A 141,422-nucleotide genomic window follows, 5' to 3' on the forward strand; every position below is an offset into this window, starting at 1 on the left:
CGTGAGCAGTCTCAGGCCCAATCCCAATCTCCACCCTTACGGACTCACGGACTTTGAGGCGCGCTTCCGCTAACTCTGTGAGGGTTTAGTTCTGTGGCAGACATTTTGAGTCCTTTATGAACCCTTTCCGTAAGTCAGCATTAGATGCCGACTTTGCTCAAGAGAATTACCCACAGGCAATGTGACGTTAAACACGCAGTTCCCAATGGAAGAATGGAGACGTAAACAAAAAGAAGGTAAACAAAGAGGCACGTGGGCATTTAGCCCGATAACATACCTTTACACTACAACGTTACGGATTAAAGATGGAACATAAAAACATATGAAATCAATTCAATTCAGTTTATTTTATATAGCCCAACATCACAAATACAAGTTTGCCTCGGAGGGCTTTACAAACTGTACACATAACATCCCTGTCCCGGGACCTCACATCGGATCAGGAAAAATTCCCCCAATAAAGATAATGAAAACCCTTTCACAGGGAAAAAAGAGGGAGAGCAACAGAGGAGGATCCCTCTCCCTGAATGGACAGAAGCAATAGATGTCATGTGACCAGAATGAATAACGCAATGGAGTTACAGCACATTCAATGAAATTATTCATAGCCCAGGCCCTGGTGCAGGGGTCGGCAACCTGCGGCTGCGGAGCACTATACGCATGTATTCTGTCCATAATCTAACCAAAATGGGGTTGTAACACTGTACTAGATGGTTCAATTTGAACACTCTGTGTTACCCAAGGTAAAAGACTATTCTTGTTTTAGCACTCAACAACAACATGTCCCATGAGTCTTAGCTATTATTGCAATGCCAAAACCTTCTGGGAGAGGAAGATTTTTGGGGCTATAACCATGCCTTTATTTTAATTTTATTCCTGGACATTTGATTGTCCAGGAAGAAATGTCAACTGTTTCGAGGACTACCGTTTTTATTATTTAGTATATCGATTTTTTAAAATATACAATTCTTGTAGGAACAACAGCAATTTATGTATTAAAAAAGGTAAATTATAAGGCGGGGAGTCGGGACAGTCCAGTTAGTTCCTTGGCCTCTGTGTAACAACTTACATTCAGGCAGTTCAAGCCCCATCGTGGGGTGTGATCACATGGGACTTTTTCTCACTACCTGCTGGATTTTAAAATGAGTTTAACCCACTGTTGACACCGTGAGGTCTGTGTACGTTTAATAGTTTTTTGTTTTATTGTTTAAAACCCCCCCAAAAAACAAAATTACAGAAATACCATGTTCTTTTTTGTTTTAAAACTAACTATTAAAACGTACACGGGTCGCTCTCCTCCCGGCGACGTGGTCTCCTGGTGGCGGGAGAATGACACAAAAATGGTGTTGTTTTCTCGTTTTTGCCACTTCGGATTTAATCCAATATACAAACTATCAAAACATGCACAGTTAGTGCAACACAAAGATATCTAATGTAAACTATAGGCCAACTACATACCACACTCGAAAAGATTATAAGATAGCAGTGTTATTTTGGCGACTGCACATTTATGGAGCCACCAGAGGTGAAATGCTACCCCTTTTTTATGTGACCAGTTAAACATTTGACTTTAGGTCCTCGAGTACATTTTGTTGCAAAAACTGTTGTAATAGACGATCTGAATACTTCTTCCACTACTGCAAATCACACGTCTTTTCCTTGTCAATTTACTATAGTGCTGCTAGGGTATTTAAGCCGTATAATTGCTAATAAAACAGTTATTTCTTTCGTAACATCACAAACATAAAACACTTTTTTATAAAAATCATGAACATATTACATCAGGACAGTTTTATCTTTGTCGACGAGACTGATAAGAAATCCCTCCAGTTGCTCAATAAACCTTTTTATCTTAAAATAATGTCTATTTAGTGATAACCACATGTTTAATGTTTTATCATTGGAGTTTGATATTTGATTAGACAGCAGAGCGTGGGACCAGACAGAGGATGTCACTGACCGACTATAACCTCAGTGCAGGGTGCATCAGCACTAAACCCATCCTGAAGCATTTCAGCGCTTGCGCATGAGTACACTGAATCAGCCGGCCTCTGGATGTCATGTGATGCTGTGGTGTGGTGCATTTGCATTTTCGTCTCTCATTGCAATTGGCTGAGACTGATCTTTCTATAAAGTAGTGACGTGAGCATCTGCAACACGTGCGCTCAGACTGATCTAAAAAAGTAGGCCACACATACATACATAAGAACATAATCATCAAATAATAACACCTGATTAAATGTATGTTTTGTACGTACATACATACAGTCACATTCATGTCCAATGCAAAGTGTATGTGAATGCGTTTAAGTTCAGCTTTACTGTCATTATAAAATACAGTTTTGCACAATGAAATTTAGTTGTAGCCCTCTTCATCCCACAAACACAACACATATATAGATAATACATATTTAAATTAGAGTATAAAAAAATAGAATAAAGTATATAAAAGTAGCACAAAGAAAGAAATGTCTATGTGTCTGTGTGTGTGTGTGTGTGTGTGTGTGTGTGTGTGTGTGTGTGTGTGTGTGTGTGTGTGTGTGTGTGTGTGTTTATATATTCACATTATTTGAATGCATACAGGTATAGTGCTTAAATGTTAAGAGTCAGACATCTAATTTAATTTTAAACAGGGCTAATTTAATCATATCTTTTTCAGTTTGAGGAAATGTGCCTCCTCTACTTGAACTAATGGAGGCTGGGTTTAGGGGAAATGGTAAAGGAAATTCCTTTTAGTCTCATCAAGCAGTACACTTCCCTCACATATGCAGGCACCTTTACAAGGATTTAAATTAAAGGTGTTGCCACACCTTTAATTTCATATTTGAAGAAGGCCAGTGATTGCCACTAGCAACCATGTGTGATATGGATATTTCTTTAAATTTTGCTCCTCTTCCTGCTGTCGTTTCCTCTCCAGAGCTGCCGTCTTTGTTTTAGCACCCTGTATATCTGGTCATGGCTCAGAAGAACTAGAAGTACCGGATTGCCATGTCATGGATGTTGTGTACTTGGGCTGAGCTTTGATTTTCAGCCAGAGGGCTACATTTAGGTATGCAAATAATGTTACGAGTACTAATGTCACGATGTTGATCAATTAAGTTGATCAGAAAAGGTTTCTTTTCTTAGTAGGGTTAGGGTTAGGTATGTATTTATTACTGCTGCGATGCAGCAAGGATTCAAATTCTTTACTTAAGTAAAGCTAACAAATACACACTGTAGAAATACAGCATTGAAAATGGTACTATTGCTATACTAAAAGTATAGAAGTGTTATAAGCAAAACAAATGTATTTAAAATACTTAATACACTAAAATGGTCCCTGTGATTATCATTGCTGATTCATAAATGCTGTAGTTGGTTGAGCTCATTTAAGTTATTTTAAATAACACAAATCTCAAAACTATTTATTTAAGTTTAATTTAGGACAAGCACAAGAAGTAAATTCTCACATTTAAATGTAGTTTGACATGGTTGCTTGAGAATTGACTAAGATCCTTTTAACATTAATATTCTGTCGATTGACTAACTGATACATTTTATATGCAGCTAGCTGGGCAATTGAATCTATAACACAGCCTTATATTTAACCAGGTTTGTAAAGTATATGAACTATAGCTGTGACATAGTTACAGTGGATGACAAAGTATATTCCCATTGGAATTGAAATAGATGTTCAAAGTGGTGTGAAATGGGAAATACCTGCATAATCAGATGTGTACTTTAGTACAATACTTGTTGTTTTGAAGGTTCAGGAAAGTTGTAAAGCTGAAACAATTAGTTGATTAATCTGCAACTAAACAACTACTAAACTGAGCATCATTTGGCATTTTTTCACACCTTTGTAGAAAAAAAATGTATGAATTGACAAATCGTGACAATAATTATTTTATAATGAAAATAATCATTATTTAGACTTCTTTACAATGAAGGAAGATTGGAAGAAGGAGGAAATCAAATGTCTTTTTTTAAAGGTAGTTGACAGAATGGTGCATCTTTGTATTGTGCTGAAGAATGATTTCAGTCAGGGGAAAGTCATGAAGTCAAACCAGCACAGCTGCACTTGTTATTCGGTTTGTCCGATAGTAACCCAGCATAGCTGCAACGTGTGTTTTGAGTGTGCGAGTGTGTGTGCGCGCAGGGGAGTAACTCTGTAGGGGGATGGGTTTGAGTTTCACAGCATCATCTGGCAAGTGTGTGTGTGTGTGTGTGTGTGTGTGTGTGTGTGTGTGTGTGTGTGTGTGTGTGTGTGTGTGTGTGTGTGTGTGCGTGTGTGTCATAGAGCCACTAACCCCCCCTTATTCATTTGGCTTGCGTGGCCTTATATGGAAAATGGATCGTGTGGTGTGAGCAGTTTTAACCAATCAGGTTGGTTTGGGATGATGGAGGAGGGGAGTGTTTCAGGAGGAAGCTGGTCGGCCTGGTCTGGGTGGGGTTTTTAGGGGGTGGGACCTACCAAGCCGGCTGCTGTTTGAAAATGAATGATATGCTGCTCAAGTTGTAGAAACAGAGGGCTGTTGGGGTGTTGTGTGTGTGAAGTGGCAAACAGCACTTACAGATAAGGGAAAGTGGACGATTTTGGAGAAAACCTGAAAATTAAACCAAGGGGAAAAATTATAATTTCCAGCAATGCAATGTGAGTAGCTCAATTTAAATGTTTTATTTAATGTAGCTGAGATGTAGTCCTCTTAACTTGAACTCCAGCTTTCACTCAGACAGATCAGGTTTGGTAAGAAACAGGTTTGTATGATGCCTGAGAAAACGGCTTGCTCATATGTACGCATGCTTCATACTAAGAATGTGATATGAATTAATATCCATGCTCAGGTTTTCTGCCATATGTCTGATCGCCATATGTCTGATTTCCCTTGTTATAATTCTCAACCACTCCTTCTACTGTTTTAATCATTCATGTAATCAGTTCATTTGTATCCTGGTTTGAGCTCAGATATAGTACAAATGTAATCTGTAAATTTCAATAGACGGGAAACGTGTGGCTCTTTACAACATGTGGACATCTGCCTGCTTGTAAAAGGGTGTAACCCAACCGGCAGATCTGTGTATGTTTGCCGGGTGACAACTAATGTTTAAGGGATTCCTTCGAAGCCTCTTCCTATCTTTTCTTTATAAATGTCTGCATTAGCTTACAAATAGTTGAAACTGGATCAAAAATGTGAAGCTTGATGTGGTAGCTGTGTATTGAGGATGCTTGTGATTATGAATACACCCGGTGGTTTGCTGGGGGCTGTTCAGAGGCAGCAGCTGGCCGAGGATGCAGATCTTTTAGAGGATGTGTTCTAGTTCATCTCTGTTGTGTTGGGCGACATCATTAGGCTGGTATCTTGGACCCCTTGTCCAAGATACCAGACTATGCATGACAATAGTGAGACACTCCAGAAGGGAGGGGTGGGGCTTTGTCTGAACTGTTTGACAGGGGATTAACCTAACTGAAGTTTGCAGGCATGGTATAGGGGGTGTTGGGGGGAGCCCCTTGTTTGGCTTTCAGCGTTTATGTTTTTGGCTAGAGATGGGGTTGTGCTATTTGTCTGCGGTCTTTATTGACACTACATTAATCAGTGTTCAAATTCAAAAGGCTTATGTTTTCGACTGCATTATCCCTGTTTTAAATCAAACAGCTGTTGTTGCTACATTCATAATCCTTTCCTGATTTAATGAATGCAGTTGCAATAATGATGCCAGTTTGCCATCAGATAATTCATCCTGAGCCTTAACTGTGCTGGCACATGACAAGGAAACTTAAAACCATGCAAGGAAGGACAGAAATGTACTCCTGTCTAAAAGCAAAATATGACGGGTGCGGTAGAGCAGTTAATGCATTTTTGGGGTTACAGAAGATTCATCAGCAACTATTTGGATTATCAATTCATTGTTTGAGGCCAAACATTTGTTTTTTCCAGCTTCTCTGATGTAAAAGTTGGCTGCTTTTCTCTTTTTAATATCATTGTAAATTAAATATTTTAAGGGTTTATCAAACAGATGCATGTATACAGATTACTTTAAAATAGTTGAAGCAAAACCATGGTCTCTTGGGAAAAGGGGGTGCAAGTTCAAGTGAAAGAGAAGCCCACAAATGGATCAAAAGGGGGTAAAGGGGTATTGGTAAACTACAGCATAGCAGGAAAGGCAATAAGACAAATCTGCAAATGATAGTTTACACAAGGCACAAGGCAGGAGTTTAATTTCCGGGGATCTCGTGGATAAAAAGCTCAGTAACCTTGATGATACATGATTGATATAAGGCATTTCTCACCGTCTGACAAGAAGCAAGGGGTCGCCACACCAGAGATAATTCAAAGTCATGCATCTCTAGTATTTACTCATAATCTAAACATCATGAGCTCATCTGATGAAACCTCAGTAGACCCAAATGGACACAAGGCTGAGAGGAAATTAAAAAGGGGGCAAGCAAGAAATAGCCTCAGGGCTTTCTCCAGTCTGGTGTGTCAAACCAAAAGAAATGAATGGGGGAGGGGGGCATTTTAGGATCCCATCCCAGACCACACCCCAGTTCACTCCATATCTGACTGCCTCCACTCTCAACTTAACTCCCTTTAAATACCGCTGGAGACCTATATCTACTAGCAGCTGTGTCTTGAGGAATCTGCAGCTGTATTGGTAGTAAGAAGCCAAATAAAATGGCAGCAGTGAGATCACTGGTGCATCTCACTTTGGCTGAAAGACCTTCAGGCTTCCGTAAAACTCATTGACAAAGTGTCCTCTGGGTCAGCTGGCTGCTTGTCCCATGACTTAAGTAGGATTGCTTTTCTTTTACAACAGTGACAGCAGTTTGCAGTGATTGCTGCTGATTCCTCAAAGTCCAGAATTTCATGAATGCTGGTAATTGGATTCCTGTCATTTTAGAAACAGTTCACCCGTGAAAAAAATGCTATTTTACCTGTTTTTATTTATTTAAAGGTGTGGTTGGTTGCATGATAGAACATAGTTTTGTTCCTGCTCTCTGACCTCTCTGGAGCCCAATTGACCCTGACAAGCGAGTTCTGATAGGCTGCTGCCACAATAGGCAGACGAAACTGCTGGTATGTGTTTTCAGCCCCCTTAAATAAACAGGCCAGCAGCAACATAGACCTGTGATTTACCAAACAGAGGCTTGAGTGAGCGGGAGCGTCAAGGAAGAGTGTGTCTGACGTTGGACGAATTGTAATGGTTCTATTGTTGAGGAGGCTTTAACGTGTTGCCTGTGAAGAGGTCATGTCTGAGGAAGAAAAGGATTATCTCCAGCTCTTTTGAAAGAAAACCGATCACCTTTTAGACGCTCTAAAACCATGTCAATAATACAGGGTGGTTGACACAAGAGAAAATTATCTGGCTTTTATGCTCTCATATCTTAAAATGTGGGTTCAGAGGGTTGACCAATGGAAACGTTGGTGTTTTGTTGACCAAGCACAGCAATGAAAGGCAATCCATTATTTGCAGCAAGACAATGTTATCTGCAGCAAGACGGTCCACTTTGCCCACTTGCTCCATATGTTCCCCACACTGTTGCCATGCAACCCAAATTAGTCAACAGATAAGGTGATAGTATCGGCAAAGACGATGTTTGTTTAGCAGCTCATTCTCGCTAGAAAGGTGAACAAGCCAGGATGATATTCATTTGTGCAGATTACAGTTTTCCTTTATCTATGAATTCAGAGTACAAACACTATATTTCATCAATATGTAGAGTAATTAATGTTTAAATAACATTGAAACCTGTACAAGAGCCCAAAACACGAATGGATGGGTAAATATAACTACAACTGCAAAAGAACAAGTACTGTGACCTGCTGCGAACAGCACTCAGGTGTGAGTCTTGTGAGTACTAGAAGTTGCCGGCTGTCACACGCTGGCGTTACTTTCTCGCAATTAGACCAAGGGAGCGATTATCTTTAGATGTAAAAAAAGAGACACTTTTCACAAAAGAGTGTCTAGAGTTCTTATCAAATAAAAAGCATCCTGAGCAGAAATAATGATCCCAAGATGAAATCCTTGCTCAAGCCGCACAATCACATATGTTAATAACTATACGTCAAACTATTTACCATACAATATTTACAACAGAAAAATTTGTTAATAGGATGCAAACAAATATTTTAGTTCCTATTCATCTTCTGAATATAGTTAAATAATAAACATAACAAATCAGTTTTTCTTAGATATTTTAAATACATTCTACAAAGAGGACTCACCATTTGAAATTAACATTACAATAAATAAAAAAATGCAAACATTGCTGATCATGAGTATTGAAATAGAGCTCAAAGTCCATTGACAGAAAATTTGTCAGCAACTATTTTGATCATCATGTAAGTTTACTGCAAACCATTCTTTGGTTGCAGCAACTCAATTGTGTGGATTTGCTTCCTTTCACTGTTTACATCTTTGTCAAATCTATATGTTTAGGTTTTAAGCTGTTAGTTGGACAAAGGAAGGCATTTAAAGATGTTAACTAGGGTTTAAAAAAAGCATGTAACAGCCATGTTCACAATTTTCTTACATTGAGAAAGCAATTAATGGATTTACCGATTGCGAAGATATTTCTGAGTTGCAGCCAATTAATCACCAATGGAAGAGCTCAGTATAAATTGCTCCTAGATTTGGACATTATTTTAAAAAAACTTGTTCGGTTCCTGTGGAGAGTTTATGTGAAACAGTTTTTGCCATTTTGCAGAGGCACCTGATACAGTTTCTGAATATGCATATACTATGTTGCGTGTGCACACATGGCTTATATCTAGTTATCTTATTCAGCCTCTGTAAAATCAGATCCGTCAGAAACCGTTTATTGCCAGGGATGTTTGCACAAACGAGAAATTTAGTTAGGCGGAAGGTGCATACATTAGACATTAGACGATACAAACAACAATCAACGACAGCAACAGTGCAAAAAGTCTAAATCAGATAAGGATAAAGTGCTCAGACAACAAATAACATTGATGTAAGTGTATGTTAAAGTGACGTATGTGTTTAAGTTAAAGCTAATGCTAATGCTTGTAAGAGATGTGCTTGTCAAGTATACAGACGCTAACACGCCCTGTGACTCCTCTCTCCTCTCAGTGACCGTGTGTGAGCCCAGCGCCATGTCTGAAGCTGTGGTGATGGAGCCTCCCAGAGCAGGTGGCCTACGGGAGTCATCCTGCGGGGCAGGAGACTGCATTATGGATACAGCAAAGTACGTCCACACAAACATATGCAGGACACCTTGGCACCAATGTCTCCGTGAGCTTTGGTTCCCAACATAGGATTTAGAGGATTAATCTGAGGGGTCCCACGATGTAAAATAAGTTGGAGAAGAATTCATGTTTATATTTTAACAGCCAAAAATACCACCCAGGTTAGAGCTCCAGCGCTCAGTGGTAATTCACATAATGTTAGTAATCTTGCAGTTTTATTGTGAGTATGATTACATTCCTGTCGGTGTAATCATAGTGGTTTTACCACTTTTTAAACTTTAATTGAATGCAATAATAATATAAACTTTACTTTTGAGACTGTTATTGTGAGTGTTACCAAGCTCTTCAGTTTACATGAAAGGTATAATATGTACTTTCAGGATGGTGATGAGTTTGTGAGTGTGAGCTACAGAGCAGGTTCAGGCTTCAGGTTCAGCCCCCCCCCCCCCCCCGCCCCCCTCCCCCCCCCCCCCCCCCCCCCCCCAACCCCCTAAAGATGTGACAATTCACTTTTCTGTTTTAAGTGAAATGTATTTTCCTTTCACCTTCTTCAGTGAGTCTTCAGAGGAGGAGTCCGCAGGGGAAAGGGAGGAGGAGATTGGTGCACATGATGAAGTCGCTCGCAGCACCAAGGCTACAGAGGTCCCTGCTGAGCAGACCTCAAACACACAAACAGGTGAGGGCTGAAGAAAAGCCAAGTGGGACTTGAATGTGTTTACTCTCTTCGTCCCTTCCTGAACAGTCGTGAGTGTCGATAAGCAATACACAGACAGACAACTGGGATATATATTATAAGTTGAATGCAGTCACTGTGTTGGCGCTAGTTGCTGAAGTCAGCGTTAGTGAGTGTGTTTTTTTTCTGTGACCTTTTTCCCTGAGGAAGTGGGCCAAACCGAAGTGAGTGAACTCTACATTCTTTAGAAGAACTTAACTTCCCTTTTCCTGCCGGCTTTTTCCAGTCCGCACTTTGACATTCCATCCTGTCTTAGTCACTGAGGATCCTGGCAAGAGTTCATCCATGATGTTTGTTGTTACACTTTGACCAATAAGAAGTGGAGATGCTAATCGGATAAATAGGTCATTATATTGGTTTTATAAGATTATAAACTGAAATTACATTTTCATTTGTTCTTTTTTTAGTGTCCCTACTGACTGGAATGTCCTTGAATTGAACTCTGGCGGTAAAGTCCACAGAAATTCACTATCCTGCCCTCTCACCCGCTCTGATAACCAGTTGTTTGTGTTGGGTCATGAATCTACCATCATTTAGTTCATCTGTGCAATTTGACACCATTGCATATTGAAAACATCCAGCTAGCAATGCAAATCTACAGTTTATTGAATATTTTTGTAGCACTATAATGTGTGTATTCACAAAGTATAAGACAAACAGGGTACGACGCATGGCGATAAGATGAACAGACAAATTGAAAACAAGCCAACAGATTGATTATCTAACACACACACACACACACACACACACACACACACACACACACACACACACACACACACACACACACATCTATGGCCAGCGTAAAAAAGCAGAAAGTCATTCTGCAAATAGAGTTTTTATTTTACTGGTTGCTTTTATTTTCTCTTTCCAATAAGTTTGGTTGACACAGGTGTTTGTGAACAACCTGTATGAGGATCTTTCAAATTGATCTCCATAATTACTATGCCGCATTTATTGTTTACGTAAAAATTAAACTCAATGCTGGTTTTATTAAATAAAACATCTAGCTAATCAGAAGTAAATGCTTGTTTAAATGGTAATGTAGTACCAGAGGGTGTGTGGCATCTCCTCTCGTACAATAAATGCAGGATGTTTCTTGAAACTCACATGGAGACGAGAGGAACAAGCATAAAGTTTAGTTCTGCATGTTTCTTGGAAGAACTGAAATCCTTCAACTACCTTTTGCTTTTGTCTTTTTCTTCCAGTGAACACCCGGCGTCCAAACTCCCTTCCGGTGCCAGCAGCAGGAGGAAGCGGCCTGTGGACGTCACAGGGTGACGCAGAGGTGACGCTGCGGATGGGGGACTCCGGCCTGGCTGCTGAGACCCCTCTGACCATCAACCAGATGTTCACCTTAGCTGTGGAGCGCTTTGCCGACTACACAGCTCTGAGCTGGAAGGAGGGTGAGCAGCAGAAGAGCCTGAACTACAGAGAATATTACCAGACATGCCGCACCGCTGCCAAGAGCTTCATGAAGGTAGGTTCTCTTATCTATTGATTAATCCAGTAGAAATTACTCATTTCAGATTCCTTCCATTCTTATTACAATATTATTTGGGACGGTTTTAGCAGCACAAACCCCCAACACCTCCTGCTTTTAAGTGCTAAGTATATTTTCAGTTTTCTCAGTAATAAAAAATACGAACAATTAACTAATTCATTAAGTCACTTTTTCAGAAAAAAAAGCCAAATGCTCCAGTTTCTCCAATGTGGGGATTTTCTGTTTCTGTTATACTTCATTATTATTATTACATATTCATTCGTTATGGTTTTTTTCGATTGTTGGACGAACAAAACCAGACACTGAGATATGTATCTGGGAAATCATAAGCCATTTTTCAAAATTGTATATAAAAAAAAGAGTAATCACACAGTGACTGGTGGTTCATATGAAGCCTATAGAATATATTGGTTATCTCATTTTACAATATTTGAATAGCAAAGAAGTGACTGTAAAGTGTGCGCTCCATTTAGTTTCTATTCACCCTGAGCAACAATCCTCCCCAGTATCAGAAGCTGATTGTTGAAAATCTTAGACCTTTTGTTATGATTGTTTTAAAGCCAGTCTAAACACATCACGCTTCACAAAAGAGCCAGGGTGACATGCGAGTGAGGCCTCAGCTGTTTGTTCAACACAGAGCTCTTCATTGTTTGTCAGCATGGAGACTCAGCAGGACGCCATGTACACACACATACAAACATACATGTGTCTCTCTGCATTGAAACATACAAACAAACCTCCACACATGCACACCACCCTTCAACACGATTTTCCATCTGCAGGAGTGGAGCTTCAGATGTCACGCATCATGTTGCATCTCAACTACTGTTGTGAAAGACTCATTGCAGTGTTTGTATCGGTTCCCTTTTACAGTCTCCCGTGTCATTCATCTGTTTCTATAGTAACAGCTGTCGTGGCAATGTGCCTCCAACAACCACAGCTTTGATCTGGTTTGTAGATTCAACAGCTCAAATCTGCTTAAAAATGTGTCAGGAATAAAGACAAACTTTGTTTTAGACTGATTTCAGTATATGCATGAAAATGGATGTAAAGGATATCATAATATTATTTCTGGGATTACTATGTTATTCATACTTAAAAAGCATGTTTGTTTATCAACAGCTTGGTTTGCAGCGCTACCACGGCGTCGGCATCCTGGGCTTCAACTCGGCTGAATGGTTCATCTCCGACATTGCGGCCATTTTGGCCGGGTGAGTTTTCTCTCTTAATTTGTCAGTAAGGAGCTCAGTGTTCCCTCACTCAGGTTTCCATCGCCAGCTCTGTGTTTATGTGTGATTATGTGTGTGTATGTGTGTATGTGTGCATGTCTTCCATACCTGAGTGGTCTGAGCCAAGACTTGAAATGTGAGTTTACCAGAGTGCAGATCCAGTTCAGCACGTAGACTCGTAGCTGAAAGACATCTTGATTAATAGGTGACAGCACAACAAGAAGCTGATACACTACAATGTTGAAAGCAACTAAGCACATTTACCATAATAGTACTGAGTATTTTTCATCTATGCTACTTTATTTATGTATTTTTTCCCTCTCCCAGTAATCATATCAGGCCCCTTCAGATTTATCTTGTAACCCTTTGGAGGGGCCTGACCCCTAGGTTGAGAGCCACTGGACTAAACTACCCAAACGTACATTATAAAGTAGTTAAAACTTGCTTCACCTCTTCCAGCTACAATGGTAAAATGCTGTTAACACAATCATTTCAGTATTAATCTAATTATACGATCCTGATTCACAGTGTCCAACTACTTTTAAATACAATACCTTTACATGTAATGGAGTTGTTGATCATTTCCCAAGTAGAGGATTTGAGTACTTCCACTACTGATGATCTGTAAGCCGATCACTAAACAGTAATCACAAGCCTCTTCTTGCTTGCATGAATATTCAGGGCTGGAGGCTCCAACACAAAACAAACTACTACAGAAAATTTTCAAGGGCAGAATTGTCTCAAGTGACCAAACATCTGTGACAGGACATTAGGTTTTTCACGGCGTCTGCCCAATTTTATCCGTGATTATGATGACAATTTCCTGAATGGCTGAGAGAAAGAAAGCATTGAGGGAAATAAGTTTGGTTGCTCAAAAGATCAGTACATGTCGTTTCTCTATGTGCGATACACATACTGTTTGCGGACGCCCCGGATTCCCACGCCTAGAATCTGCTCAGTGCTGAGTGACGCATGACAACAAGATTGTATTGAAACTACGGTTAACTCGTCAAACTGGTCCCGATGGGCCAAATCAAAGGTTTAGTTTCTTAGGCTCAGTAGAAGACTGCAGGTTGTTGCTGGAGAGCCAAATAACAACAATGCTGCTCGGTCAGGTCTTTCGTCACTAGGAATGCGACAGAGTTTCATCCGACTCTGTAAGTGTAAAAGTGAAACTGCTGAGTCTGAAGTCTGACTGTCGTTTGGTCCGCTGCAGGGGTTTTTCTGTTGGCATCTACACCACCAACTCTCCTGAGGCATGCCAGTACGTAGCAGACAACAGCAAGGCCAACATCATTGTGGTGGAGAACCACAAACAGCTGCTGAAGATCCTTCAGGTGAGATCAGAAGGAGTTGCATACAAACACTGGACATTTATGAATGCAGGCGTTATTGTTCTCAGAGATGTGCTCAGGAAAGTAAAAAGCCAGGGAAACAAAAGGAAATGGGTTTCTATGAGTTCCGCACATTTTTGTTGCCACCTTTTATTGTCAGTGTTATTAATAATTAAGAGACAAAGAAAAGTGACTTGGCGGCATCTTTTAGAACGGTATAGAGATTAAAATGACTCTTAGATGCAGGTGAAAATACCACATGTCATGGAAGAATGAATCTGTCTTCTATGGCGTAAAGAGACAAACATGTTTTTCCAAACATGTAGGTTATTTTTGTTTTTTATACGTGTACATCTACAGCACAATAAAAAAAATGTTGCATACTGGCTGTTTTATCTTGTAACTTTGTCAACGTGAACACAAAACATACTAAAAACCTATTTAGAATTAGTATGCAGTGTGGATTTGGGATTTTTTAATCCTTAATCTTTTATTCTTAGACTGATGAAAGCCCTTAATCAATACAGTATGCACTAAAGCGTAATAAATGCTAAAATGCTATAAATGCTATAAAAGCCAGTAGTGTAGTCTTCTGATTAACTATGGTCTGCTTTATGTACTCATGGGATACATTTGGTTTGTTTACAGGTTGAAGACAAGCTGCCGCACTTGAAAGCCATTATCCAGTACAAAGATGCACTTAAAGAGAAAAGACCAAATCTGTACTCAGTAAGTACACAATCTGTTCATGGCAAACATGAAAAGATTAGTTTCATTAAATCAGCATCATCCAAGTGATTTTGTTTGTCTACTGCAGTGGGCGGAGTTCATGGAGCTCGGACGTGATGAGCCCGATGCGCCCCTCGATGCCATCATCTCCAGCCAGAAGCCCAACCAGTGCTGCACACTTATCTACACCTCGGGGACCACAGGCCAGCCCAAAGGAGTCATGCTCAGCCATGATAATGTAAGTTACACCAGCCAAGTGTGTGTTTACTTCTTGAGGATTGAGAAGTGTCACACGCGAGTCCCCTGACACTGACAGCAGCTGTAAAGGGTGAAAAGTGCAGATGGAGTTGATAGACCTTCACATTTAAGTACAATATGTACACAGTTTTTGTGTATGTAGGGTTTAGCAAAGGAATTACAATGACTCTGCTTTTTTAGTACTCTTTGTTGAAGACAATTAATGTGGACAGGCGATGTGATGGAATGTCACCCCATGTACACTCAAGTGTTGTACTTACACATCCATGCACATGTACTTTTACTTAAGATAAAGGGCTTTTACTTGTACCAGATTATTTTTACACTGTTTTGCTTCTTTCAAAGATCTGACTACTACTTCCACCCTTGGCTGTAGTCCTGTTAAATCATACACTCATTAAAATGGCACCTGGCTGGCTCAAACTATGACAAACTTGTTTTCATACACATATTTTATTCTTGTCAAAGTGTAGTCATAGGAGGTATAAAAACACTGGTCATAAACATTCACCATTGTTTTTGTGTAATTATCTTCACCTTGTAAATAGCACGTCTGTATGTGACCTCCCATACATAAAACAATAAAAGATACCTCATTAAATGCACTGCTCTCTCCTTGCCCTCAGGTAACATGGACCGCGCTCGCCACCAGCCGCCATGTGGGTCTGACAGATGCCACTGACAGTCAGGAGGTGGTGGTCAGCTACCTGCCGCTCAGCCACATTGCGGCTCAGATGGTAGACATCTGGGTCACCATGAGGGTCGGGGGGGCGACCTACTTTGCCCAGCCAGATGCACTGAAGGTGAGCTACAGTGGTGTTCAGTACACAAACACATGAAACACACAAAATGTATGGCTCCTTATTAACGGCAGAGATTACAAAATTCAAAAATTGAACAACATTTTCATAGAAGGAAAAATGAAATCATGAGCAGACAAAAACATTCATGCAGTTGGTCTTGATTTGCATATTTGCATAAATAAATTGAATAGCTCCATTCATGTGGAGAAGAAAGCCCAAATTGCTTTAAAAAAAATACAAAATGTTTAGCACAGAACTCAAGCAAAAACAGCGACCTAAATGTTTACCAAACGAAACAATAATCTTCAAACATTATCAAAAAAGTTTACAAGGATAACTAGAAAAAAAAGTATGATTATCTTAAATAAAAGTAAAGAGTAAAAAGATAAAAAATGTTATTTCAGTTTGCCACCCTAAGATCAGGATGGAGGGTATTTCATAGTTTAGGGGCATAAAAACAGAAAGGATTGGTTTAGTGGATGGTCATTATCTCTGATCTCTGAACACTAATCATGTGCATCTCTGCATAACGCGTCCTTTCATGGCAAGATTGTATCCGTCTGGTATGCTAAGCTTCTGCCTCTCAGGGCTCTTCTTGCATTAGGGCTTCTCTCGTTTCACAATCACCACCCCTACACATTCATCAGCATATCCCGAGGGTGGACAAATGAGTGTGATACGCTAGATATGAAAAGCTCATCTATTTTTCATGCAATAGTAATTATAGTAATAATTTGAAGAACATTGTGTTAGCAGATAGAAACCTTTCTGCTCCTTTACTCTCCACGGGAGCTGTGAATTACATATGCCATCTTTCTTTTATACATCAGGGCTCTCTAGTAAACACTTTGAAGGAAGTGCGTCCCACGGCCTTCATGGGCGTCCCACGTGTCTGGGAGAAAATGCAGGAAAAGATGAAGTCTGTGGGAGCGAAGTCATCAACTGTGCGCAGGAAACTGGCTGCCTGGGCCAAAGATGTTGGCCTGCAGACTAATCTGACCAAGATGAATCAGTACGTACGCATTATTAAATTACAGCTTTATTTAGACATACTTAAATCACTCCTTGTTCCTGTTTCCATCCTTAGGTTCTCTCTTTTTACCAAACTGCTATTTTTTTACTGTTTTGATCACATGGTGTCTCATTATCTGTTGGAAGGTGTATTTATGGTGCCTTTAAGTCGTTACGTAACAAGACGCAAGAGTCTACATCAGTGAGTGCAGCTCTGTGAGGTTGAGCTTTGAGCTAAATGCTAAAAGAAAGCTAAACAGTATGAAAGTGATGACAAATACCATGGCATTATCTAATAGTTGTTATATTTCACTTACAATCACAAATGTTCACCTCGTTGTGACACTAGAGGAAAAGTCAGAGCATCGCCAAAGCCGGCAGGATTCATCGTCTTGATACCATGAATGTCTGTACACCATTTCATGGTATATTATTTCCACCAACAGACATTGCCATCCCTAGATCTCAAGCTGCTGGCGTGACTCAGAACGCTCACACTTGCCGTTTTGTGTCTTTCCTCAGAAGCGGAGCAGCTGGTCGCACGCCTCTCAGCTATCAATTAGCCAAAAAGCTTGTGTTCAAAAAGGTGCGCAAGGCTCTGGGCCTGGACCGCTGCAGCAAGTGCTACACCGGGGCCGCTCCCATAACCAAAGACACCCTGGAGTTCTTCCTCAGCCTCGATATCCCTCTGTACGAGCTGTACGGCATGAGTGAGAGCACTGGACCTCACACAATCTCCGTCTCCAATGCCTTCAAGCTCACCAGGTACATTCTTCTTTTGACTTCCAATTTGATTTGATGCAGCATTTCCTTTTACATTGACAAATCAGAAGCAACTCAAAGCACGTGGCGAATTATACAATGTTTTGTCCTGCAGTTGTGGTAAAGAGATCCTAGGGTGCAAGACGAAGCTGCACAACCCAGACGAGGAGGGAAACGGTGAGATCTGCTTCTGGGGCCGCCACGTCTTCATGGGTTACCTCAACATGCCCGAGAAGACGGAGGAGGCTCTCGATGCAGAGGGCTGGCTGCACTCCGGGGACCTCGGCAAACATGACCAGAACGGATTCCTCTACATCACCGGAAGAATTAAAGGTACTTATTCTATATTCCTCGTAGAGCGAGATAACACACAAGCAGGTGAAATTGTACTGGATCCAGAGAAAGATACAGTATTTGGGTTCTCCTTTACCGTCTCCAAAAAGCATATGGACTCAGTGTCCTGTTGCAAGAGATTAAACCTCTGGAAGCCGAGGAACATTATTCTTCATTCATGATCAATAAAGTATGTTACTTAACTGTGATTTTTTTTTTTAGAGCTGATCATCACAGCAGGAGGAGAGAACATCCCTCCTGTTCCTATCGAGGATGCTGTGAAGGAGGCCGTGCCGCTGATTAGTAACGCCATGCTGATCGGAGACAAGAGGAAGTTTCTATCTATGCTGCTCACCATTAAGGTGAGGCTGAGAAACCGGGGCTGTGGTCGAATAATCAAAACAATAATGTGCTATATCTTTTCCTTCACATTGATGGAAAACATCATGAGGTCACGGAAATAGGTGAAGGAAAATTCACAAGGATTTAGGATAAGAAGAAACCAACTGCTCTTACACCATTATATTTTTTACACAACTTTATAAACGCATAGAAAATGAGTACAGAGACAAATTTGATGCTGTCCAAAATAGTGTCACACCTCCTAATGTACAATTAAACAGCGATGTTATTGATGGCCGAACGGTGCGTCGCGTTAAATGTAGCTGACGCAAGGAATGGGGGACGACATCATCTCCTTTCTTTTTGTTAAAGATGATCCACTGCACTCTATGCCAAAGGAGATAAGGAAGCATTGAAGCTGGTTTTGCGGGGATATCTCAATCCTTTATTAAGAAGGATAATCAATTAATAATTTATAAAGCTCAAAATTGAAACAGAATCAGCCTTTACAAAAGTGCTTCACAACTGAGGTTGTAGGAGCGTTCAGTAAATCAACGCGCATTATTTCGTAGTGTCACTTCAATACTTAATTTTATTGCATAACAGCAACAGAAAAATAAATGAAACTTATCTTAAACAGAAAAACCCGCTTTGTCTCGAAATGCGGTCTTGAAAATAGTTTGCCCTTCCGCTCTCTAGTCAAACACACCTGGCTGTACTCAGGTGACGTCTACATATAGAGTTAACGCCCCCTGACATCATCATTGCATCATCGTCATCATTTCAGCAATATCATATCAACAGGGTCAACAGTATTTCATTATGATCAGCATAGTTTGATATATAGGCGGTAGCATCATTATAATTTACTCACATGGATAGGATATAGTATAGGTAAACACACATCAGTGCAATGGCTTACACACAGAGCATTGGCAGGGAAATTACAGCTCAAGTGTTAATAAAGATCTAATTAATTACTTAGTTTATAAATGCACCTTTGACATTTTACAAAACACTGTAGTTTGCCATTTTCATTGTGTTAGCAATAAAAAAATAAAAAGTTGTACTATAAGTTTACATCTCTCACCTTATGTCATGTCCACCTTGTCTCACCCTCAGCAACTTTTTGTAAATTTGGTCTAAAGTACGTTTGGATGTGCACATTTACTTCTTATATAAATACCAGTTTGTGTTGGAAATGGCGTGTGCATGTTTTTTGTGCATATGTATTGTGTATTAATCCCGGTGCAACTCCTAGGGCAGCGTAATGAGAAGGGAAACGCTCCTCAGGAGGATAACGCAGGAGGATAACACAGGATGTAACATGTTGAACAGGTATCAGATGGAGACTGAAGATACAACTGTATCGGAACCTTGTAAACATCCTATCATACCTTTTATCTAGTTTTAGAAAGAGCCAATATTTATCTTGTCTTAACTGATTAAAAAGGAGCATCATAAAATAAGTGACGCGTTTGCTTTTAGACGTTTCTTTTCAGATGCTGCCATCTAGAGGGCTTGAGGGAAAACTGACCCTAATTCTAAATATATGAATGCTTTGAGTGGCATGGACAATAATTCATATATAATTATGTGCTATAATTCAACTTTTCAAATGTTTTTCTCTCCAGTGCCAGCTAAACGCAGAGTCGGGAGACCCAGAGGACGAGCTGACCCCAGAAGCTATTGAACTCTGCAAGAAGTTGGGCAGCAACGCCAAACAAGTCTCTGAGATCGCAGGCGGCCATGATCGAGTGATCCACGCCGCCATTCAGGAGGGAATCAACAGAGTCAACAAGGAGGCATCCTCCAACGCTCAGCGAATTCAGAAGTGGATCATTCTGGATCGTGACTTCTCCCTTACAGGAGGAGAGCTGGGTGAGTGAGATGGGAACACAAGGTGTGGTGACCTGAGGGTCTTTATTTAGCAGGAACAGGACAGTCGACAGTTTTTTCATACCTGCAGTGTGTGGTGTTCACAATGGAGAGCCCAATGCTTCAAATACACTTTCCGAACCACTAGATTAATACAAAGTCTCTCATGGTGCACGGCTCTATGGGTTGTAAAAGTATTTTTTCTCCTCTTCAGATTGTTTCCTTTGAATAATTTATAGAGGCCTGGCGTGGTGTAAAATCATAGAAAACTGTTTAACAATTAGTTGATTGACAATCAATTATCCAAATAGTTGACATTTTCTAAATGTTTCAGTCATTCAGTCGGACAAATATTCTTTTTTTTTTAACACCTTAATATAATCGTCTGAATATTCGGTAATTATAATTAATAACTGTTAGTTGCAGCCTTAAACTAAACCTCATAACAAAAAAAGAAAATGATTTGTTTTCCCTGAAACTACCACATTATTAAGATTCAAATGCATAAACTTAAATTTGAATAGCAGATTCTAGAAGTGACTTACATCACTGACAATATGACCATATTATAACAATAATAATCTGAACTCATACCTTTGACCAAACTGGCAGTCAGGTTCAAGTTAAACCTCAGAAACCACGACCTGTAGTGGAGTGTAGATGACATCGACAGGACAAAGCAACTAGGTTTAGACTAAAGCATGTGTGCAGTTCAAACTACAGTTTTGAGAAGTGAAATGATTAGTTTTAAGTGTTTAACAATATGAATTCCTTACTTGTTGCACAGGCCCTACCATGAAGCTGAAAAGGCCGGTGGTGGCGAAGATGTACAAGGAGCAGATTGAGAACTTTTATAAGGAGTTGGCATCGCCAACGACCCCCGAGAACCCGCTGCCTCCCAAATAGAGCTGCTCCTCCACCTGCAGGGAGATCCAGACTGTCTGCGTTAACATGCAGACACGCCTCACCTCGTTAATCCAGCGATTTTTGTCTTTTAAAAATGTTTTGATTGCCTTAACTTATGGTCGTTCCGTCTTGGTTTACATTTGTAGGTGATGTGCTGAAAATAAGAAGCCATTGTAAAATAGCTTTATGATTTTGAAGACGCTGTCAATATGTCGAAGTCGACTATTTGGATTTTTGGGATGAACAGTAATATCCGATAAATGAAGTAGCAGCAGCTGTATGTAAGAAAGGTTGTTTGCTTTATTTTACTGCATTTTGAGCTATGGGACAGAATCCAAAAATAGTGTATGGGATGTTTTTAAAGAATTTGTCTTATTGAACCTGTTTTTTTTAATTTATTTTTGGTTTGCAAAAGTTTACATGGGCTAAATGAGCTTAAAAAGAAGAACATTACTAGAAAAGATTCCATTTGCAATTAAGCAATCATAAGCAAATGTTTACTGGCATTTTACATGTATTTGGTGTTGTGTTTCTCATCTTTGTCAGCTGGGTTTCAAAGAAAATAAGCATTTATTTTGTACACGTTTTCAATTAAAGCCAACATTTTCTGCATAGGTAGTTGCAGTTAGAAAGGTATTGAAATCCATCTCATAACTTAACATCCATATTTTGTTGTTCATGCTGTAAAACACGTTATTGAAGCCATATCTATTGCCTTTTGTAATTGTACAGTCAGACTCTGTTCTGTATTCTGACTAAATGCAGACCATTACACAACTGCCTGGTCCTGTTGAAATGTTTTGCAACAGTCTTACTGTGATTTTTGTGGAATATTGTAAATATGTTTTGTCTATCTATATAATTTTTCACTTTTTTTACAATTTATTTAGCAGCCCAGAAATCTCATGTATTACTTGTTTGCACTCAAAGACTTATTTGGAATGGGAATGTACAAAAGTTAGATTATATGTAGCTCCATGGCAAGTATATTAACTGGTCTGTTGCCATCCATTTTACACATACATGTTTGAGGTTTTGCTCTGAAGGCGACATGTCTTTAGCCTCCTTGAAGACATTGCACACAAAGAGGAAGTAAAAGAGCTTGTTGTACTCCAAAGAGCTGATCTTGTATATGAAGTAATTATGTATATAATAGGCATATCGTAGTACTCTTAGCAGTTCAAAGTGAAGGTGGGTTTGTTGACCATGGTTTGCTCAAAGGAACTCAAGTTCAGGGGAAACAAAACGGAGCAATTTTGATGTGCGTGTATAAAGTTAAATAAGGAAATGACGGTGATTCAGTGTGTCTGCTTTTACCTGACCTGAAAGAGCTGTTGAAAAATGTCAGGGTTGAAATATGCACGAAGGAGAAAAAGGAAGCAGGCGTGTTTCTGTCCACAGATGTGAATGTTGACTGTTTGATCAGTTACGGAATAAAAGTTGAATAAGCTGAACTCTGTTGTTATTCTGTCGGGCTTTCTTCTCAGTATGCGAGGCCTATTACATATAAAGTATCTGGATCAATCTGATCGTTTAGTGAGGTAGCAATACCACAATATAGAAATACTGTTACACGTAAAAAAAAAGAAAAAGTCATGCAATAAACATTTGAAGTAATATTTTCAAAGTATTAGCTTCAAAACATACTTAATATAGCAAAAAGTACCTATTTTGCAGAATGAGACCTAGTTCAGAATAGTGTATATTATTGAATTATAATTATTGATGCATTAATGTGTACATCACTTTAAGGATGCAGCTGGTAAAAATGGGGCGGATTTAAATGTAATAATTGTAAATTGACGGGTAGTTTGTGAATTTATTCCCAGGGAGCAATAAAGCTCTCTATATTCTCTATGTTAATAAACCTATATATTTGTTGATTATCTTTTTTCATTATACAAGCGGCCGGGTGGCCGGGCTCAGCCTTAGAGATAGGGTAAAGAGCTCGGACATCAGGAGGGATCTTGGAGTCGAGCCGCTGCTCCTTCGCGTCGAAAGGAGTCAGCTGAGGTGGTTCAGGCATCTAATCAGGATGTTATAGGATTTATATTACAATTTAAGACTATATTTATTATCAATAAATCAGTTAATCACTTTGTAAATGAATTACTTTGTTTGCCCATCATATTTTATATAATATCAAAACGATTGTCAATTCATTTTCTGATTGGCTAATGTTAACCAAACACAAATAATTTCCATTTCCTGCAAAGAAACTGACCATTTCTGGTTTATCCTGCAATTGAAATACCTGACAAATAAAAAAAAAAAACACGAAAGATCATATAAATATCCAGTATTGCCATTCAGAAGTCTTGGTGATAAACTTGTAACACAATGGTGTCTTACACATAACGGTATGGTTCAAACCCACATTAGGTTTTCTCAATATGGAGCTGCGTCAAGAGTACAATTTATTGATTAGCCTTTGCCAATAAATGTCCCTCCATAGAGACATTTCCTCGATAGATGGTCAATGCATCATGAGCATTATTGCCCGGCCCGCTGCGTGTCCTTTTAACCCCGCAGACTGCATTGACCATCACATGAACTTTACTTGAACCCTGCACACGCACCCATGACCGGGTCACACACCGGTCAATGACGATCGGACACACGCGGGGGACAACAGTACTTAATGACTTTATTAATAATATGATTTAAAAAATAAAAAATAACATTAAAATAACAATGTTTTGTCCTCGTTAACGACTTGCATCATATGGCCACATGGTGGCATTGTAATGCCAAGTTTTTATTTTCAGAAAAATACCAAATTGTTCTGCACATCCAGTTTGTTCTTCTTGGACCACATATAAGGAACACATTTCAGACACCCCCCCCCCCCAATTTAAAAAAAAAAAAAATCAAAACTTTATAAATACAGGCATCCCTGTACCCTTGTCACAGACACATTATGACGACCACCGACAGGAAACATCCCGTCTGCACAGGGCCCCTCCACATATTTGCAACCATTTGCTCTATATTTTTGCTTCTTCCTCGTCCTCTAAAGATCCACACAGTAGATATTCTACCTTTGCTGTATTATACATGTATATAATATAGTCTGAGCTGAAATGTTTCACTCCAACAGACCTGCACAGGGTTGCAAAGTGAAAGGGACCGGAAGTGTTTCTCTGCAATCTTTATTCCCATTTGCACTTTTTTCATTTATGTCTTCAATCTTGCTCAACTTATAAACAAAGGGCTCTTATGGAAAAAGGAACTGTTACAGTGGTTTACATTAGAACCACCAGTTTCAATTATTTCAACTTAAGTTTCTGAGAAATCTTGTTTTAGCCTTCATTTTGGTACTATAATACCCATGAGTGTCAGCAGTTGTTGCAATGGAGAAGGAGCCACATAGAGGCACATTGGAGTAAAAAAAACACCTGCAGCTCTTGTCGATGTTCCCATTGTCTCTGTTCTTTAAAAAATATCTTCTTCCTGCATCCAGTGACGTCACAGTGACGTCGTTGGAGGCAAAGAAAAGCTACAGAGTGCTACTCCAGCTGTAGTAGCTGTGGAGCGCAACACCGCTCAAAAACCGCCTTGTAATATATCCTCAATTGTGAATTGAGGATATATTACAACCAAACCAGCGTTGATGATTGTTGGAACAGTGGAAGGACTAACTCATGGATCCGGTGACTGTAATTTTGTTTCTGTCCAGTGTAAATGGTGTGTGTGTTACGATGAGTTAACTAGGCAATTAAGCCTTAAGTCTTAGTTTGGTGAAAGAGAAAAACTTGAATTCAGAAGTTATACGGTTGTATTTTTCAGTCGAATATTTGGCTCACTATCGTTTTGTGGGTTTGTTTTGTTTATTCATCAGCCGTAGCAAAAGCGCCAGTGAAGGAATCTGGTACATGTAGGCACAGACCACCAGCAGGAGAGAACCGCATTCTGGGTCAATATAGCACAAAATGGGGAAATTTATTTAATTTAACGGACTAAATTCACCATCAACACTGATTGGAGAGCCACGTTAAAAGGGGGGGAAATTTTCATTTTCACAGAACACAGATTCATATTGGCGGAATTCATCCAAAAATGACCCAAAAATGACCCAAAAATGAAAAGTTAACTGATTTAAGAGATTATACAATCTCAAAAGCATTATCTTTAGCTTCTGCCTGCGTTTAGCAGAAGCTAAATATAATGCTGTTGAGAAACTCATAAACTTAAGCCCACTGATTTTATGTTTCTGCTCTTTGCGAGTCGAAGTTAACAAACTAAACAGTTTTTAAATTTGGACTTGATGATTGAATCGGGATAATTTCATGTTGATCCAGGCAGTAAAAGTGCTCCAACTGTGAGTAACGCAACACTGCCTGCGGGAAAACCATTAATGGCATTTTTACTTCCTGTACCAGCAGCGCTGAAAACAGCTCCAACCCACTTTAAACTCTATTGTTTCCTATGATGCGTTTCTTTAGGTTCAAGTTATCATAACATAAAATAAATGATGTGATTGTTTTTTTTTGTTTGGGAAAAGACTTCTATGAATGAGTAGGAAATAAACACTCAAATCATAACTGGACATGACACAGAAAATAAAAACAGCTTTAGCTTAAGAGTTCAGTTCCTTGAACCAAAGTGTTCTGAAGTTTAGCTCATCCAGCAAACATTTTCCTACACCTGCTTCTTGGTGTTCAGCTGTCATCAGAATAATGACACACAAAACATAAAGGGAACATCCCTCATAACGTTTCACACCTAAAATAGATCCAACGGGCATGTTTGTTTTGTGAATAATAGTGACAAAGCATGCCAAAATAAAGACAATTAAATAAAAAATAAAAAAAGGTTGGCAAAAAAAATAAAAAATAATCAATTCATATCGTATTGCATGTAAATATTGTATAAAATCCTTAAAAATACAGTTCAGGTAACTACTTAAGTACTGAAGTCATCACAGCCAAAAGTGCAGAGGTCCATAAATAAAACATTGACTGTGGGTAGACAGTAGGGCTTCTCTCGAGTCCCCACGTCACCTCCCCTTCTCAACCACAAGGGACTGAATGAGGGCCTGGTCAAAGATCAGAGTTCATAAACTAGGACTTAAAAGTTCCCACATCGATGCACAGAGAAGAGGAACAGGAAGGTTGGTTTTTAAAATCTCTCCTATCGCTGACAAACACACTCGCAGATGCACAAACGTCACTCACACAAGTTGCAAAGTCCATTCTCAGTAATCACGGCCTGAAGTTCTGTTGACGGAGGCACACCTAGAGAAACTGAGGGTGGGACGGGGGAGAAGTGAGGGCAGGAGGGTTGGGGGGGTGGGGTGGGGTTACTGCAGGGCACGTAAGGCGGCAGGAATCCAGTTTTTTTTTTTTTTTAGACACATTTTCTGTGCTCAGACGGCATTTACAGTGAGGGCCGAAGGAGTGTGTACATGTCGCTGAGCCAGGCAACAGAAAAAGAAAGTATTAAAGCTATCGAGGAGTCAGAATAAAAACACTGTCGGCAGGAAGAAAGAGAAAAAAAAGACGAGTGGAGGGAGGGAATAGCTCATTGAAGGTTTATACCACAGTGGGCTGGTGTGTGTGCGTGTGTGTGTGTGTGTGTGTGTGTGTGTGTGTGTGTGTGTGTGTGTGTGTGTGTGTGTGTGTGTGTGGCCTAAAGGGGCCACAGGAACTAACACAACAGGGGCCTGAATCAAGAAGCAAGTTCACCTCATTCTGGCTTTCTTTGGGGTTTTCTGGCTTCACAACACTGGTGATCCTGGAAACCGGTCTCAACAAGCCGGCTCGTGGCTCTGTGAACTCACAATTAGCCAAAGTGGGGAGGAGTTTGTTTACATTAAAAGGGGCGTGACAAGTATACATTTGAACGAGGTCAAACATTTGGACATATAGAGCCGGTTAGTTTAATTGCAGTTAAATTGCTCTAAAAGGTATATTAAACTACATGCAACCAAGGCAACAATACTTAAGCTTAACACTGACTTTCCAGATAAAATAACCTAACCATGGGTTTAAGCAGTCAGCATCTATTTCCTTTGGAAAGTGGTGACTGATAATGTACTCTGATGTGTCTCAATGTTAAAAATATTGGCCTCAATATGTATATTTAATCTACTAGTAATTCATTATCAGTGTGTGGATATTATTTTCTAATAAAGATGATTTTAGCGGTTATTTATTTTTATTCACGGTCATCACTTTGCCTCAACAGAAACGCTGTGTTGTCCTTGTATCTTCTGAGTAAATTGATAATTTATGCAAAATAGACTACTCTGTACCAATAAAAGAACTTCAGTCTAATTATACGCAACTGAAAATGTTAATCAACATTCATAACTAGCGCTAACTTGCTTTGTGCTTCATGCTAGAAGCACTGTGGGAATCTGCTCATATATCCAATAAAAGATTACGAATTAAAAGCTGTGCTCCAAAGATATCTTAAACGTCTGATATAATTAGCATGTAAAGCTAAGTGAGTCTACCTGTGTGTGTAACAGGTTGACCGTTGTGCTCATTACGACTGATCGTTTACAGGTTTTGATGTAATCCTCTCAAAGGGTTAGTGGTCTGAACTGGTTAAAGTGAGGCAGCTTTATGGGATCGTCAGTCTGGGTGAAAGTGATCAGTGAAACCCACTGATCTTGCTTCTTGATGCAGGCCCCCCGAGAGATACCGTTCAGATATTCAGGGGAAGAAAACACAAGGTGGGTTTTCTTGAGCTTAGTTGTCTGCTCTTCAAGCGCCTGGTTACTTGGTATCAAATGCTTCAACATTAGTTAAAATACTTCAAACCACTTGACGAGGGATCGTCGACCCTATTCAACAACAAACGTCTCACGAAACACACAACAGCTGAAGCAACTGTTGCTAGAGATAATTAATGTGAGTAACTACCAGTCACCTGACGCATCCTCTTTAAAACACTGAAACTAATCTCACAAAGCAAGAACATAAAAAAAGGCCATGATCAGGGGAACATAGTGGTCTTAAAACTTCTACAGGGCTTAATTAAAAAAAAGAAAGAAAGAAAATCACTGATAAAATGACAACAGCCTACAGAGACACTGGAAAAAGAGAAGCAGGGAAGGGCGCCATTAAGACAATACTGGATATTCAGGCATCCTTTTATAACACCTATATAACACTTGTTTCCCCAAGGGGAGTTTGGGGGGGGGGGGGGGGGGGGGGGATTTCAATCTGTGTGACCATGGCTAACAAAGTGCACACCCCCCCTCACACTGCAAGTCGCAGAAAAAGGCACTAGAGTGGGGCTGTTGCTAGCCGTAGAAAAGTAAAAGCGATTTACATTCATAGCTCACAGGTTTTCTTAACCGCAGTCTGGGAATAAATACACAAAATGCACTTGTAGAAAAATAAAATGTAAAAAAGCGTGGCCCCTATTTTTTTTCTTCCTCCTTATTTTGGGATTCTGGGAGACAAGTATGGCTACTTTTTCACGGCTTTTTAAACCCCCCTCCCCACCACTTTGAAGGCAATTCAGGAGTGATCCTCCACTGCTCTGGCCGCGAGCAGTCGAGCCCTTTCATGCACGCCAATATGAGAAAAAGGGAGGAGGAGGGATGGAGTGAGAGGGGTGGGGAGGGGTGGGGGGCAGTTGGTAGGAGGTCAGGGCTCAGCTTTCAGTGCGAGGAAGTAGAAGGAAAACTCAATGTTCAGACAACAGAGAAACCTCATCCAAAACAGAGTCTCTCACACACACAGCACAGTCTCAGCGTCTTCATGTACAGCTGTCCACGGTAAGTATGTCCGAGGCTTTAAGTGCAAGGATCTGGGAGACAAACAAGTACGAATTTAGTTACCTTTTTACTTTAATCCCTCCCTCTATTTAGCATTCATAAGCACTGTAAATATTTAAAAGGGGGCTTATAGCACAATGTAATGTGGTGTTAGGCACATGTAAGGCCATTTGAAGTGTTTATTAAAAGGTAGAACAATTGTCATTTGTTTGTTACTACATTGTTTTATCATCAGTTTATAAACCTGAACGTAGGAGGTTGGTAGTATACTTACGTTTGCTTATCACTACATTATAGTGTGTTATATGAACCTTTTTTTTAATGTTATAACCTGCTTATAAATAGGGGAATAAAGTAAATAATTACCTGAATCAATATCTGTTTGTTGTGTGTGTGTGAAGGAGGGAAACCAGCTGTCGCTTGTGCTCGAGCTTCACACACAAAGAGAAGTCGGTACCCACAAAGATAACATCTCTTAAACTTCAGCAGCGCTCGCATGCACACACACACACACACACACACACACACACACACACACACACACACACACACACACACACACACACACACACACACACACACACGAATCAAAGAGTATGTCGGGAGAGAAATGAGCTCCAGCTGACAACAGGGGGAAGGGGACTGAAGTGTTCTGCCGAGTAAGGAGTGTTCGTGTGAAGGGGGAGGAAGAGGAGGAGGGGAAGTATTGGGTTTGCAAAGGAAGGAGTGCAGGAGGGTGAAGGAGGAGTGTGGGGTGCATACCACAGCTCTGCACAGACTAAAAAAAAAAAGACATGTGTAGTGAAAATCCTGACTGTAGACTGAGATCAGCCACGCTGCTCCTTCTCCACCCTCCCTTCCACACTTCCTCAACCACCTCCTTCAGATTCCTCCCCAGTGTCACGTGAAGGCGGTGTGTCTTCATGTGTGCTTGTGTTTGTTCGTGTGATTCCGTTTGTCTAGTAGTTGTTCCATGGTTCAGTCAGGCCTGTGAAACAGCTGTGACATGATGTGGCTTCTTGTCCCCTACTTAAAAAGGGGGGGACATGGTGGCGAGTCTACCTCCGCCGTCGCAATCCACAGGCCGGTTTCCCCACGCCGGTGTCCACTTCCTGTCACGTGGCCGTCGCCTCCAGGTAACTCTGTAGTTTGCGGACGGTGGACTCGTCCAGTGAAAAGAGGTCAAAGTCAAAGGTGGTGTTGGTCACGTTGAAGTGGCCCGTCTCTTCAATCAGGTTCACAATCTGAGAGAGGAGTGATCTATTAACATTTACCATAATTATTTTGTTCTTCAGGTCACATTAACAATATATATTAAAAAAAAAACACTTACATGGTTCAACAAGTTCTATCACCATTTAAATAACACACCGAATGCACTTTGATCAAGTATGAAAGAAAACCAGGAGGCAAGATGAAGCCCAGAATTAATCATCATTACCATCAAAGCACATATTTCCGTCAGTACTTCCCAGCAGCAACAAATAGAGATATACCTATCGCAAGCTACTTTCTCTTTTATAAAAATCTGATCTGCTGATATTATATCTGTCAAATAATTTATGATTAAACCTTTTCTTTCATTAGGAAACTGAAATTCAATTGTATGTTCACAAAACAGTTAGTTGTAGCAAATGTTTTGAAGGTTGTTCCACACCAACCATGCGTGCGTGTGTTTGTACTGTATACCACAGCTGCCAAAGTGTGTGCTCCATGCATGTTGTGTGTGAGGCTGAACAGACTAAGAAAAAAAGATCAGTCTTCAGAAGTTCAGAGGATGAGCCTCCTAACTATCAGCAGTGAGTGTTTGCTGACTGCAACTCCACAAAACACACATTAAACAGCCTTCTACTAACACAATCCACTGTCACAACAATCCCAAAAGTATGCTGTCTGGATATTACTGCCTAATATACTTTTCACCAGATCACAATATTACATTTTTTCCAGTTGTTTTATATTCATATCAAATTGATTAAATAGTTGGTGCCATTACATTTTCCAGACAGTATTAATCATTTTGAAAGACATAATGTTCATTATATGACAGAAACAAGCAAAAACAGAGGCATGAACACACACCTGCTGTAGGACGTTACGCTCCCTTAACGCCATCAGTCGGCGATGGAGGTCCACCAGTTCTTCTGTGTAAGCCTGCAGAGTTTACAAAGAACATGGTCAGTACTAAAGATGAAAGAGTCATAGAGCGGTTACATTTGAACTGAAATCTAAACTTCTGTATGAACATGGGGAGACTGTATCTGTCTGACCCATTGCATGTCCTACTTGTATTAATATTTAGTTTACTTAGAATTTGCTATATAGGTGTACTGTTACATTATTCTTGTTTTGCTTACTTATTATTTGTTGTTACACATTTAAAAAAAGATCTATCTGCTCTAATCTTAATCTAATTTAATCTCTTTGCTGACCAGATACTCAGGACACCAAACCCTCTGAGTAAAGTGGGAAATTATTATTTTGGATTGGAAATCATTAGAGAAAAATTGAGGATAAAAGGACTGTTAGCTGGTTCTGTAATACCTGACTGTAATCTCAGGAGGCACAGAAAGCTTGCTTTTTTGACTGCCAGTCTGTATGACTGAAAAGAAGATCATTGTTGCATTTTGCTGCAAAATAGTGAATCTAGCAATAAATACAGAACAAAGGGGAGGGGGGGGGTGTTTATGGTGCATTTATTAATGTTATGAAGTATACCTCTTCCTTTAATTTAAATGTCTGTAGGAATTAACTTTTTTTGTCCTCCATATGATTTAATGGAGAGTGATAAGAGGATCAGCCACTTCAAGAATTCAAGAAGATTTATTTTCAAGGGTTGATAGGCCAGAGTACGTCTGCACATCTGGATCAATTCCCTGTCTAATACTCCATCTTGAATTAATTAATGCACTTATTGTGGACAAAATGCTGCATGTGTGTGTGTATGTGATGTAAAGCATAAAAAAAAAGTTTGATTTACCCTTCCTACCTTGTCGTATCCCTTCTTCAACACCTTCTCCGAGCGAAACGAGGAATCTGGACTCTTTCTGCCTGAAACCTGCAGAAAAGGAGAGCAAGGAAAAAGGAAAGGACAGAGGAAGACAAAGAAGAGAGATAGACAGTGATGTGAGACCATGAGACCATCCGACACACCAATGACTGAAACAATGTGAGAAATGTCTTTAGGCTTTTTATGAGAAATAACAATATACAATTCAAAATGAGTGTTCTTCGTTTAAACAAATGTCTTGTAATGTTTTACCTTTACTCAAAACACACAAATTAGTCATATTTAAAAACTGCACATGTTCATGTTCTCAAACCATTTCTCTCCCAGTCAATAAAAATGAAAGCAGGCAGAAAAATGAGGTCTGTGTGACTCACTTTGTTATTGGAGGAGTTGTGTTTCAGTGGAGGCGGGACGGGGTCTCGACTGAGACTGTGCGAGCCATCACTGCTGTCGCTCTCGCTGTCCAGGCTGAGTCTGACAGGGTGAGGTCAGAGGTCAATTAAACACAAACTGAGAGACAGATCATATTGTCATGCTGCTTAGCATTGTACTTAAGATTGCTGCTAACATAGAGCCTGTTATCATTTGGTGAAGGGGACAACAGATTAACAGACATGTCATTTATAAACCAGCAGGAGTAAACAATATTGAGAGGAGACAAAAAACAGGAGCGGTAGAGACAGAACGAGCTTACAGGTTCACTGCTTGTCACACTGTGTAAATAGGTATTCTGTATGATATCAGTTGTTAGTAAAGTCAGACTGTGTGATAAAGCCAGTTGAACTGTCGCAAATTTGTTTTACTCTAAATAGAAAAAAATACAGATGCAAGCAGAAAGTTCCATCCACCTGCTTTTATGATCGTTTTCAATTTGCTCAAGTGGAAACGCAAGAAAATTCTGAGAAAAAAAAAAGTTTCAATATCACAAAAAACGTTTTATACTTGCCTAAGGTGGAAAATTGATGTATCAATAAAAGCGAAATGCAATAGTCATGATCTAGATGAAGTATGTGGCTGAAACACTGAAAAGTAGAGAGGGATCGTCCTGTTGCTCTCCCCGAGGGTTCTTCCCTTTTTCTCCCCATTTAGGTTTTTTTGTTTGTAGAGTTTTTTCTGTGCCAATATGAGGGTCCCGGGACAGAGGATGTCATACAGATTGTAAAGCCCTTATACAATAAATTGAATGTGCAAAATAAACATGTCATATATTCATCAGGCTTTTCATATCCTTTTTTGTTTGTTTCAGGGTTGACTGATGCTCTTTCAATTACGCCATCTCGTTGCACCCTCTTCGTCTGCAATGGTCTTATGGCATGGTGCTGGAGAATTAGTGCCACCAGATGTTTCGAGATGGAAAAGCACATTCAATTGCTTAAGCTAATTTGATTGAAACTTAGAAATGTCCCTTGTGGTTTTGAATGAAGGCTTGGCCATAGAAATGTCACAAACTAGTGTGGCGGTCTTGTGTTTTTGAAAACGTAGACACTGCCACTTCTATGCATAAAAAATTAAAAGTAAATTGAAAAGTGCTGACTCCGTTACAGGTAAGGAAAAAAAGTGCAAAATGGGCTTGAGGTGACTGTGTTTAAACAGGTCAGGGTTGAACTTGTCTCACAATGCGACAAAGCACTGTTTTTTTTCCTCCAAAGCACTGTTTTTGATTGACGACCAAAAATGTAAAGAAGCCTTCAGGGAGACTGACCGAGAGTCGCGATTGGGGGGGTTGGTCTTGATGGGCGTCTCTTCCTCTGAGCTGCTGTCGTCATCATCTGACTCTTCCGACTGGATCTCCTCCACCATCGATCGAAGGGGTCCTGGAAGAGGATGACAGAAGCACACACTGTCAAACAACTTACATCAACCTGTTAACTTCAGACAACTCTTTAACATCTCATCTCTGCAACGTAACAAAGTGAATGGACTCTCTACCTTGCCCTTGTTTCTGACCCGGCTCAAAGTCTGAATCTGAACTTGAGTCAGAGCTAGAACTGGAGTTGGAAGGACTGGAAGGCGCCGACTGCTGTAAGAGATCAAAAGAAGATAATGATGAGAAGGAAAACAACAGATGAAAGAAATGGGACAAAAAAGAGACTTTCAGGTTCAAAGATTATGGAAAAACTAGGTCTAATCTCTTCTTTTTATGGATTAAGTTAAAAATATAAATGATGTATCAGCATGTACAGAAATACTATACATGCTGATACTCGGTTGATTAATTAATTAATTAATCCAATTAATTAATCAACTGACAGACTGGACCTACAAATATTTTAATAGTTACATACAAAAATGCAGCTTTTCTTTGTCTTTCTACATTCGATGTTCCCTTCTAATCTCTCGTTGGGCTGGTGATGTTAAATTATTTTTACAGTGGTACTTTACGCATAAAACAATCTAAAAACAATACTTAATATTACGCATTATTATAAAACATTTTCCCTCCACAGATGTCATATTGGGCTTTCAGAAATTTTAACAGACGTTTCACTATTTTCTGACAAGGGATTAATTGATGAAACAAGAATATAAGAAACGTTTGTCGATAATAATCTTGAGTTGCAGCCCTAATTTTTAAATATAATGTATGACCATACAATCCTTTCCTAAAAGCACTCCTAGGAAGCTGACGTACCTCTGACTTGGACGATGCTTCATCCTCTGAATTCGATTCTTCCGACTCTGGAAGTTTCTTGGGCTCCTTTGGCTCTTGCGTGTCGTTTTTGCCTTTGGCCCAGCGACCTTTTTCCTTGGGAGGTTTCTTCTCTGCGTACGGTTGGCTGGCTGCAGACGAGGAGGAGACACGAGGCGAAGTTCCTGTGAAGGCCCCGCCACTCGGCCCCTTCGGCCCCTCTGAGCTGCCCTTCTTCTGCTTCTTAGCGCTTGGTTTGGGAGACTCGACAGTGGAGGGTCGCTTCCCTGGAACTTTAGATTCTGCAGGCCCTCCACCGCCTCCTCCCCCACCTCCACCTCCTCCTCCTCCTCCACCACCACCACCGCCTCCTCCACCACCACCACCGCCTCCACTCCCAGTCCCCCCTCCACTCCCAGCCCCCCCTCCTTTAGGGGACATGCCCTCCATCTTTGACGACTCCTTCAGGGTGAGTTTAGGCTCCTTGAAGGCAGCCTTGGGTACGACCTTAACTTCATCTTTCACTTTGAGCTCTGACGGTTTTTTTGACGATGAGGATGAGGAAGAGGAAGGATCGCGGGCACTCTTGCTGCTTCCGTCTTTGTCGTTGTCTCCTTTCGATGTGGCTTTGCTTTCAGAGTCTTTTCGGGGCCGTTCACGGTGCTCCTTGGTCACTTTGTGCGGTTTGGGTCCTTTGCTGCTGCCACCACTCCCCTCTTTGCTTGGTTCCTGGTGAGAGAAAACAAAAAAGCACTGTCATCGACAATTTACTCTTCAAGCACTCAGCCAAAGGTCTCCTAAAAGGAAACAGACTCAGCAGCACAAACACCTCGTCAAGGTCTTGCCTGTCTTGTCTGCGCTGTAATCACATTATTTACTGTTAAAGAGATGTCAAACTAAGCAATTTGGTCAGTGTGAACTTGAGCCAAAACTATTCTCTCAGTAATCAGTCTTAAAAAAATCTTCTTCTCTACACAATCACAAGAATACAGTTGAGTCTACAGCTATGTGAGCAGCTCTGTGAGACTGTACTTGGGCAGAGTGGTGCTTTGAGCTAAATGCTGAGTTTATTAATAGTATGTTTATCATGTTCACCATCTTTGTTTAGTGTGCTAGCATGCTAACATTTGCTAATTAGCACAAAACACAAAGTAAGCTGAGGCTGATGGGAATGTAATTTGTTTTTGCTCATAAACCATCAAAATGTCAACCGTATGGTTGTGCTAAAGGCAAAGTCTGTAGGACTAATCATTTGGGGATTGAGACAGACACAAATTGAATAGAAACCAATCCGATAGTTGTTGAGATATTTCTGTCGGGATCCAAAGTGGCAGACCGACTAACAGACAACTGGTGCTGTCAGCCTTAAAGCTGGACTGACAAATAAACAACCACTGTACTTGTCTCTGAAAGCTTGATACCAAAACGGGGGCAACAATGGAAAATGTAAAGGGATCAGTTTCCTGTTTTCTCCCGCTAGATGTCCGTCTCGTGGCAGATAAGCTGGCAGAGTTACTCTGCATACAGATGCTCAAAAACAGCTAGCTATGATTAGAAGCCTGAGTATGTGTGACGTCAAGACCGTTTCAATGGCTTTCCCCGTTCATTTAGACATTTGCCCCTCTATCCTTCATTAAATGTCAATAGAAATTGAGTGGAATGATCAATGTGACACTTTCTGGCTAAATACTCAAAATGAATGAGCAAGCTGAAAGTACTAAGCTACTGAGATAACTAAGATGGTATTTACTTGTTGACAATTCAACCAACCTTTGACACATGAGAGGTCTTGGTCTTCTTGGGGTCTGAGAAGGCAGAGAGGGGGATGGTGGGGAGCATCGGATAGTCTGGACTCGGCCTCGACACGGCTTCAGCCCCCTCTGGAACCACCAATACCTGAAATTAAAGAGATGAGACTGTTATGGAACTTCTGTGTAGATCATATACAGTGTATATACACTGTACATTCTTAAATATAAGCAAAGTTGTAATAACCAAAAAATGTATGCCATAACATGAAGCTATACGATTGTTACATTGTGCAGGAGAGTTTCTGTGACGTAACATTGACAGGCTTTCTACAGGATCCACAAAGTTAAATTCGAGATTTGCGTATGAAAGTATTATGAATATCCAATAATCATATCACATTTTTCCCCAGTGAATAACAGTAATATCTTATGATGGATTAACCAATCCGAGCTTCCGACAGCAGGTCGAAGGCTGTAGCGAAGCCAAATCTGTGTCTGTCTGATGCGGGCTGGTCGCTGCTGGCTGGCTGAAGGGGTTTCTGCAAACCTGCATATTTTCATCTGATTTCGCAGAAACCGACCCGGTGGCAGCGATGACAAGCATCAAGAATAACTCTATAGAAATGGCCAATCTTCTCGCTGATAGACTTGTTTACTAATGTAGGTCATATAGCGGCATCAGTATAAAAAACTGAAACCAGTCAAAGTTCTCACAGTAATGCTGTGTTCACAACAAAAGCGCAGCACATTTTTCGCACAAGTAGATTACATGCAAAGTCAATGCACAGACGCGAATGGATCCGAATGAGGCGAATTTCCGCGGTGCCAAAAATTTGCCTCAGAAGTTTGCGTGACGCTGTGTTGCGAAAGCCAATCAGTGTTGAGATGCTCCGCGCGTCATCACTGACGTCCTGCCGTTGTTGAATCAAACTGGTTACTGTTCAGCCTCTAGTAGCGCTAGAAGTGAAATCCACAGAGCTGTGTGCGGCTACGGATAATATTATGAACCCAGACACGAGAGTGTCTGATGGTCCGATGTTTGTGGGACTTCCACAACACGTACAAAGCCGAAATAGTGGTGACTGGCAGAATTATAACTTATTCCACACAGATAAGCCACATCCCCTTTCCGGAAATGACGCGAATAACCACAAATAGTCACGCGAGTAAACTCACGCGAGTAAACTCACGCGAGTAAACTCACGCGAGTAAACTCACGCGAGTAAAGGTGTGACCGCAGCATAACTTGTTCATTTCAGTTTTTGCTAGAGCTGACCTTTTTTTTTAGGTGTACGGTGTATAACCTCTCCCAATGACCCATAATCAGATTTGAAAAACGGTTTATAACTTACATTACGACCAACTGTCAATGAAACTTTTGAATACCTTCAAAGGCCATTTTTGAGGAAACTGAAATGTTTGACTTTAAAAGCACTGCAGATACTTTGCATTGAGGATAAAACACTTCCAGAAGCATCAGCAGCTCATACTTCACAGCGTATGATATAATACATCATGTGGTAGTTGCTAATTAAGTACTATTGACAACTATAGCATCTGCTATTGATTCTAGTCGATCATTTAGCCATCAGTCCAGTGAACCAGCCTGTGTGTCAGTTAGCCTCACCCCGCCAGCTTTGATCAGCTTTCTCCTGAATTCTTTGGTGGGGTTGTTAAAGGTGAGCTTCTCACAGCGCAGGTGGTTGACTGGTGGGTTGCCCTCCAAGTTGAGGAATAAGTCGTAGTTGAAACACACTTTTTTTGGCTCCTCCTAAAGGAAGACAATATGATAAAAAAAAAAAAAACATTTTTATATTTCCTTTCACAGCACGTGGGACATAAACCTATTTGTATTACACGGTCATATTTCACAACAAAAGAAAAACACGGAAGGAATGAATCATCACCCAGGTGGTCAATAAAGCAAACTGAGATGACTGATAAGAATCAACAAACATTCCTGAGAGACGCTGTAGAGAAGTGGACAATTATAGACACGGAAAATGCATTAAGACACACTTGAGAGATTTTATAAACAAAATTGTCTTCTGGTAAATTCAGATGGATTATTGGCTACTGATATTTACATTCATCTTGTTTGCCTTTAAAGTATTTTCTTAATCTTCTTGACACAAGGATCTATAATGCATAAGGTAACGGCACATAAGAGGATGATGTAACATTTGTGGGTGCAGTCCAGAGGTTTAATATTACAAAGAGCTGCAGGAGACGATGGTGCACTCATGTGCACATACCTCTTAAAACATCGTCCTCATCTTATAATGAGAGCAAAGCAGGTTTTTCTTTCTTTCATCATTCATTTTAATGGTTGATGGTAGAATAGTGTGTGCTTGTTTTATTTCTCTCACTCACAGAGAAATGTCCCTTTCATAAACGTTTTACAAACACAATCATGCTTTCTGATCGACCGAGTGCTTTAAGAACTCCTACTGGAGAGTGTGTTCAAAGTGACGCCATTCACAAATAATTATCAAACAAGAGTTTTAAACCATCATTGCGTTGCAGTAAAACAATCTACATGCCCTTACAGTAATCATATTCTTGGTTTTGGACCACAACCTGATTTTTAAAAACGTGAATAGGAACAACCGGTTTCATGTAATGTAATTAACACGGCTACATTTCTACTGGAAAAACCTGTTTTCCTCTTTTTAAAAAACAACAGAGTGGCTTCAGTCTGTAAATATTTCAGTGAAGTTCACAAGTACGATATCAACATTATTTGTAAAGACTCCCACAACATGTAAACATACTGTTTACACAACTCAAACCATGTTGAAGCCTAAATAATGCGTTCTAGTTTTTCCCCACAGCCTAAATATCTTTTCTATAAATACAGCAACTACGCAGTTTACTATCATTGTTCAACGGCTCTCACCTTGTTTTTGAAGTAAACCTCAATAGGCATGAGGAAGCCTGCGTAGCCCGACTCCTCCACCTTGTATGGAGGCTCCTTGCATACTGCAGACAAAAAAGCAACGGCAGAAAGTACATTACTCACAAAACTCTTATCCAGAGACATGTGTTAATGGGGGTACACATCTATTAACTCAGAGAACAGGCTGAGCAAACTTTATACAAACATGAATTCAATGTGATGAACAGATTGAAAACAGCAACATTTGCCACAATATTGATATGTTTGTCCAGTCAAGTCCTCCAAGATTTCTTTTAAAAAGGACGATTAAACACAAAACATTGTCACACAGCATCTAAGTTCCAACTTGGCAGACATTTGGGCATTTACAAGGTGAACAGTGAGTGCACCAATTTATTAAAGAGACAGAAATGTCAAGAGACAAATTACAAATGGATTATTTCCCTGCACCATTAGATCCAGTAGCACTATTTGTGGAGGCCGTGTCCGTATTGGATGCCCTCCCTTTGACCTCTGTGAATGATCACATAAACAGAGTTCAATTTGAAAACCAAGAACGTCATTGCACCTGCTAGAATCCTGAAACATTTTTTGTCTTTAACCATTTAACCTCCCTCCAGGTTTATATTCAGAACGCTCTTCTGTTTATTTCTGTGTTCATCATTTCAACTTAAGTGAAATTAATTCCTAATCAGTTTTTGGAAGATCCCATGCTGGATTTATGACTTACTGTCATACAATGCGGCTTCTAAAACAATTGATTATCTTTGAGTACGAGTAAATAAACGTGTTATCAGTCTGTCTTACCTCTCTTGGGTTTGGGGAAGCTCTCGTGCAGGCGGAAGACAACCTTCTCTACAAAGTGCTGGATGTCGCCGGTCTCTGGCCCTCGGACAAACACCATCCAGTCGTGGGTGAAGCCTTCTGATGTCACTTTCTTCCTTAACTGGGCTCTGTGGCCCAACTCCAGCTTCACCTGCACTGTGCACTGAAAAAAGACAAATGAGTCAAATACTGTCTATCACTATACTAGCCCTGTAGATGTGGGAAATATTCATAAGCCAAAAATAGATGGGCAAAGTTATTCAGAACAAGAAACTGATATACATATTGCAGTGAGAAGTCAAATAAAGAGTTGTTTTCTTCTTCTTTGTCTGGTTAGACTTTAAACTGCATGTGGATTCCTTACTTTATCATATTATAAAGATTTACATGTGCATGTATGCTTTTCTTTTCCGTCTAACATTTGCATGAGATATCACATGATGTATTCTAAGGCTGGCTTTACCTCAGTGCGTAGAACTGTCAGAAAAAATATATTTATTTAATCTATGTATCTGTACGTATATGACGATATATAACTAAAGTTGAAGCATTCATATAGCAAAGGAAATGTAAAAATAGAGACAAAAAAACAAGTAGCCTGAATTGTAGTTGTTTTTTCCTCCATGTTTCATTGTCTAGGGTGGCAAATAACACATATTATAAATCAAGTCAATTGTATAGCCCAAAATTACAAATCTAAGCAAAGCTGCCATTGAGATTATAACATGGGGACATTATTCATTGGTTTCTGATTCCACCTTGAACGAAAACCTCTGAATCTCTATTTTGGAGTATGTGGACTTTACCTCAAGAGGAGAGGCTGAACACTTGGTGTGGACAAACACAAAGCTGGACAAGTGTTGGGACGCCCCCCGTGGAATGGGACTGATTAGCTGCCCGAGCCGACAGATCTCTAAAGGTTTGTCCAGAGGAGGGGCACATTTTTGGGCTACCTCTCTGCCGAGAACAATGACAGCGACGGGACAAGTAAATGACACTGTGCTGGTGGGGATTGGCATAGCAAGAGAAGAGGCCATGGAGATGGGAGTGCAGAGGGGAACGGGGAGGTGGGTGGGAAGGACGAGAGGGGACAGAAAGCTACTTTATGTCCAGGGGAGGACTGAAGAATGTGTGGATTTGGCCACAGCACAGAGCAGCTCGTGAGCTGGGACTGAGTGGGGGGATTAGAGGGGACGGGATTGAGATGAGCTAGTCTGGCACTCCCTGGCCAACATTCACTCACACACACACACACACACCTCCCCTGCCTGGCACTCTGCCCAGCCATTCTGTGGCAGTAATGCCCTTAAACTCCAGACTCCACCACACCCACAGTGAGCAGCCGTGGAGTCCCTCCAATCATCAACAACCCCCCTCTACCCCCAGACAACTCCACCAAATCAAGATTTAGGGCAACCTAAAAACCAAGATGATGACGGGCCAAAGAGGAAGATGATGACATTCTATTAGAAATTAAAAGGGAACAATAAACGAAGAGTATGGAAAAAAACAACAGTATATTTCTCCCATTCATTTGAAAATTAAGAGCCCGAGGCTGAGAAAAGTAGAGCCGAGTTGATTAATAGATTAACTGGTTGACAGACTAATTAAAACAGAATCTATTTCCATAATTGATTAAAAGAGCTTTTTAACCAAAAAATATCAAACATTCACTAGTTTTAACTTCTCAAATGTAAGTTTCTGCTGATTTTCTTTGATGTATGTGACTTGTAAACTTATTGACATAATATTTGTGTTTTGGACTGTTTGTCGGACCATGCCAGATATTTAAAAGACAGCCACTTGGGCTTGAGGATATCATACCAGGCATTTTCCCCCATGTTTTGACATATTGTAGAAAAAAAACAATTGATCAGTTAATCAAGAAAATAATTTACAAATTTCTCAATTAATAGAAAAATCTTTAGTTGCAACAACAGAATGTTTTGATTGTCTATTAGAGGCCAGAATAAAGTGAAACATTGCAATTTCCTAGAACTAAAAAGGTGTCTTAAAAACGTTTATTTTGCCTGACCAACAGTTCAAAACCCAAACTATAGTGAAAGAAACAGAAAAAGGCAGCAAAACCTCTCATTTTAGAAGAGAAAGACAAAATTGTTTTTTTGTTATTTCATGACTTAAAGATTCATTAAACTATGTATTTTCAACTGATTAACCACTAAAACTAGAGGGGCACTGGGAGAGCACAGACCTCCGCCAAATCCTTTTCCATAAGTAAAAAATAATGCATGTGATTCAGAGCCTGTGATTCAGAGCCGCTCCAAAATGTTATGGATTCTTCCTTGACCCATACTATACCCTTCCACTAAGTATCATGAAAATGGGGCTGATAGTTTTTCTGTAATCCTGCTGACAAACAGACAAACACATCAACAAACTGAACTGAAAACATAACCTCATTGGCAGAAATATAGTCAAGAACAGAAAAGTATGTCGATGGATCTAAACATGAATAATCTGAGCTGTGTCAAACTGTCTGAAAATATGAAGAACACGAGTGTAAAAAAAAACTCACTGCCGACTAATAATCACAACATTAGGAACCCAGAAGGAAATGTTAGGAGGGGGGGGTTGGGGGGGGGGGGGAGATGAAGACTTTGATGAAAACAACCTTGATGAAGATGGACATAATCTGAACTGCAGTACACCGCCTCAAAATATGAAACACGGTGATTACGTTTTTTCAAATCGTCCCATTCTACTAGCATCAGACGGATGAGATTACTTGTGTCAACACATTTATTAAGGTTTCCTCTTTGGCAACAAAACCAGTCAACACGAAGCCACCAGCATTCACATGGTGCGTGCTCTCGTTCTCTCTCTTTCCTCAGCACAGAACTCCAATTGAGGGGAAATACACATTTTGGCAGACACACTGGCTCCCATGAAAACAATGAACTGACATGTAAATAACACCCCTCGAGACCATGTTAATCTCTTCCAGCTAATAAACAATTAAAAAAATGTTTTGAAGTCAGAAAGTTTCCCCCGGAGGAGACACACAGACTATTGTGACAGCAGCTGTGTTTTGATGAAGCTGCAGGTTCCAGCTAAAATCTTCATCATCACACCAAACCTTACAATAGTTACTTGTTTTGGAAAATGGTCAATCCCAGAGAGCCACAGGGGAGTCACAAAGAGCCTGCAGCACCCAAGGAAAACAAGTCAGAATTGTAAATAGGTTGAGTGAAAGAGTGTGTGGGGATTATAAAAATCTGCGCGGTCACTGATCCTGTCATCCCAATGGCAGAGCTCATGATGCAGATCTCATAACTAGAAAATATCAAAGTTCTGAGTATTTGCAAACAAAGTCACAATGCTTCCTTGTCCACGCATGAAGCACTTGGGCTGTGTCATTATACTGTAATGTGCAATAAATACATTCAAATACAACATTTACGGACTGAGCTTGATTCTCTCCCTTGACTGTGGACCTGACACTCAACTGCAGGTTAATGTGGCTTTTCTAAAAGTAATGCAGCTTAATTAAAAGACCCAGCAATATATCTTAATTTAAGCTATAATGCTCAATGAGGATTCACAACATTATAACATTATAATTACAAAGCAAAACAATTCCATAAGACCTCAAACTACAGCCTCTAAAATGACCATAAAGTTGAATCAACACCACTAAAACATATCAATACCTAAACTTTACAGTCTTCATGAAGGTAGGTTTAATTGTCTGGTGTATTCAATGGTTTTATGTTTAGCTATGTGTACCAACTGTGTACTATTTGAGTAATAAGAATGAAAAACAGAATGCAAATCTTTCACATAGTTAACATTCATCACAGAAGTACAACTACACTGTTTGTATAACTTGTAGCAGCAGACTTCCTCTGGATGAACACTCACAGATCTAGTTAAAACTTCAAAGGGGCCAAGGCTGAATGGGGACTAGCTCCAACAAAGTGGCTGAGCCACTTTCCATGGGTGTGTGTGGCCTAACCATCTGAAACGTAGTCCTGAATGACCTCAGGCATTTAGAGAGTAACCCAGTTTGAAGCAATATCTCCCTCACAGTAGACAGATATGCAATTTGGTTTACCCACATATCTGTTCTCTGCTAAATAAATGATGCAGCTTTTTGGGATGACAAATTGATACATGCAGTACTATTACATTTGAAGACGCAAAGGGAACAATTTCTTAACATTATGATTTATATTCTGGGTTCTTCGTAATGATCAACCAGTGCATGGGTGGTGATCATTACTGGATTCAAGTAAAACGTCTGCACACACGCACGCACGCACGCACACACACACACACACACACACACACACACACACACACACACACACACACACACACACAGAATGTGTCAGCTTCTCCGACATGCTGCATGCATTTCAGTCTACAATAAAAATGTGGTGAGCCTTAAACATTCACCAACTGTTGGCAGATATCTTAGATATTACAGAAGTTGTATGGCCGTTGTTGGCTTCATTAGCCTCGCATGTGAGGCTTCAGGCCGCTGGCAGTGGAGAGGAGACACCACCCCGCCTCTCCAGCCCAACCTGGGTAGGACAAATCTTTTCCCCCGGCGCCTTGTAGCGGCTCCTTAGCCTTTAGCAAACGGCCGACACTCTCCTGATAGGTGCACTAGCTTAGCTTAGCTACTGCAAAACCTCGGCTCAAATCGGTCTGCATGGCGTTCAACAACGTGCATGTGCGTTTCAGACACAGCAGAGCAGAATACACTCAAGGTGTGGATCTCTTTGTGTGCCTGGTTGTGGCTACAGCTACACAGCGGTGCTGAGTGGTGTGGTAGTGTGACGCTAGCTAGCGGTAAATACCGATGTATGACTGCCCAGCTAGCATAGCTCCAGAGCCAAACAACTACGAGTTCATTAGCAGCAGGAGCATTTTTTCTTCTTCTGGCTAGCTGAACAGAGGGTTCGTTCCTGCCCTGCCGGCGCGCGACCTGCTGACATTTTCTCCGTGAAAATTTCATATTCCACAAGGAGACACGAAAGCCACTGTACCTGGTTCTCCATGTTTCTCTGGCCTCAGTGATTGTTGTATTTATTTACAGCGGCGTTTTCGGAGCGTCTCCCCAGCCTCTGCTCCTCATTGTGTGTCAATCCAGCCCAGAAGCGGAAGGCAGACGGCTCCCCTCCCCTTCCAGACGGCTGCTGGCAGGCAACCAAAACAGAAAGCTCTCTCAGCCAATCAGGACGCAGATAATTTAAGCACTCTTGAAAGTGACCAATCAAAGCATCGGAGAGGCGGGACAGTTGCTGAGCCGCAAATACAATTAAAGCATTTTCTGGTGGTTTTCTCGAGTGACAGCGAGCTTGTCCCAATGGGTTCAGCTCTGTTTCAATTGTAAAATGCACATGATGCTAATTGATTAATCTGGGTTCGATTACATGGCTTTTATGAGTTAGCTTTTGCTATTAGTCTGACCAATGCAATATCAATAACTAATAACTAATTAACTTATTAACAATCATCCTATGTTTACAAAAAATATATTATTATTGTCAGTATGCTGAATTTCACAAAAGTTCACAAAAAAGGAAAACAATGCTTTTCTCCTACATTTTGTAATAGCTTTAGTTACAATTGACTACCCAACATTACGTGAATCATCATAGTTGTTCATCATAAATGTAAATTATACATTTTGAGTGTGGGACTTCCTTCTAGTAGAGTATTTTTATTGTGTGGTATTGCAACTTTTGCTTAAGAAAATTATCTGAATATGTATTTTATCGCAGGTGAAAAGCAAACATTTAAATGCAGTGCTTTTAGTAAAAGCCTATAAGGTGCAGTTTCCTTTCTCCTCTTTACCCGTAGTAAATGTTAGTCTGCATCAGAAGCGAATTCATTTGTATCCTAAATGTTAGTTTTTGTAACATAAATATATTAAAAAGAAGAAAATCAAAAAAAGAATCTTAATCAATTTAAAATAAGTGTTAGTTCTGTGTTAGTACCATGCACTTTCTGCATCATTGAGATGAAAGTTTTTTTTAAACTTGGGTATATCTGAATTCATTTAGCCTCTAACATCACAGGTTGATCTTACTGTTTAAAATGTAAAACGTTTTATCTGAAAGGAAGGCAGTACTCGTCTGATTGAAGACATCTCTCTTACTATACAGAGTCAAGGGCCAGTCGCAGTCAAGTCTCTGTGGTGCTCAGACTTTGATGTGAGATTATCGGGCCTCAGCTCCGGGACAGAAGGTCACCACTCTCTCACTGGCTTGGTGCCTCCCCTTCTTCCCCTGCCGCTCAAATTGATCCAGTCTGCCTCTCAGTCAAATCTGAGTGAAAGAAGTCCCACCTGTTTTTTTTTAGACACAAGGGTGTCCCACTGATATTGAGACATCAACCTTTAAATCCTCCTTTTCAATATGTAGGGAGTGGAAGAAATGCAAAATGAGGCCTTGCCCCACAGATTTCACACACATAACAAAGGTTTATTGTAATTCATTAATAGCTCATGTTAAAACAACAAGTCCAATTTATAAAAAGAATATTGTATACTAATCATCATCAACAAAAAATATAGATGGGTCCTAACTTGTAAGGCCCTCAATAAAACCCAAACAAAGATTTGGATACAAAAATAAAAGCATATCTGTATATCAATGAATGACTATAGAGCAGTGGATCCCTGCAACCTTTGAAAGATTTTTAGAGCGAAAGTCCAGTATTTCATGAAAAAAAAACTAAAATGAGAGAAAAGTGAGACAAAGACGAGTTAGCAGTCATGCTAGCAGCTCAAAAAGCTTTAATGTACAGCAGTGCTGTGAGCTGAATGCATTCATGCTCATAATGACAATATTAACATGCTGATGTTGAGCAGATATAAGCATTTTTTTAGCAGTTTAGCATGTTGGCATGCTAACATTTGAGACTAAGAATGGGTTTAGGCTGGCGTTAATGTCCTCATTTTGTCAGGTATAAAAAAAAGGATAAGACCAATTTAAATGTTGACCTGATGGTGGCGTTAGAGAATCCCTCAAAGTATGAATGTTTGTATCAAATTTGAATGGTGATTCATCAAATTGTTGTTTAGATATTTCACTCAAAATGTAAACCTTCTTGTGGTAAAAAGTCAAGGGATCACCAAAGTCATTTGGATGTATGAATGTCGTTACCAAATCTTTTGCAAGTCCAGAAGATGTTGATATATTTCAAAGGACAAGTTACAACTTTGACAAGATGGGAACGACTATTAATGTCTGTACCGAATTTCATGGTAGTTCCTCTGACAGTTTTTGAGATATGGAGCAAAGTGGTGAGCCGACTGACTGACACTGTAATCCCGACAGTAAGGCTGCTAGCGTCACTGAAATTACCTGGAGCCCGAGGTTGGGAACCATTGAGCTAGAAGAGACACACAGACCAACACATTTTTTCTTCTTCAGTATATCCAGAGAGAGGGCACTGGAAAGTTACTGTTAATTGATTATGAGATCTTGCCATTTAAAATGTTTTGTTTGTTACCTTTCTCATATTATATCAACTGGCTATCACTGTTATTTTCTAAAAAAGCTCATGTTGCTTTTAAATATCGTATCAACCACAGGAGGTCACTATTGAGCATTGAAGTCCAGAGAATGCCAGTGCAATTTCTATTGTTGTGTCTATTGTTTCCTTCAGGAAGGATCATGTGAATGAAAGCACAATGTACCTGAATATTCTCAAAACATCACCAACATTAAGAGCTGTTTGGGGGGAAAAGGGGCTTTTAAGAGTTTAGAGATTTATCATTCAAGCAATATAAATATATGTGATAGTCGTACAAATGGACTTTAGAGGAATATTTCAGAGGTCCTGAATGGGCCGACACTAGTTTTCTTGAGAAATAGACCAGACAACTATTTGATCTTGACAGATTTGAGTACTGAAATGTTAGAAAATGTTGGCAGAAACTACAGAGCTTTTAATTCACTTTTAATTAGATGATATTTGTACAAAATTGAGAGAATATCTGTGAAACCATTACATGTTGATGTATCTCAAACCACATTTCACCTTCGTGCTTCACTCAAAGAAACTGTTCTAAAGAATTACAGTAGTTATTATTCCTGAGAAAAACAATTGATTCATTATAAGAAAACATACAGTACATCAATATATTCCGGCGTGTACAGAATTAAATGTGCATCCATATCTTGAAAATAAATAACAGCAGTTGATTTATATGAACAAAAACCCCACATGCATAGCAGTCAAAGATAAACTCTTCAGAAATACACACACATTCTCAAATGTTCTCAGTCATCCAGGATGCCTGTTGACATTTTAAGAGACCATTCATGTTGCAAACTAGTATTGTTTGACAGACATCGTGTTAAAATGTCTCAATGAAACCATGCCTCATTACACACACAGAAGTTCAGCATCATTCAACTCTAAACACCAGCTGGCCTCTAGCTCGGTTTGCAACAGTATTGTTTTTTTAGAAACAAAAGTTTAAGGGGCAGAACATTATTCTACTGCACAATTTACATGGTGTTTAAATGGTGTGGTCTTCACATACACGGCAACATGACATATGGTTAGTACGTGTTCTCCACGCGCTCCAATCAGGAAATAACGTTCAGCTCGTGTGCGCAGTGTCCGATGGTTGTGGAAGTGCACAGACGTGTAGACCAGAGTTTCACACCCCTGATTTGGGGGGAGATGCGAGGGCCCGTTCATTGCTGCTTGCAGCTTTAATTACATTTTTATTTTTCCCATCAAATAAAAAAATTAAAACTAAGATATTTTATTATATATGTGTTGTATTTGCTTTTGTATTAAAAGCATAAACCTACAGTATACATGATAATGTTTCAAAGTCATCAATGTTAACATATAAATAATGGGTATATTAAATATACTATATTTTCAACTTTGACATGTAGATGATAAGTGTGTTTTTGTGTTTCTCAACTAAATATATTCATTTGTATAAGCTCTGTGTCTACAATCAATATTGCTGTAAAACATGGATGAATCATAAAACAATGGGCCTCTGGGCACAGAAACAAAACCTAGCTCTTACCTGTTTTTTAATAGTTTATATTAATTTAATCTAATGCTGTATTTAATATACCCCTCAGGAGCCTATAGGCCTGTGCCCAGTTGGCCCATTTTGTTTAAACAAACATTTAACCTGTGCTAATCTGGGAAGTAAAAGAAGAAGAAACAACAATTTGGAAGCGATCAGGTCAGATTCCTGTGATTTCAGTTTTTTCTGGGTGAGGCAACTCTCACAGCTTGTGTCTAAGGTTAGAAAGAGGTGCTGAATAAAGATTACTAGATGAAATCCTTTTTGATGCTTCCCATCCATGTACACTTGTAATAATGAAGTATACTAATACAAAAAGGACTTTGTTAGCACCGTTTCTGTGTTTTGGTTGTGCCCTTCAGGACAATGTGAGGTAATCCAACAGCCCATTTATCAGAGGGCCAGTACTGTAGTCCAGGAAGAGAGTACGGTATCTCATAGTTGGCATCCAGATAAGCAACCAGGGTGGTGGCATAGGCCACAGCTATCACAATCAGAATATGCCTGGAGGATACAGATATCGGAGATCAATACACAAGAAAAAAATCAAACCTGTCTGCTAGAAATGACATGTAGATAGACACTACTAATTCACTTCAGTGAACGATTCGCTCAGTTTTTGGAACATACAGAAGTTATGGTGGTATTTGAGGTAAATGAGGTTTGAAAGGAAAGAAAAGGGATACAAGGAAGCCAGGACTCACCAGATGCCGTGCAGGTAGCAGAAGTTTAGCCTCTGCCAGAAGCTGCAGCCAAAACGATCACTAATCCAGCAGAAAATGGCAAGCGCCCACAGAGCCACCGACAGCTTCCCCAGCCGCAGAGCCTTCTGGTCAGTGCAGCTGAGAAAGAGAGAAAACTTGTTACTATAACGAATCAAAAGTGCACCAATAACAATTACAGATGACCGAAACCTCCGAGTTTTCATACCATTTCATCTCGCAAACCACAACGTAGGCCAAATGGAGACCAAAGCAGTTTAAAACATAGGCATTGGCTGTAGGTCTGACAAACGATGACAGTGTGGAGATGACAGTGATCACCAGGACGAGGCTGGAAAATGTGGACCTGTGGATGACAGAGTAAGAAAATATAAGCTGTGAGACAAGGGATCGAAGGTTGGAAATCATTTCACGTCGGAACTCTCAAGGTGATGCTGTTGTTTCAAACCTGCATCTACATTTCAGTATTTAGTTCATGGATGAGAGGAAGACAAGCTTCCTGTCTAGCAGATACTCATCTGCACACAACCTGAGATGCAGGTTCTGTTTTCTCAAACCAGCAATAGGGGATTTATTTCTGGCCACTTGGGGACAGCACGTTGTGAACACGACATTGACATATCAGCACTTTCTAAGTTGATAGTGAACTTGCTAGTTATCATTCATTTGAAGTTGCGTTTATGGCCACCTGACGAATTTAGATCCAATGTCTGATTTGTTTTGAGCTCTGCATTTGGTCACCACCAACTCCTGAAGGAAATATATGGCTCATCTGTTGTCCGCTGTGGTCAAAAACATCACCATGAGAGCGCTGAGAGTAAACCAAAACAGTAAAGATGTATAGAAAGTTGCAAAAGGGACCCCCTGACCTCTCCGGCCTCTTTGTCTGTGCCAGGTAGGCCATTTCAGTAATCCATCATAGGAGGACTAAATCATGACTGTAAAAAACTTGAAAATCAACGTGAGGTTCTAGTGTTGAGGGCTGTGGGATTATTTTCAGGTGCTCATCAAAATGCAATTAATCTTTCCCATCTTGTGGTGTGAAATATTTACACAGGTTGGGTAGAGCTTCATTCTCTCACAACAGTGAGCCCCTTTCTGTCACATTCAGGTGAAGCAAGCAGCACCTCATTGTGTCTTTAAAACAATGACTAGTTGCAGCTGTCAAACAGGCTCCACGACCAACACAGGTTGGGTTTCAGACTGGCCTCAGAAACACTTTGTCATGGTTTGTTTGTTTTGGTATTATTAAAGGATTATTGAGATGCGTGTGTCCTTAGAATGCATGGCGATAAACAAACACATATGTTCTTGGGTTGATTGCTTTACCTTTCCTTTATAAAAGAAGGGTAGAGTCTGCGGGGGAACCAGACAGCATAGGCCACCGCCAACACCCACAGGATGGACAACTCGTCCAACATCTGGCCAACGAAACTAAGTGTCATGTGGAAGTACGCCGAGAAGAGCCCTGCAAAAATTATTATATATTCATTATATTATAGAAGACAAAATAAATACATGTAGAGACTAAAGAAGAAGGAGTGAGAGGGAGAGATATAAGGATTGTAAAGTCTAAAATTGCCAGAAGAAGCTTCTGATACTGTGAAATAGTGGTTTATAACCTGTGGGTAGGGACAACACGAGTGATTGCGAGATTCATTTGGTGAAAAGAAGCAAACACATTTTTGTGGTTACCATATCTATCCTATCTTTTATCAAATAATATAATTATTATATATATATATATGATATAAGTTACAGTATTCACCCAGTGACAATGTAACAACAACGGTCTTTTCTTGAGATTTAAAGGAGATGATATATCTAAAATGTCAAAATATATCAATGAAGAAAAAGACACTGACCTACAAATATCATCAAGATCCAGACCATGTGAATCGCCAAGTTTCTCTCTTTGGCGTACGGGTGCAGAAGGTAAAGCATGATGGGAGATATGATGAAGAAAAAAAAGCTGCTCATCTGCAGGGAAAACATCAATCAATCAAATCAATCAAACATTCAGTCATTCTTTTTCTGTGAGATCATGGATATTAGACATGTATTTATGTGTAGCTATAGATAGTATTCTGTTAAGATAAATAGTATACTGCAGACAGTACTTACAGTGTTGAAGTACTCCACTACATGTTCAGAGTGTTTGTAGTTGTCTTCACACCAGTCGAGTTCTGAACTCTCATAGGAGAAAACTCCTGCCATCTTTTCACTAGAGTAGAAGCCTGTCAGTCAGAGAGAGAGAGAGAGAGAGAGAGAGAGAGAGAGAGAGAGAGAGAAATAGAGAGAGAGAAAAAAAATTCTGAAAGTTTTACAGATTTTTGAGTCAGTTGTTTCCACTGCAGATAAACTGCACGTCTATCCAGGAGGCCTGTCGGGGTGTTTGTATATGGTTTATGGAAATCAGTTTGCAGAGTTGTATTTCTCGAGTATTCATATTCAAATGTGGCTTTACCTCCTTTCTCAGAGCCTTTACGATACTCATTTAAATAGTTGTAGTGAATACAGTGCATGTCACTTGATTGAATATTGGGTTATGTAGTACATCGGAAACACATAATGATTATGATGTTGATATATGTCACAAGGACATAATACACTCACTAATCCCAGCATTTGCACTCAGTATACAGGAACATCAACAGGAATATTTTATGATTTCTGGTGAAAAATGTGACAGTGTCACACCCGTTTTGGAAGAAAAGATTAATGAAAGTCTAATTAATTCTTAGTTTTAAAAAAAAAAACTGTTAATTTATGGTTTTATTATCAGAACGTGTTGGATCTTACCTCCCATGCTGCTGCTGTCCCAGCCTTCAGTCCGTCAGTGTTGCTCTGCTCCAGGAGGTATAACAGGTTCATCGAAACGCTGCCGATCCTGTTGCACGAGACTGTGACGTCACAAATCAACATGCTGAACGATTTTACATCTCTGGGCCAACAAGTCAAACAGGGGAAATGTCTGGAATGTACTCTCTCCAAATAAATGTTAACTTTTAAAGGGAAAACTCTACTCTAATAAACTCAAATAAAAACATACTTTAAATTAAAAATGAGATCAAAAGTACTTTAAAATCCATCTCAACAATTAGTGCCTCAGTGTTTGAGTTTAACACTATTTTTTGCCTACATTTAATAGATCGTTTACATATCAGAAAATGGTTTTATAAATTCATTGAACACATCAAAAGGACACGGAACAGACAGACTGATTATAGAAACAGGTGATGCAGGACGCTGCAGGACTCAGGTCTTCTCTAGAAAAGGAGGTTCAACCGGTCCATCGCTGGCTCGGGCCAACTCAGCGGTGCAAATTTCAAAATAAAAGCACAAGCACTCCGAGCGTGCGAAAGAGCAGGTGTGGCGTATGTGCGCGCATTTATTTTGAAATGTGACAGTTCTGTTTGATATTAATCATATTTACACTATTACACAGTCTGTAAGATGTACTCAGATCTTTTATAAGTAGCAATACCATGTTCTGAGTTAAAAATAACTTTAATTTGATAGTTTTTCACAGTTTTGGAATACATATCTTTATTCACACTGCCGTACATTAAACTTCTATATAAAGTATATTATTTGTATAACCTTGTCATTGTGCTACATTCAAGCTCAACAACAACAGAAACATCCTTTGTCAGATATACACACAACTTGTATTATAGCAATGTCATATTTGGGTTTTAGCTTTGTATTTTGGATTCAAACTGCACTTTTCCTTTTTATTATACATTTTCCTTTTGAAAATTAGGTTTCTTTAAAAAAAAAAAAACCTTGACTTTACAAAATAAAACAATACATAGTTAAAATAAAGTGAAAAAGAAAATTCAGAGTTGTAAAACTTTTTATTTATCCATATAAAAACAAATATTGGTTAACTGTGAGGGAATTACATTGATTTACAAAATCAACCACACATTAAAAAAAAGAAAAATGCAAAATGTAAAGTTAATAAGTCACCTCTTTTTTTTGTTATTCAGAAATATTTCATATTTTACTGATGAAAGCAACAAACCGGTGCAAAAGTCCTTGAGGTAAAAATATGAAAATATATTTCTTTGACTGAGGTGAAGAAATACCAATAATGATATATGTAATAATAATCAAGTATTGTCCCTGTCAATGTCTTTGATTGGTCTGAAGCAGGTTTGTTATGGTGCAAACATAACACTCAAGTTCAATATATTTTAAAATGTCTATTACTTGATTTATTTCTGTTGTCTTAATCACAAATACTGAGCAGTGTTGGACATTGCTTGGCAGAACAACTTCAGGGGAATTATAGACACTGTAGACATCAAAAAACAATGCACTTTTCTGTAACTCAAAGAAGTCAAAGATAGATATTGTTGCTATCATTCAGAACGACAACAGATGAAACCCGAGCAGCTCTTTGCATTCGTGACCATAATAACAATGTCTACTGTGCTCTGCTCCTACAAACAATGCATATGCGTCTCAGCGAGGTCCAACTTATGGATGAAGATCTCATATGCAACCATGAAGAATTCACTGGCAGTTTCTTTAGCAAACGATGTGTGCTGCTTTCAACAAAATACACATATTTCTCAACAGATCCAAAGTCCACCGACAGACCAAGAAGCCCGGTTCAGATCTTTTCCACATAGTTGCCAGGGAAGAGACCTTCCTTTCCTTGAATCCTGCCAGTCCACCAGCCTGAGGGATCTACAGAGAAAATAAATAAGTAGAGATAAATATCACAAATCACTGTTTCAAATCTATCAGATTAGAGCCGACTGATGATTTCTATTGATCTCTATTCACTCTCATCTTGCTTTCTCATCATCCACACACCGTCTTTGAGGAGATCGAACACGTCGTTGACCTCGAAGCTGATCTCGTCCGTGTCCTGGCCGATGTACTGATATATGGCCCGGCAGCGCGGCCCCTGGGGTTGAGGCCGAGGTTTAGGAGCCGGAGGAGGTCGCTGGCTGATGCTCCTTTTCCTCTGCTTCCTGTTACAAAGAGAGAGAGAGCAATTTGACAAAAGGATCAAAAAGAGCTGGTTAAGAGACGGACTCAGGAAGTTTTGTTGAGGCTAAATGGTGAGACAGAGAGTCAAACCACAGAGAACATTTTTAGGTTTGTATATATTCACCAGGGAAAGCTTTACATGCTTTATGCTCATGGCTTTGTATTAAACTGTAAGTGAAACAAATAGATAGCTGAGTCAGACCAGAACTTTGGGTAAAACAAACAAACACATCAACATTTGTATTAACACAAATTACAAAAAATCTCTGAGTCTGACAATTATCATTAACTTTCAAAAATCTAAAACAATTATGCCACTCCAAGCATTGATTGGCCAGGTGTGTGTGAGCACAATCTGAACTCAAGCTCTCTATTTGAATTATTTACACAACTTGTTACCTTTTGTGAACAAACAAGCGCAATACCATGAATGCCTTTTAGGAGAGACTGTCTGTAAATTGTACCTACATTTAATATAATACTTCCTTTCTGCTCTCTGTGATGGCAGCACGATAAGGTATACCTTATCGTGCTGCCATCACAGAGAGCAGAAAGATATACCTTATATTTCTGCTCTCTGTGATGGCAGTTTGATTTTTTTTGCCCTACTTATTAACACTAAACAAACTAGTTTGAAGCATTCCCTGTCCATTACAGAAACCTCAACGCTCTATAAACAGGTTTCTTGCTCTCACAATGAAAGTTATTTATTTGTTTGGGCTCAGCAAGTGTCAAGCCTCACCCTGACATGCCTTGACAACTCATGAAGCTTTTGTGCACTAATTTTTTGTGACTAATCAGTTACACCCACACGTGCTGGGATCATGCCTTCCATCCCCGTTTACATATCTCACGAGGGGCTCTTTCCTTACCCTGACATGCCCTGGTCAGGCACATTGAGGAAGTCCATGTTCCCCTGGTTGGGCTGGTTGTGGGCCTGGACTCTGGGGGCCCTGTGGGAGCCCAGTTTGGGCGGAGCGGTGCTGGGTGGCCGCCCGTGTTTGTGCGGGGAGGAATATGTGACATTTGATGGTTGGTTGGGAAGGGCTCTGGCAAAATTGGCTGCTCCATTCTGGTGCGCTATGGAAAAAGTGTAATAAAAATACAGATTAAACCCAAACGGCCTCCAGATTTATTAATCCTCACAGAAATATTAATCAGATATCATCTTAAGAATTTTAAATTCTACAGTGGGTTTGTAAGTGTTAGTCATGGAAGTAGTAGATAATTTACTTAAGTAAGTAGCTATAGATTAAGTAAAAAGTACTCTTAATGCAGGCTGAATGACTCCCGTCATGGTACATTACTGATGAGGCATTAATGTGCATGCTGCAATTTAGTTGGAGCTGGTTGAAGTAAAGTTGATTTCTACTACTTGATATACTGTTAGGTAGTTGAATCTAAAATAACAACATATTTTACAAGACCTTTACATTTGTTTTCTATGTAAAACCTTAATCTTAAAAGTAACTATTGCTGTATAATACATGTGAAGGGGTAAAGGTTAAACATTTTAGTAAAAAAGTGGGGTTGAAATATAAAGTAGCATAACATGCAAATAGTCAAATAACAACACTGGACTTGAGTAAATGTACTTAGTTACTTTTTAGTCTGATGGGTCATATACATTATCAGTTTAAATAAGATATACAGATAATATACTGAACATAACAATGAAATAAAGGAAGAATTGTGACCTTACCTCTGCTGGACACATTATTTCTCCCTCCACCACGAGACTGTGGAGCACTCTTCCTGCTCGGCTCTGATGAAATACACACTTGGTTACATTTAACATTCAAATGAACGTTTTTCATCTTCCTAATCTTTCATTTTATTTTAAAAAAAACCTACAATGACTGCATTTTCTGTAAAGTTTTGCCTTGCTTCTCTTTATTTAATCTAATTCTCTTCTTTATTAATTTAGTGTCATGATGATTGCGTTTGACTCACTGGAGGACTTGGGTAGACCGTCCCCTACTGTCACGGTGAGGGTCTTCCCTGCAGGTTTGAGCTGGGCCAGGTCCCCTGGGCCCCTCTGAAACACCACCACTCTGGAGCCTCCTCCACCCCAGCCCTCCTTCTTCACTCTGAACTCCAACCTGTGTGGCAACAAAGTCAGTTAGTGACACCTGTTTTTGTGCAAAGACATGTTGTATGAGTGTGTTTCAGTACCTGTCAGTGAAAGAGATTGTCAGTTTTCTCTTGGTCACTTCCTCGCAGCGTTTCAAGAGCAGACTCAGAAACTCAGTCTTAAAGTTGGACTCCAGCAGACTGTCATACTGGGACTCATGTAGGATGAAGAAATCATCCTGTCTCGAACTGAAGACAAAAAAGCAGACCATTAAGAGCTCTCAAGGGAAGATACAAAGAAAAGTAGAAAGGCTTACCTTTTCTGAGGAAAATATATGACACTGCTGAGATATCAAGACACTCTCACTATCTTCACGTGTTGAACTTTAGAAGATCTTTCAATGGCAGTAATAGCTGATGTTAAAGATGTTAAAGATGTGACAACCTGTACTTGAATTGAAGAAGAAGAAAGTATCCTTTATTAATCCCCTTGGGGAAATTCTTCTCTGCATTTGACCCATCCCTGGATAGGGAGCAGTGGGCAGCCCTGAGAGGCGCCCGGGGAAAACGTTAAGTTATAATGGCAACACTGAAAAGAGTTTAGGTTTCAGTTTGAGTGGGACTGCTGAATGAAGTTTAAGTCTTACATTTAAAATCCTCATTCGGTAAATGTACAGAAGTATTATCCGCAACAATTACTTTACGTTTGTAAACAAGTAAAAGTATTTGTTTTGCAGAAAAATGGCCTTTGTGATTCATATTTAAAGATAAATTATATTACTGATGCAGCAGTGTGTGCTGGTCGAGATGGAACTAGTTTGAACGCCTTTATTTACAGTATAGGTAGTTTAGTCCAGTGGCTCTCACTCAACCCTTCAAAGGGCCACAAGATACATCTAACGGGCCTTGAATTGACAGAGAGAAGAGATGAAAACATAAAATTCTGATATACCAATCTATTATATTTGTTTGTTATATATTGGATCATTTTTTTAACATTGTGTTGTATTTGACTATTTTTGCATTTCATTTTTAAATCTGAAAGGTATCTTCTAACCTTACAGGTAAACGTAATAGATGCTATGTATATTGTGTAGTCGAGGTATAAAGTAGCAAAAAATGGAAATATTCAAATAATCAAAATTCACGTTTGTGTGTTTTTAGCTGATAAAGAAATAAAAAGAAGACACAGTTCTGTGAATTCTTCGGTCAGCAGAATATGTTTATCTGCTATGTTTACTCCTGCAGCAACAGTGACTTTTCATGCAACGGTTACTGACTGAGAACACAGGATACTAGTTATTGTGTTCTCCACCAGAATCAACTACAAATGTTACTATTGTTAAGTGTAGCTAATGCATCTCTTGTAAACGAGAGACCTACCTGAGAGAGACACCAGTGATGCTTTCAAACTCCAGTTTTCGCTTCAGCACCTCCTTTATCTGTCCTTTCTCAGGTCCTTTCTTCACCTTCTCTCGGCCAATCAGATAAATGCCCTTGGGGGTTAGGATCAAGTCTCTCTTGATCGACTGTTGTGAGGAAAAAAACAGAAGTGAGAACTTTGAGCGATGCCAGAAAGGAGAAGTTCACAAAGGGCAGTCTGACTAATAACTGTTTTAAAGGGGAAGGACTTTTACACGTCTCTAACATCAATTATTTTCTAGTTGGTTTAATTTTTATCACGCTTCATGAAGCTTCACCTTGAACCTGCGATCAAACTTGTTGACAGAATCAGCAAAGTCGACGCGTTCCCTTTTGGTGAGGAATTGTCGCAGCTCGGGCCTCTGCTCCAGGCCGAGGTAGTCGCCGACAAAGTTTCTGTTGATGCTGTTCTTCCTCCGCTCCTTAGAGTTGTACAGGATGTCTGAGGCTGTGTTGCAAGAGTGGACACATTCAGAATCACAGCGCCATATGTGCACTTTGAGAGCAACGCCATTTTGCCTTTGTAACTCACCCTCCTCTCTCATCTGTTCATACTTCTTTCTGGCAATGTATGTTCTCCAGGATTTCTGAATGATTCTGGCAAAAGTGTCAAACTTCCTCTCCCTCATTTCCTCCAGCAGGAAAAGCTGTGGAGCATTACGCATGAGGAAGGACTTCATACTCGTCATTTATTTCTAATTATCTTTCATTTTCTATAATATTGCAGAGATTTGCTGAAGGTTAATTACAACGTTATCAAGAGATCCTTATTGCTGATGTTTAAGTAGCATTTAAGTAGCATTTACTGTTGTTAAGTAATTTTATTTGCATGCATTTATGCATTATATTTTATATATTAATCATATGTTTTATATGTAAGATCTTCATTTATAAATATTGTAGTCTTGTAAAATGCACAATATTTCCCTCCAAATTGAAGTGGAACTATACATGGAAATAATCAAGTACTTGCAAGTACAAGTTGATCAAATGTAAATGTAAAGTATATGTTTTAAATTACTGTCCACCACGGATCAATACAGAGGCAAAATGAAACCCAGACTGAAGTACATCAAAAGTTTGTTACCGATTCAGGGTTCTTGACAAAGATCTTGGTGCGTCCCATCTGGTACTGGTCGTTATCCATGTTGACAGACCGCAGGAGGTGAAGGACCCCCTGCTGCTCTGGACCCCTCCAGCATGGCCATGTCTCCGCTGTCAGAATCGCATACCTAGACACAACAAGTCGCTTTGAGAGTGTGTTCGCACTGTGTCATTCTTCCAGGACAAACACAAGGAAAAAGATGCATCCTTATAACAAGGATTACACTCACCTCATCAGAAACTTATTGAAGAGTCTGCGGTACGCAAATCCAGCTCTTCTAACACGTATGTTCTCCCGCAGTCCTAGATATTCAACCTGATGTCTACCTCTAAAAACAGATACCACCATTCATCAAGAAGTGTGGTTTGAGTGCAATTGTATACGTTTGTCACAGTGAGGATGCTGACCTGCTCTCTTCCCAGTCTTTCGGTCTTTTTGTCTCATTGGGTTTGATGCAGCGGATATAGTGCGGAGTACATTTCATCAGTGTGTTCACCAGATCGTTAGCTTGTCTCTGTTGGAAACACCAGTGCATGATCAATGCATTGTTGCACCGAAATGTTTGTTAGTTCATGGTTAATCTCACTTTTAATGCTCACCTTGATCTTTGAGCTGGCTGTGGTTGGCCTGCTTTTCTTATCTGTGTTGAGGTTTTCAGGGAACAAGCCAGAGATGAAGTTACTGTTGAGACAAATTCAAAGGATTTTTATTAAACATACCATTAGTGGCCCCAGAAAAGGTGTATGACAGCTATCCACTGGTGGGCCTCAGAGCACCATCTAGTGTGCTGCAGAGGTACTGCCAACTGGTTAATTTAAATAAAGTACACAAATGTTTTGGTAATTTACAAAGATTGTTATTTTTAAATCTTAATGTGCTCACATAACACATCCTTAAGTAGAGACAAATGTGTTGAGCCACTCTCAGCGAGCTAACATTTCCTCGGATGCAGTGACACAAAATGGATTTTTTTCTTTTAGCAAAAAAAGTGATGTTGGCAACAACCCAGCGCTAATGAAAACTACAAAGTGTGTGGTGAAGAAATATGATCCTGGAGCTGACAGTGATACACATATTTACTGCCCAGTTTTTAATTTTGTCATTTATTTTGGATATTTTTATAACAATGAGAAGTGGGCCTTACATTACAAAAAGGATGTAAGAGACTTACTGTTCACTGCTTTGCATGAGCTCAATGAGGTCAGGGAACAGCACATCCCGGTTTCTCTCACAGAAGCCGATGATATCGTATGACACCTGAGACGACATCATAACATTATACATTATAACATTATAACCGCTATGGAAACGCAATAATACACCAAGCAAACATTATTGATTAGGAGAGAATGTTGCCAGTTTATTTTGCTTCATAATTCTGGAATCAAATGCAGTTTAACGTGTTCATGCAGCAACAAACATGTCTACTTCCTCTGGGCGTCACTAAAACCTCCATCACAACACACATCTGCAACCGTTTCAAATAAATAAAATACATAACCTATCTAAAGTATTTCTGCTGCTGCAGAGTCAGTTTGACATATTTCATGTTCCTACCTTGCCAGCGTAGTGATGGACGACGAAGCCAGAGTTCCAGCTGTTAAAATGTTCGTGTGTCCCCACTGCGGCCTGCAGTTTCTGCAGCAGAGTGCCATCTGCACCCTCTCCTTTGGCATGCATGGTGGCGCACACATCATCCAGCACACTCATTATGCCAGGAGGGTTCTGCAAGGAGAGGATGGTTTGGAGGAATTTTACGATAAACAATCACCACAGACTGAAAGTCTGGAAGTAGCAAGAAAGATCCTTCGTCAAACATACAGAATAGAGAGTCATTATTTGGTGTTAAGAAGATAATACAACAACAACATGCCAGTAAACCCAACAAAGCTATTAAAGTCAGACAAAAACACTTAAATTGTCTATGTTTCACAAAAACAGTATAAAAGGAAAAAGGAGAAGCCCTTTTGTTTCCCTGTTTGAAGCACTTTAAATTGATCCTAGCACCCTGTATTTATGTATTTGTTGTTCTCTTAGTGAAGATGATGCAGCTAAGAGCTTACCAATTTATTTTCAATAAGGTCGCACACAATCTTGTTGTTGAAGTACTCAATGGGAGTCCACTTGATGCCCTCTTGAACGTACTCTTCCTGAGAGAAAATTAGCAGACATAGAAAGAAAAGAGCTTTAGGGAAAATAGACTGTAATACAGTTTTTAAATATGCACAACCATATTCAGCCTAAATCAAATAAAAGTGCACGCTCTCTATCAAACAGAACCCCATTCAACCAGCATAGTGTATAGGTTAAGAGACAAGGAAGACAAAAGAAGTGGCAGAATTTACTAAATCAATAACAGTACTGAAGTTACCTGCTCAGCCTTCAGAGTCAGTTCAATAAAGATCTGTTGCAGTTTCTCGTTGACAAAGTTGATACAGAACTGCTCAAAGCCATTTTTCTGCCAGGGGGAGAACGCATTCCAGTCAAAATCACATTATCACCACAATAAAACAAATCCTGCTGTGCCGCACTATCTATAAAACTAACATCTGTTATTTCCACGGCAGCTTATAAATATTATGGGCCTGCAAGTTATCAGAAGACTCACCTGGAATATCTCAAAGCCGTAAATGTCAAGTACTCCGATACTGAATTCTTCATGTGGTTTTTGAATGGCTTTATTTATGGCCTGGAGGAGACAGACAGGGTAAAGGCAGAATGGAACAAATAGATTTATCTCAACTTGTTTAGGTATCTCAGTAAAAAGAGGATGCTTCCTCATTTCATTTAATGTGTTTTTTGTGTGTTGCTACTGAGATAAAACGGTTGACTACCTCCACCAGGTAGTCAAAGACTCGTGCATAGAGGGCTTTGGCCAGGGCGTCCCGTGTGTAGGTGGCCTGCTCCTGGTTCAGGGTCACGTTAATGGACTCATTCTTCCCAGCCCACTTTGACTCCATCTTACGGCTGGTCAGCTTGTCCTGCAGGCGGCTGGGATCGATGCCCAGCAGATAGGCGGGAAAGGCAAGCACTAGAGAAAACCAAATAATGTATAATCAGCGCAAAAATTAGGCTAATAATTAAGATTCAGATATGTTGAGCTTCAAGTTTGAAAGTACACATACTGCCTGATAATGCATCTTTCTGCAGTCTGTAACTGAATGAAGTCTGCAGTAGCTTAAATCGTACAATCCTAGAGAGATGTAATCATCTAGATTTCTAGAACATCAATTATCTACTGTGCAGGGAATCCCCAGGCAGCAAACAAAGGCGATGATAAACACGGTAGTGCTAGTGTGCAGTGCACAGACTATCAATTATCAGTGCCATGTCTGCCATGGGAGTGCTTTGTCATGGTGAACTCTAATTTACTCATATCCATGTGGGACAAAATAGGGCAATTTATACGTCAGGTGGGAATATTTGTGCAACTGCATGGATGAGTGAATCCATGTGTGCCTGATCTCTGTGCATGTGTCTCACTCACAGTCTGTGCTCTCCACCTGCCCATAGTTGCCTGCCTCTATGAAGCTGATATTTCCCAGGTGGAGGATGCCTGCGACGATTTGCAGGACCTGAGTCTGGGTGTCGCCTGGGATCCCAATCACCTGCATGGCTTCCTGGAGACCACAACACAAAAGCAGGTTGCAGCCATGTTATCAACATTCAGTGGAAATTCTTAGTTTTCTTAAACATTATCTTATTTTGGATTGGCACCCTTTTAATAAATCCAAACAAAGCGATACAGTTCAGCACACCACAGACTAATGCAGCTTTGATGGCTATGCCTCTGAATCAACCCCTAACGTTAACTAACTTATCTAGCTAACGTTAGAAAAAACATTTTAGGTACACTTAATAAACTGGCAGCTGAGTGTATACATGACCGCTCCTTCCTTAGCTTCATTCAAGACTTGATCAGCAGCTTTGTATGGGGATTTGATCGACTAAATTCCAACACTAACATACATCATTACGGCCGAAAGGTGGGTTGGTTGATCTTGGGGTCCTTTGTCATTATAAGACATGATCATTTCAGCTCCTAACACAGTTTTGGTTTAATCATATCATCACACAACAATAGTAGATCAGTGTTTCCCAAACTTCTGGGCATCTGGTGCCTAAGAATTAAGCACTGTATACTTATTTATATATATATAGGTCTGAACAGTTGCATCAAAGATTGATATTCTACCACAAACATTCAAATTGTTTAATTTGAATAATTAGAGGTGGAATGATTTAACCTATCTAGTGATGTATCTGAAAGAAGCATAGGTTGGACAAGTTGTTCTTCTTTTCGCAAGGCCCATACAATTTATCTTGCAATAGAGAGGGATCCTGACTGATTTTCTCCAGTGTACTGTATATGTACCATAGTCTCTCGGAAATCTTTGCTATCGTTTGTCCCATCCACCTTGTAGGTCCCAGACTGGTTGAGGTAGCAGTAGTAGTCTGGGGTCATGATGCCCAGGCCCTCTTTCTGCTGATCGTTGGCGCCCTCTATCATCTGTAAGACAACAGTGCAGAAGATCAGATCAACATGAATGCCAATGGGCACCAAAAATATCTGTGTCTGTGCACGCCTCTCTTCAGCCTCTGACCTGATAGTAAATGTGGAAGTTCCTCTCGTTCTCATTCTGGCTCACCACCCTCGACTTCTCCAGGAGGAAGTTTGAGATTTTTCCGCCGTCTGGCTCGCCTCCTCTGCTGAACTGAATCTCAAAGTATTTCCCCTGGAAGATGCAAAAATCACAAGTGACAAACAGGCTGTCAGTTGGTAACTCTGTCAAATCTGGTCAACTCAGGTGTGAAGTACAAGTGTAAGCAGAGGAATTTCCCCTCACTGTGCACTGAGCCTAAGATCCTGACACGCTGCTAAACAATAAATACAAGCAAATAAAGATCAAATCGAAATGTCCTAAACTTCTGCTCTCAGGATGAGAAGGGGCTCAAACAATGCAGCAGTGTTTCAGATGGGACTTCCATCATTGCTACATCTGTAGCTCCAAAATAGTCCACACACATCTCACTGCATTGACCCGAATACAAAACCACTCAATGCTACATCAACACTGACAGGAAATTCTCCAAATTGATGTCTTACGCTGCAGCTACACACATGCACTGATGTGGTTTATAAGTGTGAAATTAAAGCCTCAGGACCCTACTGGTGAGAAAGGAGAGGTTATGAAGAATACTTCTGCAGTGCATTGAAACACCATAATCACAGACTAATTGCCTCCTAAATACTTGCATATATCACGTTATATACCCTTATCTACAGTCACTGCATACTTTTAAAACGTGCAAAGTGTTTTTGATCTTTAGATCTATAATTTCTTTGGATAACATAAACTGTATGAGTCAATCCATCCAGTGGTTGTTAAAATATTTTAGTGTGGACCAAAGTACATATCATAATATATTTAATTAAAGATCTTACTCACAAAACGACTGGAGTTGTTGTTGCGGACAGTCTTGGCGTTACCAAAGGCTTCCAGCAGAGGATTTGACTGTAGAATGATGTCTTTTACATGCTGTGACACACAGACAAACACACAGTGACACGGTGTTACACACAACAAGAACAAGAGCACCTAAAGTACACAGCACCCTGCAGGAGGTTTAAAGGCGTTGCTTTCTGTCTCTACCTGAACTTTTGATCCTCCTCCAGATACTTTGGAAATGTAGCCCATGATGTATTTGGCAGCCACTGTCTTTCCAGCACCGCTCTCACCGCTATAACATTAAAAAAAAGACACAACACACCACAAAACAACTAAACGTTACTCAAACTACCAACACCAACAGTGTCGAATGTAGAACACAAAATCAAAACACTGAGAAGAAAAACAGGGCTGTTGTGATCACCTGATGATGACACACTGATTCTCCACATCGATCATCATGTTTCTGTACATGTTATCAGACAAAGCGTAGATGTGGGGTGGATTTTCATATTGGGCCTACAGAGGCAAAAGAAAGAAAGTGACAGTAACGGAGTAAATAACAACAACAAGGGGAACCACTTCATCATCATTTTACAGGACATGGGGCGTAAAATGCTTTTACTCACAGCTCCTTGGTACATTTCGACCTCTCTGTCAGTGAAATAGGGCATCTGTTTGAACGGGTTAATTGATATCAACACAGGGCCGATGTATGTCTGTGGCAAAGTTCAGGAATATGGTGGAAAAAATAAGCTGGTGCACCATAGGATGGTACATTATCTTCTTTTTTAGACAAATAAGAATATCAATCGTTTTTTTGCTTTTGTTTCTAGATATATTAATTACATTAACACACATTGTTGACCAACAACAAAAGTACTGAGATAAATAGCCGCAACAAATTAAATCAAAACACTTTTCATCATTAAACTAATCAATCAATCTGAGTATATCATCTTAATTTGGTAGGTTAGCGTTTGCTAATTAGCACTAAATACAAAGTATAGCTGAATTGGATGGGAATGTCATTCATTTTGCAGGTACTTGGCCATAATTAAAATAGTTTTGACCTGATGACAGCACAAGATTAAAAATCAAAGGATCACCAAAAGTATTACTATTCATCCTGGTGGGGACATGAATGTGTGTTCCAAATTTCTTGGCAAATATCCAACAGCTGTTGTGACATTTCACTCAAAACCATGATTGTCAACCTCATGGTGGCACTAGATAAAACTCAGAGGATCACCAAAGTCATCAGGATTAATCCTCTATGAACTTTGAATGTCGAACCAAATTTCTTGCTGATCCATCACATAGTTGTTGAGATATTTCAGTCGGACCCTGTTGACAGACCAACAGACATTGGCATCTGGGCGATGCTGCTGGGCTGGCTGATAAATTACTAACTATTTATCTGAAGGGAAATACTTCGGTCCATCATGAGTCCACCATGACTTATGTCCAACAACTCTGAAGTTGTTTTTATCTATCCAGGAAAATGACTAACTAGTAGTTAATGATTGATGATCCATCAATAGTCATTTTGGAAAATGCGAAATCCTGTGAAATCATGACATGGTGCTACTGTGGAGTTTTACTTGATGTGATATCAGTTGCTCTTGCGTGCATATTCGATGAGAACTTGTTTCCTGACTCTAAATATGGGTTTGAAGTTCAGCTGTGTTCTAAGAAGACGGAAGTGAGCGGTTGAGTCATACAGTGAATGCAGAAGAGGAAGAGTGTATTCATTGTATTTATGCCCTTGTTTGGATGATTGTTTGAATGTATTTGTGTGTTTTGTTGAGGCAATTAATGTGGAGATGGATGTTTTAGTGTTGCAGTGGAGGACATTGGTCGACTGTGCAAAACATTTGACGTAAATGGAAATGGTTGATCATTTTTTGTTAATTTCTCTATGTTCTGGTTCCTTTAAGTTGAGGCATGAGGCCGAGATCTGATGACAGAGTCACATTGCTGACACATAATGGCTAAACCTCCTGTCCTACAAACATTATTATTGGTGGTATTATGACTACCACCAACTTCAAGACTGGCCAGAAATGAAAACAAAGTAACTAAATGAAAAATGAAAAAATTAGACGTCAGCATGTGGGATACAAAGATGTAGTCGTCCAAGTATCTTTTCTTGAGGTTGTCCACGATGGCGTCCTCAGTGATCTTGGACAGCAGGACCATGTCGTCCACTCCGCTTTGCTTCACATTTTGACTCTGCCAGTGGTACTTTGCCTGAGTCCCAAAAAAGAGAGAGAAAGAAAGAAATAATTCCCTTTGGGGTTGAGATGCCGCTTTTCTTTTCTTTGCATTCATTATTTATTTACACATCCATTCTTGTTACTGTAAGTTAAATAATGGAATGGAAATAGTACCAAGTTTAAAGGGGCACACCACTGATTGTACACATGAAGTGTTTTTTTACTCGACATGAGGAGCTTGAGAAAAATTGGCCTGGGCTTGGAGACTACACATTGTTTTTGCAGAAAGCCTGAGATACAACGTCTTTGAAGGCATTGAGGGAAGGGAAGGTCAAAAGAAAAAAGGCTATTGTGAATCCAATGTTTTGGGGGTTGACCTACTAGATACTAAACACTATATCTCAGGCTCTGCTGGTTGAATTTAACTTTTATTTTTGCTTAAATCTGTGCCTTAACATTGAAGTGCCTTTAGGTTAAAATGAACATTCCAAAATAAGCTCTTGAAACTAGAAAGGTGCACTCGAAAGTGTGCTGATTGAATGAATACAGCCCACAATTAGTCTAGAAACCAATGGTCTGTAAGGCGTCGTAAAACAAGTTGTAAAACACACTTGAACGTGTAGGTGAATTCAGGCAAATCGACGATCGGCAATCGACAAAATAAATAAACTTACCAGATGGTCTCCCCACTAACTAGCGCATTGCAGTGAAGTACAGCAGTGTGTGTGCTAGACTAGTAGCTACATTAGCAGTTGGCCAAACACATGTTATACCCCAACAGTAGCAGACAGGGGTCAGAGATGCACTTAGATGTGTTGTCACTAGCGTCCGCTACCGGTAGGGGCCGAGTAGTGAGTGAAGAGTCAAAGGCAGTACAAAACACACAATAAGAGGTGTTTTGAGAAAGTGATAGTCCCTGCGATGCGACGAGAGGTCCTTAAGCATGCAGCCATAATTGAGCACTCAAATTATAATGCAGTTATCTGCAGCAGAATGCAAGATTAGCGGAGGACAGACACAGAGGTGCACACTCACGCTCTCAGGCACGCACACACACACACACACACACACACACACACACACACACACACACGACCAACCGCATGATCCTACTGGCGGAGTTAACTAATGGAACTGAAGTGAGAAAGACAGGCAGACAGATAGTCTCTAATATAGAAGGAAAGTGACAAAGACAAGTTTGTCATCAGCACAAATGTGTTTTAAAGGTAACAAACTGTGGTTGCCATTACAGGAAGCTGGGGCTATAGTTACCATGAAACTTGTCACAGATGAGGTGAGCTGATTTTGTTTGACATTTTAAAGAACCACCACCAAACTTCGTCTGACTATATGTAAACAGTACCTGATCAGCTTTAACTTAATGATTGCTATGTTGTAAAACAATATCTTTGTGCATAGGCCGTTCTTGTCACCACAATTTTCGGTTGACACCTTCTCACAGAGCCCTCAAGTGATCTTGTCCCATGCGGCGGTTTTCCCTAAAAGACGCTGGTCTGTTTGATGTGTGTCTGACAGGTTTTGTCATTGGCATGGTGGTTGGGCTGTGGTCTGGGGCTCCAGCATTGTGCTTCACAGAGAGAAGCCTACAGGTACGCTTCAATGTTGCACCTCAGACCGACAGTCACCAGGAGCAAAAAATCCTACTGAGACTGGGCAAAGGAAAGAGCTGCGGATCATAACAAACGTTTAAACATCTGTTTAATTTCAGCGCCGGTATTGTTTGCGTCATAACCATCCAACATCCTTTACAGCTTACTGACAGAGCTGATAGGTTTAGAAGTTTTCTTTCACTTAATTCCCTTATTTTGTAATGTGTTGCTTGAACCTAATTAAACGTATTCAAAAACAGACTTTGTATGCAACTGCGCTGTTTCTAAAATTCACTGTGACTACTGTTTGAACCCTAGACCGTATACAAGAAGAACAAGCAGACCTGATTCCTGGACCAGATGGTGTCTATCCCCCACTATTTGTGTAAGGACCATAGAGATAAACAGTTTAAAATCAACTGTGTAGGGATAAAGATCAGTTTTCTACTCTGGACTTAAAACAGTCATGGCCCCCGAACTCTGGAACAGCCTCCCGGTTGAAATATGTCTTCTACCTCATTGACTTTCTTTAAATCTCGAGTATAACATATTTTTTAGTAAATTTGCATGTATGGTAAAGTGGTGTCCTGATTTTCCAAATCATTTCTGATATTTCATTATTTTATTTTATTAAATGTTACCTAAGTTAAAACATAAAATAGTTGCACAAAGTTTACTGCATGGCATTTTGGTGAAAAATGTCCATTTGACTGTGATATAATTCTGTAAAAGGAACAACCTATACCTGTAGACATTTTGTTTGTGTCACTCAAAGGCATCAAACGTACAGCAACAACCTCTACCAGACAAAACTGTTTCTAATGTTCTGGGAATTCAATTCTAATATAATTGTAAGATCAACTGACATCACTATGACCAGCTTTAATTGAGAAACACATTCTACTCTTTAGACGCTAAACAGTTACTAAAGAAACTTTGCTTTTGAGTTAAAAAATGTTGATGCCTTGAGAACCACAAACATATTGTGGTTTTGGCAGAAGTCACACCCACAGAGATGTCAAAAACCTCGCTTCATGTAACCGGAACTTTCAGCACAAAACAAGCAAAACAAAGCTGTGTGAGCTGACCCTTTAACATCCATAGTTCTGCCTGAGATGCTGCCTCTGCTACCTCACTGTGAGCATGTCATTCATATTTAAATAGACAGCCTTTCTTTACTACACCTCTGCTTGTGACTGATAATCATAGTGATTATAAAGCTGTTTCGAAACAAGGTGTTTTTCTTAGGCAGTTACATTTAGCTGCTCATTTCGGAGATCTTCACCCTTAAATCTACTGAATGGATATAAATGTAGGACGTTTGGCTGCATGTTATGACTTCAGCAATAAGACTGAGTTTGGACCACTGAGTGTGAGTAGGAAGTGTTGTGACAGAAGCTACAGGTCTCTCCTGCAGTCCACTTCCCCCTCTCACACCTCATCTCTGCCTCTTGTGAAACCCCATAAACTTTGTACATGCTACCAGTTCTCTTCCTGCAACTGCCTGCTCACAGGGGGGCTGCAAAGCTGTTTCACTCGATGTGAAATACATCTTGGACACAGAGATTACACTAACTACATGGTATATTCAAGGTAATGTATTTCACTGCCCACATAGTATGTATCCTTTGTATTATTGTGGTTCTGTGTACTCTTTAAGTTAATATTTTACAAGTTAAAATATACATTTTTATCTAAAACACGTCAATAAATCAAAGTAACACAATAATGCAATCAATTCGTTTGAGCGATCTTGAGTCTCAATGAAAGGGATCGTACTGAAAAAGAGGAAACTCACTCTTCTGTGCCTGTGAAAGAGCTGGATTTCCCCAAAGAGATTGCCTTTTAAGACGCGCTATCGCAACCTGTATCATGTCAAAACTGACTTTAAAACTTTAAATACCCTCTTATGGCTTTCCAAAGGGAAACTACAGAAATGGAATGTAGTTAATCGTGAGCTGTTGCCACTTTTACCAAAACAGCTTTTAAATGCATTTTTTTGGGAAAACAAAGCATCAAGGGTGACAATGTGAGATCATCTTACATGTATGTGAAGAAAAGGCACTTCAGGTCTAGTTTTAGGAGCATAAACACATGTTGCAGCAGTCTGAAGGAGAGTGAGAGATAGCAAATGAAGGTGTGGTACTGTACCATTGTTCCAGCGGGCCTCCTCTCTTCCTCAGGTGTCCAATGTCCAGAGAGTGTGTGTGTGTGTGTATGTATCTTTATGTGTGTGTTGTTAAAATCCACAGGTTGACCTCTTCAGACTGCAGCCATCACAGCAGTCAGATGGTCAGAGCCAACAGCAGCCAGCGACCGACAGTACAAGACATCCACTGACACATTCAAAGAGCTACTTCCTCATACTCCCACAGATGCAGTGTGTGAAACAAGAACTGCACACACACACACACACACACACACACACACACACACACACACACACACACACACACACACACACACACACACACACATACACACACAGCGTCGGGCTGTTACTTCTGTATTTCTGTCATATTTAAAGTCATCAGAGCGAGGTTGAAATATGAATGACCTAACGGACCGATGACAGCGCCTGTTTTAGCAGATCTGAAGGTTAAACGGCACAATTAGTCAATCCAATTCATCTTGACAGCAGCAGACAAGAGTTGATGGCATCAACAACCACAAAGTGATAATTATCTTCAATATGTTGCCAAATGATAGTGTTTCAGTTATAAGCTGCCGGCTCCACCCAGACTGTGGTTACTTCACGTTGTGTTTGTGTTGCTGCTTCCAACGCCCATAATAACTGATGCAGGTTCACACACCGGTGCGCCGTGCTCACAGGGGTGTGTGTGTGTGTGTGTGTGTGTGTGTGTGTGTGTGTGTGTGTGGGTGTGTCAAACAGTGTTGTTTTTACATTTTCATGTCCTTTTGATTTATTTTCAAGTGCCTGCACAGCAAACCCACAGTGAATCAAGGTGGATCTGATCTCTGGTGAACATTTGTAAAATAAGTAACAATGTGTTCAGACTCACATTCAGAGTCCTGATTCTTGACAATAGACATTACACAATGTCAACAGTTACCAGCCTCGACAGTATGTGGCTGGTCTAGAGAAGCGAAGTCCTTCTGGTGATGAATATATACACGGTAGTCAACGGCAAAAGACACCTTTTTTTCCCCCGTTTGAATTGTGCCATGAATTACACATTTAATGTTTATTGATTTAAAAGGGTTTGTTTTGCATGTCAAGAAAGTCTTTTATTGTCATAAAACTGTTGAGGTATAAGACTGTAAAAATATGTAATTAGAAAGACAAACCTGAAAGTCGCATACATGATTTATCTCGCTGTAACTACGATGCCATTGTGTTTCGTACCAGGATGGACTCACACAAACAACACCCGTTGTTTGTGTGAGTCCATCCTGGTACGAAACACAAAGAAAGAGTGCTTTGCCAGGTGTTTATATGGTATTTCAACTGTGTACAGGTGTGTAGTTGAGACCAAAATTAAGGCAGAGTTCGAAGATGGTTGTGGTCCGGCAAGGTGACTGGAAGTAACGAGGCTAGGAAGGAGCCATTTGGGCGGTTGTCATTAATTTATAGACATTTTGCTTCCCTTTGTGAACAGTTTGTGTCTCATTTGTGTTGCTTTGTGGTCATTTTGAATCTTGTGGTCCTTTGATTGGATTTCCAACAAAAATGGCACTTCATACAGAGATTTGGTCCAGGGGCCTCTACCCAAGCACCGCACATGAATACATTATTTAAAACTGACGTTGAGGATTGGGTCACCTTTAAACTTTCGATTGGATAAAGATAAATGTATTTATGTCCTTATCTCAGTAGTTGGATGTCTCAAAAACAAAGGAAATAATCTGTTCAATCTGTTTATGGTGGAGTCTTTTTGTGATACTACCACTATTCATAAAGGGTCTTTTAATGCTGCTATTTTGGGACGCTTAATTTAAACATGTAAAGTTGTCTAAGACTAATTAGACTTTGACACATTAGCAAGTTTTGTTGTTTTTGTTCTGTCAAGAATGAGGAGGGTAGAAGAGAGCAAATACACTCAATCAACTGACTCTATTTTGTTAATTAAAGTCCGATTGACGAGGATGTCTCAGCCTCATTCAGACAAAAGGAAGTTCTTGCTTCATCTTTTCCATGAAGGCTGTCAGATCCAAAAATAGATGACTGATGATCTCAACCTCCGTCTGGATATTGAAGTGTGCTATTTCAGGACAAATAAAAGAAACCTGAGGACAGACAGCGCAGATGACCAAATCTTATTTCGACAATGCACCATGTTTAATCAATTTAATATTTCCTTTTAAACAGATGTACATGGGGGACAGATGGAGTCATCTTCTATAGTATTGAAAACATACAGTACATGTGAAGTTATAATTAGCATGTGACCAAACAACAACTACCGGTACTGTCCCTCTTATTTACTCAGATAAAACAGGCTCACTTCTTAGTGTGAACCTTAATTATAGGCACAGGTAGATACAGAGAAAAAAATGCCTTTGAGACACTGAAACCAGAAATATCTTCTGAAACTTTATGTGCAACTGAAAATTATACAAATGGATGTTCAACCTGTTCAGTCCTGAAAACTTCAGGAGTGAGTTATCTGTGCACATTGATGCCATACAAATGAACTGTATAAACATTTAAAATTAAATCCTGTTTCTCTGCTCCCATGGATGGCATACCTTCTGACTTAGTATCCATAATTAGTTCCTAAAACCCAAATGTGTGTTTAATGCCTCAAAAATTGGTTATTTTTTATAATTCTCAAATTGTTAATTTAGCCTGGAAATGCCAATATTTTGGACAGTGCTCCTTCAGAAATTGTTCCAGTATTTGACATAAATCTACAATTTGCATTTGTAAGCGACATTTTAGGGTTTTTGAGACACAACTGGCCACATAAACCAAATCAGAGTTAAAATCAAGTTAAAAGCATATAGTCTGATAGAAATGGAACAAAGGAACCCAAAGAGGGTCCTCGTGGGCGAGGGGTCCAGCTCTGCAGATTAGTAATATTACAAAAGGCTCAAATTGATTTCAAAATAATTAAAAGCACAATTGTTAAAAATGACAACAACAACAACAACAACAACAACAACAACAGCAACTGTGAACTAATAGCACCAATCAAAACCAAAGCACCACAAGAAAAAACAACATTGCAGCTAATCCCCTTGAAGACAAACTGTAGCTTCTTTACAATGAAATGATGTGTTGTTACACAGAGCTGCTTTCAGTTGGAAGGAATGTGAACGCTGGTGAAGAGACAGGCCACATCAGACCACAGTGGATGTCACAGTGAGGACTGACCTCTGAGCAGCCTTTCTAAAATTATTTAGGATGGAGAAACCTGCTGAAACTGCATTTTGGACTTCAGATGAATGATAATGTTGACAAAAAGCAACTGTTTGCTAACAAGTTCCCTGTGTCAACTTAAAAAGCGATGTCAATGTTGTTTTCACAGCTCCGCTGCCCCCATGTGTCCCAGAAAGTCAGTTGCTATCACACTAGAAGTTCAAATGAGCTTTATAACTTTTACAGTGGTCCGATTGATGGTTTCAGACTGTCATAATACATCAGCTCTGTGCCACAGAGAAGTCAGATATTTATGGGTGTGTAAATCCATTCTTAGATTAACATTCCTATAAAATGGTGTTTGAAAGCAGTGTCAGAAGTCTCCACTCCTCCTCACTGGGCCTGTTCCTGCCGGCAGAGCTGACTCAACTGTGTCTGACTGTGCTCTGAAATCCACTCAAAGTAAAAGTTACTGACACTGTCGAATGAGTGGTAACATGTGGCTAAATAAATCCAACAAAAAAGAAAGCAAGGGCAGCGCTGATGGATTTTCAGATAATGACACTGAGCCAAGCTGTTAAAAGTTCCTTTTTGAAGATTTTATGCACATATTGCCACAAAATAGGATCCATTAATCTGAAAATGTCAGTCAGCACTGGCTTCACTCACATTACTAAGGCAGTGTCTCTGTGTGTGTCCTGTACAGCATGAAGGTCTGTTTTACTGAAGTAGTGATAACATTTAAGCAAACTAACCAAAATGGCAAGACTACGGCACGTTCACTGCAGTGAGACATTTATAGCTTCCACAGAGACATCAAGTCAAACATAAAATACATTAGTCCTCTGACTGCTGACACTGTGCAAATCAAACTCTGCTCATACTTCAGCGGAATTACAGCGAGGACTTGATGAATACAAAGATACGGAACAAAGCATAAAACAATGTGGACACAATGTGTAACAACTAGTAGATAACGTAGAAACAAATCTTTCATTTTATAGCATTAGATATTCTTCTTCATGGGCAAAAATATCTGGAAAATTATTTTCTTTACAAAGTGGATTTTATAACTAAACAAATATCCCCTGTTTACATACAGGTTTAAGAGAGTACTGCGACCAGCTCTGCGGCCAAAGAGAAATATAGTAGCACCAAAATATTACAACAGAGGGATCATTGGAAAGACAGATGATGGAGGGAATTTACTCTTTCCCTCTCTGTCTCTCCAGATTTCAGCAGCCCTCCCTCCAGTGGAATGTAAAACTCAGCTGAGGCCGTTTTGGCACAGCTCGGCCCGGAGAGTCGTCTGGTTTGAGCTGGATTCTGGCTGGAAAAAAGGTCCCACTTTAACAGAAACAGGACCAGGTGTCAGTCTCACAGGGTCCCAGTTAGATCTCACACCCCTCTGATAGAGGAAGTGTGAGGGCTGCTGTTACAAGGCTCAGGCTTTCAGGCTTACTGCGAGTGTGGACAGGACCCAGAAACTGGATGCTGTGAGCTTCACAGTGTCCAGGTCAGTGTCCCTGGCAGGTCTTGCAGCACATTTGTCTGAAATATGGCCGGCTGCAAAACTTGAACCTGAGCACCAGGGGGCAGTAGGCCACAGTGTTCACATCTTTACACTCTGCAGGGAAGACAAACATGAAACAGCTTTATTAATGTGTTTAAATTATCTTTATAGAAACAGTGCTGGATTGTAATCAAAGTACCAAGAATATTGTCACTTTTATGCACCTTTATTGTTCAGACTTATACGACTTGTATGGAATGACATAAATCCTCCCGACATTTGGCCTGTGGATTAAATAATTAATTAATCAATTTCTTGATGTTTGAGAAAAAACATATATGCCACATTTTGTGTATATATGTGTAATTTTTGTTTTAAGATGTATTATTCTGTATGCTAATGTTCTATAAACATACACTGAATGGATATGTACAGTATGTAGTACTCCACTGGAGTTGGCTTACAAATGTTTAAACATATTAATTTGCATATAAACATTGAGATTTGTGTTTACGACAAATGTAATCAACGAGGAAAGGCTGGCTAATGAATGAGTCATAAGCTCAAGAGCTCAACTGGCAGCTCCGACTTTTATATTTACTACATTTTGAGTGTGGGGTTAACAGTTTTTAAGTTAAATTTGATTTGATGACTTTTCTTGACAGGAACATTTATTTGATGTTCTTTCAATGACACATGAGGAGGAGCAATGATTTGACCTCTGACCTTCAGGGTTGTCTGTGCTGATGGGCAGACTGAGGTCACATTTGCTCTTGCACTGCTGCATGGCCGCTGGCCGATGATGTTCCAGACACTCGTTGGACGGCTGGCCGTTGGGGGTCAGACACTGCACCGAGCGCATCTCCTGACCCAGACCACACCTGGCAGAGCACTAAGACATTGGGGGTTGTATTTAAGTACACAACGGATACAACCATGAATAGGACCAAGAATAAACCGAAAGCCTGTGTTACCTCTCCCCAGGGACCCGTCACCCACTGAGGGGGAGGGCATCGCTGCAGGTTACAGCGCACCCTGGAGGTGGGCCGGCCATGTTTGGGGCATTTGGACTCTGGCAGGTTGTCACCGCTCTCCCCCCTCTTACACAAGACCACACGGTGCCTGTAGCCAGGACCACAGCTGGGCGTACACTGAAGACAGAGAAATTAAGAAAGAGGGAGCAAAAACATCAGGCGGGAGGGAAGCGAGATGGAGGCGATGGGAGGGTGCAGCAGGGGGTCATTGCGGTCATAAGCATACAAAAAGAAATCTTCCTAATTCACTCAGCAGAGGGCAGCAGTTGTACAAGAAACCAAGTCAAGAGCCTGCTTAGTTCCTGTAAGCCAGCTGGACATAATTCCTCTTCTGTGTGTGCCATTGCTACATTTCACATGACGTCAAAGAAAAGTTGAACACTGTAGCACTTCTGACACCATTTAATTTGGTTTCAATTCATCCTGAAGTCCAGTAAGGCAAGAGAAAATTGAGTTTTCAGGCCCGCTGTAGTTGGACGTCTTAAAAGCATAGTTTACATGTCTGCAAGGATCACCCTAAAACTCCAACAGATTCCTCAAACTAAGGTTCAGAATGAAAAACAGGTCGGGAAATTCCCATACGACAAGTGTAAAAATATGTATTTGTGAACGCAACAACATGTTCATTGTAATTCATGTGCCTGCTCTGTGCCTATGTTGTGTATTTCCCAGTTAGGGTCTCGTACTTTCTCCTGGCAAATGTTTGAGCTCCTTAGGTTCAATTAAAAAAGAAACCATTGTTTCATCTGAAAGGAATTCTGCAGAAAACTCTGCAGAGTATTGGTTTGAAATTTGGCCATGAGTTTACTAAAAAACTCAAACCACATGCAGCACGGGAGAGCTCTGACGTCTGCTTACCTCTGACCAGTCCAGGGCCATCCACTCAGGGGGGCAGCTCTGGTTGCTGCAGGGCTCAGTGAGAGAAGGGCGTGGGGTTGTGCAGGCTGAGTCGTCCAAGACCTTCTCCTCCGTCACAGAGATCCTCCTTTTGCACAACACCTCCCGCGTCTGCAGGCCGCTGTTACAGCTGCGACTGCACTCCGACCACGCTCCCGTCCACCAGCTAGTGGCAGAGAGGGGCCTTTTCGTTTTTAGTTTCCTCGTTTGCATTACATGATATAGTGTGGACATTATACTGTACAAAACAGGACTCACAGGTTGAATAAGAAAAAAGCCCACCAACACACACTAGTGCGCATACATAGGCAATACTGCCTATGTATGCGCACTAGTGTGTTGGTGGACAGTTAGAAGACACACACACACATGCATATATGCACCAAAAAAGTAAATAAGACCAAATCAAGACTACAGTTTGTAATGAATACATGTGAACGTGCCTAAAGATTCATTATAAAGTTTGAACAGCAAAGTATGTATCTTTTTATAGTTATTACTAAGTGTTCTAGTAGAATGAAACCTGAACAATCACTACACTGATGTACATATTCTATGTCTGTCCGAATACCATGATACCGTCAGTATAATCGTATGTCATCACAGTGACCATACATTGAAAGCTAATATAAATAATAATTAAATGCAAATAGTCAAATACTAAAATTGTTATTACAAGTTTTAAACATTTTAAAGCAAAGGTTCAAAATCATTAAGAAATACATTTGTATCCCACGACTCACGATGGGGAGCACGGCTCCGTATTACAGGTTCTTCTCTTCTCTTTGGGTTTGTTCTTCTTGTCACAGAAGTGATTGTAGGCGACTGAATGATCTGCCTGCTTCCGACACACCACCTGCTGTGTCTGCACACCTGACCGACATGAGACAAAGATACAAAAGGGCGTTACCGGGGAACAAGGGGTGCATCAGCATTCATTCTTTAATGTTCCGTGTTAGGAACCTGCCACATTGCTGAGATTAATTATGTTGGTAAACAGTGTTTTAAATACAGCAACATGTTCAAGTGTTGAGAGGATGTGTGCAGTTAACTGGCAGCTAGAATAAATGTGTATCTCCCAAATTAGCTACTAATTCTCAGTAATAGCGACACAGATATACTATCAAAGAGAAGACGTCTGATATTTACTTTTTAAATTATTTTCATCAAATGTTTATTGAATCAATCTGTAAATGAGCCAGCGTTGGCCTAAATGTCCCTGGATGTTAAAAAGGCATATTACAGATATATCTTAAATCTTTTCACAAAATATCTGTTAGAAAGCTGTCATTCATAACAAGGTGACATAATTTTACTGACTTAAAGTTGGAGTCTGTGATTGTGGAGAAAGATTGTAGATTTTTTAACTACACAGCCAAACAAATACCCCCTCCCATCAGTGCTCTTTCAGAGCATTAGCATGTGCTAGAATCATTTATCAGAGGAGAAAATACGCTCTTATCAGGTAAAGCAGCATGGATCATTAACTCACAAAGGCCGGAGAAGAAAATGGGCTTTGTGTCAACATGAACTCCACAAACACTCCAGTTCCATGACAAATGGTTACCAAATAGATGTTTTAGCCATTTAACCCTTAACCTTTATATGACATCTGCCCCAAGTGAGCGGGTTCGATCACGCTGCAGGGACACAAATCTGTTCACACAATCACATCATGAAGAATTTTGGAGAAAAAAAACCTCGCCTTCACAGGCTAATAAGTTAGTATTGGGGTTAGGCATGTAGTTATTATATATTATTTCTATTATTATTTATTTAGGATAATGCAACATCCTCCTACTGTAAGGGTCAGCTTGCTTGTGTGTTAGTGTGTGTTTCTACCTCCAGCGCAGACAGCTGAGCAGCGTGACCATGAGGTGTAGTGCCAGGCGAAGCCAGTGAGAGGTTCCCTGTTCAGTGGGGGGTTGAAGCGATAGTGGATCCCTGGGTTCTCCTCCCGCACCAGCACCTAAACATACATACAACCAACCATTTAACTGATGATGGTGAACTTTTTTTAATATTACATCTCTTTTAAGACCTGTTTTGGGGTTTCTTTCCATTTTTACCATGACAATCAGGGTTACGTTGGTTGGCCCCAGAGCTTCGAGAGTTTCTGGTCCATCAGTGGGCCGCCTGTAGTGGAAGGTGGTACCGGCAACACCGAACCTGCGAGGCGTGTCAATGGTCAGCTTCCCATTGATAAAATACTGGTCTCCTTTACTCTTCAGCACTGGACACAGAGCAGATGGAGAAATACTTTTAAGGAAAACAGTAATGTAAAAGGAAAAAACAAATGGAATAATGTCCGACTCTCTTGGTGCATCTAAATCATCACCATAAGAAGAATCCTGGGAGCAGACATTTTCTTATTTGTTGTATGACAGAGTTACATTAATATTAGTTCTGTCTCAGAGATCAGCACTGTGATGTTTATTAACGCCGCTGTAGCGAGCACAAACACTGAAAGGAGCAGATATCCTGCGTCTAAAGTAAAAATAATAACAACAACAGTAATTTTGTGCTAATTTGCAGCAATTTCTCTAGCAACTTGTAGAACCCAAATTAGTTCTTTTCATCAAGTCGGATACCGTAGTTGTCGTAGATTCCCAATATTTGTGAAGCTATGAAGCTTCCTCTGTTTTATTTTGTATGACATCAGCTAAAGCACAGGTGTCTTTAATAACAATAATAATATAAGTGTTCCAGTTCAAAGGCCTGGTATGGTGCATGCTGGCTCACTGCATGGATCGAGGATCAAGGAGGCTTAGTGGAGAAGCTATGAGCGAGGAAACACCGGTGTATCCTTTGCGGAAGTGTTTTCAGCACACGTAAACAAAAAAAAGAGGCGTGACACACAGCTGTAATGATCTCAAACCACATTGTGATTGAATTAAAAGAAAATATATAAGTCTGAACACGGTTATGCTCATCTGACAGAGATCATAAAGTACAGCGGGAGAACTAAACAATGGACAGCTGATCAACTGTGCCACACCTCATATTTAATTGACGTCGTATTAAAATGCCAGTTCGAGCTGAGGATGTCTCATTTGTTAAATGCCTGTTGCATCGACTCTGCACTATTCTTGTCTCTTCCTTGCCAACTCTGCTTGCATCTCCCGTTGGCGGGACTACGACGCGAGGAAAGGAATCGAGGAGGCACAAAATTGGGAAATGAGAAAGACCTGAGCATTGAACAATGGCAGGATCCTGAAATAGAAGCACCTGAAAGGCAATGAGCTATCATTATGTTATTAGTAATACCTGTGCGTTTCCTGCTTTCACAAGTGAAACAGTTCGGTGTGGAAAAGGTCTGCTGAATGCAGAGATAGTAAACTGATATTGAGCTTCTCATCAAACTCTTGGTAAGAAGGCAAATTTCTCAACATTTTGAAGTATTTCCAGAGGGGTTAGGATGTTCAAAAAAAGCATAAAAAGAAAATACAACAATGCCAGTTAATGTAGTAGCAGCTGTGTGGTTCCTTTCATCTTTCTTGAACTACTTACTTTGACAGACATTTACACTAAACATTAGCTTGAATATCTTCTTACCAAGGTAGTTGAGGGAGATGTTGAGCTCTTGTATGTGGATGAACACTGATCCTTTAGGAATTCTGACCACCTCTTCATAACCTGAGACACACAAAGTCCAAAAATTAAAACAAGGTGAAGGAGGCTTATTCACTGGGGGGTCGAGAGTGATGCATAAGTAGCGTTCAGCTCAGTGGGATGCCGATGGACTAAGCAGAGGCTTCAGATTCCAGTTGCATTCCTGGGCAGCCGGCACTCAGCTGTTCAGCTCTTTGCTAGAGAGCGAGAGCTGAGCCGGCTTCTCCTCGTCTCTCTGTTCCCGCCATCTGTTTTGGTCTCTTGTCCTCTTTTTCAACACTCAGCTCTGCTCTGTTATCCAGCAATTGCAGCCCTGTAAATAACTCAGCCTCACTAGAGAAAATAGGAATAAAAAAACGAAGGAATTAAATAATTCCTTTCAAAGCTTTGACCACAAGAGGAAAGGAGAGGTTTGGCTCGTGACTTCTCCGTGGAGCTTTATGAGGTTGAACTGACCCTGCTCTGGGTTTCTAGATGGAGGCGTTGGACATTATTAGACAGAGCTTGAGGTATTTGGCCTCAGAGACAAACACAGAGAGAGCAAATGTGCGCGAAAGTAGTATTCCTTTGGTAACAATCACAAACCTGTTTGGTAAACACAGAGCAAAGGAGCTGTAAACCTTCAGCAACCCCTCACTGCCTACCAGAGTCACAGGCTAGATACATGGAAATAGACTAGGGACATGAATGCATCAAAGCTGCGAGCGCAGAGCAACAATTAAATAATGCAGCATCTTTAAAAAACCCCAACTTTCACTTTTGTGGGATGTAAGGAACTCCAATTCTCATTCATGTCTTTTATTTCTGTTTAACAGTGTTTATGGTTTGCCGTCATCTAAGACCAGACTTAAATCCCTTGAGCAGAGAGGAGAATCACTGGCTAAAGGTTTTAGGAGTTCAGAGAAATCAAAAGCTTGTTATAGAAATGACTAATGGATTCTGCCAGTGATAAATCTTTCTATGTCCAGAATAAGCCTTTAGTTCCCGCTTTGAGTTCACCTTTGGGGTGAACTAGAACGCCAACTGAAGTGTAGTTTATGGTCGCTGTAGTGAAGCCGGTGCGAAGCACGTGCACTTTTGAATTTTTGGAACTTGACGTCACAAATAATTCACAGATATAAGCACCATTACATGGCTATTCACTTTTACATACTTGTAGAAACAGATCCTAAAGATATTAGGTTAAGTAAATATTTTGCCAGCCAAATTAAATTGTTTACAGGATATCCAACCTTTGCTCCTTTAAAATGCATGTAATTCTTAACTTGTTTCTTTACAGGGCTGGAATGGAAGAAAAAAAGTAGGCCATGAATATGAGATATGAGTTGACAGTTATTTAAATTCCTCCTCGGCATTGTGATGGTTGGTTTATGGCGTTTTGTTTAGTCAATTACTCTTTTTGTCGTCTTGCAAGTATAAAGTATGAACAAAGCTTTAGAGGCAGGCCTTATCTCCCAACATCAGTGCCCGACCTCTAATGCTCTTGGATGCTCTCTTAACAAAACCAGACTCTTGTATACCGTATGTTGTGGTGGTGGAGGTGGTGACCAGCCACTGCAACTACTCTTGCAATCCCCCAACGTTAAGGAAGTGCAACACTAAATCACTGTAGCACATCTTTAAAAATAGCAGATCAAAAAAGACACAACTAAACAACCGACACTTCGACTTTAGCTTTACTAACAGATGTTATAGCCCAACGATAATGTCAGCTATTTTAAGGGGAGTTGAGAACTCAGCCAGGGTTGACAGGCTGGCCTGGTCACTGTGGTGAAGAGCACAGCTGCCTGCTCAGGGTGCGTCCCTTCTGAGGAATCCTGGATGGGGGTGACTGGTGTTGACAGTTGGGTGAGAAACTCTAAAGTCGGTGTTGCAAGGAGAAATGTTGCCCGGAATAGATGCGAAAGCAGCTGGACCTCAAGCCACACTGGTCCGACCTCACCTAAATCTGTCTGCCACGTGTCACTGGGTGGCTGGTGGATAAATATACGGCTCAGGAATGGTTGATGTTTTACATACACATGTGATATTGAGTCGACATCACTCACTGTATTTGTTCAATTAAATATTGTATAAAATACTAGTGTTATCTTTATCTCAAGATGTGTAGACCTTTATTTATAGGTCCAAATGTGTGTCAAACAACATCAACTTTGTAGCTCACTCCTGACTTTACTCTATCATAATCCTGCTAAACCATACATTGGCATTTGACACTGTTGATCAAAACATCTTACTTCTTGAATATGTGTCTGTTAAACTCATCTAGAAAACTTGCAGTGTACCTCAAGGGTTGATTTTGGGTCCTATTCTTTTCTCTACCTATATGAATCCCGTGGTCACGTAACTGGAAGACAAAATATCCATCATTGTTTTCTGAGAATAGACACAATGATGGATAAGACTAGTGACTGTTACTATCTGTTTTGCCAACTTTAAATATTGGCTACATCAACTCTCATCAACTGTTGAACATACATAATTGATCTCTAAGCACATCTCCTGCAGCTTTGTGGAGTTGTGTGGCTTTATGAAATAAATAACTGTAACAGGATGCTGCTGTGGACGGAGTTTGCATGAGAAGAGACAATTATACGATACATTTTGAATATCTGGGGTATCGTAACTCACATTGCAAGGCAGCTTTCCAAGATGCATTCACAGTCCAGAGCATCAGAATTCAAATGTTGCATGTGCATTTTTTTGGGACAGCAGTGCAATTATGTTGCATAACTTCTCATGGTAAATGCCTCGTGTTAACCTATTCTGCTTCTCAGAAAAGCAATTTTACAAATACAGTTTAAAACACTCTTTCCCCACCACTAATGAAATTAGGAAAGACGAAATCCTGATCTCCATGTGCAGAAACCCGTGGCAGAAACTCCTAAAAGAAAATGAATGAGATGATGACTGCTCTAGTTCTGTACCTCCTTCAGGCAGCGAGTCGTTGAAGAGTCCCTCCACAGACACGCAGCTGCTCCCATCACCCCCACAGATCCGGCAGCGGTCTTCGCGAACGTCCGAGCCGAGGACTCGATCACAGCCTACGTGCTGCAAGATTGGAGAAACAAGTGAGCTGCAGGGTCACTCAGGGTCAAGGGGCACAGTCGGTAAGTCGAGAAGTGTCAGAGGCCGGGCTGAGGGATTACCTCTAATGCCTTCCAGACCACTTTTCCAAAACACAGAAATATCAGATGGTAAGTCCAGATGTGTTTTCTGATCCTGTGCAGACATAATGCTCTTAGGTTGCTAAACTCATAGCTGTCGACATAAATAAGTTTCATGATGAGCGAAGCAGGTGGTTTTACTCAAACTCTTTAACAGTGAACCAAACCTAAACAAAAGTGTAGGGAATGAACGGCAACTGCTCTCACACTCATATATTCATATGGCAGTTGCTTATTGTAGAGAGGGATAATGAAGCTCAAGTTTATTATTACTTTTACACTGATTACAATTTAAAATCAATTCCAGAGTTGAAACTGTGATTCACCCCATGGCTATCTGATGGCTAAATAATATGGGTAAGTTGTTATTAAAAGGTTAAGATGATTTAAGTCCAGATGAGTGGGAGGCCTCTTCTTTCTCCATGTAGAAAGTGTTTCCCAGAGCTCATTGGGACCAATAGCTCAGAATACATAAAATATATATATATGTATGAAAATGTTTTTTAGCACTGAAATATCAAGTGGGAGATGTCACATGGAAACTATAACATTAGACTTTCACACCACAATTAATCATCAGTTGAAATAGCGAATGAATAATGGAATGATATTGAAACCCTAACAATAGCAAATATTTTGTTTTCAAGAACACTACGTTAGCATTTATCTTCTGAGCACATTGATCTCATATACAATCCCACCTCTGAACTGCACAGATGAACTCTACAGGTTTAGTACCAAGGAGCTGACTGCACCTGGAAATTGCGGCACATATTTGCACAACGCCATTCCCCCGATAAATCTGGCCCGCTATATTTTGTCCAAGAGATCCGGAAAAAAGGGGCTCTGACAGACCTTCCGTCTGCAGCGGTATGTTGTGTTCAACTAGACCATCTGTTTTCATGTCCTTTTTCTATTTCCAACAACCTCCTCTCTTTCTGTTTCTCCTCTCTCTTCGTTGTCAAACACCAATCTTAGAATTGAAAGCCGCATGCGGCGGCAAACAAACGTAAGAGATTTCTCCACAGTGTGTTTGAAGTTGTATGTGTGCATAAAGCATACGAGAGGAGAAGCAGAAGGAGAGAAACTGACTGGATTGCAGACAGGAAAAGCCAGAAGAAAAAGGGAAGTGAAAGAGGAAAAAAAGGAGGGAAATGGAGAAAAAATTAGAGGAATGGATGTAGAGTCAGAAAGGGAAAGAGTAAAGGAGAGAGAGATAATAAGACCGCAGTGAATGAAAGCCTGCCTGCAGTGCAGACAGACTAACAGCTGAGCTGGAGGGTCACTGGGTTCCTCCGGAGCAGAACAGAGCGGAGAGAAAAACAGAGTGGAACAGGAGGAGAGAACAATGAGAAGATGTTGATAAACAAAATCCTCTTTTTGGACGAGTTCAGCCTTCCTCGGTCTGCCGAACCTCAGAGAAACTTCAAATAAAGCGAGATCATGGGGGTCAAAAGGCAAGAGATGAGGTGCTGAAAAATAAAATAGTTTGGCACTCAGCCGGCAACCACAAAACAACAAGCTGGAGATCATGAAGTTTTTCTCTTCTGTCCTTACATCTTTTTCTACCCGACCATAGCTTTGACTTACTTTCTGGAGTAGAGCTATCTCCAAAATAAACAAGTGGAACTAACAACAGAATGGGAATCAACAGCATCCACGTAAGCTACGCACTATTACAAGTAGGGTTTTTTTGGTCTACGTCTTTTAACAAATGGGTCATGTGGGTGTCAAATTAGGTTCCAGGAACCTGTTGGAGCTCCATGTGGTCTCCACTTCAGAATGAGCAGCAGATAGATGTTTTGTTTTCATTAACAGCTGAGATTAAGAGAGCGCATTGCTAATAGGAATCTAAGACCCCTGCCAGAGTTAAGACAATTTCTCAGTTAAGCAGCAGATTGTGATGATCTTCAGCAGTCAGTGTGTAAACTAGACCGTGGCTGCTGTCCAGACTCTAGACAGCGAGTATAAACAATATTATCTCAGTCTTGTGTTGATCCCCAGCTTAAACTGTCTGCTCATGGTACGCTTGCATAGGTACTTACAAACACACAGGTCTTATCTCACCTTACACTCTCCGTTAACGCACACATCCAGAGAGTCGTCTCGGCAGGGCGTGCCGTCCACCACAGCTGGAGCGCGCTCCGTGTAGAAGTTATATCCCTCAGCTAGGCAGTTGAGAGAACAGGGCTTTACCCCACCTGCACACACACACACACACACACACACACACACACACACACACACACACACACACACACACACGTAGCATGGCATACAGTATCAATATACCACATCTATCTACAATATAGCACACTAACATGACAAAAAACACATTCAAGCTTGTGCATAGGCCGAATACACACAGGGTCGAAGACAGATGGCAAGCACAAGGTCTCTAACGATGATTTTTTTAAATTTAATTTAGTTATTAGTGTATTGATTTTATTGAACTTTGGGACAAACAGCAAAGACGGTTTTCTGATACTATAAAACAACGATTAGGTGATATGATCAAAAATGGGGCGACAACATGGACTTTTTCCCCAAGGTCAAGATTGAGCTTCAGCCTTTACTGGAATCAATGTAGAAGATAATTATTTCAAGGAAAAAAAAATTCAACAGCTCTATTTAATTGATAACTTTGCCTGCTGTGATCCTCCAGACTAAGCTACTAAACTGAGCTTGAAGTGATATTGTTTTCTCAATGCTAAACCATCAGCATATGAGCTTCTTTTCCCCCATGCCCCTCAAATAAGATCTTTGCCCAGTGAATGTCATGGAAAAAGAATCGATGCTTTTGAGAAATCTCTCCAAGAACTGAAATTTCATTAGCCTGCTAGCTTGTGGCCAGCAATTTGTGGTCTGAGCTAATACAAATATTCCAAACCGTGCCGAATTTAATGTAATAGTCACTGAGACAAGCCGTCAAACCTCCTGCAGGTCAACTGCCAAAAACAGAATTTCTGCACAAAGTCGCAGGTTCATGAGCAGCTCTGAGAGTCATGTCGGGTGTTCAATTTGCTGGTTTTACCACCAGACGTGAAACCTGCTTTAAATGTAAATGTGACAATAAAGACCATGTAGTCAAATCTATCAAAAGGAATGTTGATTATCAGAATATGTTTCAACACAAAGACATATCGATTGTTCCCAAAATATATACATTTTGTTATCCCATAAATCATTTTGCAACCCCCCAAAACAATATTTTAATACGACAAACTCAAGAATGAGAACAACTGCAATGAATGATATGAGTTGCTTACGATTATTTATATTATTGCTTGATCGACGGAAAATTACCAATCGCTAAAATGTAGAGAAGAATAGGGAATATGAACATCAACATTTCCTTAAGCCCAAAGTGACATATTCAAACAACTTATTTTATACAACCAACAGTTCAAAATTAGGACAGAGAAAAGCACCAAATCCTAATATTTGAGAGCCTTCTTCCAGAACATTTTTGACCATTTGTACTTTAATTAAATAATAATTGACGTACACTTTGAGCTATAGCTTAATTACTTCTTTACTTTATTACTTTAAGTGCATATGCGTTCAGTATTAGGGGCTCTACTGGTGTTATGCAAGTAGTGATATCTGTAAATGCACTGTGTCTAAGTGAATTCATAAATCTACACTCCCCCCCCCCCCCGGTGAAGAGACACTTAAGTATGATGTGCAAATTACTATTTATCTCTCTCACTCACTCACTCTCACACTCACACTCTCACACACACACACACACACACACACACACACACACCTCTCCATCTCCTGACTCCTGTTTGCCTCCTGTCTTTAGTCTGAAATGTGTCCGCAAAGGTAGCCTAAACGAGGAGGAAACACACACATGCACACACACACACACGCACACTGTTGCTCGAGGTCTTCTCCTGCCAAGTGGTATATATCCTTCATTCATCTGTGTTGCTCGCCAACAGCTCCACTACTTGAGTGGCTGTTGACATCAGTCTGGGCTGTGTTTGTTTGTGCTGGCAGCGCTGAAGCAGGTACAGTATGCACTGGGAAGAAGGAAAAGAGAGAGAGCGAGAGAGAGAGAGAGAGAGAGAGAGAGAGCGAGAGTATGTACTGGCACAGCCTGCAGATGATAAAGTGGTCAGACCATGGAAAACTACAATTCCCATGGTGCATCGCTTTGGCAGGCCAGAGAGAGTGACTCATGGTGAACTAGGTAAGGTGAAAGACGGAGAGACAAAAGTAGAGATGACAAAGAAAAACAGCAAGAAGAAGAATACAAATAAAATGTCTTCTGAGTTAGATGGTGAAAGTGAAAGGAAGAAAGCTGAAAGAATTTGAGAGGGGGGAGAGGGCTGCAAAGGACAGGGAAGGGGCTGGGTGGTGTGATCTGGCCTTAACGCAGGGCAGAGTCTATGGCACCGTTCCTATTTTAACAGCTGCAAGGGATTTCCATTGTAAAATCAGCTGACTTGATGAAAGGAGCACTTGTTGCCTGAAGTTGGAATTGGCTGGCTGGCCATCTCTGTAAGCCATTATGTTATTGGAGGGCTAGATTAAAGGCAGTTATGTAGTTGAAACTATTTATCTTTCACGTCCAGCATAGTGCTCATCAGGAGCGAGGAATTCTTGCAAGACATTGTGGGAATGCATGGCTCTCTGCAGCAAGCATCTGCAGGCCAGACAGGATGGAGTCTGCAGCTTTGATTCTCTCCACACACACACACGCACACACACACACACACACACACACACACACACACACACACACACACACACCTCCTAACTTCTGTTTGTCTCTGGTCATCAACTCTTGGCTCAAATCTTTCTGTTTATCTTCATCTGTTCACCGTCAGGAAAATTCTGACAAACAAGTGAAACAGCAATGATATGTTAAATTATCAGTGTCACAGAAGACTTACATTTCATTTTTCTTGAACTTGCTGTGTGCTTTATTGGTTTGTGAACTTGCAGTTGTACTAGTGATATTATCTTTACTTTAGTAATTTGAGGTAGGAGCAGGTGTCCTGACGGCTTCAGGGTTTTAAGATGTGATAGCAGTGTTTCTGGGTCGCGTTTGGATGGGGACTTCATGTCATCCCTCCTCTCTCCCATTATTTACTCTCACCTCTTGATTTATTATTACTATCAAAAAGAGGCAGAACTGCCAGAAAAAGTCAAAGTAGTTTTTACAACGATGTCAAAAAGACAACATGCAAAATCCCCCCATTGATAGAGATTTATGATCATTGTGTTAGTATTAGTTATGTATTTAAATGTAAATGTACACCAACTTCATGTCAGCCAGGTAGCATTGGATTGAACTTTTTGCTGAAAACATCTGTCTGTTGCTAAAGAAGGTGTTCAACTGAAACTATAATGTTGCTTCATGTAAAATGAAAACAATGAGCTGAAAGACGCTTAAACACTCCATACAGCTGAGGGGGGATGTTTAGGGCATAGAGGAAATCTGCAGATAGTCACACACACACACACACACACACACACACACACACACACACACACACACACACACACACACACACACAAGTTACTCACTCACCCCCTCTGTATGGCTTCCAGGTGTAAAACTTTCCCCGGAAAGACACGCTGTCGAAATCAGCGCATTGAATCACCCGGAAATCCCGAGAGCCTGCAGGGCACTCCTGCAACACACACAGTTATCCACACACGAATACATGAAAACATGCAAGCAGAGAGCCATGCAATGACCAAACACAAAACTAATAAAGTAAAATCATTTAAATGTTACTGCATGTTGATGATGAAGAACAGCAATACTCACATCAATATTGCAGGACCTGAAGCGCTTTCTCTCCCCCAGACAATACTTTCCACCAATAGTTGGCCTACAACCAAACACAAAGAGAATCAGGCCAGTCACATCTGACAACAATTTAAAAAGATCTAACCTCCCTCCCATCACCACACAACACTGGCTCCTGATCTCCGCTTTGTCTGTCTTCATGTGTGTTTCCAATCTCACTGTCTGTCTCTTTTATTGCTTTAACAGAGGCCATAACAACAACACCTCTACATAAGAAAATGCAAATAAAAAAACAGAGAAGAAGCCAGAGCCAGCCACCATCAAATGGCTGCTTCTGCTAAACCTTCAACAAATTTAAACAGATTGGAGCAAAACGAAATGATACAAAAGAACACCGTTGGCCTCAAATTTGGGTCAATTCATTCTCAGTTTAATAAATTCAAGATGAGGGATCTGGTGACTGTGATTCAAAAGCGAGTGTGCTAGTTGTTTGTGATGATTCAGACAAACACAATAGAAACAGTGGCACTGCTGCCTGGAAATAAATCTCAGCCCTTGTGCTTTCTGAAGTGGCATGTTCTTACAGTTTATATATTGTACCTTATTGTTGGGAACTGCTTGAGATCATTCTTCTTTATATAACGTAGAACCTTTTTCTATTTTTTGTATTATGTCTGTTTTAAATCGTCTTTCATCACATTGCCCTATTGCATCAATACCTCAATAATGTTTGCCCGATTTTTTGAAATATATGTTTACATAATAGACATAATAGACATAGACATTGTCCCATTATGATCTTTTTAAGGAGACATCACACTCTTTTTGCGTAAAAAAAAAATATTCTTAATTTCAGCTGACGCTAATATGAGGCTTCAACAACTCCCTCTTTCCCTCCTTGTGGTCCCATAAAGGACGTGTCCTCTCTAAACCACGGTGGAAAGATACTTGCATATACAGCTGAACTTTATTATATTTATTTCAGCACAATGTGGAGAGTGGACATTGTCCCCATCTCTAGCTAGCTAAGTAGAATAAAACCCCAAAAATGCATTTCCTGCAGAAAAAAATGCATTGGAATGCCAAAAGCTGAAATTAATTACAGAAATGGGAAACTACCTGCCTAAAAAAGGTTGAAGCCCAGAAGCATCGAACTTCACTGCTGAAAAACCTGTTAGTTGAAATGTATAACTGGCAGAGTTGGAAGCAAAACTGCATCATCTAAAGAAGCTAAAAGCTGAATTACAATGCAGGAAAAGCTGGAAGCTAAACAGTTTTACTGTCACAGTAATAGTAGTAATAGCAGTAGTAATAGCAGTAGCAATATCAGTAGTTATATCAATAGCAGTAGCAGTAGTAGTTGTAGTAATTGTTAGAATGCTGAATCAGCATTTCAACAATAAGCTAGCAAAAGTGATGCCTTTAAGACTGGTCTCAGGTGACCATACCTGGGGCTGTCACAGTGTCTGATCGACGAGGACACGCCCCCTCCACAGGTCCTGCTGCACTCCTCCCAGGGTGACCACAGGCCCCAGCCCCCGTCCACGCCCTCTGGACGTGTCCCATACAGCACACACATCCTTTTGTAGCACCACTGCAGCACAAACACACATATATTTATACAGTGACTATATTAGTATTTAAGTTAGTAAGCCCATTCTGCCATAACTCTAAAAATAATAATGTAAGAAAAAGTTTAATATGTATTTATAGTATTTACCCCTTTCTCTATGGTGTTGGTCTGACAGATTGTTCCCTCTGCAGCGGGAATACTGCTGGTGATGCAACGGTTGCTCTTGCTCATGCACCAAAGTTCACTGCAGACTTCCTGTGTGTGTGGAAGAAGAATGGAAACATGGAAGAGAAACAACCTGTCAGAGTGTTTTTATATAAGGTCATTGTAAATACAAGAGCAGACACACTCTTGTTCACCTTCCTTTCTGCTACAGCAATGCCTATAATACACAGGATTATGTTTTATTATGTTCATATGCTCTGACCACATGGTATCTATGTAATGAGTCTATAAAGCTGTATGCTCTTCCAGATGTCCATTCTCTCTGAACCTGGCCCTATAAAAGAGTTGACCACGTAATAAAGTGGATGCTATTCAGCCAAGGTATTCAAGATGTTTCACGTTGTCAAGAAGGCCGACCGAAAGGAGACTGCCGGAGAAAGGAAATCAGGATTGAGTCGTGAGGTAAATAACTTTATTTGAGATTGAGTCAGCTAACAGGGAAGGATTGTTTACACCATGAATAAGAAACTAGCTGTTTAAAATAAAATGCAAAAGTAAGAACTGTGAGATTTCCAATCAGACATTTGGGTTAGATGAAAAAACGAAATGATACGGTGTATCTTGGTATCCCCACAGGTCATTGTGAGTAATATTGCTCTATGAATGGCAATGCCACTCTGTTGTTTGGTTGGTTGGCCTCCAGTTGGCCCAGACTGAAATATCTCTATAAACTAATGATATTTTTATTTGCCTATATAAACCTGCCGAACTTCAAAATGTTGTCATTTTGAGCATGTTAGTTTGATGAGGTTAGTATTGTGCGCTGCTGTCGCTAACGTGAGGAAAAGTAAGCTGAAAGATGTATGAGTAGGAAGCAGGAATACAAAGTCAGATCACTCACCGCATATTTACATTGTCGAGATCTGACGCCGTACTGGAAGCGGCATTGTTCATCTGCATCGTAGGCCTGACCCGGCGCTGTGGTGGGGTACACAAACTCCTGCTTGGGGGGGATGTTGTTCAGACAGGAGCCCATACCTGAGCTAAAGCACACCGAACCGAAGAGAAGGAGTGAGATTACAATACACAATAACTGGTAATGGTTCATATGTAAAGTAATAGTTGTATTCAAACACTTAGCTACAGATAATTACATTGAAGTGGATTTTGCCTACTGTCAAGATCCAGCTGTTATTTGACTGTTGCTCTGACCATCAAACATATTACTCTGACATCCAAGTGATTTTTTCTTTCTTAAACCTCTAATTGCCAAATAATTTGTGGTGTTGCGGATATCTGATAGGATGACTCACTCCAGGAAGCTGGTGATGTAATCCCTGCTACAAGCGGACCAGATGAACGGGTTCGTCTTCATGGTGATGTGGTCAGCCATCAGCTTGGCGGTCTCCTGGCTACGGGGCCCGCAAGCATTCCCCATCCCGTCATGGTTCATCCCAAACCTAAAGCCCATGATGATACAGTGACAACACTTTGAGGCCGCATTGACCGGTAATAGTTGCGGCAGCAGGGACAAGGCGAGTGGAAAAGAGATCACTGCGGATATTTGGGTGGGATCGAAAGAGCAGACATGTTGTGGCAGTTTGATTGTCATGAATCGGAGGCCAGTTAGAATCCTGACAAAATTAATCAAATTAACATCAAACCACAGGAAGGATACCTGAATCCTAAATATGATTATTGACATTTAAGTGGCAGATTGCCACAATGTGAAGAGTATAGTCCACAACGGAAACACATGTTCAACTTCATCTATCAAAAATCTATGATCACGTTTCATAATTATCATCATAGGACAGTGATTGTCTCTCAATTAAGGAATTCATTGTTTTGTCTCTAAAATATTGGAAAACAGCTGAGCCCACAGTAACATATTCAAATGCTTTTTAACTGCATTTAAACAACAGTCTTAACCCCAAATATATTTAAGTTTCTGTCATATACAACAAGAAAAGATTCAAATATCTCATAATTGAGAACCAGTAAATGTTTGAGATTTTTGATTGCAAGAATACTGAAATAATTAATTGTTTATCAGAATAGTTGCAGATCAATGTTATGAAGATTGTTTCAGGTATATAAACAGCTGACAGGATAGAAAACCAGCAGAGCTCTGGCTCACCAGATCCGGACTGATCCCAACTGGCAAAAATATATGCATAAGAAAATATGAATAGTTAAGAAGATTCTTAGTTATTCAAAATGCACCATGTTCAACATGACAAAATGATATAACATTATATCAATATATCATGATAGTTTACCCAAGTGTATTAAGTTACAGTGTTAGTGGTCCATTTTCATTCATGAGAGGCAGTGATAACTCACAGTAGCTGTGTTTGAGACTGAAATATAAATGTTCCGAAAGTTTGTCATTCCTCAGCTGAGTAATTTCTGTCTTGATCAGTCTTGTCTTTTTATGTGGGTATCCTCAACCACAAAGAGGCCTGCTTTTAATCTAATGCTGCACTGTGATGTCAAAACAATTTATATAACAATTAAAAACAAATGCTAATTGTGTTGAGGCAGAGGAAACAGATTGTATATATCAGCACACCACTGTATCATGTTGGCTCGTAAGCCTTGTGGTCTGAGTACTCAAAAGCTAACTGTGTTAATCATTAGGGAGGCAGGACCCAGACTGATCCACCATCTGCCTTCATACTCCTCTGGGCTGTGACGTAATACAACGGGACACTCAATTAACGCATACAAGCAGACTAAATGGAAAGTCATCTAGAGGCGACGTAGATATATAAAAAACAGAGGCATCTCCAGGTGCTTCACCAACTCCACATGTAACTAATTCCACATATAAATAGTGTGACTCAAAGAAAATATACAGCTACTAACACATTCTTAACGGATCAAAATGACTCATGCTGTCAGAGATTAAACATAGACTCTCCCTGGAGATCTGGAGGTGTAATCTGAGGAGGCAGAGGGATCACCTCTGACCACAACACAAGAAAGGACACATGAGACACCACAAGGATACCTTCAGGGACATTTGGTGTTTCACCACCAGCTAGGAGGTAAATATGGAGTTTTCAAACGTATCCGTCCTCGAAAACGTTTTTGCACCGTTTTTTTATCCATTTCTGGTACACTATAACTCCAGCCTAGTGGGGACGCTCAGTGTAAACATAGCAAGAGATATGCATTCTAAAATGGAAACGTGTGGACATGGCCTAAGAACCACGGCCATAGATCTGTTAGGGATTCAGTGTTTTCAGAACACAGGATTAAGAGCTTCTCCTCAACAGTCTGATCTTAATGTTCATGATCTTTGCACGCAACATTGTGGAAACCATTGTGGAAATGCATTAAATCAAGAGAGGTTACTCACTTTCTTTTTCTAACATGTTATCCCTTTTGTATCCTGTTTAACGGGATTAATACCCCTTTCAGACATCAGACACGTAAATGTGAAAGCGACAATGTGTTCAACCTGCGTTGGACCTATTTATACATCTCTCTCTCTTTTTAGTTTTTTGGCAAAGTTGGTTTAGGAAGGATAAACTCATTCATGTGGAAATCTATTCAATGTTTGTCAAGCTAGTTCACTCCGGACTAAAGTAAACCAACTGTCCAACTGAACGAGTGACTGACCCTAAAGTCCCACCGACAGCGTAGCTGAGAAATAAAAAATGCCCAAGGATGAGATACTGTATGCAACTTTTCTGCTGTCTGATCCTTGTCCATCAATCCTGCAGTGACAATACATGTGTTACTCTCTGCCTGGTTCAATAAAGTTACTAACTGATTTAACTTTTATTTCACTCAACAAGCATTTCTTAAGACTCAGAAATAAGTCCATTAAAAGATATATGTGACACTAATTGGATGTGTGTTTCTTAAAAAAAGAAAGAAGAGATTTAAAAAAAAATGGCAAGTTTATTGCGTGTGTGTTTTACTCACGTGTGTCCTATCTCGTGGGCGATAGTGAAGGCCGTTCCCAGGCCGATGTCCTCATTGATGCTGCAGCTCCTCTCTGGCTCACACATCCCTCCTACAGGCGCCAGACCTGTTTCTCACACACACACACACACACACACACACACACACACACACACACACACACACACACACACACACACACACACACACGTATAAGAATATATCTCTTCTCACTGTAAACGCATCACTGTAGGAAAAATACTGACATTCCTATGAATCATTTTTGATTTGTAACTTTATCAGCTGAAGACCTATAAGATTTCAGATCTTGAAACATTTTGGTCGGTCCTCACTTTGGGCTTAACCTTCAAATTTGAGGGTTCAGACTTGGTTTGAGGGTTACACTAAGAGTATGTATGGGTTGGGGTTAGACATTTAGTCGTGAGGGTTACGTTCAGGCTTTGGGGTGAGGCTTTGCTCTATGTCAGCAGTGAGGACAGTAAGTGTACTGTATGTAAAGTAAATGTGTGTGTGTGTGTGTGTGTGTGTGTGTGTGTGTGTGTGTGTGTGTGTGTGTGTGTGTGTGTGTGTGTGTGTGTGTGTGTGTGTGTACCTAGGGTTTCACAGGGCTTGTTCTTCTGGATGCAGATGTCGTATCTGCAGACGGAAAGGGAAATCAACCAGGCTGTTAAACTAATAATAATATGCTCACACGCAAACAGAAGCAGCACCACCAATAGATGTAATTAAACTTACATATGCAAACACGTACAAACACGCTTGACATTGACATGCGGTCCATTCACGGATGGTGACAGACAGTCTCACACAGCCGCTATGGTCAGACAGTGGACAGCAGTGATAGCAGACAGATATAGATTTAAAAGAACAATAGCAGGAAATCATGGACGCTCACTGTGGTGTCATCTGTCTGGACAGTTTCCATCCTCTGCTTGATAAATCCTGTAGTAAAACCCAAGTGTTCTCACAAATCCACCACCAAAACCACAAGATATCCATCTTTCTGTGCTCTTACATAAGCTTATTTCACATTCTGTTAGGAAGAAAAGGAAGGTATTTTTTGCAGCTCTGCCCAGATCCATCGCACTCAGATGACTCTGAATAAACCATAGTTGTGTTGTTTGCAGTTGCACATTCCTCAGTTAATAGCATAAGTGTTTTTATCTTCTTAATATGCATCTACCTCTATTGTTTCTGTTTTCCACGAGCAGTATTAGTAACAGCGTAATTCGAGAAAGCAGCGCCGTCAGCTTCAAAGCAGCGTTGCTTTAATTCTACCCTCTTTCTCGTCCTCTCTGGGCTGTTTCTGATTCTTCAAATAATAACATGAATCCGTCATTGCTTCTCACTCCCTCTTCATATCTTCCCTTTTCATTTTCTCTCCAGATGCTGAGCTGGGCAGAGCTGCCTCAGCTATCGTCACATCAGACAGGACAAGATACAGCCCAACTCTCTCGGACTTGGCTTAATGAAAACCTATGCGGATAGAGGCTGGGAATGTAAGAATTCAGCTTAGAGGAAACACTGTTTAACTCTTTCATGGGAAAATTATTGTTATTTACAAGACGTTGCAGTAGGAGGGGTTGTTTTGGTCACTCAAACAATGTCTTCATTCTAAATTACCTTTATCTATATATGAAGAAAGCTCCAGAACAGAGTTACAGTTTGTATGTCTTCCTCCTGTGAGAAAGGTTTGCCTGTTTGTATTTCTGACCTGGTGATAAGCACAGCAGTGTCATGGTGAGCGATCCCGTTGTCTGGTATGGCGTTACCGTAGCTGCTCCGGTGCTGGATGTTCTTCTGCCACTTACAGAAGCTGTCTAAAGACTTCCCTGCATGGTGGTTGATCTCTAGTGTTGGCTGAAAGAGACAAGAGAGGAAATACACAGTCAAAAGCAAATTTGAAAATAAATGTATTTAAATCTTAAAACACAACACAAATGGAGGTTACAACTCCAGCAATTTCAAATGGTTGTAAGAATACTTAATTCAATGATATGAGGTTATTCCAGTGTCAAGAAGGGGAGATTACAACAATCAAATGTAGGCTCCTCCAATTGATGTCGGACAAGACATTTAACCCCAAATTGCCATCACGTATGAATGGGTGTGAATGTGAATTAGACTCCTGATGGGCAGGTTGCACCCTGCATGGTAGCCTCTGCCATGAGTGTATTAATGGGGGAATGCTGACATGCAGTGTAAAGCGCTTTGAGTGGTCAGAAGACTAGAAAGGCACGATACAAATGCAAGTCCATTTACCATTTAACACTTAATTTAAAATAAACACATTTAGAGATGTATGGTTTTCACTGGATAGAAACTTAATTAGACACGGTATGGTATGCATGGTGAGAAAGCATTTCTAAAATTTTGATTCCAGACTTAAAAAGCTTAAGAAACCTCCCTCTGTTCAATCGACAAAAAGCAACTGTGCAGGCAGGATTAGGCGGAAGGCACTTTCTAGTATTATGAGAGTGCAGAGAGGAGGAGAAGTAGAAGAGGGAGTTCTCTGCTGGCCACAGCTGGCGAGAACTCGTAACCCAGGAATGCATGTGGTGACATAACTAGTAATTGTCTCATCCCACAGTCCCTCATTTCTGGGCCCACTGCTGGCCTGATTATATTTTCCAGGGGCAGCTTGCCGTTTTCAGACCTGGAAACCAGCAGCAGAACTGCTCACCGAGACTACTCTCAATCCTGTCCCGACCTCAACCTCAACGGTCCATAGAGAATGAATAACAACAATAATACTGCCCACCGCTAATGATCCTAATATTTACTTCTTTACTCTGTCAGACGACGAACACATCCAAGCTGTAAATTATGGGGCTAATTTTGAGGCAGCATGAATCTTAAATGTTCCCTAATAAGACAGCTATGGAGGAAACCCCAAAGCCACACTGCAATACCCCTTTAATTCAGTATGATTCATTGGTCAGATTGCTGGAAGCACAAACATTGCAAAAGGAGCCGGCCACACCGTCTCACCACATGCTGTTAATGGCGGGCTAATAGGGTCAGTTACTAGGTAGCCAGATGGCCCAGTCATCTCCGGTGCTATGCTGGTAGGGTCATGCACTTTTTACGAGCTGAGCCCCTGTCTTGTGGTCAAGTGTGGGTTATAATTCTGCACTCTATTCAACCTCCGCTCACTCACTTACAGCATGAGTCTACAGAAATGCTAACTACTCTGTGAGGCTGTGCACAGCAATGCTTTCAGCGAAATACCAAGTTGAGCATGCTTACAGTTACAATACTAGCATGCTGATGTTTAGTAGGCCTCTTGTTTCTTCACCTTATTGGAGTGTTTTAGCACGTTAATTAGCACTGAGCACAAAGTACAGCTCAAGCTGATGGGAACGTCATCAGATTTTGCAGGTATTTAGAAGTAAATTAAAGTATTGGACACATTCAGGTTTTGGCCGGATGGTAATACAACATGAAAAGTCACCAACCAAGTTGTTGCAATTCATCCTGTGGAGACCATAGATATACATTCATACCAAGGATATACTCGAGGAATAGTCAGAGAATCATTCAGGTCAACAGGATTCATAGTCTGGTGGCAATGACTGTCGGTACAAACTTCAAACTTTGCTGAGAAATTTCTGTCCGGACAAAATTGGTGGAACAAGTGACTGACTGATATAGCAATACTACAGCGTGGCTAGAAAATACGGCAACAGGACACCAAGACCTTGAGGAATCTGGTGAATTTGGATCCTGATGGTTTTTTGTATCAGCGTCTAAATCAAACTTTCAGTTTTTCTACACACTGAATGTGCGTCATGACCAGAGAGCTCACTGTTCACCAGAGTAACCAGCCGAACTGTCACAAAGCTGCTCTGTCGGACAGGTACAAAACCCTCCACATATCCTGACTTTTCCACCTTTCCTCATTCATCTCCCTCTTCCGCGCTTCCTTGCAGCCCCTTGTCTCTTTCAATACAGCCACAATTTATAAGACCCTCTTACACACCCACGGGTCCACTGGGATGGTGGAGGAAAATACACTTAAGCCAATAATTTGATACAACAAGGAGCTCATAGATGCTGGTCAGGGAAGAGCTTTGTGCAGTCTGGACAGAGAGGTAAAGAGGACAAGCGTAGAAACACACAGAGAGGGTGGTACAACTTATTACAGTCTATTTACCTGGTCTTCCATGAGCAGGATGAGCCGCGTCACTACAATGTTGACTGCATTCCCCAGGCTAGAATCCTGGAACAGTTTGGCAACCTGACCTCCAGGGAAACAAGAAAAGACCAGTCTTAAAAACAGCTGATACACCAGCTGAGCACATTACACTAGAGCTCAGACAACATTAGAAATAGACACTGGAGTGAACCATCATAAATTAAGATGTGTAATGGCCCAGAAAAGTCCCTACGAATAAAGTCTTTAAAATGTATAAAAAACTACCACTACTAAAAAAAAGGAGCTGATTCAGCATGTTTGTGCTTTGATTTTTCTCGTCTTGTCTGTTAATAATTGGGTCAAGCCTCAAATTGTGACGAGCTAAAACTCTGAATTAATCTGTGTAGTTATGGCTAAAGCTCAATGGCATGAACAACAAAAGTGTTCTTAAAAGCAACCCCTTGCTTGTGTCCCTACTAAGATCGATTTCAAGCCAAAGCCAACTTTAACCACTTATCTACAAGACAGATTCGTCAGAGGATCTTAAAATAGCTCTAAAGTAAGAGCACCACAGGTACCAATAGTTATTAAAGAGCTAAAGCACCAACGGTCATAAAACCCTTTTTATTTTATTTTAGCCACACCACGAAAGAGATGCTGCTGGTTTCTGTAACAGTCTGGATGTAACCTGCTCTGTTGCAATAGCCGGTAACCAACCCTTCATTAAATACATTCCTAACACATGTGTGTATCGGTTCAAAGTGATAAACTGCGTGTGAAAAGATCCACAGTGACAAGAAACAGGGCAGATGATGACATACAGCCTAAGCCCTGCTGACTAAAACATGGGGCTTCCGCTGGGAGAAATCCAAAAGGTTCCACACATTTTCTTTTCTGTCTGTCTCTACATTCATGCCATTACTTAAACCTAAATCTTATTTCTACTTAATTTAGGTTTTTGATGAATGTGAAAAGTGTATTTCTTACCATTCCTTGGCGTTAGAAAAGCACTGAATCTGTTTCTGTAGACGTTTCTAGAAACCAAACCCTGATTGACTGTTGGATTTCTGCTGAAAGCTTCGGAAAACTATACTTTGACACAAAGCTTTTCAAGATTTGTCTTTTTATTCCTCAATAATAACTCCAATGACACTGGAAAATAGTCTTTCTAAGGCATTGTGCATGTACATCTTTTGTTGTGAAACTTACAATATTCATGACGGCCAGGATGTACTGCTCGATGTCTCTGCGACCATGGTAACCCACCATCATCTTGTCGGCCACCACCAACGTCTCCACGTAGCGTTCCCGGCTAACTGAGCGCTTCAGAGGCAGCTGGCCGCGGCCAACATGATGTGGAGGCATCTTCAGAGTTCTCTGCCACCATGACGCACCTTTCATCGGCTTCTCATCTGAGAAAGATCACACTGGCACTCACGTTTTGATGGCATATAGTAGGAAGAAACCCCCCAAAGAAAACAGTTTCACTCACTGTAGATTTGTCATAACTGGCCAAGACATTCATTATTATCTACCAGGATTATGCCTGAGTATACACTTTACATGGATAAGGAGCGGAAGAAAAGCTCATCATTACAAAGCTGTTTTTTCTTTCTTTTACTTCCCTTTTGCTCTTTCAGCAACGCCCTGCAACACCCAATCACAACTGGGAACTTGGACACAACCACAAGCCTCTGCTGCTGGCTGCTATGCAAATAAACCTGGGGTGGTTTTATTCCTCCAGTATGGACCAAACTGTTGCTCCTAAAAGACCAGAATATCTCTCCGCTCACCAATGACTCCACAGGATTGACCCTTGTACTGATGGCGGAGCGATGAGCGCTTGTAAACCACATGGGGGCGCCCTTCGGCTCTCTCTGTCCTGGTCTGGTTATCTGGTGAGACAAGGGGTTCAATCAGGTACTCCTCTCCCCCTGCAACAATCACCCCCTGCTGCAGAGAGACAGAAATGTAGAATAGAATAGAAGAGAATAGAATAACAGGAATCATTGCTTTCATAGTACAAATATTAAAAATGTCACAGACGTCCTAAATATTCCGCCAATGACACAACTAAAATGAATTACTTGTACTCTTGATTTTGGCAAGAAGAATGAGCAACAAAGCAGGCAGGGTGAGTTATGGAGAGCAGAGGGAATCAGAGGCCATCGGAGGGATCCTGGTGCTAATGGGTCAGAAAGCTGACGAGACTTCATACCAACCTCTGAGCTTTCAATGCAGCAGATTTTGAGCTCAATATTTAGTATTGTTGCAGTGTTTGCCCTTCATTTATGATCATTGTCTACCTAGTTTGTTTGAGAGGACAAACTAGTCGGTATTGACCAGGAAGCTTCATTTTTGCAAAGAAACGTGTGAGTTTACAGCTCACATGTAAAATGTTGACTCCATAGTGAGACAGTTGGCAAAAGCTTTTGTTCCACAGCAGGAAGAGTCACTGACTTTAGATTTTTGGTCACAATACCAATCAAATCAAAATAAAGAAATGACACAAGCACAAGAAAATAACAGAAGAGATGATGGGGAAATTACCAATAGGAAAAGACACAATATATGTAGTAGTAGTTAATTTGAGAAGTTAATTAGTAATAGTCAATTTAGCACTGCAGTGACAAAACTATTCTATAATAACTAATGACTGCAATAACAAAATAATGTAATTTAATTTAGAGCCGTGTTATGTATTACAGTATTAGATAGTAAGTTTATTCGTTTGTTAAAAAGCAATAACCTAATAATATGACTATAATCTTTATTCATTTCCATTTTTAACAAATAACCAATTTATTATATTTATACAACATTCATACAACATTTTTACAATATTAGCAACTACAAAGCCCTCCTTCTTTGATAAAAACATAACGTGACATGTCATGATGAGGGAAATGCATTCATCTCAGACTAGTTCAGTGACAAAACACTCATTTTATGATTAGAGATAGTTTTATATTATACAAGCCCATCATTATGATCATATCACTTTGTGTTCAGACTGTCCCACCACAAACACTGTCCCTCTCACAGGGTCCTCTGTTGGACCCATCTGAGGGGAGGATCAGGACCCCACAGAACAAACACACACACACACACACACACACACACACACACACACACACACACAAACACACGTGAGAGGATGAAAGAGTGAATGAGAGCGAGAAAAATGAGAGTGAGACAGAGAGCGATACACTAACACTTCCTTTGAATCGGTTCAAAAGTGTTGGCCCGGTCAGAGCGAGTGTCTCCCCTCGACTCACTGCGGCGGCTTCCAAAGTGCCTTTAATCTCCTAATATAGTTAGTGATGCTCCCCTGGACACACCGCCCGCTCACTGGTGAATGTGCTCATGCTGGTCTGACCAACAGTAATTACGTGTGCTGCTTATTAACGCTTTGTGAACACATCTAATCCTCAGCTGTGTATACAACTGTTTTTGTGGAGCCTGCTGTTTGTAGTGAGAGGATACAGTGATACACTGTGCTGTGAATGCAGGGAAATAATTTCAGCTAACAAAATGATGCATCACAATTAAGTGATCCAGTCCAGTGTTTGGGTGGGGGGGGGACATTTTGATCTCTTAGTTTGGGGAATTAACAAACTGATTACTAGATGAGAGTGGGACATAACAATAGCACCTGAAACCGACAATCATGGTCCCTTAGCATTGGCAATATTTACAGAGCTGAGACAGAAAGCAGGGTTTGCGCTTCACTCTGAAGCTCTCTTTTTTTCTATCCACACACAACATCTTTCATCCCCTTTGTGCAATTGAGTAAGACTTGAGTGCCTTTGAGGAGAGACACTCTAAAAGTTTGCGAAATATCCCCATTTGTACAATTCATGCCTGATGCCACGTTCATGTCGTATTGAAGTTATGGTTAATACCCGTTTTCAACTTTTAAACAGTGCTCAATTTAAAATCCAAGTCACACGACCAACTCTTAAACAGTCTTTATTCAGTTTTAAATCTTTCCCACTTTCCCATATGACGTGTTTTGAGAGCAATGGTTTTGAGAGCAATAGTAGTTGTTGGATTTCTTTTAGCTGCAGTGCATTCTAATTAATGTATCCTTAATTGTTAAGTGCTGGGGAACATTTGTAAATCTGAAGTAGTTGCAAATTATATCAACATGTCCTCTACCCTTGGATTACAATCTGTATAAGAAAAATAAATAAAGCACCGTTTTAGGATGGATCCTTCCTAGCATTAGGTAATTTCATTTCAGGTAATTTCCCTTTCTGAGGGCCACATTGGTTGGTTTGGAAAAAGCATGAAGCTGAGTACTCAACATTTCCTAAAATGTCATGCTTTGATCCAAATAAAGTATTACTGATCCCTCCTTTGCTGAGCTAGTGCTGCTGCTGCTGACCCCACTAAGTGTATTAGATGTGGATTAGACTTGCAGGTCTCAGTCTTACCAGGCCATTGCAGTTGCTCAGGGCCACTTTGCTGGAGTGCGGCTGGTCCTGGAGGTGTCCGACATAGTGGCAGTGGGGAGAGTAAGGATGACTCCAGGCTAATCGACCTTTCTTCCAGTACTCCACCCTGAACTGTCGCGACAGCAGGCCTCCCTGTAGCGTCAGGTTCAGCAAAAAGTTGTTGCGTGGCGTGGACAGCTGGTAGAAGAGCTAAGGGATAGAAAAAGAGTTCAGTTAATAAAAGCTCATCAGAATGTTAAGTATATTAAAGAATAATCTAAAGATGTGTATAAATGACAAAGACAAACAAAGACTCAAAATAATGAAAAAGTGAAAAATAAAGGAAAACTATTTTAAAAAAGCATTACAGAGTCAGGCTGTATGTCTTCAGTGCTGCGGCTCCTTCTTCTGTGAGTTTGCGGCGTTTCTGCGTCCAGCGTCTCACCATTAGGTCCTACACGTACTGGGATGGCAATCTCATACCGGCCTAGATTAGACAGGAAGGCAGCTAGAGGGAGAGAAATGAAGAAAGCATGAAAAACAAATCAAAGTTTAACTTCTCATACAACAAAAAAAACAGTTGAGGATTTGAAAGTTGCTTATTTAGAATAGCACTATGGGGCTTTTTATGGAGAGAGTAACCCAGTTGGCGAAGAGATGCTTGCAGATATTCTGGTCCATTACTGACGGGGTCCCTCCACTCCAAGAACCCGCTCCTGCATGAGGCCAAGGGAATGTTGCCATGGCTACCCTGAAACTGTATACTTCCTGTCTGTCCCAGTCTGTGCCGAGGCCTGGTGGAGATTTATTGTCCAAACACACACCGCTCTAAACAGCCAACGTCAACTAACTAACGGGGAAAGGTCACCAGCAAATGAGTCCAGTTTTCATCAAACCTCTGGCCTCAGTTGTTGGAGTCGCAGCTCCTTCCCACACAGAGTAAATACCCAGAGATCACAGTTCCCTGGTACAGACTTGGAGAGCTCTGTACTGGGAAAAACGTTTTATAGGCAGCAAAAAGGTCTGGCTTTAACAAACAGCAAGCACAATTACAAATACTGCCTTCACAGGGACCTGGTGAGGTTGTACTGCATTTTTGACATGGGACGTTTAGTACAAAACAGGCTTGGCAGTGTTTTTAGTCATGAGAACAAAAATGGACGGTGACCTTTTCCAAAATGGTAAATGACGTTTTAGCCCTTTTAATTTTATGTTAAATTTTCTTCCCTCTGAATGTACATACAGAGGGAAACACCCTTCAATAAGATGTGATGGTCTGTTAAGCTTTTACTGAAAGTAATTATGAATATGTGAAAACACAGATAATGCAATGATGGTTTCAATGCAATTCCAAGATTTAGAGCAGAAAGGAATACTACAGATCATCTATTGTGCTACAGCAGCGGTTCCCAAACTTTTTAGGCCACGCACCCCCTTCTACATCCCGACCGGGTTCACGCACCCCCACACCTTAAAAAAACCGCAACAGAGCCTATTTATAGCCGCATAAAATCGGACCAATGCGAGAACTGTTTGCTCGCGCGTGGCGTTTGTTACAAGATTTAGTCCGCTGTATAAATTTCAGTTACACAAGGCGTCACTTTTAAAGAGCAATAAGGATGGCGAGGACAAACGCACAGGCTCAGAGGCAGATTGCATTTCACATTTATTTACTTAAACACAGTAAGCCACGTAAAGAACAAAGAGTGGCACATGCATAGGCTCAGAAACAGATATCAATTTAAAAAAAGGAGGCTCCAGGGGTGCGCGCACCACACTTTGGGAATCCCTGGTGTAGACCCAACACATGAATGAGACTGCAATTGTTTTTGGCTGTGTTGTAACTCTTCACATTTGGATCTAAAAAATGTAAGGGGCTTCTGACTTGCACTGGAATACTTGGTGTTCAGGTGGAGGCACAAATAAGAGGCTTCAGACAGCTGTTAGCCAGAACCTCACTGCACAACACGCGCTGTGGCTTCGGGCAATCTGCATTGCCAATCCAAGTGAAGCCCAGACCCAGATAATTGTCATCATATTTCCTCTTTTTTTTCCCCAGTCTGATGCTCACTCTCGTTTCCTCTTTTTTCACCTTGACGCCGCGATGGGTCTCTGTGCTCCCGCTCCGTCTCCTCTTTCTCCGACTCCCGGTCGATTTCTTCTCCCGGTCTCTCCCCAATGCACCTCTCCGTTTCTCTCGCCTCTGGTTCCTCACTCTCTCTCTGTCCCTCTCCTCTTTTATTACTGATAGCTTCAGATGTCCCACCTGACAGCTTCCCCGATTTCAGCCAGTTTAACATATTTTCATGGATGTTGCTGAATGAATGAAATGACGTTAGGTGCACAAGCTAGGCTAGCTAGTGTAAAAGACAGTCTGGCGGCCGGACCGGAAGTGCATCTATTTATTAAATTGTACGTTTTTAATTTTAATTAAATGTAAATCTTACAAAGGGAATTTTTATAATTAAAAAATCCTACTTATTTTTTTTAAATTAAGTTTAATATTAATTATTACACCAATAGACCACCATTACATTTTTCCTCTCGCGCACTCCCTAGAGGCAGCTCGCGCACCACACTTTGGGAATCCCTGTGCTACAGTATAGCATCCTCACCCTGTTTGTGTCCTGCCTGCTGCTCTGTTCTTCAACACTGTTTCTGGTCAATTCAGCTTTTAACTTGCCTGATCTGTCTGTGAGTGGTGTCTTACAGACAGAAGTACAACAATAACTTAATATTATCATACATTGGGGCAAAAACAATGCAGAAAAAACACAAGTGATGCATTACTGCTTTGTACATTTAGCTAATGCTACAACGTTAGCTAGAAGTTGCCTATTTACCAGGCATGAAAACGGGTCATGGGTGAAAAAGGTGAGGGGGGGGGGTAGGGGGCAGTGACTCGTCGAGAAGCTGACAAACTATGATCATTATGGGTTTTAAATTAAAACCCATAATGATCATAGTTCGGGGTCCGGGGGCATGCTCCCCCTAAGAAAAATGGAAATATTCCATATTTTAAAGCATCAATCTGATGCATTTTGCATGCTTTGTTTGCCAACCTGGGGAGAGCTGGAGAAACTTAACTTCAGGCATGAGTCAAAAATTATTATGGCCTCCTTACTAAGTATTATGCAAGCCATTTCATGCCAGCCTGTCACTGGGTCTAACATGTACAGTATATGAGGCACAATATGGTAAGGGCACCACAAATGGCTTAATGCATAACCCCCACAAGAGATGGACATGCTGTAACTTAACTTGTCTACTCTTCGATCATGATTGACAGCCAATACAATGTAATTCAGATTGTAATACATTTTATTGGCAAAGATAACAATTTACAGTTCGTAATACTCTCAGAACCAGATTATTTTTTCTTTTTTGCCTGAACCACCAGTGTCTCCATCGCCCGCTTTCGCTGTTTTGCCACATGTCTCAGCCTTGCCCTTTTCTCTTCTTCAGCAGTCTGTTTCTTGGCCTGCTGAGCACTGCCAGATGCTTCTGATGGTGGTTTGCACTGGTGATGCAAGGTCCTTCGCGTTAATATTTCCATGCACTCGCGCTCCCTTCTGGCACGCGCACCTGTTCGCAGTTCACTGAATATAAATACCCCCCGACAAAAAAATTCTCATTGAATCTACACGATTCACGTAGGTCACCTATTTTGGTTTCAAAACGGCGAATTTCATGCACACCTCTCTCTGTGTGACAGTGATTATAACCGCATAACTCTATGGATTATAATTAACTAGAGGATACACTTTTTCCTACACGTAGATCTTAGACCCTTAAATATAAACAGTAGCCCGGCCACCCTACGGAGGAAACTCATTTCGTTTTTTTTTATTAAAATAAAAGTTGGATAAAATCTCCATTGTCCTCTCCTTATATGTAGTGAGGTGTCGGTAGGTAGAACTGAGCCGCCACTGAGTCGCCGCTCTCCTGTGTGACGCCACACGCTGCCACGGACTCTCCGCTGCCAGTAATCTCACTCGCTGTCTCTCCAACAATGTTAGCTAGCTGACTAGCTTGCCATTAAAAAATTGGTGGGAGGGGAATGAAGCCGCTGTAGACATCTTAACGCTGATTGGCCAAGACTCGACAGTCAAAGATCTTCTATTGCGAAGATGATCACGACCTCAGTTTTTTTCCGTGTCCCACTCCAATCTCAGAAACGGCGGACAGTTGACCCCCCCCCCCCCTCCCAAAAACAAAAACTCTTCGGATCTACACGATCCACGTAGGTCACCTATTTTGGTTTCAAAATGGCGAATTTCGCCGAAAGGTGAGGGATTTTCATGCCTGATTTACACATTCAGAAGATGCAAAGAAATATTTGCATTCATTTTAAGCTGTATTTCTGGAACCCTGACAAGTACAAATCCAATATACAGTTTTTTTTGTTGTTGTGGTTTTGGTCTCTACCAACACCTCATAAAATGTCTGTAGCTTCAGTCTTTAGCTGCCTAATATCTCTACAACCATAAAGGAACTGTAAAATTGTCACAAACTTGTTCAAAAGCCAATCTTCCTAAGAGCTCTGAACCGTTTCCCACAACACATCCATCCTGCTCTCACAAACCACTGCAAGTAATCAGGCAGGTGGTATGACCATTACCTTTGAAGCACAGACAAGCTCCTGCAGAGAAAATGAAGGGGTGTTCATGAAGTAGTTAGATATAATTCACCTCCAAGGAAGAAATTAATGAGACCTCACACAGAATAAACTACGGACTAATGAAACCCAGTCAAGTGGTTAAATATATAGTTTGAACAACAGGTTTGAGAGGAAGTATTTCAGTATAAGACAGATGAGGAATGCCTTTAGAGTTTTTACAACTGTTTTCCACCAACATAGTATTACTATTACTGTACATGCAGTGTGATTATTACTGCCCTGTCTTCTCTTCTTAACCCTAAGAGAATAAACTAGTCCACATATTGGATATGTTAATGGATAGTACATTTAGCCGACAGCAAACTTGCACTAGCCAATAGTGCGAAATATGTTCATGGAAACATGCTTGCTAAATTTAACAGGAAACACTCCCTGACTAAAGAGTTTTCATACAGAAGCGTCCGTGCTGATAAATACACCCATCCACCCATAAGCATGGTTTCTGCTATCACCAAATGAAAATAGTTGAAGGAAATACTCTGGATGGAAAACTGTCCCGCCCTCCATCCCAGACACACCTTCATGGCACCTCAGATGAAAAGGCTACTACAAGAGGAGGAAGAGTCTTTGATTATTCAGTAAAAACTACGAGAGGGAAATGGTGGAAGGAGTGCTTGTCTTTAGATTATAATCTTCTTAGAAGTCTCTCTGGGCCTCGCCTGTCTGTTCTCCTGTGTGCAGTCTGGGTGACATGCAGTGGGAAGTGACACATGCACACACACTGCCAAACGTATGTAGACTGCCCTGTCCAAATACTTTTGTCTCCTTTTGGTATGAGGCTAAGAGCTTCCAGGTGACAAGGTGGTGGTGATATTTCTTTAAATTGGACCCCGCAACACTTCAAGACTGTTGCAAACATGAGTTGACGACTCAAAAGTACTTACACTCAGTGTGACAAAAGGAAAGCTTGACTTGTGCACAAAGCCAGGTTCATACAGACATTGTTTTCCCAGTTTGGTTTGAAAGAATCTGATTGGCTTTCACAGAGCCCTGACCCCAACACCTTTGGGATGTGCTGCGACCATGCAGGCCTCATCAGTGGCCAACCTTCTGAATGCCCTTGTGACTGGATGAGAGCAAATCCCTGCAGCCATGTTACAAATCTTAACATATCATTGAAATCACCTTATACTGATGCTATAGTGCACTTGTTGCCTATTTCCACATTCAGCAGCCACAAAGCAACATGTGGTTTCATTTGGCGTTGTCCTGTCAGCCAGAAGCCCAATCATCACTCTCTTTTTTGGTCTCCACCAACTCCTGAGAAAGATATCCGCTCTTTAGCTGCTAAAGGCTCCGCTTTGTTCACCAGCAAGTTGCCAACTTTGTCTGTCTGCTGTTTGGTGCTTAGAAGGTCATGTTTATCAGAGTGTTTCTGTTAAGAAACAGCTTCCTGCTGTTGGGAGTTTGGTGATAATCATTTTTGGGTTCATCCCTTCAAACAACTTCTTTTACATTACATGCAGTTATTCAATCCATTGTTCATTTAAAATATTAATAGAGACCGAAACTATAGAGACCAAATTGTCTGTACCTGAAGAAAGATTTCTGAGGGAATGAGCCACATCAGGGTTTGAGGGGTGGGTTATTTAAAGGAAGCAGTGCGGCAGACTATTGGAGACAGCTGGCTGTGAGAGGTCAGAGGTTAAGTTTAGGAAATGCACAATCACAGCCTTGTTCAGGGTGACGAGACACGGACACTCAGTAATTTTTATGTCTTTGCCTTAAGGGGGGATTTCAGTCCCTCCAGCTTCAGTGTGTGCGAGAGAGACTGTGTGGTGGGACGTGAGGGGGTGGGCACGTGGCTGAGCCACAGCGACATGATTTGTGGAAGCAGAGTTCAAGTTCAGCAGCCCAGACCTGCATGCCTGGAGTGCGCCTCAGCCAGTCAGACAACAGGGTCAGAACTGAAAGGTTTTATCCATTTCATTTCACACAACTTTTTCTCATCTGAGCACTGTGCATGTGATTTACAATTAAAAACAACTCCAGTAAGTATAGAGCACATGTTAATCCTTAAATCACAATTGTAGGACAAATTAAATACAAATTTAAAAAGGGTATTTATTCTGAATTTCTAAACATGGGCAGCATTGTCAAGGTTTTCTTTTTTCTTTTACTGAAATGAGAAACAGATTTTACTCTGGGCGCCTTGACCATAAAATACATTAAAGTGCTCTTGCTCTCAAAGGCTGAGAATAATTTAAGCAACCCACAGTATAAAGCCAGGATCACAGACAATAAACCAATTATGTTTTCCAGCTATTTATTAAGACCTCAAACAATAAGGTCTGTGCTGTTAATAGTGTGTTTATTTCTAACTCGGGTCTCTAAAACTCTTTTCACATTGAATTTTTGATTGGTTTGAAAAGGTCAACTTGTGTTATGTAACTTGGGTTTAGAACTGCTCCAAGACGAGGGTGGCTGACTTGGCTGTTTTTTGGTGGGAAAACATGAACATAACTTTCTATGATAACTATAGGATTACTATACGGTTATTATAGAATTGTAATAGGATTACTGTAACTATATAGTAGATACAATTCAGATGTCTTTCAATAAGTTCAGCTTTTCTCAGCTTCAGATATAATTGAAGATGATTGAATTGAATTAATTATTTTTAACAAGTACATTTATGACTGGTTAGGCATGATTTTACTCTAAGTAGGGCTGTGTATTAAATCTCAATATTTCTTGCTTCCGACAGTTCGGGCCAGTTCTAATAAAGTGAATGGTGCGGGCATGGCAAGCCAGGGAGCCTGTTACATTCACCAACACAGCAGCTCCCTGTCTGTTCCTTTTACAACTTCGCTAGGAATATTTCTCACCAACGTTAACAATTTTATCTCCAAATTAAAGTAGTACGTCTCAGGAGAGATATTGCAAATGTGCAAATGCTAATTTAGTTCATTGACAAAGTAACAAGACCTGGTATAAAGGCTGATAAGCCAGGAGACTGCACAGGAGGGCCTATTTTATAATGAACATTAGTATGAATAAATAAGTAGATATTCAGACTGTAATGTGTCCACAACGTTCATATCGCCATACTCAATGTTTTATAAAAGCGATAGCTCACAGCAGGCCATGGTATATTGTTATTATATCACAGCTAAGAAGAACATAACCGCCTCCTCTCACCTTGTGACTGGGAGAACTCATTCCTGTGACCTCCTTCCACCTCAGTGACACCCACGATGACGATGACGATGCAGAGCAGACAAGTCCTCCATAGCGTTTCCATGGTTACTACAGTAGTGGCTATAGTAACAGAATTCAGTGCAGTGGTCCCCGGGCCTCGGTCCCAACATGTCTTCTGCCCTCTCGGATGCCCCGTGGCCTAGCAATGGGACAGCTCAGTGCTCTGTCGGGCCATGGCTGCAGGAAGATTTTTGGGTTCAGACAGACATAGCAGCCTCTGTGTGTCGGTCAGCGAGTAGTGATGGATCCTGGACGAGTCCTTCAGAGAAGTCGAAACAAACCCAGAGAGATCTGGCGAGGGGCTCAGCAGCAGTGGCAGGCTTAAACTCCTCTCTGCAGCTCTGTAGAAGAGAAATTGTTCAGAGAGGGAGAGGAAGGCCAGGAAAGGGAGTGAAAAGGGAGGGGAGAGAAAGATTTAGGCTCAAAAAGGGAGGAACAAGGGAGACATAGTGAAACACAGACAGAAAGAGAGAGAGAGCATGAGATCCCATTGACCCATGTAGTTCCCAGTCTAGCAAGACAAATCTACCCAGTTCATATTCAGCGTGCAGTGAAGGACCGCCCAGTTCTGCATTGTTCCTTCAGCTAATCAATCTTGGCTTTGGCGAAGGGCAAACACCATGTCTTTCACTCTGATGACCAGAGACAACAGCAGGTCTCAACCTGGGGCCCCCGAGGCCCCGCTCTTAAGCTGCCTGCCCACCGGAAAGAGTTCAAACACAAAGGAAGCCATTGATCTTGTAAAAAAGCTGCGCTTAATGCCCAAACAGGGCTTGAAGTGGGTATTATGTCAGAGGCTCTAGGGGTAAAATGAGCCAATTTCAGAAGAGCAGCAGGTTGCCATCACTGCTATGCTGGCTGACTGTGGTGGTTGCTTGTATGGCTGAGTGACTTGCTGGCTGGCTGCCGGACTGTACAGCTTACTAATTGGCTGGCGTCCTGGTTAGCAGATAGATGGTACGAGTGCCTATATGAAGCGTGTTTACATGCAAGACAAAGAGTACTGGGATAATCATAGCCCGAGCGACAGTGAGTTTTGAGGGTCATCGTTATAACATATACGCGTAAAATGAACAACAATCTTGATACAGAACCATTAGAGTTCTTTTTTTTCTTTAAGGTGACCAAGATACAAATTGAGCAGGACATTGAACATATAACAGTTAGAAATCAACTTCTCAGTGCTCTCTCATGCTCTCGTTTGGCTTTAAACATTTCAGCTCCAATCACTGCATCACCTTTTCTTCGTCATTATCGTGTTTAAAAGCAGCATGCTTCTTTCTATACATCGCTTTTCAAAAGATTTTGAAATCCACGGGTCTTTATAGGATACAATCTAACTCTAACCGTGTGGGTATAACTGACTCCTCACAAAATGTAATGTAACTAAACACAACAACGGCAACACACAGCTAAGTTTGGTGTGATGTGGCTGCAGCGCTTTTAATTAACGGAAGTCTTTGAATGTGTTTTCCTGTTGAGACCAGAACAAAGTGTGTTATAAGAATCACGTCTAAAGGGGATAAAAGATCAGCGGATGTGAGCAGTGATCTAATCTTGGTTAAATGTTACTGTTAACAAAAGACAGATAGAAGACGAGGAGGTACCTAAACTACAGGATTCCTTTTAGAGGAGGCAACCAAACAGAGTAATAATGCAAGTGCTGTGTCTTGGAGGGGTAATTATAATGATCTCTGATTTATCATTCAAATGCAAGAGATTGTTGGACATCCGGTTCTTAATTTCAGCATGGCAAGACATAATACAGGACGTATCGAAACAGGGGTAACAGTAGACATTAATTACTGTTTCCATTTCAAGAAATAACGTAGAAGGAAGATCTTTGCTTTTTGTAACTGCTAAATAGAAAGTGAAGTTCATATGACATCACTCAATGATCATTTGGAGGTAACAGCCAGACATCACAGATTAAAATCTTCATTTTCCATACTACTAATTTCATTGTCCAGCGCTATACATAAACCCCAAGTTATTTTTTAATTGAGCACTATTCCGTTTTTACTTCAAAAGAGAGTCTGCTTTATAATAACAATGGAAAATGACTTCCTCAGACCCAGGGTACCCATTACAAAAACAGACCAGAGCCAGAATCAGGAGTCACATTTTCATGGGTGCCCTTCTCTCTTTGACTTGAGTTTCCTGGCTATGGATTGCAGTGTCAGCTAAAAAAAAAATCCCCAACCCTTGCTATTCTCCAGTAAAGTCTGCCCACCCAGTTCTCTCTCGTCCAAGCCCCCCAATCCCTCCCTCAGTGCCGTCTGAGGAGAGAAGAGCGAGCGGAGACGCCACACTGGCCCAGATGGCTGGCGGCTAACCAACTGCAGCCAAAGGTAATCGGAAGCAGATGGGAAACCTTTTGGTGACGAGAGCAGGGGGAACAAGTTGCCTCCTGAAAAGAGGAGGAAAAAGAACGAGCGCAAAGCCCGAGGGGAATGAAAGAGAGACAGCGGAGTGTAAGCTTCTTTGAGCCAGCTGGGAGAGCCATTCTTGAGTGTTAATACCCTGAACTGAGTGTGCAGGAATGAGTTGAAAAGAGCCCTAATGTGCCTCTTAAATCATTTCAAACAGCAATGGAAAGGTACAGTAAAAGGAGAGCTTGCTTGAAAAACACTAAGGGGTCTTCTTAGTACTGTTGCAGCTTCCCTCATACGTGGAACAACTGAAAGTCTTTCTCTCTTCCCCTCCCTCAGGCTTTCTCGCAGTCATTTCCTGCACAAGTCAAACTCCCCTCCATTTTCATTACTTCTTCTGCTCCCGCTCTCGATTTATTGTGCGGTTATTAAACTTGTAGCTTGATATCAAGTGCTTTTCATTACCACTAACTCTCCTTTTGTTTATTTAAACAAGAGAACGGGGCCGGACCCCCCCAGTGCTGCCCCCTTGGTGCTTTTTAAGTACAACTGCTTAAAAGGATTGTGGACAGCCTTCAAAAGATCCCCACAACGACATGCATGCGCTGCTTTCTTGGTAAATTACTGCTCCATTATAAACCGCACAGAAATGCAGCTAATTTAAGACGAAGAGCGGAGGTGACTGTGTCGTGCATCTTCCGTGGAGCAAGCACATACGCTATACGAAAGCATATAGGTGCAATCACGGCCGAGAGAGAAAGTGGTCTGAGCTGCACACGGGCCACACAATTGCTAATGCAATTACAATTTGCAAAAGAGAAAAGCGGGAAGGGAGAAGAAAGGGGTTGTTGTTAACAAGAGAGAGAGAGAGAGAGAAGTTGGACTGCTCGGGATAATTAGGTGGGAATTCAAGGGTGGGCCCAATTTGCATTGTAATCAAGCCAGTGGATCCAGTTTTGACACATCATTTTTTCATCTTATCATCCACTGTTAACTGGTGCATTTAATGTAGTGTAACAGATGTACAGTGAGTCGTTTTTTCTTTTTGAGAAGACTAGAGCTAACTATGCTGTCCTTGTCTTTAACTGTTGCCAGGGAGAGTGGAGCTATCCGAAAACTAGCACACTAATCAAAGCCATATGACCGGCTCAAAGTAAAGTCTGTGTGGAGCGAACAGATGCTAAGTGTCCCTCAGCTTAGCTTCAAGTCTAGCACTCCCCCATTCACCCACACACACACACACACACACACACACACACACACACACACACACACACACACACACACACACTCTGTTTCCACTTTGATCAGGGAGTAGCTCATGAATCAGCTTTAAGTTCAGTTTATTATTTCATTAAACTGGCGGCTTCTCTTTTCTAACAAGACCATGAGGTTGTGGGATCAAATGAGACGAATGTCACAAGTCAGATGCGGTGGTACAGTCGGCAGCAATTACTCCCTCTAGACGTCTAGCTTCACACAGATCTCCACATGAAACCCTGAACAGGTGATAGAAGTAATACAAAGAACTGAGGGATATTTCTAGACTAAACTCTCGTTCTTTCTGTCTGGTACAAGGACAGAAAGAGAAAAGGGCTGGCATTCCTTTCTCAATTTCCCCAAATAAACAGTGTGCAGATGAAAAGTGGGAACATAAACAGGCCAGAGAACCTCGGATGTGCTCCCCTAACTCTGAAAATGTGCCTCTTGAGTCTGAAACAATATTTAGTGAGAGCAAGAGCTGACTCGACACAACGTGAGTCAGCCAGCAGCACTGGGAACGCAGCACATATGGCAGTGGAAGGTTTTCTCTTTCTGTCTTTTATCATATTGATTCTGCACTGTTTTTTATCTTCTTTACGACTCCCAAAAGCCCAAAACACCCCACATATATCATATAAGAAAAGCAGCAAATCCTTGCATTTGTGAAGATGAATCATGAATGGGTGGCATTCAATTGCTTGAGAAATGTCTTAAATCAATGTCAAAATAGCCGTCAATTAGTTTTCAACTAATTGTTTCAGCGCATATCTTCTTAATCTATCCCATCAAGACATTGATGTAGTTTAAAAGACGGCCAGTAAAGTATGTGTGTGTGTCTAATGGGGAAAAGGTGTGTAATAAAGATGTAACAATCCAATATTGGTATCACCAAGGTTACAGACTTTATGAAAAGTAGCAGCCATGATGATGTGACCGTTATTAACTAAAATGTCTTTGTTAGCGGTATAATGAAAGTCAGTGTTACTGCCATCAGCATTCATGGTTGATTGCCAACTCCAGCTTTTGGTGCCACATTAACGCCTGGCCTCATCTTCCCATAAAGATTATCCCAATGAGTTCAACACAGATGTTCACAGAAGTTAAAATTGGGGGGAAACACACACGCCATTGTATCGTTTAGTTTAAGTATCGGAGGAAAAACTTGGATCGTGCATCTCTAGTGTGCATGTACATAAGTGTGTGTGTTTGTGTGTGTGTGTGTGTGTGTGTGTGTGTGTGTGTGTGTGTGTGTGTGTGTGTGTGTGTGTGTGTGGTTTGGTTGATGGTGAAAATCCCAAACCCTAAAAAAAGAATCTCATAATATGTCTGCATATACAAACTAAAACACATACAATTATAGTATCTGGAATAGTTTATTCTTCCCCAAAAAATGAATGATGCTGGCCAAAGATCAACAATGCAACTGCGATGACAAATAGACGTTTACCTGCAGATGTATGCAAAGTCAGCTGATCAAATTACTAATTTCTGCTGTTCATTGAGGGACCACAGATTTGCATCCATGTGTAAATCCAACATCCAATTATGTTATATTTCTGCGTTATATCAGATAATATAAAAGTGAGCAAATTCATCAATCACTATAAAATGTGTCATACATTATGGATTATTATTATTGCAGAATTACTGCAGTTGTTTTCCATTGGGAAGCTACATGTCGCCCTCCCACCCCACCCAGCCCCCAGCCGGGCGGCGACACAAGGCCACTCTTCACTCATGTCGGCTACCTGGACACCACAATGAAAAAGCTTAAATACTAAAGAGCGACATTCACATTCTGCAGAAACATTTATGGAGAAATGAGCGTATTTAGAGTTGAGAGTAGCCTGCAGCCAGCATCATGTCATGACCGTTTTCCTCCAGAGTTGTGCATGAAAACGCAAAGAGTGTGGCCGGCTCGCGGACGTACCTTCCCCGTGTCCCCTTGCAGAAGTCTCGGCAGTGAGTCTGTCTTCTGTCCTCCGCAAAGGAGCAGAGAGGAGGCGGCGCCGGCGGGTGACTGAGGAGACTCAACTTTTTCCACCTCCAGAACCACAGCTTGATGTCGACTAACCCGAACTATGATTATTTGACTTCCGGTTACAACTTGCAAAATAAAAGTCGTATCTCCAAAGGGGTTTGGGGTCAAATAAAGAGCTTATGTTAAGTTTATGGTCAGGTTTGGTGATATGACTTGATTAGGATCTGTATGAATGTTTCATCATGAAATACAATCCAACCCTGGAAAAGCATGTCTGTTTTGCTGCCTAACTGCATGTTTAGCATTAGATACATACATACATACATACATACATACATACATACATACATACATACATACATTTTTCTTGCACATGCCAGGCCCACCCCCATGCTGGGTCGAGGTGGTAGTCAATGAAAATACAGAATATCTGCAATATTGACCACATTGTGTGTATGAGGGATTGATCTTACCAATGTTTTTGTTAGTGTGATATTATTTGTCCTTTAATGTTAAGTTTTGCAATATTATGTGAACGCTAAGATTGACTATTCAGAGAAGAGGTACCGTTGTAACACATTAGTCATCATATCAATATGTCATTATTACATTTTATTCATTAAATCACAATAAATAGAGCCATACATCCATTTTATATGAGATTTTAAAAAATCATCCAAGTGATGGCCCCAAAGAAACAGAATGGATGGCGCCAAATGGCACCAACTCAAATGTATGTAATGTTGTATGGTTCCATTTTTTCCAATTGCTATGCTGTGATTTAAAGTTAATGTAAAAAGGAGACACATAGAATCCAAATACAAACTCACTTGTTTTGTCAAAAACGTACACATAGTTCCCCACTCTTATGTCAACTTTTCTATAACTTGGCAGAGAAGCTGTTTTGCAGAGAGCTTTTTAGAAGGAAACCTCTTGTTGACCTATTCAAAATAATTTAGGCCTGACTGAGACATTGCAATTTCTTGCTTACTGATGTTTCAGCCCATGCTGAACTACCAGTAAACCCTGGTGCTTTTATTTTGAAAGTACACTTCTTCCTCTCCGGTTTTCTTTCGTCTGTTGCTGTCAGACTTGATTTAGAGGGCTCCTGCTGATTGGCTGCCTGATCTACGACTCTAAGGAAGCAGCTGCAGCTGTGGAGGTGGGGTTCTTGAGAGTGTGAGGGTATTGGGGTTTGGGGGGGTTACTCACAGTGTCTCTGCTGTTGATACTGTGGTCATTGCACACACAGGTGTTGGAGTATCTGTGTACGTGGCATAATAATTGTTCTGTGACACTTCTCAGACAAATAAAATCATTTTAATGTCACTATATGGTCCTTGTGAACCACCAGCTCACATCAAGTTAAAGTAACAAGGACAGGAGTTAGCTTAGCTTAGCATATGGACTTGAAACAGGGGGAAACAGCCAGGCTCTGTCCAAAGATAAACACCCGTCGACCAACTCCTCTATAGCTCACTAATTAACAAGTTATATCTGGTTTGTTTTATCCACACACAAAAATAAGTGTAATAGGTATATTTACTTACTTTAGTAAGCTACGCTATGCTAACCAAATACTTCCTATTTAAAGTAAGAGTTTTACATTCGATTTAGGGAAATGTGCATTAACTTTCTGGCGAAGAGTTAGAAGAGAACATCAGTATCAATCTTTCATCTAATTCTCCAAACAGAGAATAAATATATTTCCCACAATGTCAAGCTATTTCTTTGTTGTTTAGTTATACTTGTATATTCTGTCACAGTATTCTTCAGTTTGCTGGAGATCAATCAGGATTTAAAGAACTCAAAAGAAGAACTTGATAGGTGACTGCATTCAGAGGTTTGTGCATCTGTCTTTGTGTGTGTGTGCGTGAGTGTGTGTGTGTGTGTGTGTGTGTGTGTGTGTGTGTGTGTGTGTGTGTGTGTGTGTGTGTGTGTGTGTGTGTGTACGTGTGTACGTGTGTACGTGTGTGTCATTGCCTCTCACCCCCACATGTTCCCAGCACCTGCCTACACTGCTGTCAGATCAACAGATAGATCTTCGTCTCTAAAGCAACAACATCGCTCTACTTAGTGGTGAAGCAGTGAAAAGTACTGTAAGTAGTTGTTATTGTTATATCTGACAGCAGGCATGTTTTGTATTGGTCATTACACAGACTTATATCTGGAAAACAAAAAGAGGATTCAGAAAGTGATGATTTTATAACGTTAGGACTAGGCCTAACTTGTTAATTATCTTTATTTTTCTCTATTAAATGCCACATACTTGAAACTCCACGTTTTAGTAAACAATAGTTGAATAGCAGCAGTTGTGCTGTGTTCAAACTAACTCACATTAATTTAATCCAAATTGAGTTAGTAATCTTGCAAAATCTCGTATCCTAAACCTACAATAATCTGTGATATTCATATTCTTATTTCTCTTTTCAATTTAAGCAAATAAACTGTTTAAATGAGTGTTTTTGTATTTCCACATCTGTGTCTGCACTGTAAAAAAGAATGAAAGTGTGTGTGCACCACAGTCGGATTGAGGCATTGTTGCGCTGGTTTACAAAAGTTAAGATTACATGTGCAAAAATATAAATAGCTGCTTTCATTGTGCCTTGAAATAGAAAACCAAAAATGGGTAAAGAGGTCTGTGCGTGTGTCTTTTATCGCTTGTAACTTTTCTTGAAATTACTGGATGTATTTTTGGGCCTGGACTGAAGCATATCTGCTAAATGTTCCAGCCGCAGTCTGACGATATTGGTCTGGAAAGCAAAAAGAGGGATGTATGCACAAAATGTGCTTGTGAATTAACAATGTAAGTGTGAGAGAGTTTAAAGACAATTTGAACATTACATTTAGTTTCAGATTAAATGCGTCATTATAATGAGGTCAGCCAGAGCTTGCTGCAGGGTTTTTATGTATTGTTTTTGATTAACATAAATGGAACAACTGGTGCTTGTGTATTTAGATGTTAAAAATGTTTTAAATCAACAGGCACATTTCATTCTGGATTATTATAATCTGAATCATGGCAAAAGAACACATGCCAACTGTTTATTTGAATGGCATTTGTTTCCATAAATGCAGGAAGTTATGCTTCAGTTTCCAGCATTTCGGCCCCTGATCTGATATGCAGACGAGTCTCTTATCCAAGTCAGCCTACGTCTTTTGCAGATTTTTAATCATCATCGAAACAAATGGAAGTTTAGGGGAAAATCTGTTGCTGTATGAAAGTTTAAAGGGCACATTATCTGTATGTGGAGGATGCCTACACAGTCTCAAATGCTGATGTATGTGAGGAGGAATGTTGTGAGTTACATAAGAACAAGCTTACTTCCTGATAACGCAACCAAAATAATCATGAACTAAAATGACTTTATTAGCGGAAACCTCTGGAATGCTCTTGATTCAATATGAACCACGTAATCTTAAAAAAAAAAAAAACTTTTAGTGGTTAGAAGCAAATGAAATCACTGACCACATGGTGGTATTTACATTTCCATAATCTTTATAATTGGATGGAGTTAATGATCCTCTACATAAATGCCCCACATGTGGTTTTGTAATGCTGTTTCTGACGTTAGAGGTCATGCTAGTGGCTCTATTGAGGGCAATGCCTGCTGGTCAGCCAGTCCACTGTGGTTGCCATGATGATGAATCCCGTTGACTTTTGGGAATCCCCCGAAGCGCCACCAGCAGGTCAGACTTTTTTACTTGGTAAGAAAACTGTGTGCCTGAGCTTTTAATTTTTGTTTTGCATTTAATAAGATCACAGATGACCTGTAGAACTTTGAGATCAGAGAACCCTGAGGCCATAGCATATAACCCTGAGGCCAGAGAACCCTGAGGTCAGAGTATAGAACCCTGAGGTCAGATCATAGAACTATGAAGTCAGAGCATAGAACCCTGATATCAGAGGATAGAACCTTACTTTTTGTTTTGAGTCGGAACAAAAGTAACGAATTGACGCAACACTGGGTTTAAAGCTGCCATGTGTCACCTCATCTCTCCAGCCTTTGCTTCTGTGGTTCATAACATATACGTTTAGTAGAAAAGCCCCCCAAAAATGACATTTTGAAAAAACACAGCCTGAGCGAGGACGTTTTTATGTCTTGTTGGAAAGAGATCAATGTTGTTAGTTTGGTTGTGTCGTCAGGATGGTTTGTTGGTTTTTGTAATTAAATACATTTTCTTTTTCAGTTTCAGTTTGTTCAAGTAATATTACGGAAGAAAGTAATTCATTTAGAAATTGTATCACTGCTATCTATCTTGCTCGGTGTTTACTGGGAATTTATATAAAGTAAAAAAAATATAGAATAGATACAGAGTTAAAAAATATATTGTTGTATAGAACAATAGGGTTGCAAATAATAATTTGATCATTCTTATTATTAATTAATCTGTTAGCAATTCATTGTTTATACATGAGTTTAAAAGGCCAACCACAGTTTCCCATAGTTCAAGCTGATCAGTCTGAAAGAATTTAAATTCATATTCATAAAAATACTCAAATTCTCACATATGAGAAGTTGGAAACAAATGTTGGCTCTATAAATGACTTAAATATGTTATTAAAAATAGTTAATCTTAAATTAATAAGTACATTTTCTTTAACTAATCAATTAAACAACAGTAAATATCTAGAAGTACAATATGACCGTAACACTGACAAGAACCTAAGCAAAATATATTAAGAGTGACCTGAACTGAACTATACTGATGAAAACATCCTCAAGAAACAAAAAGGATATCCCAGTTGGTCTGTAGACGTGGAGGGTTTTGTTTGTCCACATCGTCGGGTATGGAGGTCTTTGTTGTGGTGGGTCTTCTATGTCTTGTGGCAACTATTTGTTTCTGCTCGGTTGTCCACTGTGGATGTGGGCAGCAACACTGCTTTGTAGCCAGGAAGCTGAGGTTTTGACTGGCTTACTTTTGTCTTCTACGTCTTTACATAGTGTGACAAAGTGAGATGGTAGATATAGAAGTGATTTGGCTCTTACAGAAAAATTTTCAAACTCTTCTGGTTCAGTTGATTAAATGTGAGTGGGAGCTTTTCCATTCAAATATGTGTGACTTATGACTAAACAATAGCTTAAAATAGTTTACCTTGAATTGAGTTAATTAGTTAAATAGTTGATACATTTTTTTTCCGTAACTATTGAATTAAATCACTAATCATTTCAGCACAACAGGGAATATCTTAGACTTTTAACTTCAATAAAAATATAAAGAAATCCCCCATCAACGTGCATCTTCTTATTTAGATGATCTCCTCTCTGCGTGGTGGTGTGAGCTGACGTGTTGGGATCTCTGACAAGTTTTGAACTGACAGAGATCGTTGAATTTTCCACATGCTATCACATAACCGTTCGCACTGCAATCAAAACCTGCTTGATTTTAATCTTGTCTTGATGTCTTCCCCTCAGCTCACCTACCTCTACTGAAGCCTTATATCGGACCCCTAATAGACACAGCATGGTGTAGTTGTTTTAAAGACGTAGTGGGCTACATTTCTCCCATCAAGTGTTCCTCTCATAAAGGAAAACTTACAAACGTGTGTCTCTAAAGCAGTAGGAATGTTCTAGAAGCAAAAAGCACCTGTTCAACGGAAGAACAAGATGCTGCTGTGAGGGCGGACTGCCACTTCCTGTTGTGGCTTTTGTCACCAGTGTGCTCATCTGCAACTTTGATGCAGTCACAGCGTGTGGGTGCTTCTTGCTAAATAGCATCCAGATATATGGAAGCTTGTCTGTGTAGAGCTGATAGTCCTCAAAAAGAGAAAGAGAAGAAGAGGCGCTGAGGTTCACAGGATGATGATATTTTTTGCTTTCTGGAAAAACTCTTCGCATTGAATGTTGTCCATTTTCAAACTGTATTACCATGAATATCCTAATTTGTATTTTGATAAATGAGAAATTGTGTGAAGGAGAGGTACCGCAAATCCTTCCTCCCTGCTGCTGTCAGACTACACAACAAACTGAGCTAACAACAACAAAATATTTCAATTACTTGTTGGTTACTTTAACCACTGATGCGATATAAATACATTTTAAATACTTGTTTATTATGTCTGTATATATAATAGTGTTATTGTTGGATTATCTTTTACTGTTTTACTGTTTATTTATATTTATTACTTGTTTCTTATTTTACTACTATCTCTTGCTGCTGTAATCCTGCAATTTTCCCACTGCGGGACTAATACAGGATTATCTTATGTTATCTTATTTTAAATTGCGGTTGCTTGAGCAAACAGTTTAGGGGAGGTTGGGGCTAAAAGGCTGAAAGGTCAGAGGTCACACACTGTGACTGTACTGTGCACACATTATGCTACTAAAAAAAGCTTCTTCTTTTTTTAAATGGGGTGTTGCTTAAATGCTTTGCCTTTTGCTAGCTCTCTAATTAATTTCCATCTTCTACATCCAGCTCATCTCTCCCAGGTTTCAGCATGTCCATCGACCCGGCGGCCGACCTTCCTTTCTACTACGGCAGCATCAGTCGCTCAGAGGCCGAGCAGCACCTGAAGCTGGCCGGGATGGCCGACGGGATCTTCTTGCTACGACAGTGTCTCCGCAGTCTGAGAGGCTACGTCCTGTCTGTTGTGTGGAACCTGGAGTTTCACCACTACCCCGTGGAAAAGCAGCTCAACGGGACGTACTGCTTTTCAGGAGGGAAGCCTCACTGTGGGCCTGCAGAGCTCTGTGAGTTTTACAGCAAAGACCCTGACGGGCTGGTGTGCACCCTGAGGAAACCCTGTCTGCGCTCCCCGGATACAGCGATACGTCCCGGCGTGTTCGACAGCCTGAGAGAAAACATGCTGAGGGAGTACGTGAAGCAGACCTGGAACCTGGAGGTGAGGCTCTGCTGAGGCTGCTGGGGACTGTTGTACAGTTTGCAGTATTACGGTAGCACTTAACATAAGTACCATAATCAATAAATGCAAGACATGGATTAAGGGTCGGTTCTAGTGGTCTAATGTAACTAATTAGAATTCACTCAATTGTTATATAAAAGTTTGAGTTACTTGCACTTACCATTTAATGTTCTTTATACATGTTCCACCAAATTCACATTTCCCCTCTAAATGCCTCACGAAGTTACTATTTACATGTGTGAGGCTGAAAGATGTCAGAATATCCAATATTGAGATATAAGTAAAAGAAATGAAAACAGATGTGTGGCAGAATTTAGTGGTTTCTTTCCTCGAGTAGCACACTGTCTAACTTGCAAAAATACTTTAATTTGTGATGTTTCAGTGCTAGAGCTTCATCAGACAAAATGTAAGTTAGACATTGTGCGTGAGTTTGTTTGCTACTTTTGATCTACTCGTCCCTCTCCCACGTACCTGAAATAAAGCCTTCGTCTGGTTCTTCTTTCCTCTCCCATTAATCCACTCATGACCCCCTCAGATAAATCTGGTTACCATTTGGAAGGACGTTGGGGTTACCACTGTACTAAACTATCTGTCCTGTAAATAAAGTTCAAACTAGCTCCAAAGATAGTCATATAAAATGAAATGGCTTACAGGGTACACTTTACTGCATAATAACTTTTACTTTTTACATACATTTTAACATCTGAGTAAACCAGTTCACCCAAATTACAGAATACACACACACACACACACACACACACACACACACACACACACACACACACACACACACACAAGCACACACACACACAAATAAGAAGAATCTCCAGGTGATTTCGGAAATTGCACCTTTTCATTTGTTTAGTGTTATTATTTACTCAGTTTGAGATCTGGCTCTCTGAAGTTCAACTTCAATCCAAAATCCTGTAGTTTTATGATTTGTCTCCTGCTTTCGGAGAGCCACACACTGAGACCAGTAGCTTTTTAACTTTTTTATCACTGGTGGGCTTCTGCTAACCAGCCAAACCGGCTCCAGATGTATCTGGACTTCCAGCAGTGATCAAGGGGAGCCAGAAAAACCATAGTCATCTCTGTAGTAGGAGCTCTTAGCAGTGGTGGAAAGTAAAGTATATTTACTCAGGTACTTTATTTCAGCTAAGATTCAAGAAAAGTACAATTGTTTAGGAGATTCTACTTTGTTTATGATCTAATGACCCATTAGATTAATTTTGTGACCCACTGGAGGATGGTTGAACACGAGGTAAGGTAAGGACTAAACTATCAAACCGCATATAAGTTAGTAAAAGCTAGTTACTAGTCTACCAGTTACAACAGTAACATGCTCTTTTTATCAGCATATTGCACAGCTGGAGACGCGGAAAAGAAACTGTGGTATTGAATTTATGTCACTTTTATGTAGACTGCAATGGTGCCTCTCCTCCCTTGTAAAATGCTCTTTATGCATCAATGCATCAGTACTAATTATGTAATAATCTCTAGTAATAATGTATCATATGCATACTTACTTTAAGTACATTTTGCTTTAGTACATTTTATATGCAAAATGTAATGTGCACCTCTTTAATAGTAAAATATATCTCCGCAGGATATCAGGCGTTCATAGGCAAACTTTGCTGAATGGATTTGTACATATTGGGGTCTAAATTTGTGAATTTGTCTGTTTCTTTGGCTCTTTCTTCTGCTTAGGGAGAAGCCATGGAGCAGGCCATCATCAGTCAAGCTCCTCAGCTGGAGAAACTGATCGCCACCACAGCCCATGAGAAGATGCCCTGGTATCACGATAAAGTCACCCGGCAGGAAGGTGAAAGGCGGCTTTACTCTGGAGTGCAACCGGACGGCAAGTTTCTGTAAGTTCTGTAAGGTGGTGTTTTTGTATTGCTCGTCTTTTTCTCTGTTACCCGAAGGTCAAGGTTTTTAAGCAACACTGTTTTTTTGTTTCTCAGAGTGAGAGACAGACAGGAGTCGGGTAGTTTTGCTCTCTCCATGGTGTACGGGAAAACAGTGTACCATTACCAGATCCTCCAAGACAAATCAGGGAAATACTCTATGCCAGAGGGAACAAAGTTTGACACAGTCTGGCAGGTCGGCCCTTCTCTTCTTGCGTTATCTAGCGATTATGTTGAAGCTGAAGGATTGCCTTTTTATTTTTCCTAAAATGTGATTTTATCTCAATCTCTCTAGCTGGTTGAGTACCTGAAGATGAAAGCTGATGGCCTGGTGACTATTCTCGGAGAGGCGTGCATTAATGGAAAAGCTGCTGGAAGTACTCAACCTCTTATTTATTTTTCTCCGGCATATCAACATTATGTACTTGCTGCAAAACTCACTGAGTTTCTTGTTCATGTTTGTGGGTTATTTGTAACATTCAACATAGTTGATCATTACACCTATGACTGGAATAGTTTCTAAAAGTCTAATCTTCTAATCTTTCAGAGACACCCAGCCTTCCTGGAACAGTGAGTACTGACAACATCCTGCTTTGTTTAAATCAACGTGTTTTTCTTTCTCTGAGAATATTTTGAACATTTCTGTTTTAGAGGCGGACAAATGGATACACACCGCCACCTCAAGGTCAGACACCTGAAGTACAACCAGCTCATCCCGCACATAGCTTCTCTATTATATGTACTTGCAGCTAAAAATATTCAGATCTTTCACTTTACTAAAAGTAGTAATACAACAGTTTTAATAATACTTAATGACAAGTAGAAAAATCATACTCAACTGTAAAAAGTAAATTATAGTATAGTATAAGAGTACAAAATGATTATAAAGCTTGAATGTATGAGCAGCATTTTAATGTTGTGGCTGGTGGTGAAGCTGATTTAAAGTACTTTATATATTGTTAGCTAATTCATAACAATGCACCGTATTTTGTATACTGTGTGCCAGATTCATATTATTAAAAAAAGTATTCAGTAACATAAAATGGAAGTACTTTACACCACTGCCTGTAATCATTTTAGTTACTGCAGAAGCCTTTCCAAACTCACACACAAGCTTTTGAGAGCAGTGTTTCCAAAAAACGAAATAAAATCAATTAAATAATTGAAGACAAATCCTACTGCCTACTGAGACCATGCTGAACATGCTACCGGCTGTTTAATAGCATGTATAGCACATGCAAACCTGTCAACATTTGTATTTATTTGGTTTGCACTACTTGCCAGCTGTTGCAAAGCCAGTCACCAATGTGCCTGCAGAGCGTGAGGTTCTGCCGATGGACTGCAATGGATTCAACCCGTACCACAACCCGAATGAAGTGAGGAGGTTTAATATCCAGAGGAGTCAGCTGCTGATCGATGAAGTGGAGCTCGGCTCTGGGAACTTTGGCTGCGTCAAGAAAGGAGTCCTCAAGACTGAGTCGTGAGGACTGAAACATTATGAAACATAACCTATATAGACATTTTACTAAAGACACCAGTGGCCTCCAGATGGTTCATCCAAAATGTTTTTTTCTTTTTTTTCTTTCAGGGGCCAGATTGATGTGGCCATCAAAGTCCTGAAGAATGACAACGAGAAGCTGGTGAAGGAGGAGATGATGAGGGAGGCAGAGATTATGCACCAGCTGAGCAACCCCTTCATCGTCCGCATGCTGGGTCTGTGCAATGGAGAGAATCTGATGCTGGTCATGGAGATGGCCTCCGCCGGACCGCTCAACAAGTTCCTCTCCTCCAATAAGTGAGTTACTGCCTAGTCATTATTTATACACTTTTTTGGTTCTGTTACAGTATGTAAGGAAAGTGCCTATATATACTGTAATTCAAGTCACTTTTGTTTATATAGCCCCAAAGTCAAAACAAGATCGCAAACTGAGGGAGATTGTAAAATCTAACAAAGTCAAATTGGCATAAGTGACTGATATGTTTTTAGAAATGATTTTAGTTTGGGTCTTTTCCTCTTATTTATGTATAGTTTGATGTGACTTGTCATAAATATTGCAAGCATCTGCATATTTAGATGATCTTTTTTTTCTTGCATGTGACCCCTTTAAATGTGTCCGTGTCTACATGAGACACCCTTCTGGACATTACTTATGAAGTGATCAAAGAGTGTGTTATTCCTTCTGAGATAGTTTTCATCTGAAGGATTTTGGACGTTTTATGTGTTGATGGTATCCAGTATTTCACAAGACAAAATGAAACAGAATCAGAATCAGAAACCGTTTATTGCCAGGAATGTTTGCACAGACGAGGAATTTAGTTAGGCGGAAGGTGCATACATTAGACATTAGACATTAGACAAGACAAACAACAATCAACGACAGCAACAGTGCAAAAAGTCTAAATAAGATAAGGATAAAGTGCTCAGACAACAGATAACATTAATGTAAGTGTATGTTAAAGTGACGTGTGCGTTTGAGTTAAAGTTAAAGTTAAGTGTTTGTATTAAGTGTGTTAAACATGTTTTTCAGATCAAAATATATTTCTTCTTTTCATGAAAAGTTCAAAGAGTGTTTTCTTCCTTCTGACATAGTTTTCATTTGACGAATTTGTGGACGTTGTATGTGTTGATGGTATCCAGTATTTCAAAAGACAAAATGAAACATGTTTTTCAGATGAAAATATTTTTGTGTTCGAATTCTTTTTTCGTATGTCTTCAATAATTTTGTGACTCCTCAGATTTATCTAAAAGTCAACCCCAAGGTCGTGAACCGAAGACATACAACACTATCTATCATCAGACACTTGATTTCAATAAGCAACAATAGCATTTCTAAAAGGAAAAGAGAACATGTCCTTCATCGTGGTCTGAGTTCTGATCAGAGTTTTGACCCCGTAGGGATACTGTAACTGTGGAGAACATTGTCGGCCTGATGCACCAGGTGTCGATGGGAATGAAGTATCTGGAGGAGAAGAACTTTGTGCACAGAGACTTAGCAGCTCGTAATGTCCTGCTGGTCAAGCAACAGTTTGCCAAAATCAGTGACTTTGGGCTCTCCAAGGCCCTCGGAGCAGATGACAACTATTACAAGGTATGTACACCAGATTTTCTTCAAGGTCTTGCACTGCAAGACAACGTGACACAACCATGAAAGGAGGCGGGAGGGGGGGGGGGGTATCAGCGTTGCAGCTAACGCAAACATGTAAAGCATATCTGAAATGAATTGCTTTTCTGGGAATTACTGAACTCCAGCTGCTCACATACAAACCCAAAGATATTACCGGCTCTGTGCAAACTAAAGTAAACACTCAATTTATTTCCTTGTTACTGGTTTATTGATCTACATCTTGAGGGAATGTAGGATTCAGAAGTCCCAGGAATTCCAGACGCCAAGGAAATAATATACAACTGAGCATATTGTATCATTCGAAAAGACTCTCATTGTTTGAGAAATATTCGCTTTGCAAATCCCCCCAATGTCCCCCTACACCCAATATAAACTTGTGACATATATTAATGAACAGTTCAGATCAGTATTAAGTGAAATAATATTGGCCTGTTTCCAATCCAAAAAAGAAAGGGAGTTTTAGGCGCTTTTGCAGCGTGGATTTACAGATAAATATTGCACTTGTTCATTGTTGTACATCAAATTTGGTATGCTATTTGGCATTTTTTTCAAATGTAAAATTAGCTTATATATAGTCATTACAATATTATTATTATTTCTTATTTCTTCTGTTTTGATAGATTTTAAAATGTTATATGTAATACAAATGGAGCTAAGGTAAACTCACCTCAAGAGTTGCATAAAGAAGATGGAAATGAACAAATATGGCAGCATCCTTTTCCCATCCTTACAACACCCCACGGCCCTTCCCTCTGTAAATACAGTATGTTGGCTCTAATAATCAATACTGAAGTGGGCTGACATGTTGCTTTTTGTCATATGTTGTGTTGTACAGGCTCGTACTGCAGGTAAATGGCCTCTGAAGTGGTACGCACCAGAATGTATAAATTTCCACAAATTCTCCAGTAAAAGTGACGTGTGGAGTTATGGTGTCACCATGTGGGAGGCCTTTACCTACGGAGGGAAACCTTACAAGGTACCAAGTGTTTCTGCAGATAACCAGCAAAATCATCTCTCAGTTGGACATATTAGCTTGAATTACAGCTCTTTTTGTGTCCCAATTTTGTTTGTCTAGAAAATGAAAGGACCAGAGGTGATGCGCTTCATTGACAGTGGGAACCGCATGGAGTGTCCACCAGCATGTCCAGAGCGAATATTTACAGTGATGAAAGAATGCTGGACATACAAGTAAGAAACTGATTATCCGACTCTGATCTATATCCTTTTTAAAAGACAGACCTGAGAACAAATTACATAAATATAACATCCAACAACAGAATTCAGTCACACAAAGCAGTCATCACACATGCACTTAAAACAGTCACAGGTATGATTACATATTTTACACAGTAGAACTTTAAAGTCCCTCAGAGGAATGCATGTCTATAACTTCAGGAAATTTTACTGATTTATTTTGTGACCTGGTGTCATGGTTATCTGAGGATGTTGCACCAAAGAAGTGAAATATCTCAGCAAGTTAAATAATATGGCACTATAAATGAGAAAACAGGTATGATAATCCAATTTTATTTTTTTTGTTTTTGAGTGAGGTGTTTAAGGGAGTTCAGTAAGACCATCTGCTATCGACAAACATCTAAATACTTACAATGCTGTATTGTATTGAACATATTTGCATTAAGGGTAAGGCTCAGACCATTAAAGAAATGTTCTCTTGTGAAATGCATACATTATTCTTTTTACGATTAATAAAAGAGGTGTGGAGGTTGTTAAAAGCAGACTGTAATCTGGAGAAGATTGGCAGAAGAGCTGATGGTATACAAGATGTTATCGTCAGCATAAGAATGACCATGTCATAAACAGCTGGAAAAATAAATATGATTTATATTTAGAGTGAATAGCAGGGTGGGATAATATTGATTCTTATGGGATTCCTTTATCTGCCGGGGGTGTTGATTTGAAAACAGTCTGAAATCTACCAGAGAGATATGATTTGAACCATGGATGGTAAGATGTTTATTTAACCAAAATGTTATGATCAACAGTATAAGAAGGCCTGGGGCAGAGCTTATCAAGCGAGTTAACAGTGTCATCCACATCAGTATTTGCAGCAGCTGTTGTACCAGATCTAAAGCCAGACTACTGTGTCTGGAGGACATTCTTTTCAGAGATACGGAAAGACAAATCACCATATAATGTGTTATATTTGAGATTATGTCAGAGAGATTTCCAATTTTTAGGATTGCCTTTCTTTAGTCATAACCTTACCAACCACGGTTTCGGTCCTTCCTCTCTCACCAGACACGAGGAGCGTCCTGACTTCAAGAAGGTTGAGGAGTCCATGAGGTCTTACCATTACTCCATATCGAACAAGGCCAAGCCTGAGGGAGCTGCAGCCACTGCCGAGCCTATCAAGTAGACAGAAACAAAGCACATTCTGTCCCAGGGCTTCACAAAGCATCCTTTCAACTGGCCATTAAACAACCAAAACAAAGAGCTTTTTATGAACGGCACACACTGACAAGCTTTGACTACAGTTCTCATACAGCTAAACAGGCCTCACTGACAATAAATGTGCATTTGAGAATTGGATTTAAGTGTGTCTGCCATGGAAGGAAGATCTCAATCTGTGTGTGTGTCTGTCTGTCTGTCATGGTTTGAATGTCAAGACTCAACCTCCCTATAATTGGATTACGTGGTACATGTACAAGTTTATTTTTTATGCCAAACCAAATATAAGTAGAAATAAACGAATAGACCTGTACACTTTAATAATATTCTTTCAACAATCCTTGTAAAGTCAGTGATCAAAGGTACGATTTTTTTTTACTTCAACGCAAAGTTGACATGTAACATACAAGTTATAAATTGAGTTCATAATCAGGGAATAGATGCATTATATATATATATATTTATTTAGACACCTTGGAATAAAAACAACAAACCATTTAATGGAACTATATAATCATTACTCTTACTGTGGATTTACAGAGGGATGGCCCACGCGATTCAAAAGGCCCCAAGATGAATAGCTAAAACCAAATAATATGGGAAAAACAATAAATATAAATTAATAATTGAAATAAATAATTGAAATGTTTTATATTGACCGTTCTTTAAGTAAAAGTCAGACTCCCATTAACTTACAGTCACATACTGTATCAGAGGAAGTACTACTGAGCTGCCAGGCAACAACTAAACGGCACGTAAAACCCGGAAGTTGATGGATTAGTCAAAATAATGGCATAAGGTTTTTACAGAGTAAAACATCAGGCCTTCAAATTGCATGTTATATTTATGAGCATAGTTGGATCTCAAATTAATAACAGGATAAAGTCATGCATTCAATAATTGTGGAAGTAAGTAAGCAAGTACGACCAGTGACATGTACTTAAGTAATACAAACACAGATACAGTTTGTGTTAATCATAATGAAAATCCTGAACATTTAAGAAAATTAAATAATAAACTAATTAAAAATCCAGTAGTTAAAAAGGTTTAATTGGTATTTCCCAGCTTTTGAGATCAGTTGAAAGATTGCACCTAGAAGATATTCTGCAATACTCCAAATGACACAAAAGTATTGTGTTATGTTTCGTTGTTTTATCAATATTTTTTATGTATGCATTATTCTATGCACTTTCTGACTGTGTAAAATATTGATCTGTGTAGGAGTTCATAATTACAGCATCGGAGAATAGAATATTTTCCCCGGAAATGTAGTGGAGAAAAATTAGAAAGTATCCTAAAAGTACTTAAAAACTGACATTTTAGTAACTAACTTTTCATCTCATTCAATGGATATATAATGTGAAATACTTTTGGGGAAATAAAAGCAGTGAAAATATATTGTGCTTGGTCATATTATTTCAGTTTGGTGCTTACTAATTATCACTAAATAAATGTTGCATTACATCACACTGGTCAAAGGGGTACATTATTTTGAAGGGTCTGACCGGAAGTGGACACAAAAGACTCTAACTCGACACTGGTGTACTTTTCGTTTGGTAGGGAGGAGTCAGACGATAGTTTCTTTATGAAAGTGACATGTTTATTAAATTAACAGTAATTATACAACATGTATCGCTCCACGTATCCATAATGTAGTCTATGTACGTTGTTGACGTAAAGCTATTGTTTGGAAATCAGATACTTTTCGATAGAAGCACAAGATCGAAAGAAACTGACGGAACAGGAAGGCGGAACAAGTAAGTTCGTGAAAGTGGCTTTCAACGGTGCGATTTCATCGTCCGTCTGAGATAACCAATGTTTTTACACGGTTCCTATTAAAGATGCGGTGTGAATTACGTGTAAATAATGTGGGTTTGCTCCTGTGTTTGTTGGCTTTTTTCTCACAAAGCAACAAGTCCGACACAGGGCTAGCTAGTCACGTCACAAATAAACTTCGTGCAGTCGTCATGTGCCCTGCTGTTTTAATCCTTTGGCTTTTTACGTCGTCCCTTAAAGTGTGCTAAAAACGATATAAAGTCCGCAATATTACGGCGATAAGAGCGCCGATATTTGGATAAAGGTACAAACCAAAGCATTAATGCCCCGTTGTATCGGCGACACGCGGTTGACTTGGTTTTATTGTCATTCCGCAGATTCTTGGTTTCCACGACGGAATTAGTCGCTGAAATAGGAAATGACTCACGTTGACTTTGAGGCGATGTTTCATCGGTGATGCAGGCTGCTGTCACTGTTGAGACTTGTTCTCCACCCGGGGATGCTCAACCAAACGTGAATTCAAGTTGCCATTCGTCAATTTGGCCTTTTCTCACCATGTAGTGGTACATTAAAATGTCCTGCATTTAGTGATAATCATGAGCTTTCACGTTTATGTAGGTCCTTGTACTAGACATGTGTGGCTTCATCTTGACATGACCCCGATCTTTTATGCCACCTCTTCAACATTATTATGGTTTATATTGTCCACAGGAGGTAGGTGAGGGCTTTATATTCCTGCTGCCACATCTCTACAAGCAATGTGAGGCCCATGACATTGAAAGAACTAGGACACAGATGCTATTGTTGTGTAATTTCCCAGCCAGCTCTGCTGTATTACATGTTTAATAAGATTGTTATATAGCTGGGAACTATTTTAGTTATATACATAAATTATATACAGGAATTTAGATTCCTGTTTAAGTTTGAACCAATTTGTTGCTGCATTAAAAAGGTTACACTTGAATTGTAATTCTTATTAATTTTGAAGATTTATTTTTACCAAGTTGCTGAGCACCATCTAATATTTTGATAGTAGATAACAATATTGATGTATTCATTTGTTACATTTTGTTTTATAGAGTCAGGAAAGCAATGTTTAAGTCAGGCCTGATGTTGCTTTACACATAAAAGAATGATCACAGTCACTTCCATATAGTGAGGCACACAGCTTATTATTGTAACCGTTCAGTAGTCGGTGTATGCCGATACCCAAAAGCCAAAACCCATCTATTGTATCGGCGTAAGTACTGAAAAAGTTGAATGGGTGCCTCCCTAGAAAATTGTTGTCCATTGCAGCCATAGATTGCAATGTGTTGTAAAACGTAAATAATAAGTGTTACCCTAAAATCAGGCGTGACAGAACGTTTATACTTAAATTAACATTTATTAATCATCCACTGTCCTTTTTTTTCTCCCCCTCCCCTTCTTTAACCATATGCAGAATCGCAGACTAAGTCGAAAACAAAGACCAAAAGAGTGTCCATAACACAATTTCTTCACTGGTTGTTTACACAACCTTTTGACTGCTTCTAAACAAATTCAAACAAATTGCCCGGCGCCACCACATGCAACCATGTCCATGGCTCTGAAACAAGTCTTCAACAAAGACAGGACATTCCGGCCCAAGCGCAAGTTTGAGCCTGGGACCCAGCGCTTCGACCTCCACAAGAAGGCACAGGCGTCTCTGAATGCAGGGCTGGACCTGAAGCAGGCTGTACAGCTGCCGCATGGCGAAGACCTCAATGACTGGGTGGCCGTCCACGTCGTTGACTTCTTCAACCGCATCAACCTCATCTACGGCACCGTCAGCGACTCCTGCACCGATCAAACCTGCCCCGTCATGTCCGGTGGGCCCAAGTACGAATACCGCTGGCAGGATGAGCACAAGTACAAGAGGCCGACGGCACTGTCAGCCCCCAAATACATGAGCCTGCTCATGGATTGGATTGAGGTACAAATCAACAATGAGAACATCTTCCCCACCAACGTAGGTAAGTGTTGAGATTAGCTTCAGGTGGTTCGTTAAGAAGGCTTTGGTTCTTTAACTCCCCATGCGTAGATCTAGAATTATTTCACAAGCCTTTTGGTTTTGTGGGTCTTCTAAAGGAGAGAAACTGTATTTTAGTGGTCAACTTCTAATACATCCTCCTGTAAAGGAGGTTGGTTCCAATCAGGTAGTGAACTCGGCTTGTGTGCAACTCAACCCACCGCCCATTTATAATGTCCACACAAACATCACAAATACGGCAGTGACCAGCCATCGCCTTCATTGTTAATTAAGCTATTTCAGTTAATTATCGTCTCCATAAAATGTCACTATATAATCCGTCCAATCCATCACAAATCACAAAATCTCAATGTCTCGTCAATTTTATTTATATAGCACAGTTCATACATAATTACATGCAACACAATGTTGCTGATTAACAACAGTCAAACCCCAGCGGTGTTTAACAAGGTGATTAACAAGAGGAAAACGGAAAAGAATGTATTTATGCCTCACAGTTATGCTTATGTTTTAGATTTCCTTCTAATGTTTGCGTTTTGTCATGCAAAATACCGAATTATTTAGATTTTGGAAAATAATTCTAGTAGTACACAGGGAAATATCTGTCTTTGGTTGAATAGGTCACAACTAATCAGATATATGCAACATAAATTGGTTATTTTTAAAGGGTCACAAGCCAATGAAGTTAGGAACCTATAACGTGCAAATATTTAGTATTTTTACTTTTAAATCATTACCTACATTATTAATCTTTCTTTCAATGGACTAATCATGTCAGTCACACAAAAGCCCCAAAACAAAAGCCACTTAAATGATTAACGTGTAATTAATACAAAGGAAAATGAGATACAGATCAAATTCTGCATAGTGAAGGCATTTAAAATCTGAAGACAGAGTTTTGTGGTAACCAAAAATGTTTTCAGATTTAACCTGCGAGGCCACATTCATTAGATTACAGACATTGTTGCACATTACAAACACTACCAGTTTATCTTCTGATGCTGTGGCATTCTCTGTGTCTTATTATCTCAGTCTGTAGCTCTGAATAACTACAGAAATATCCAAGTAATGGATTTAAAAATGGGTCACACAATGGACAGGAGGCTATGAATAGAAACGACCTCTGACACATGTGTCTTCGGAACAGATTCTTGAAATATTATTGAATTAGTCAAAGCAAAACGACATACTTAATTAATCACTTGGTGATAGCAGAGGCTTATCCCCCAGACCAAGTTGTGTTGGTTTTCCATTCATACTGGCAGGGTCCTCTTAGCATGCTGGTACCCACCTGACCCACGCGACTTCAGAGGACAAAGAAACACTTTGAAAAGTTAATCTCAGGCGAAAAATTCTGTAACTATTGCATGAAATATATAATTATTTCAAATGTGTTCCTGTCTGTGAAGCAATTAGCATAAGGTCATCCCGGATTGACCGTGGCGTACTCCCGTCTCCATCTGTTTGACTCGCAGGTACTCCCTTCCCTAAGACCTTCATGCAGGTGGCTAAGAAGATTTTGTCTCGTCTGTTCCGGGTGTTTGTCCACGTCTACATCCACCATTTTGACCGTGTGAGCCAGATGGGGGCCGAGGCTCATGTCAATACTTGCTACAAGCATTTCTATTACTTTGTCACTGAGTTCAACCTCACGGACCACAAGGAGCTGGAGCCTCTGGTGAGTTAAAAGAGGGGGTGGGATCTCACATAGCGCTCAATGCAACAACAAAATAATTGATCATGTTTTCAAAAATGTTTATGTTTTGAAAAAATGGAATTTGAAAAACTAATTAAACCAGAGTTGAGGTTTTCTAAAAAAGAATGAAAAGGGATTAATCTATTTTTCTGAAGAATTTTTTTAATGGAAATATTAATATTTGAATGTTTTAAAAATCTCAACTGAACCGTTTTTAATTATATATATTTTTTAACATGCAACATAAAACCTTTTGATAAGTACTTAGCGGTACATTTAGCCGTTGATACATACACTCGTCAGTATCCTCTGGTAGACAAACAATGTCATTGAGACACTGTTTCAAAATGACTCATCGACGTCTTCATATGTGTACTGATATATTCCTGATATGCTAGTATTAGCCTCACATAGCCAGACCTATCTCCTCAGCACTAAAGCAAGGTATCACTCCACACATGATCCTTCTGTTATTGGGGAAGGGTAAAGCACCCTGTTTGTATTTCTTTAAACCCATTACGCTGCTCTTGGGTGGCGCTAAGCTTAGGATGAAGCGCCGCTACCCTTGCTCAATAGACCGCGGAAGGGGGTTCAAATGCAGCATGAAAGTCGTGGCCGATGATGGCAGGCTTATGCTTACATTCTACATCCGGTGAGCCAGTCTAAGCTTAGGTAGACAGTAAATCGTAAAGTAGTGGGTAACGCTGTGTTCTACATTCAATGATTGTTAATAAAAGGTACAGTTGTGGGGATTAACAATATGAGATCATTTCCTCTCGCAATCATTTCAAGACTGTCATCTTATCAAAATAAACACAGAGTTCTGTGGGACTTTAAAAAGCTTGCAACCTCACTTTTGTGGAACGGACAAGACTGGAGGCAGTTTGTTGCAAATGTTATATAATTTTATACAAAGATACATTTATGTTTGTTTACTACCAAAGTTTCCCAATTTAAACGACATAATTGTTTTCAGGATCTCCTGAAATTGTTATTTTACAATAAGCTTACATAAACTTGAAATTACCTAATAAAAACTCAATTAACCTGCTCACTGCAACCTGAAGTGTGTTGATAGTTTGAGGAGTATTTCCTGGTCTAACTCATTGTTCTGTGCTCGTTGTGTCTGCAGAAAGAGATGACCTCTCGGATGTGTCACTGAGGGAGCCCAACTGGCCGCTTGACACACGCCAGACGAACACCTCCGTCCATCTAGAAGACTGCAGAACTAAGAGAACAAACAAATTCAAAAAAGAGTCTATTTTTATATTTAAGTACTGTAATCTATTTTAGCCACATACTGTAGGTTTTGACCTTGTCAGGTGAGGCATTCTGTTCATTTTAAGAAAAGTTTTCAAACATGTTATCACAGTATTAAGAGGTATGTGTTTGTGTTAATGTTTTTCTATTTTATTTGAATCTCAATCATTCCAGGATGCTTTTGTCTTTCTTGTCTGTCTAAAATTATCTGAAATTAGTATGATTTTTTCCTTATTGTCCATCTATAAAATCACTATGTTGTTATTTCCAAATGATCCTCTACTCTGTTATAAATTGAATTTGGCAATCAGTATTTAAATTAACTCTGAATCGTGTTCCTTTCATTTTTATCAGGCAGATAAAGTATTATGTTCAAATGTTACAATGAGAACAATATATGTTTTTCTGCTTCTGGGAGTATTTTCTATATTTTGGAGAACATTTCATACATTTAAATAAATGTGGGGCTTGGCACCAGCTATATAAAGTTTCTACACATTTATAAATGAACTAAGATTAGAGTAATGGCCTGCTGGTGACTCAGACATGATTAAGTCCATGTCATTGCACACGTTGGGCCTCTGGCCACCAGGAAGGTTCTCAGATGTCAAACCTGCGGGTGTTTGTTGCAGATACGCTCGGCAGCTGAAGGTCACACGAGACTCAAACCTCACATGCCAAAACTCTGGTGGCAGCACATGTTTAAAAGACTAAATGTTAAACTGTCCACTGGGTGGCGTCAGACACCAAAACCCATTTGTAGTGAGGAAATAATCCTACAGTTTAATGGTATAAGCTTTACGCAATCTGCCCAATGTCCCAGTTATTGTCATGAAGACGGGAAGTGCGGCCTTTCTAGACCTGATTTGGGTTAATGATTGGTTATGTAAGAAACAGGCCAGACTGTACTGTGATGAATGAGACTTTGTTTTGAATGGGCTTGACTGCATGGTTGCGTCAACAGTCATGAATGAGAACAACCTTATTGTGCCAGTCTAAAAGCAGTTATTGTTCATAATGGTTTGGATTATGCAAATAATGTGCAGCAATCTTGTACATGAAAAATATCCATTCATGTAAAAAGTGTTCTGACCCAAATAATAATAATGGTCCATTACAAGTAAAAGTCCTGCATTCAGAATTGTACTTCAGTAAAAAGTACAGAAGTATTATCAACAAAATGTACTTAAAGTATGGAAATTACTCATGGCCTCTTTTAGAGGTCAAATATTTACTTTCCCAGATAAGTAAGCAAAATGTACTTGAAATACCTAAAAAAGAAGTACTCATGATGCAGAATGGCCCATTTTTGAATAATTTACATCACATTATTGAATTATTGTCATTGATGCTTGATGTATTCATCACTTAAATGTTGCAGCTGGTAAAGGTGGAGCTCCTTTTAAATATTTTTACTTTGTATGCTGTTTAAGCCATGATAATACACCAGAATGTATTTATTGATACTATTTTGTATTTATAATATGAATCTGCAAATTAACTAGTAAGTAAGCCTGTCAAATAAGAATGAGACGTATTGGGGTAGAAGTATAAAGTAGTATAACATAGAAGTAGTGGGTCGTACAAGAACCTCACAATTGTACGCATACATGTACTTAGTTACATCCCATCACTGTCAGTAAATTCACAATAATATTTGACAATACAAATCTTAATAAACCAACATGATGTAACTATCTGCCCCAATAACATCAACCGCTGAAATGACCTCATTGCCTGCTGAAACCTGATCCTCTTACGGGATTGTCCCTCCTCTCCACCTCCTCTCAATGGAGTCACTTCCTCCTCAGCTCCCCACTGTGGGCCGACCCGCTCGCCCGCCCTGCTGTGTTTTCCTCTTCTGTAATGTACCAGACTGCTCCAGAAGGGGTTGCAAGGCAAGAAGTAAAGTACTGGAAAGAGGCCAAGCACAAAGGGGAAGGACTTCAGGCTGCACCCAATCAGACGCCGCTTGTCCAACTCTGCCAGGGTTTACACAGCAATGTCTGCCTGTTGTTTTGATGCTACAGTGTGATCATTTGCATGTAGAGACGAAGGGAGATAATGTGACTCAGTAAATGTTGGAATGGGCACACACCCTTAACGGTTTTGTGGCTTGTGTTGTCCGTCGCCTCTTGTAAAGACGCAGCAAGAGTCATTATTTTAGGGGCCCACTGCTGAAGAGGACACACAAAGGTTACAGTAAGATGAGGAATTATTCAAGAGGGGGACCAGTAGAGAGTTCACTCTGGGTCCACCCTCAGCCCATGCCCTCTTTTGATAACAAATCATTCAAATAGTTTTCTTATACATAAATGCCAAACATTTGTTTATGCCAGCATTCGATGAATCTGCTGCTTTTCTTGGTCAAAGTCTGCCATGGACAAAACAAACTAATCAAAGGTGTCAGCTACTGTCTGATGTCTAGCAGGACAAATTACTTTATTGAGAAAATAATTAGGAGATTAACAAACACGGAAAAATAACTGTTGCTCCATATACGGCAATAACATCAAAGTGTAACATGATGAAAGCCCCCTGACTCTCTCTGTAGAGATACTTTTGCATGACATTTCCATCCTTGTGTGTAACTTTAGTTTCTAAAAAGGAGTGAAGCAGTGATGATGTATTACATGGAAACAACTTTACAGAGCTGAGAGGTTCATAGCAATTATCAAACATCCCAGAATCAGCTTTACAGTTTTTCATTGCTCTCAACATACTAACACAGAAATAGAAAATAAACAAAAAGCAAGGAAAACAAAGTACATTTAACTATATGTACAAAAATACAA

General features: G+C 40.2%; 7 protein-coding genes across 7 annotated transcripts; 3 read left to right on the plus strand and 4 right to left on the minus strand.

Moving 5' to 3' along the window:
* The first annotated feature begins 4,525 nt into the window (after positions 1–4,525).
* On the plus strand, positions 4,526–22,458 carry acsbg2 (acyl-CoA synthetase bubblegum family member 2). Its single transcript, XM_079220961.1, has 15 exons — positions 4,526–4,633; positions 9,073–9,187; positions 9,743–9,864; positions 11,130–11,401; positions 12,548–12,636; positions 13,871–13,991; positions 14,637–14,717; positions 14,806–14,955; positions 15,602–15,778; positions 16,609–16,790; positions 17,312–17,554; positions 17,667–17,884; positions 18,107–18,246; positions 19,861–20,107; positions 20,892–22,458. The coding sequence occupies exons 1-15, from the start codon at positions 4,627–4,629 to the stop codon at positions 21,008–21,010; spliced, it is 2,283 nt and encodes a 760-aa protein (XP_079077087.1). The 5' UTR covers positions 4,526–4,626; the 3' UTR covers positions 21,011–22,458.
* Positions 22,459–29,860: 7,402 nt separating this feature from the next.
* On the minus strand, positions 29,861–40,019 carry mllt1a (MLLT1 super elongation complex subunit a; the record flags this gene model as incomplete). Its single annotated transcript, XM_079221572.1, has 12 exons — positions 39,842–40,019; positions 39,035–39,117; positions 37,763–37,906; positions 36,155–36,280; positions 34,771–35,113; positions 34,388–34,671; positions 33,685–33,772; positions 33,458–33,569; positions 32,130–32,229; positions 31,735–31,803; positions 30,828–30,899; positions 29,861–29,989 (listed from the first exon to the last, which is right to left on the minus strand). Exons 1-12 carry the CDS (start codon positions 39,936–39,938, stop codon positions 29,861–29,863), a joined length of 1,647 nt encoding a protein of 548 aa, XP_079077698.1. The 5' UTR covers positions 39,939–40,019.
* Positions 40,020–47,787: 7,768 nt separating this feature from the next.
* Positions 47,788–52,443, minus strand: acer1 (alkaline ceramidase 1). Its single transcript, XM_079220499.1, has 7 exons — positions 52,424–52,443; positions 51,746–51,858; positions 51,487–51,601; positions 50,951–51,089; positions 49,830–49,967; positions 49,604–49,741; positions 47,788–49,403 (listed from the first exon to the last, which is right to left on the minus strand). The coding sequence occupies exons 1-7, from the start codon at positions 52,428–52,430 to the stop codon at positions 49,226–49,228; spliced, it is 828 nt and encodes a 275-aa protein (XP_079076625.1). The 5' UTR covers positions 52,431–52,443; the 3' UTR covers positions 47,788–49,225.
* Positions 52,444–53,526: 1,083 nt separating this feature from the next.
* On the minus strand, positions 53,527–66,898 carry myo1f (myosin IF). Its single transcript, XM_079221441.1, has 27 exons — positions 66,806–66,898; positions 65,311–65,400; positions 65,106–65,200; positions 64,886–64,973; positions 64,682–64,771; positions 63,836–63,967; positions 63,607–63,741; positions 62,719–62,851; positions 62,066–62,262; positions 61,840–61,920; positions 61,603–61,689; positions 61,295–61,381; positions 60,789–60,956; positions 60,403–60,488; positions 59,831–59,912; positions 59,639–59,745; positions 59,461–59,559; positions 59,214–59,358; positions 58,659–58,773; positions 58,405–58,574; positions 58,088–58,233; positions 56,807–56,953; positions 56,585–56,733; positions 56,334–56,396; positions 55,504–55,711; positions 54,452–54,612; positions 53,527–54,322 (listed from the first exon to the last, which is right to left on the minus strand). The coding sequence occupies exons 1-27, from the start codon at positions 66,881–66,883 to the stop codon at positions 54,246–54,248; spliced, it is 3,216 nt and encodes a 1,071-aa protein (XP_079077567.1). The 5' UTR covers positions 66,884–66,898; the 3' UTR covers positions 53,527–54,245.
* An 8,452-nt stretch (positions 66,899–75,350) lies between these two features.
* Positions 75,351–112,008, minus strand: adamts10 (ADAM metallopeptidase with thrombospondin type 1 motif, 10; the record flags this gene model as incomplete). Its single annotated transcript, XM_079220416.1, has 26 exons — positions 75,351–75,460; positions 75,571–75,630; positions 76,073–76,238; positions 76,321–76,497; positions 77,239–77,443; positions 78,021–78,150; positions 79,120–79,246; positions 79,347–79,510; positions 80,833–80,913; positions 83,817–83,940; positions 86,124–86,257; positions 89,605–89,707; positions 89,848–89,911; positions 91,278–91,423; positions 91,550–91,657; positions 92,469–92,610; positions 92,881–93,027; positions 95,507–95,612; positions 96,099–96,142; positions 97,221–97,366; positions 99,663–99,746; positions 100,854–101,056; positions 101,438–101,597; positions 104,084–104,293; positions 104,452–104,591; positions 111,906–112,008. The coding sequence occupies 26 exons, from the start codon at positions 112,006–112,008 to the stop codon at positions 75,351–75,353; spliced, it is 3,384 nt and encodes a 1,127-aa protein (XP_079076542.1).
* A 12,012-nt stretch (positions 112,009–124,020) lies between these two features.
* zap70 (zeta chain of T cell receptor associated protein kinase 70) lies at positions 124,021–133,242 on the plus strand (the record flags this gene model as incomplete). The annotated part of the gene is made up of 12 exons (XM_079220724.1): positions 124,021–124,425; positions 126,154–126,314; positions 126,411–126,549; positions 126,649–126,730; positions 126,901–126,923; positions 127,005–127,038; positions 127,638–127,833; positions 127,942–128,148; positions 129,250–129,442; positions 130,314–130,454; positions 130,554–130,666; positions 131,738–133,242. The coding sequence occupies 12 exons, from the start codon at positions 124,021–124,023 to the stop codon at positions 131,853–131,855; spliced, it is 1,812 nt and encodes a 603-aa protein (XP_079076850.1). The 3' UTR covers positions 131,856–133,242.
* Positions 133,243–133,505: 263 nt separating this feature from the next.
* Positions 133,506–139,104, plus strand: mob3a (MOB kinase activator 3A). Its single transcript, XM_079221149.1, has 4 exons — positions 133,506–133,644; positions 135,105–135,654; positions 137,147–137,349; positions 138,500–139,104. Exons 2-4 carry the CDS (start codon positions 135,237–135,239, stop codon positions 138,527–138,529), a joined length of 651 nt encoding a protein of 216 aa, XP_079077275.1. The 5' UTR covers positions 133,506–133,644; positions 135,105–135,236; the 3' UTR covers positions 138,530–139,104.
* Positions 139,105–141,422: the final 2,318 nt, after the last annotated feature.

The sequence above is a fragment of the Taurulus bubalis genome (genome assembly GCF_910589615.1).
Source record: "Taurulus bubalis genome assembly, chromosome: 7".
Taxonomy (NCBI): domain Eukaryota; kingdom Metazoa; phylum Chordata; class Actinopteri; order Perciformes; family Cottidae; genus Taurulus; species Taurulus bubalis.

What these genes read in the sequence shown, in the direction of transcription:
- acsbg2 (XM_079220961.1), top strand. An exon ending in TGCATTATGGATACAGCAAA is followed by an intron (nt 9,188 to 9,742) that starts GTACGTCCACAC and finishes CACCTTCTTCAG; the next exon opens with TGAGTCTTCAGAGGAGGAGT. An exon ending in CTGCCAAGAGCTTCATGAAG is followed by an intron (nt 11,402 to 12,547) that starts GTAGGTTCTCTT and finishes GTTTATCAACAG; the next exon opens with CTTGGTTTGCAGCGCTACCA.
- acer1 (XM_079220499.1), bottom strand. An exon ending in CCTTCTTTTATAAAGGAAAG is followed by an intron (nt 49,968 to 50,950) that starts GTAAAGCAATCA and finishes TGTCATCCACAG; the next exon opens with GTCCACATTTTCCAGCCTCG. An exon ending in TGCTACCTGCACGGCATCTG is followed by an intron (nt 49,404 to 49,603) that starts GTGAGTCCTGGC and finishes TGTATCCTCCAG; the next exon opens with GCATATTCTGATTGTGATAG.
- myo1f (XM_079221441.1), bottom strand. Translation starts at nt 66,883, where the DNA reads ATGGTCCTGCTGTCCAAGATCACTGAGGACGCCATCGTGGACAACCTC. An exon ending in ACTTGGACGACTACATCTTT is followed by an intron (nt 65,401 to 66,805) that starts GTATCCCACATG and finishes ACTTTGCCACAG; the next exon opens with ACATACATCGGCCCTGTGTT. An exon ending in AAAGACTGGGAAGAGAGCAG is followed by an intron (nt 59,560 to 59,638) that starts GTCAGCATCCTC and finishes ATCTGTTTTTAG; the next exon opens with AGGTAGACATCAGGTTGAAT.
- mob3a (XM_079221149.1), top strand. Translation starts at nt 135,237, where the DNA reads ATGTCCATGGCTCTGAAACAAGTCTTCAACAAAGACAGGACATTCCGG. An exon ending in CATCTTCCCCACCAACGTAG is followed by an intron (nt 135,655 to 137,146) that starts GTAAGTGTTGAG and finishes TTTGACTCGCAG; the next exon opens with GTACTCCCTTCCCTAAGACC. An exon ending in ACAAGGAGCTGGAGCCTCTG is followed by an intron (nt 137,350 to 138,499) that starts GTGAGTTAAAAG and finishes TTGTGTCTGCAG; the next exon opens with AAAGAGATGACCTCTCGGAT.